General features: G+C 37.2%; 6 protein-coding genes and 2 long non-coding RNA genes across 12 annotated transcripts; 5 read left to right on the top strand and 3 right to left on the bottom strand.

Annotated features, from left to right (window-relative positions):
• Nucleotides 1-296: 296 nt before the first annotated feature.
• On the bottom strand, nt 297-22,490 carry LOC137396503 (AP-4 complex subunit mu-1-like). Of its 2 annotated transcripts, none has more exons than XM_068082803.1 (10): nt 22,356-22,490; nt 17,947-18,038; nt 15,656-15,765; nt 15,310-15,406; nt 11,605-11,739; nt 10,148-10,373; nt 7,039-7,204; nt 4,353-4,451; nt 1,812-1,929; nt 297-412 (listed from the first exon to the last, which is right to left on the bottom strand). In XM_068082803.1, the coding sequence occupies exons 1-10, from the start codon at nt 22,420-22,422 to the stop codon at nt 401-403; spliced, it is 1,122 nt and encodes a 373-aa protein (XP_067938904.1). In that variant the 5' UTR covers nt 22,423-22,490; the 3' UTR covers nt 297-400. The 2 variants fall into 2 exon arrangements, with proteins under 2 accessions (XP_067938904.1, XP_067938903.1); XM_068082802.1 differs by lacking the exon at nt 297-412 and adding an exon at nt 1,302-1,728.
• Nucleotides 22,491-23,413: 923 nt separating this feature from the next.
• On the top strand, nt 23,414-26,495 carry LOC137396255 (uncharacterized). Its single transcript, XR_010978508.1, has 2 exons — nt 23,414-23,722; nt 24,689-26,495. It is a non-coding gene; the product is annotated as an uncharacterized lncRNA (long non-coding RNA).
• An 8,382-nt stretch (nt 26,496-34,877) lies between these two features.
• LOC137397198 (zinc finger BED domain-containing protein 5-like) lies at nt 34,878-35,417 on the bottom strand. Its single transcript, XM_068083486.1, has one exon. The coding sequence runs from the start codon at nt 35,415-35,417 to the stop codon at nt 34,878-34,880; it is 540 nt and encodes a 179-aa protein (XP_067939587.1).
• A 16,084-nt stretch (nt 35,418-51,501) lies between these two features.
• LOC137396254 (uncharacterized) lies at nt 51,502-57,147 on the top strand. 2 transcript variants are annotated; one of them, XR_010978507.1, is made up of 3 exons: nt 51,502-51,614; nt 51,774-51,903; nt 54,978-57,147. It is a non-coding gene; the product is annotated as an uncharacterized lncRNA (long non-coding RNA). The 2 variants fall into 2 exon arrangements; XR_010978506.1 differs by having other exon boundaries at nt 51,508-51,903.
• Nucleotides 57,148-70,566: 13,419 nt separating this feature from the next.
• LOC137396603 (aldo-keto reductase IolS-like) lies at nt 70,567-84,386 on the top strand. Its single transcript, XM_068082917.1, has 7 exons — nt 70,567-70,818; nt 73,270-73,474; nt 75,563-75,702; nt 75,779-75,908; nt 77,152-77,270; nt 81,325-81,412; nt 84,187-84,386. Exons 1-7 carry the CDS (start codon nt 70,630-70,632, stop codon nt 84,336-84,338), a joined length of 1,023 nt encoding a protein of 340 aa, XP_067939018.1. The 5' UTR covers nt 70,567-70,629; the 3' UTR covers nt 84,339-84,386.
• A 2,401-nt stretch (nt 84,387-86,787) lies between these two features.
• On the bottom strand, nt 86,788-118,373 carry LOC137396837 (echinoderm microtubule-associated protein-like 2). 3 transcript variants are annotated; one of them, XM_068083145.1, is made up of 18 exons: nt 118,207-118,373; nt 117,842-117,973; nt 109,029-109,218; nt 107,418-107,558; nt 105,606-105,755; nt 104,800-104,869; nt 103,807-103,854; nt 102,214-102,558; nt 100,606-100,705; nt 100,347-100,504; nt 99,523-99,645; nt 98,190-98,478; nt 95,554-95,634; nt 94,708-94,838; nt 93,445-93,456; nt 92,000-92,063; nt 90,095-90,225; nt 86,788-87,495 (listed from the first exon to the last, which is right to left on the bottom strand). In XM_068083145.1, the coding sequence occupies exons 1-18, from the start codon at nt 118,259-118,261 to the stop codon at nt 87,370-87,372; spliced, it is 2,346 nt and encodes a 781-aa protein (XP_067939246.1). In that variant the 5' UTR covers nt 118,262-118,373; the 3' UTR covers nt 86,788-87,369. The 3 variants fall into 3 exon arrangements, with proteins under 3 accessions (XP_067939246.1, XP_067939247.1, XP_067939248.1); XM_068083146.1 differs by lacking the exon at nt 93,445-93,456; XM_068083147.1 differs by lacking the exon at nt 103,807-103,854.
• A 406-nt stretch (nt 118,374-118,779) lies between these two features.
• Nucleotides 118,780-124,905, top strand: LOC137396486 (ATP synthase subunit delta, mitochondrial-like). The gene is made up of 3 exons (XM_068082780.1): nt 118,780-118,960; nt 123,290-123,486; nt 124,623-124,905. Exons 1-3 carry the CDS (start codon nt 118,796-118,798, stop codon nt 124,756-124,758), a joined length of 498 nt encoding a protein of 165 aa, XP_067938881.1. The 5' UTR covers nt 118,780-118,795; the 3' UTR covers nt 124,759-124,905.
• A 1,211-nt stretch (nt 124,906-126,116) lies between these two features.
• Nucleotides 126,117-128,029, top strand: LOC137396372 (radial spoke head protein 9 homolog). The gene is made up of 5 exons (XM_068082622.1): nt 126,117-126,405; nt 126,543-126,711; nt 126,918-127,062; nt 127,295-127,426; nt 127,767-128,029. The coding sequence occupies exons 1-5, from the start codon at nt 126,179-126,181 to the stop codon at nt 127,925-127,927; spliced, it is 834 nt and encodes a 277-aa protein (XP_067938723.1). The 5' UTR covers nt 126,117-126,178; the 3' UTR covers nt 127,928-128,029.
• The last annotated feature ends 12,788 nt before the right edge of the window (nt 128,030-140,817 follow it).

The following is a 140,817-nucleotide window of genomic DNA, read 5'->3' as shown; positions in this document are numbered from 1 at the left end:
CACTTGGAGACATTCTTGAGCATGTGATTTAACCACTTTAACATTGGATCATGTTCGGTAGTCCTGACTTGACCTGTGAGGGACTTCATACAACAATACAATGCGTTGATGTACGATTTTTCTATGTATGTTTATTAGAGCACTAACTGCCAACTAGCTGGTGCAATGATAATTACTACTGTCTATAACGAACTTATCTAAGATGCAGATACAAGTTCACATTCGATCATCATTACAAATTATATGATCATCGTTCATAATCATGCCATTAGCTATAACCGACTATAAGTTGTCTGCTCTTGCCAGCAATGTTCTTGGGGGTGACAAGTCTCAAGATCATCCAGATCAAGGCTCAGCAAGCCGAGGCTGGTACTGTTGGTACTGATAAGATTGGTGAGAGCTACTTTAGAACCTGGTATAACAGCAGAAAGAGAGTTGGTAGGTAGAGACTGTGTTACATTTGTGGTCAGTAGTAGTAATGCTCATTATTAGCAACTAGTCACTTTTACAGAGACGCCAGCCTTGGGTAACTAAATGTTAGTAATCTTTTATCATCACAGCTTGGTCAGTGTTTTTCAATCATGTGATCTTATATCAGATGGGACTATTTTAGAACTTAAGACCCATACATGACGACTTTTAAAACCCAGATGGGCATTCAATTTTTTTAGCCTGACATAATCTAACAAAATCTTATGCATATATGCTTTTTTGCCTAGACTTTTTCACCTAGAAAGCGATTTTAGCCCGAAATCTATATATATCTCACTTTATTATCATGTGTGTCTGTTAGTACATGTTTTCACATTTTTTGCTTATTTCATCCAAACCTCACACACCTACGCTCCGTGCCTTCCCCAGGTCCGAAAATATTGGATTTCAAAACTTTTGTCTGGTTCCTGAAAACCAGCCTCTTGAACTCCCACCCGCTGTCTGATTGAGAATTAAAAACCCCAGGCAACACCAGGTTTACTGCTAGTTTTATTAAACCAACTTCTTGTTTTCGAAAACTGTCTTAAGAGCTAATGACTTTGTATTTGCATTTGTCCTTTATCCATCAGCCAGATAGCCTTGTGATGTGTCTCTGCAGGTAAACCGCTTGACAGGTACAAGGAGGTATACAGTGCTCTCAATGTCCTTGACCGCCCTTTGCTAGCAGAAATATTTCAACAGCGCTACATGGATGAACAGGCAATGAGACCCGAGGACTTTCTTCTTCTATTTAATGACAATAAAACGAAAGCCAGTGATGCAAGCTGGGGGCAACTCTAGAGTTAACATTAACATGTCTAGATAGTGATTGTGCTTTATTGATGGAAGGTAGAAGAGTTCTACTGTCATAAAGAAATAAATGACTAAAAAAAAAGGCAAATATGGTTTCAATATTTAAACTTCTACATGCATATAGACATCTATAATATACACCCGAAGTCATGATCTATGACACGGGTAGAATAGTGCTTGCTGAGGAAAGAATAGTCACAAGATAACAATTCAAAGGCAATGTTGTACAAAGGGTGAAGAGACCTATTCGCTGTTGACAGTAAATCGCGAGTGACAATCTCCAGATATTGTGAGGTGACGCACCCACTTAGATACAGGCTTGATATGCTTCACATGAATGGAGACTACCTTGCAGCTGGAATGGAGATAGTTGCTTATTTCATATTTGAACTGAACAGCCATTGGTGTGCACAGATCTAGCTTACTGTCTCCTTCTAGTAAAATCTGGAAATACACAAGGAATGCACAACTCTCCTATTGCAATTAGATGTAAAAACTGTTTGAGGGTGAAGCAAATTAGTTGTTACCTTGAAGTGGGCTGAAGCCTTAGTTTGACCGGCTATTTCCGGAATATTCCAAACAATCGTCTGATGGTCATCATTAAGCTCAAGTGTTTGGTGCATCATATTCGACAGCTTCAGCAACCTACCATATGATGGATCGTTCAAGTATCAGACCAGCCAAACAATATATGAGTTAAATAACAGACCAGCCAAACAATATATCAGTTAAATAACAGACCAGCCAAACAATATATCAGTTAAATAACAGACCTGCCAAATAATATATCAGTTAAATAACAGACCAGTCAAACAATTTATCAGTTAAATAACAGACCTGCCAAACAATTTATCAGTTAAATAACAGACCAGCCAAATAACGGATAAGTTAAATAACAGACCGGTCAAACAATCTATCAGTTAAATAACAGACCAGCCAAATAACGAAGAAGTTAAATAACAGATCTGCCAAACAATTTATCAGTTAAATACCAGACCAGCCAAACAAAATATAAATTAAATGACAAATCAGCCAAATAACATATTAGTTTAGTCTCAGAACTGCCACAGTTTATAAGTTCATAGACAAAAATGGTTCTTAGATCTACACGATATTTATTTGGGATAATACTTTTATGAAGTGGAAGTGCTAAAATGACGATAATAACAGCTTTTAGGTTGATAAATGTACTACAGTTTGTTGAAAAGGAGAGAACTATATCCAGTGCAAGCTAACAGTTAATAGTCAACCAACTTCTATCTACATAAGGCCATAATGAAATCACATATTTATTGGAAATTGAATTTCTTTGGATGTGTTGGAAATATGTTGTAAGTTAAATAGTACATTCCAATTAGAGAAACTACATATAATAGAAACTCCTATAACGTAAACCGTTTATGTAAATTCCCTTAAACATGAAGAATTTTTGTAAAGTCTTTGTTTTGTAGAACATGAAAAATGACATAAAGTATGTATGTATAACATAAAGTAAAGCCTCAACTTGGTGCAAGTTCTCAAATTTGATCTGATTAACTCTTTTGCTACCGCAACCTGATGTATCGGCTTTCGCGGTAATATAAGTACTGACTGTAAGCCGATGTATCGGATTATCAATAGGGTTTCACTTTTCTTTTTTATTGCGAAGCCTACACATTGGCTAGGCTAATCAAATTTGGTCTCTAATGAAACAACCTTGTTGCCAATCACGTGCAAGAAATAGAAAATGTTTTGGCTCAACAATTCCATTTCTAATTATTTTTCAAAACGGCAAAACCAGATCGTCATGGCAATAAGAAACACAATGCATCAAAGAAAGCGTTAGAAAAATTGTGAGAGTGATATTCATAAAACAATTTTATACTTATATTGTAGAGAATTTTATTCTGAACAAGATGCATTTTACAGTTAAACAATATCTGCTTTTATTCTTGAGATATTTCTTAAATACTAGCGCTGTATCGATCTTTCGAAAATCTGTTCAAACTAATCCGTTCAGAATAGCGATTTTAGCGCAATAGTGAAATAATTGTGTCAACTATTTTATTCAACAATTAACAAACTATCGTTTGCGCCGAAGACTTTTACTCATTCATCTTTATGTCTGAAGACAACATCACAGCCGAACTACCAAGTTCAATCCTTCCTCATCTCTGTCATTGGCCGACCTTTGAAATGTAAACTTTCCTTACTAGATTCTAGCATATGATCTTTAATGTAAATCATTTGAAAAATTTAATCTTTCATGTAAACCATTTAATCAACTTGGTCAAAATAATCGTTCGGTGAGAACTTAATGCGGTAGCGAAAGAGTAAATGGGAGTCTCAGTTAGCTTTAAAAGTATTGTTATCTATCTTGCCGCACTTTAGAGAGAAAGCAACATATACGCATCTGTTATAGATATAAATATATTTGCTTTATTTTAGACATATTTGTCTTTGTAGCACAGAGCTTGTTGTGGAAAAAAGGTGAAAAAAATTGATTCAAAACCGATATGAATTTACATTGAAGGTGTGGGCTTCCCTTAACATAAAATGATTGTAATCAAGGACTCCAAACCGAATGTAAGTGATGAAAAAGCAAAATGTTGTATATACAAACCAGTATTACCAGTTACTGCAGTCATTAAATTAAGAAGTAATGTTTTGTTCGTTTTTTCATTTTGAAGGGCCAAAGGGGCGAGTTTGGGAAGATCTCAGAACGGATTAAACAATTTTACTGTTCATATAACATAAATTTCCTATAGCCTAAACGTTCTCGAAACGAATATATTTATGTAGTAAGGGCAGCAACTGTACTGATATTGGCAGCCATACCAGTGTACAAAATTATGTTGATGCATTGCTTTTTTCGTCTACAAATACTATGTTCAGTTACTACATTCTATTATGAATACATTTGGTCATAATTACTGAATACAGAGAATCTAAGAAATCTTAAATAACAAAACGATTACGAAAAATGCGAAAAAAAAACATACAAAATGTGACAACTACCACTTTTAAAAGACTACCTTCTGTTATCTTATATTACGCTTACATCATCCGAATTGCTATAAAATACCCACCCACGACTCCTGCCATGAAGTGAGAAGGTGATGGAAGAGTTGAGACACATGACAGCAGGTGGCACTTTACAATGCACTGTGACAACAAGCTCACCAGCTCTACAAAGTTGAGACAAGAGAAGGTGGCAATGCGATGTCTATAGGTATAAATTCACTAATTATTGATAAAGTAATCAGCCCCAGAATGTTAAAGGTTGACTTGCAACAAAATTCACATTACAGTTATTTGATATCAAAAGAATCACCATGTCTTACTCTGTTGTGTTGTAGGTGCAAAATATGTGGGAATGTGATTACGAGCTCTTAAAAGCTAAAAAACGAACAGTTAGTCGCAGCCACACGAGACCGCCGTAGTTTGGATTATCTTTCTAAAGCGGCTCAAATGTGACGTAGTGTTGAGAGATGGTTTCTGTTTTTTGGCAGTGATATCTTATAACCTACCATAAAAATTCGTTAAAATTTCTAACCTTACCTCGAAGGAGTACATATCATTGTCTAATAATCATGACGAGCCTGTTGGTCACCTGTGATAATCGAAAAGTGCTGAAGAAATTATTTGCGAAGTATTGGGTCACATGATCAGATTACGACTTGCCGATTAGACCAGGCCGAAAAAAAACTGTAAAGTAGCGAGCATCTATATTTGATACGAGGTTTTTGGTGAAACCCGAAGTGTTTGTCATAAACTAGTGCTACGATATGTTTATATTGAGCTTTTTATTGGCCTTTCAATTCACGCGAGAACATCAGAGAAATAAATAGATTCCAATCTACAGCGGCTTTTCGTTTTTGAGCTTTGAAGAGCTTGTAATCACATTTTCACACATTTGGCACCTACATCATAACAGAGTAAGACATTGTGAATCTTTTGATAGCAAATAACTGTAATGTGAATTTTGTTACAAGTCAACCTTTAAGGTATATAACAGAAAATGGTGCAAAGTGCACTGCTGAAAACTTGGCTACACACACCGATGAAATGCACAGTTGAAACACAGCCATTACTTGCTGTAAGTACTAACTGATACTTACTATGGATACACACTGAAACTACTAAACGTTGTATTGATAAACAGATTGACCAATAACATTGTATTGATAAACAGATTGACCAATAACATTTGTGTCACTATTTGCACTCCTATATTTTTGCTCAAGAAAAATGAGGCTTCTTGTTAATGGTAAAAACAGCCAAGTACAAAAATACTTCATATTCGTGACATAAAAAACTATACAGCAAGCTTTATAACTATATAAAACTATATAATTTTTATATAATTATAAAACTTATATATAAGAAAACTATATAATTTTTATATAATTATAAAACTTATTTATAAAAAAAATTATATAATTTTTTATAGCAAGCTATAAAAATTGTGGTTGAATAGATTCAACTACTTAAAATCTAACCGATAGGCTTCATGAATAGTTCCACTTTAATTGTGTGTGACTATACGCTAGTGGCTTTTTAACTTCTGTTACAAATTGAGAACATCTTTATCTTGATATAAATATATATACATAAAGTTTATTAAAAACTACAAGTTACTGCACAGCTTTGTCCGCAAATGCTGTTATGTGTTAAATATAAATCAATTTTTTGACCAAAGAATTTTTTATTATCCGGGCAACGGCGGGTAGCAAAGCTAGTTTATACATATTTATGAATATACATGTGTATATATATCAAAAATGAGGTTCGGTTGCGACAGACCAAAACAAAATGGAACAAGGCTAAAATAGTTTGTTAGCGTATATAGCTTAATAAATAAAATGTTAGCGTTAACACTTGTATGCATCAATTACTTTTCGTCAAACTCGTTTTTCTGACTGAAAACATCTCATGCTTTGTTTCCTTGTGACCATCTCTTAGTAGCGAATAACAAAGAAGATAATCTAAAGAAGTGCTATTGTAGGTAAAGCAATCAGTGGCGGTACCTGTCATATCTTGCTACCTGCACTCAACTGCATAAGACCCCGCCATACGACATTAACTCTTTCTGGTGTCAGCATTATAAGGCAAAAATGTCGTACAGAGGGGTATAGAAACCCATAGTAATTACCTAATGCAAACACCCTCTAGAAAAACCGTCAACATTTTGTATATGTGCTTTACATATTAAAAATTAGTAACAAAATAGTATATTAACCTTAGTAACTATAGTTACTTATGTTGCATCAACGGAGATACGCCGATATATGTGAACCAGCTCTTTAGCAATAAGTTCCGAGGAAATTAGGCTATGTGAATTAGAAATGTGATAACAATGATAACAAATGAATTTGAACTGAATATTCAATAAAATTCAACTAAAATCATGTGACAAAAAAAGTCGAGTACAAAATTAAGGTATACAATTACAATGACAACAATTCACAACTGTAATCGTCTTCTACTGCTCTTGCAAAACAATTATAATTTTTCAATGAGTATAATTTTTCAATTTTTCATTCCTGATAAAAAATAGTATGCAAAGTTTTATTTTTCATAAAGTGCATAGATTTTCAACTGTCATAACTTGTAAGATATCTGAAATTCATCAACACTAGAGTAAAAAATAAACAAAGATCCAACATGATGAAGTTTGACTAATAACTTAAGGCCACTCCAAACCTACTTCAAAGCTCAGCACTTAGTCTACTAAGTGTACCCTCATCTCTTTATCCTTAGAATTATCCCTACCCTGATCCGTGTCTGGCCTCTAGTAAAAAGGGAGGGCTGGTTGATGGAAGTTGATATGACATAAGCTGTGTCTGTCCTAAGGCTAACGAAGCCTGCAGACGCCCCGCAGTGTTGAACTCGCTAGAGTCGACGCAGCGGGTAAAACTGTGTTGCCCAATCAACTTGCCTGCAGGACACAGCAAAAACATTCAGGAAATCAGAGACAAAATTGCTGCTGTAAAGTGACATGTGGGAGCAAATCCAGCAAGTGTGATTACAGTTTTCATTACAGCTATAAGAACATGTCGTATTAACTACCTACTTGTGTAGTCATGTGACAATGTATAGAGCTAGTGCAAGTTTTCCGAAATAACACAACTAGATAAAGTAATCCTTCACAGCTTCAGTACTTCCTGGGGTAAAGACTTTTATTAAAAAATTAACAAGAAAAAAAGAAAAAGCAAATTACATAAATTTCTCTCATGCTCTTGCCTAGTGAGATCCCTTCACGAGCGAGCATATACTGAGAGCATACAAGCACCATTGTGATAGCAGTGATGGCGGTTCGCTGTGTTCCTGTTACAGTTTGTGAAGTGTAGAAGTGTAGTGCTTGTGATACCCTTTATCATGCATCTTAAAAGCCCTCAACAATGCCTAATGAACTTAAGAAAATACGAGTTCATTAGTTTCCACTACACAAATTTTCACATTTTGCAGGGAGGGCAGGGAGGCTGCCCTCATCAGCCATAAAAACGCGGGTTTGTTGTATTCCTAAATTGATTATCTGAAATTCCACAAAATTAAGTTTCGCTTCAATCTTTAGGATTATACTCTTTTATGCGATGCCTTCTCTTGCATCAGCATGTTAAAATATTATACTCTCAATTATATAACACTCACATTCAATGAGATCTGTTCAGTATTAATATTACACTAGCACAGTTAACTGCTGTTATTTCTTTATCTCATGAAGACGCATTAAATTCTTGTTTCATTTTACAATATCTAATTCTAAGGATTTGCTGTTGCCATATAGCATCAATTAGAAAGCACACAAATGCATTTATGTATGCTATGCAATAAGTTGAATTTTTAGTTTCAGTTCACGAACTGTCAATATAGCTTGTTTATGATTGGTCAAATTTAGTTTCAGTTTACTCAGCCTCCAATAAAGCTTGTCAATAGTGATGGGTAATGACTTACCAACTCTCTTAAAACCGTACATGAACATATCCATCTAGAAATTCAGTAAACCAAAAAAAATGAAGTCCATGGAAAGTTTCAATGACTTTTTGCAAAACCCCAGGAGAAACCCTAGTAGAAATAATTTTGCAAGCAAACTTCCTAAAATCGATGCATGAAATACAGACGGTTCCCAACCTACGAACGAGTTACGTTCCGAGCGATTGTTCATAAGGTGAATTTGTTCGTAAGTTGCTTCAGTGCTATATTTTGTATTATAATTTATGTTTAAGGCCTATATAAGTATATTGAAGGTTGATATAAGTATGTTTAAGGCTTGTATAAGTAACCTGTATTGGTTTGTACTGAAAAAAACATTTAATAAAATGGAGATAATACTTTGGTGGACCCCGGACTATGACACTGCATTTATAATAACTATGTCTTGTCCTTTTTATTATATTGCTGTTTGAATCTTTATGCTATCACTTATCGTTGTTGTCTTATTTTTTGTACGTGTTGTCCGTTTATTATATCGTTGTTTCCCTCGTTATGCTATTGTTATATCTGATATATCGTCATAACACTATCACTTATCATCACTTATATTGTTGTTATACCAACGCGGTAGCGGTCCTATTTATTCACTTGGTTAGCCAGTGTTCTTACCGTCTGCCGTTAGCCGAAATGGTTGATATTATTGTATATAACTGAGTGCGCTCATTTAGTTGAGCAGAGCAGATAGCCTTACGCTTCTCGGCTAGTGAAATTTCCTTCGCTAATTAAAAGCTGAATGAAACTACACGCACTCTCTTCTCTTTATTTATTAGTAGAAATCGTGCCAAGTAAGGCCGGCAAACCCCTTTACAATACGTATGTAAAGTTCAAACAAATAACTCGAAAGTTATTCGAGTTACGAACAACATACATACGTTCGTATGTATCGTTGTTCGTAACTCGAATGTTCGTAAGTAGGGAACCGTCTGTATATGTTGCCAGCGACTGCATGGTACTAGGCTCTTCAGACTCGATCTGTGAACCTTTGTTTACGCAGAGCAGAAGGTAGCAAGCTGTAAGTCTTTACAAAAGAACATCACCAAAATACTGAAAATAACATGTTTTACACATAACAATAACCAGCCTGAAAGACCTGAACAATTGCTAGTAAAACTGACTCAGCCTCAAAAAAGAATTCTGTCAATTGACCACTTGTAGACGTCACAAACCATATTCCTCCTTTCTTGCTGGAGTTTATTGTTCGAGTTTAGAATGGTAAGTTTTGTGTACCAGTCGAGTCTTTTTATGTTGTTGTAAGTTTTTGTATCTAAAGAACTAGGCAATCTCGAGAAGCCTAAAGCAAAGATTAATTAATTGGATGTTGGCAAAAGATATTCAGATAAGACCGTCTAAGTATTTCAACTCAAAACAGATAATAGAGTCTATTTTAGTTGCTTTCAGCGGTGTCAACTTGCTATTATTGGCTCTTTATTGTTCGGACAGCATGGCTACAAATCGTTTCTTTTTTGATAACAATTTATTTTTTAGCAGCAAAAATTCCGTTGTAGAAAGCGTTGCCATCTTTAGCGCAATCAAGTCGATTGCATCGTATTTACAATGACGAATTGCATTAATACTTTTCTTGCATGTAGCGTTATATGCTTCAGACTATACAAATTGCAAAAGGTGCTAGAATCGTGCTTGTTAATAATTTGTTAAGCCAATTAAAAACGTATCGTTGACGATTTCGGTGCGCATGCACAGCTTTGACAATTTTGAGAATATCGGCAGAATAATTCTGTGTTTTTCATACATTTCGTGATTTCAGTCAGAACCAACAAAAATGGCACATGTGGCAGTACACATTTACTGTAAGACATTAGGGAGGAGGGAAAAGAACAGCCATACTGTAAGACATTAAGGTGGGGGGGGGGTAAGCGAACAGCCTTACTGTAAGACTTGTTCAGTTGCAAGTGAACCAGTTTTTGACCGGAGGATACATTCTTAGCGCTGACAACACCCCGTGTTACGCATGTGAGTTCTCCCGAGCTGCCCGTCACATAATCAAGAGTTTCTATCCAGTCCAGATAAATATGCTCTTTGTCTTCTTGAGTTTGCGGTTGCAAAACAGGAACAACCTTGCTGCGACCTTGCGGCTGATGTCCGGAGCCAGTCAGCTGCAGAGATACAATCAGCTTTAACGACGCTAGATGCAGTTCAGTGGTTGTATGAAAATGAGATGAAAAGTGCTATAGATAGCTATTATAGATAGCTATCTATAATAGCTATGTATAATAGCTATAAGTGCTATAGATAGCTATTATAGATAGCTAACTAGTTTAGATAACATCATGAACTCCATTGCCAGAGTTTCAGTGAATACTGAAAGCACATAATTTCTAGAATAATCCATGTCACTGAGCTGTTATTTTGCTATCAAGCTCTTATCTTCATAATGTAAGACAAAGAGTAGACAACTCAAATGTGCAAACATCGACATTCACAAGCAGTTTGATGTGTAGAATCCATTGTAAATGTGATCTGATTTACAACAATTTCACCTGCGACACGCTGGTTAGAAACAATATAAGTGATAGCGCAGACGCCGCATGTGCGAGGAACATACAGTGCGTTTCCATGCTTCGAATAAATTCGGAATTGCTTATACTTTGAATAATAGAAACTGTAAAATCTGAATGCATTCCACACCATTTCGCTTCATTAAATTCATGAGAAAGCATTCGTTATGAGGAATAATAATTCATATAATTCTATTCGACATTATAGAAGCGATCACTGCCAATAGATCGAAATCAATAATTTTTGACTAAGCTCTCCTCAGTGGAGATAAACAAATTTCAGCACACAACCATGTGGGTCTCTGCTGCAAAAATTCTACTGCTATTCACTAATGTTTCTGCTAGACTTTTTGCCTTGACATTAATGATTACATTCCAAAGATGGGTTACTCATGCGAGGGTGACGAAATAACTACCTTTTTAGATCTGGTAATAGACATGAATTGAAAGAAGAATTGAAAATTGACCGTGACCTGAAAACGAGTCCACTTCAATAATTTTGTGGGATACATCACGAATCTCTGTAAGATGTAGATATATCGCAACTCCAGATCGTTGAAGCGTTAAGGAATGAATTCGTTGGCAGCGGACAACTCACAATGCATTCAAAGTAAGGAAACACAATGAATAACAAAAAGGGAGTTCATCATAAGTGCTCCTAGCCAGTTGGATTCTACTTGGCTTCTACACGAGCAGATAACCATAGGTGTATGGTAAAATACTGGAGTAAAACGCTTATTCATGCTGTCCAATGAGCTGCTGTCTACTTCCAATAAAATATGTTGAGGGTGTAGACACAATTAGGTATGAGAGAGAATGTATGACCAACCTTTGCTAGTTTAGCTGTAGAAAATACATCGTAAATGGGTAAAAAAGGACGTGGAGATGAAGTTGGAAGTGTGTACGTCTGTGAAAGAAACCCTCGTATTTTTTCTGTACTGGTCAAGTGTACAAACCCTCCAATCTGAAACATGCATACATTGGATTGTTGCAGTATTATGTCGATGTACAAAGGCACTACTAGCTCTACCATAGACTATATACACTTGTACTACTGGCTCTACCATAGACTATATACACTTGTACTACTAACTCTACCATAGAGTATATACACTTGTACTACTGACTCTACCATAGACTATATACACTTGTACTACTAACTCTATCATAGACTATATACACTTGTACTACTAACTCTACTATAGACTATATACACTTGTACTACTAACTCTACCATAGACTATATACACTTGTACTACTAACTCTACCATAGACTATATACACTTGTACTACTAACTCTACCATAGACTATACACACTTGTACTACTAACTCTACCATAGACTATATACACTTGTACTACTAACTCTACTATGGACTATATACACTTGTACTACTAATTCTACCATAGACTATATACACTTGTACTACTAACTCTACCATAGACTATATATACTTGTACTACTAACTCTACTATAGACTGTATATATATTTGTACTACTAACTCTATTATAGACTTTATACACTTGTACTACTAACTCTACTATAGACTGTATATATATTTGTACTACTAACTCTACTATAGACTATATACACTTGTACTACTAACTCTACCATAGACTATATACACTTGTACTACTAACTCTACTATAGACTATATACACTTGTACTACTAACTCCACCATAGACTATATACACTTGTACTACTAACTCTACGATAGACTATATACACTTGTACTACTAACTCTACTATGGACTATATACACTTGTACTACTAACTCTATTATAGACTATATACACTTGTACTACTAACTCTACTATAGACTGTATATACTTGTACTACTAACTCTATTATAGACTATATACACTTGTACTACTAACTCTACTATAGACTGTATATATATTTGTACTACTAACTCTATTATAGACTATATACACTTGTACTACTAACTCTACTATAGACTGTATATACTTGTACTACTAACTCTATTATAGACTATATACACTTGTACTACTAACTCTACTATAGACTGTATATATATTTGTACTACTAACTCTATTATAGACTATATACACTTGTACTACTAACTCTACTATAGACTGTATATATATTTGTACTACTAACTCTACCATAGACTATATACACTTGTACTACTAACTCTACGATAGACTATATACACTTGTACTACTAACTCTACTATGGACTATATACACTTGTACTACTAACTCTATTATAGACTATATACACTTGTACTACTAACTCTACTATAGACTATATATATTTGTACTACTAACTCTACTATAGACTATATACACTTGTACTACTAACTCTACCATAGACTATATACACTTGTACTACTAACTCTACTATAGACTATATATATTTGTACTACTAACTCTACTATAGACTATATACACTTGTACTACTAACTCTACCATAGACTATATACACTTGTACTACTAACTCTACTATAGATATTTCTACATGATGTGAGAATAAAACACATTCAGTAACAGATGCTGCCCTAAAAAAAGGCAAGGGAGGGACTGACTGAACCTTCATTAGTCCTGCTTGTTGGGCTCTGGAGGTGACAGTAAAGGCAAGATAAGTCGAAACAGACCCTGGTAGGCCAGGCGGAACATATGCTGTGTTTCGGCCTGGTCAGGCTAGTATTTTGTAAGCATCATTAATTGCTCACATGAATAACGGAAAAAAAATCTGTAGCCTGGTCCCAGAAGCGGGTGGCCAGATTTGTCTCAAAACGCCACTTTTTTACGCGGTCCTCAGGACACCAATGACTGCAAAAGTGCGTATGGACATGTGGATTCTTCTACAAAGCAGAAATCCTAGCGAAGAGCTAAGAATAGCGTTGACAGAGAAAGCCATGACGGAAAATAAGGGAAATCTATATCCCAGTCATGTTTATAACGAATAGGCGAACGAAGAAGTCACCACCGATCAGCGGAAGCTCTCAACTACACATTGATGCTCATGGAGAAGGTTCACAGAATACTAGAAGGTCGTTTCTCTCCAAGGATGATGATGATGATGTACACCCTGATAGATTAGAAGATAAAAAATACCCCAACTCTGGCGTAGCAAAGCGAAACTCTAAGATGGTCATTTATTCATCAAATGATTGACGAACAGAGATAATAAAATCTTGACCTGCAAGATTTACACTTATAAACCAGTTCTGTGAGCAACCAGACAACGGAGCAGAGAGCCAGGTTATGGGTAGTTTAGTTGCTTTAGAATTTGTTACAGGTATTATTTATAAATGAAGAACTACATTTACTACAAGTACTACATTTAGTATTATTCAACTTCGATAAAAAGCTAGGTCAACCGCATTTAAAGAGATGAGCCTTGAATACAACGAACCAATCATAGAAATCTTGTCAATCAATCTTGAAATGTGAATTTCAGTTATGTCGTAGAGGTGACAACAATGTAAAAGGCAGAGGCAGTCGAGAAAGCCAGTTTACTAGTCAGAGTTTGCTTGTTTCTTGGTAAAACAAGTTCTATGCCACACCGAAGTAATGCTACGTCGTTTGTCAGTTCCTCTCACCCTTGTGTGTGTGTTAAACCACAACCTATCAAATAGAGCTGTTTACGACTCACTTCCTCCCAACCTACCACCCCTCCTACATCTCTCATCACACTTAGACAAATCTATACCATAACTTTTTATGTTCTACTATTATATTGGACTCTTGCTAGTACAAAACTGTAATATCCATTCCGTTTCCTAGATTAACACTATGGTAACAGGATAGTAATGTAAATACACCGCAGACAGCTACATTCTGTCTCCTTACCACATGAGCACACGACTCTCCTTCACACCTGCATGACTCATTCTACCATAAACTAATTTATATGTACCCCAGGTAGTCCTGACTTAGTGAAAGAGTTCTGAAGACCCCAGTTCCAAGCTTTTATTGCCTGCATACAGGCTATTTACACTGTACTGCTTCACCTTTTCTTCTTCTCGTCTTTTTTGGTATTCTAATAATAACTTTCAACAAGTACAATAAATTTTAACTCTTTCTTTTTCATTTAACTTTTGCGTGTGCACGGGCACGCACACAAATGTTAGACTACAGTAGAGTACATTGCAGATATTATGTATTTTTACCTATTCCTTATGTTTACTTTCTTGGCATTTATATTTTCAGTCAGCATTTGTATGGTAGCATTTGCATGGTACCAAAAGTGGTTTTTATAACGCTTCATCTATGGTGGATATTAGCCCAACACTGGATACCGTAGGTACATAATAACAACGTCATGGCTTGTGTACATGTGCAATACCTATATATTCATGGTTACTTTAATGGTTTTAAAAACTTTTTTATTTATTTTCATTTAGTTTCTTCAAGAATATTTTTTAACAATTTTCACCATTTAAACATGGTGTCGTAACTCCGAGCCATCGCTAAGTGAGAACTACTTGTATTAACTTAAACAACAGCTATTACGTATGGACTCAAATAAGAGAAGTTGTCTTCCCTTCACACATGTTATATTACCAGCATGCTATCCACGATTTCTGCGAGCAGAGTGATGTTGGCAAGGATATTCTCTATCGAGAGGGCGCCCAGAAAATCTTGGCATACTCTTAAAAACCTACAAATATGGTAGAATCTTGAAAAAAACGAATATATTATACATTTATTTTATCAGTTTCGTTCAAAATCAATCATTTCAGATTATTGGTAAACTGTAATCAAGCAGTTTTGAGAAAATCAATCATATATTTTGAGAAATCAACATGGCTACAAGATGACCGGACTAAAAAATTAAATATAAAGCAAGAGAACATGATTACTCAAAACAAATCAAGAGTGTAAATACCTATAAATATAGTGTAAATACCTTTTACAGAATTGGATCATAGCTACTCTATCAGAGGCGGATGGGGTGGGACCCTTGAACACGAGTAGTAACAAAACTTCATCCCAGCTCTTTTGGCAAAATACTAAGTCCTAGAACAAAACAAATCGCAGAAAGATTATGAAAGGAATAGCTACAAATTGTGATAAGCCTTGTCGATCAACGAAGCATGACAAGTATATTATCTATCTTACATGATTGCTTGGATGTCTCTCGTAGAATGAACCCGTAACGTATACAATATATAACTGTAATGGCAACCTCAAACAGAATTTTAGCCCTTTATCACTATTATTCTACAGTATCTGTAGTATCTTCTTGGAGGACTAAAGAATCAACTGAAATGTACCAAGATTCCTCATATTGATGGTTTAAAAAAACTTTCATCAGTATTAAAAAGTTTGATTGATGTAATAAGCTCTTTAGCCACATTTGATAGAGTACAGTAAAACCTCTACTTACAATTACAGTCGAACCTGCACTCACGATTACAGTCAAACCTTTACTTATAAATACAGTAGATGCTCCTATAACGTACACTTCCTATAATGTAAATTCCAGATAACAGAAAAAATTTATGTGAAGTTTTTGCTTCCAACTACGAAAAAAATTCTATATAACGTAAAGTGTCAAGTCGAGCGAGTTTTTAAATTTGATTTAAATGGTAGTTCATCTCGCGGCGTTTTCAGAAGAGAAAACGCCGTGCGTATAGCGTTATAGATCTATTACATAAATATATAACTTTCGCGACATTCTAGTTCGCTATAAGAGATCGTTAAATGTGCCGACAAAAAGGAGAATAAAATGGCTGCGCAATTGTTCATGAATACTAAGGCGATCGATTGGTGCAGGTGTTTAGAGCGTCGGTCTACCAATCCGAATGTCATGAGTTGGAATATTGTCAAAAGTTATCTTTCATCCTAACCTTGACCCCTGGATACAGATAGACGACGACCAGGTAGAACTGCTTTTTATAGTAAAGAGATTTTGTTGTTTTGCCTTATTGTGGATGTACAGAATAATTGTGATTAGTTTTACTTTGCATGATAGATGTTGCTGTTCAGAAAAAATATGCAAATCGTTGTAAAAGAACATAGAAAATGTGCAGTCCCCATTAACCTATAAAATTACCGCAATTGTGATTTATAAAACCAGTGAGATTGATCATAAAAATGCGAAAAGTTGTCGATCCAAACTAATAATACTGCAGTTGCGGTACAGCTTAAAAATTACAAGAGTTAAGTGAAGTGTTTTCTTTTTGCATGACTAAAGGGGTGAGTTTAGAAAGATCTTAGAATGGATTAGGCAATTTACATGTATTTTACTGTTCTTATCATGTAAATTTCCTTATCAACGTAAACATTCTTGGAACGGATTATTTATGTTGTAGGAGCACCTACTGTACAGTCAAACCTTTACATGTCCTTACAAATACAGTGAAACCTACATCTACAAACCTCCACTTACAATTACAGTCAAACCTCTACTTACAATTACAGTCTGGCCTCTACTTATAAATACAGTCAAACCTTCATCTACAAATACAGTCAAATCTCCACCAACAATCTCATCTCAGCATACAAATCTTCCAACGTACAATGTAAATCTATACACTAGGTAAATAATTTACAACATGGAAACTTCGGAGGTTTGATGAATAATGCAGTTTTATAAGGTAAGAGAAAAAATTGTTAATAAAATGTAGAAAAAGAAAAAATGTACATCGGACAAGTTAATTTAAGTTTCCCAGTCTACTAGAGTAAGCTATGTTTCTATCACTATCATTGTCTTGGAATCTACACACTACTGAGCTTACACCTTCTGGTAGTGTGTCTATAAAGGAAAATACTATTGCAAACAATTTTTTTAAATTGTTATTACCTTGGTTTTTTATTCTATCTTTAACATAGCCTGCTATGCTGCAGTTGGTTTAATACCATGTAATTACCTGCAGCGTGCATTTGAGGGATTATTATAAGTTAGAGCAGTGGAACGAATTGAAAGAATAACGGTGTATTCTTATGGGAATACTTGCTCCAACACACGATTGTTTCAACATACAAAGCGCACCTCAGAACCAAATAATTTCATATGAAGAGGTTTGACTGTATGGTTTATTACTCATATGAAATTTACACTAGTATACTTCTCAATCAGTCCAGCAAAAATAGAGAACATTGAATCACCTTGTAACATTAATATATTCTCACAAGAGCTTCACAAAATCTCTGAACGACAATCCTTGGGCATTATGCAGTTTTTATTAAACTTACTTGGTGAGAGATGACTGGTGGAGTGCATTCCTGGGACTTGCTAAGAATGCGGAAAAACTCCCGAATCTCGTGTAAGGAATATACATTATCAACTGCAACATGAATAATCATTAGAGCACTTCGAGCAACATAGAAGAAATAACAAACTAGGAGAAGAAGGTAGGCCGACTCAATTAGAAATTTTCGCTCGACCATAGCTTTTAGTTCTACGAAGAAAATATTCAAGACCTCATTCTACCCCGCATTGTGAGCTACAAACTTACGTACTTACCTGCGCACTAACTCAGCCTGCTGGAGTACATTTCATTGTTGTTTTTCATTTCATTCATTCATTTCACAGTTAAGTTCATTGTTGGTGAAAACTTTGAAGTCAATTTTAGCTCTGCTATGGAGTTGTGTGTGTCAACAAACCGTCAGAAATTGTGGCAAGTTTTGCAGCCATTCCTTATGCACATAAACTTAGATTTCTTTAGCAAAAGTACCAAGATGCAATATGAAACACCAGCTGTTTTTATCAACTAATTTTGACAAAAATTTTGTGATTTTGTGTGTTGTTAATTACTGTGATGCTTTACGGTAGTTTATCTGTAAACTTTCTGTTTGTAGATATAATAATCTGCAAACAGAAAGTTTACAAACTATTATAATCCCATTTTGTTATTTTTAGTATATGTACATATATATTGATGAAGTCGAGTAACAACACAAAGGCCATAATTTTCCCATAAGATTGGATTCTGATGAATGGTATATGACCATGAGTCAATAATCACTATCACTGATCCATCAGCGTTCAAAAGAGTCGTCTCCAGAAAAGCAACAAAGCAGTCATAATGGTATTCAATCGAATACAAGATAAAAATATCTGAAGCCTTGTTCCTTGAGTCTGAATGGTTCATTAGCTAAGCTTCAGAAAACATAAGACTGGAGCAAGTGAGGGGAAAAGCGCATCTTGTAATTTGAAATTACAAATACTAATAATGTTGTAGTTTTGAATTGTCCCAGTACAAGCGTTTTCTTGAGAAGGAAATATGCTATCCTTAGAGAACCTATATATATACACAAAGTAATAAAAACCATCGTGTGGGAGACCGAATACCATTTATTCTAACCACTACCAGTTACAAAACAGGCATAAGAAAAATAATGAGGAGCCTCAACCAGCTGCTAGTAGGCTACCGAAAGAATGTATTGCTATAATAAAATTACTCTAATTGCACCATAATATTCTAATAATGCTTTGAAATGCCTTGATACACAGTGGTTGATAACTGATATACATGAAAATTTTAATCCAGAGCCAATGATTCCTACAACCATTCGAGCAATTACATGTGAGAAAGGCAATCATCAGACACGGGGAGCCAGACATGAGGATACCAAGGCTTGTCTAGACCGACAATAGGCATTAGTTGACAACTTCAGACTTTCCAAAGAACAGAATCTAAGCACAGCTTCGAGTTACATAGCTAAAACTTAGGTAATGGAGTAAGCATTAGTTTATGCTTGACTGTAAATGCGAACAGAAAGTGTCATGCTAAAAATGTACTATAATTAGGCAACATTGAGTAAAAGAACAGTTATTGTGTAGTAGAGGCAAATATTAAGACAATCTAATGGTGCCGCAAAAATTTTTTCAAAGCATCTTTGAGAATGTCGGAGACACTACAAACTAAACTGCAAACTGATGACACTGTATGCCAATTAAATCTAAAATCTCAAGTTCAAAAATAAATGTGGATCACCAGCATGGTCAGAAGGCCCCAAAAACCGGCTAATAATGTATTAATTGTGCCGTGTAAGCTTTTTGAATTGTTAGTTGTACACGCTATGCTATAGCGAAAGACAGCGAACTATCCATACATTACCCTGATAATAAAAAAGCAAGTGGGTTTTTGCTTTGCAAGAATGCAACAATGATACAAACATGACATTTAGGTAGACAAACGTGATATTATTTCGTATTACCTCGTAGTTGTCCAAATGTGGAAGTCGTGTGCCTCATATAATTTAATTTATTTTGTCAGTGGTTTTCAATTTTCGAGTAATTGAGTTTAATGCTAGTCAGTAGTGCAAGCTTAACTTGCTATATAAGTTTATACTGCTTTAGCTGAGTGGTTATTTATAAGATTTTTAATGTCTCTTATGGTTCTAGGTAGAAAGCTGTTAAAGTATTCACTTTTGGTGGCATGTATGGATGATGGTAGCCCTTTACTGTTTGCTCGAGTTTGAATGTGAGGCTCGGATTGATTAATAAGTTGGTCGTATCAATGATATACAGCCCCCAACTGGGGGGCTGTATATCACTGGTCGTATGAACTGTTTAGTGCTGAATGCTTATCCTCTTCAATAAGTATCCTCATTAAAAGTCGTAGTCTGATGTCACGACGTATCTTTTGTGGTGCAGGCAGACAAACGAAATATGTACTAAAAACACTATACAGCACTACAGTAATTCACCGTCGTAAAGTTCTTAGGTACGCGTTTATAAAACTGGTATTTGCCCATATTTCTATGGTTCCTACAAGTTCACATACAGACCTGCCAACCCAAGAGTGGGGCGATGCGTGAGATTTGGTTTTGGGGCAATTGATGTATCAATGATAGTATATATAAAATTGTGGAAATTGGGGCAAAAATCTCACGCATTTCCATTGGGATGATTGTGTGAGTCTCACGACGAATGCGTGAGAGTTGGCAGGTATCTATCTATCTATCTCTGTAAAATATCTCAAGTGGCCGCTAGGCCTGTAGAAATAAAATGGTGCATTAGGCATAAAAATAAGATCACAAATAAGCATAGACTTATTTATCTAAGTCTGAAGGATAAAAGTATAAGATCGCTTGGTCTAGTTATAAGAGAATCAGATGTTAAAATTTCATCGCACGGTTAAAAAAAGAGTGTTTCATTGCACTTGTATTGATTGTGTGTCTGATATTGGAGCCTCGAGTAAAATAGGATGAGTTCTTAATTACAAATCTATTAAAATCGACCATTAGGTCTTGGCTTAAAATTTTTTGCAGTGTGCTTTCGTCCTTGATGCGTCTTCTCTCTGCAAGTGTTTGCCATCCCATTTTCACCATTTCTGATGATATACTATCAAATTTTCTTAAATTGTTGGCCCACCTAAAAGCTTTTCGGTTAATGGATTCTAAATCTTGTATACTATAATCAAAATGTGGATTCCAGATTTCCGAAGCGTACTCTAGCAGTGGACGACACACACTATAGTATGCTGTCCTTTTGACATTAGGAGATGTTTTCTTAAGGGTCCGCATAAGCATAAAAAGAGTGCCGTTAGCCTTACGTATGATGCGATTTATGTGTTCATTAAAATTGAGGGTGCTAGAAACAAGTATACCCAAGTATAAAAAGGATTGCGAGGATATAAGAGATGTACCGCAATAGTTGTATATATGTGAAAATCTAACTGGTTCCACAGATGTAGATGTGCATTTATTAGCATTAAATCTCAACTGCCACGACTCAGCCCATGCAGCCACTCTGCACAGTTGGTCCTGAAGCAGAAGGCTGTCGGACGCACATTCTATTGGTCTAAAAAGTATGGCATCATCCGCAAATAAACGTATGGATGTCTTTGGACAGTTCAGAGACTCTGGAAGGTCATTGATATATAAAAGAAAAAGCAAGGGTCCAAGCACCGACCCCTGGGGCACACCTGATGTTACCTGGGTAGGTGGAGATGTTTTACCGTTAACTATGACACAGAATGTGCGGTCCAGGAGCCAGTGCTGTATCCAAGTCACTACATTTGCATTTAGGCCATAACTTCTAAGTTTGTGGATCAATTTGTCATGCGAAACTGTATCAAACGCTTTACTAAAATCCAAAACAAGTACATCCACTTGAGTGTTAAGATTATTAAAATTTGCCAAGTCTGATATGGTGTGTATAAGTTGAGATTCACAGCTGTGCTTTTTTCTAAAACCATGCTGTGTTTCACTTAGGATGTTATTCTGATCGAGATAATCTCTTATGTTATGAGCAATAATATGTTCTATAACCTTAGATGATACGCTAGTGAGTGATATTGGCCTATAGTTAAGTGGGGCCTTCTTGTCACCTTTCTTGAATACAGGGACTACATTGGCATGTTTCCAATCAAGTGGCACACACCCTGTGTTGAGGGAGTGTGCCACTCCCTCAAGTAGCAAGTAGCCGTACTCAACTGCACTATCGTTCTCACTCGCGGCTGTAAGTGATCACAATGTGTGTTTATTAAGCGTTTTGAGTCGCAGACACGACAGAGAACTTAAACAAAGATGTTACAACTAGCCCAGTATGTTCACATAATTAAAATAGATCTGCTTGCCTGAGCAATCAAATAATTTTGCTATTTAGCAAATGATCTCGGAAAGAATCACTGTCTATTTAAAACGCTACTCACAGTCTAAATCAAATAAACTTTCGTGGTTGCGTAAATTGCAGAGTGCAATTCTTTGGATCTTTCGCATGAGTACTTGAAAAAATAGTTTATATTATCTCAAATGTAAAATTGCGATAGATGTAAATAAATGACATCACATCTAGAATTGTTTTTATTTTGCCAAATGCAATAAAAGCCAAGTCGCCAATATTTTAACAAGTATACTACAAACGTCAAATCAGTGCGATTTACTTTTAAGACAATTCGCCATAGTTTTACAAAAATATCGCTGATGGTGAGTTGCGATACATTTTAATTACCGTACATTACGTAGAAACGCAACTCTAAACGGTGATCTCATGATGATGATCTCCAATGATAAAATAAAATATGGTATACTCATACCTGCCAACTCTCACGCATTGGGCGTGAGACTCACGCATTGGGCGTGAGACTCACGCAATCACCCCAAAGAAAAAATGAAAATGCGTGAGATTTTTGCCCCAATTTCCACAATTTTATATATACAGTGTACTATCATTGATACATCAATTGCCCCAAAACCAAATCTCACGCATTGCCCTACTCTTGGGTTGGCAGGTCTGGTTATACTGTATATGGTACAACAATCAGTCCTGTACGCCCTGGTTGCAAGTTAGGGCTGCAAATGTTAGGCGACTAGTTATGAACACCTGAAGGTTTGGGGCCAGTGTTATACTACTTAATTTTACTACTTGTTCAGACCTGCCAACCCACGAGTGGGGCAATGCGTGAGATTTGGTTTTGGGGCAATTGATGTATCAATGATAGCATATATAAAATTTTTGAAATTGGGGCAAAAATCTCACGCATTTTCAGTTTTTCTTTGGCGTGAGAGTTGGCAGGTATGTACTTGTTATCTTTCTTATATTCTAGAATTGTGCTTATTCGGACTGGCTGTATATAGACAATGGACTAGCCTAGTCCCGCCCGCACTTAAGAATTTCCGTCGCACACAAAACAAACAAAACGTTGTTTATGTTGTATAAGGTGTGTGTGTGTGTGTGTGGCGGGAATCCTTAAGTGCGGGACTAGGCTAGCCCGTTTTATAGACACTGCCGCAAGCTCCATTTTCTACCGGTGCCATGATTTAGTAGATACTAATACTGACATTATAAGTCGGTAATACATGCAAGTAGCCGTACTCAACTGCACTATCGTTCTCACTCGCGGCTGTAAGTGATCACAATGTGTGTTTATTAAGCGTTTTGAGTCGCAGACACGACAGAGAACTTAAACAAAGATGTTACAACTAGCCCAGTTACGTTCAGAGAAGGAGAACACTCATAGTAAAACAAAGGATGCAGAGCACATCGACTTCCTCAGTCCGCTACCATAACAATACTCAGGTCAGTTTGTTTGTAATAACGGGTAGTCCATACACTGCTGTTGATAAAAAAGGTCGAGAAACCTGATATTGTAAGGTTTGTTCACGTTAATAAATCAGCCGTGAAATATCACGCTGTGTTACTACATAAATAAATGTTTCTCCCAATTAAGGCTCCTGGTCGGTGTCTTTTGGAGTCTCATCTGTAAAGGGTTGATTTTTGTGTGTTCTAATAATGTATTTTTCAGTTACTATCTCTGCAGGTTCCCAAATCCCACGGACTCTTGCGGGTCCATCATGGATAATTTGTTTGATGCTATATTTTGCACGTCTATCTGTAGGAATATGTCTCACTGTTCGAGAATTTAGTTAACTAGCTTCTAGTTTTAAAAACAATTGAATTTTTAATAAGAACTTTGAAATATACTTTAAGATGTATCATTTCTATTTATACTTTAAGATGTAATATATGTTACATCATTGCATTTGTGTGACAATGATATCTATTCCCTGATGTTGGCAAGTTAGTCCAACATATAATGTAGTTGTTGGACTAACTTGCCAAAGTTGCTTGCTTTAGTCTTCAAGTGACAACTTGCTTCAACTTGCTACTTGAAGACTATTATACCACACTAGTAACCAAGTTGTGAAGAAAATGCCAATAGTTGACTTGTACAAATAGCTTACTCTGAATCAGTTCATTGCGCCTTATGTAATGTAAGTTTTTAGCAAAGATTAAATATTTTGCTCCAGTTATTCGTCTGCAAGTATCATTACATTCTACCTTGTATCGGAATCCATAAACTAAAACTAGAAATTTCCCTGTCATACAACAGCCCATGACCAAAGTGATATTGGTGAAAAGAAAGGGTACTGATGGTTGAGATGGTTCTCAGGGATCAGTGGTCACGCTATAACTTCACCCTTGAAGCACTCGGTACGTTCCACGCGGAGTGATGTTGACCATCTGTCATTTTTGTCTTTGCAGTCACCTACATACAAGCTTGCTTTACCTACTGCTGATTTAGTCTTGGTTGCCGAATCCTCGACTATTCCTCAATGGAATCATTGAGCTCCGCAAGATTCACACTCTCCATAGATTCCTTGATCTCTTCTCCCTTGCCATTCGTTTCTATTAGTACGCAATGCTTCAATTCGTGCAGAATCGCTGACCTGCTGACGTGTCTCAAAAGATTGACCAAAGCTTCACTTACCATATCATACTCGATAAGGTTACAATTACACTGGCTGTTTGCCTCACTGTTCTTAGCCTGTGCTTCTTATGTCTGTTATTACTAGTTTTTACCCTGTAACAGGCTATATTACTAATTATATTTCTGCAATCAAAAGTTCGGAACTAGTGTTGTGATGGCTAATGCTACTTCAGTAATTATCTTATAAAAGATTTTTTTTTATTAGTTGTTTTTTCAAGTCATGTTTATAGGTCACTACTATTCATTCGTTATTATTATATTCTCATAGGTTATTCTTGTTACCTAACAAACTTTTGGTCCGCCATTCTATAAGTAAGTCACTGTACATAGGATGCCCTCGCGAATGTTGCGTGCGTGTTGAATGATCACCCCTTTGTCGAACGCTTTGTGGTTTCAGCGCACAGAATATTTTTATGCGCTTTTGGGAAGAATCTTTGATTTTTTGCTCTAATGATTGATAGGCTAAGGGGTGTGTGTGTGTGGTATGTTTGAGATATATTCCGGAGTCAACTCGTTATATAAATTCCATATTTAGAATTCTTATTTTACTCGTATATGTACAAACGAGTTCTATAAGGTATGTGATCTATTCGCTATTCTCGGCTTGCACAGGTTGTGTTTCCGCCAGTCGGTAACTGTTGGCCGCTGCTCGCTAAGTAAGTCACTGTACATAGGATGCCCTCGCGAATGTTGCGTGCGTGTTGAATGGTCACCCCTTTGTCGAATGCTTTGTGGTTTCAGCGCACAGAATATTTTTATGCACTTTTGGGAAGAATCTTTGATTTTTTGCTCTAATGATTGATAGGCTAAGGGGTGTGTGTGTGTGTGGTATGTTTGAGATATATTCCGGAGTCAACTCGTTATATAAATTCCATATTTAGAATTCTTATTTTACTCGTATATGTACAAACGAGTTCTATAAGGTATGTGTTCTATTCGCTATTCTCGGCTTGCACAGGTTGTGTTTCCGCCAGTCGGTAACTGTTGGCTGATGCTCGCTAAGTAAGTCACTGTACATAGGATGCCCTCGCGAATGTTGCGTGCGTGTTGAATGGTCACCCCTTTGTCGAACGCTTTGTGGTTTCAGCGCACAGAATATTTTTATGCGCTTTTGGGAAGAATCTTTGATTTTTTGCTCGATTGATTGATAGGCTAAGGGGTGTGTGTGCGTGCGTGTGTCTGTCTGCTATGTTTGAGATATATTCCAGAGTCAACTCGTCATATAAATTCCATATTTAGAATACTTATTCTACTCGTATATGTACAAACGAGTTTTATAAGGTATCCATTTTATACGCTATTCTCGGCTTGCACAGGTTGTGTTTCATGTACCACACGTATTATTTCAGCTTATTTCCTATGCAGCAAAGTTTTGTCTGGCAGAGCCCTCTGGTTGTAGGTGTTCTTTTGATTATATCAATGTTCATTCTACATGTTATAGTCAAATGTTCTAGTTCATAACTAGCCATATATTATTGTCTTTAAATATTATGTTCTCTATGTAATAAATGTTTTTTTTATTGTTCGGAAAGTATGGTTTTTTGATGACATGTTGCTGATAATAGATATTGCACCTTCGAATGTAACAAAGGCAGAGCTGGAGTGAAAACTCTCTTCAGAATGCAGCTATCATATGAAATGGCAAGGAATCTTTTCCTTCTGTGCGTGATGGAGAATATATACATGTATGTGTATACTGTACATTCATGGGTGTGAGAAATAAACTGGACCCTTCATTCACTGTTTCCATGATGCGCAGTACTTCGGAGTTGCGCCATCTCTGAATCATGGAAACGGCGTCTTCGCACTGAAATCACTGCGCACTGATCAGAGCGAAACCAGTGCAAATTCACAGCAAGGAAACGGCATTGCGCAGTGGCTGCGCATAGCTCTCTTGCTGTGGAGGCCGACTCATCGAGGGCCATGAACTAGTACAATAGTTATCCCGCTAATCTTGTTTTTTTCTATTTTTCCGATCTTCTTTCACTTAAATTTAATTATGGTCTGCACCCACGAGGATGATGAGGTGATTACTTTCCTAGACTTTGTTATTGATGCCAACACTTTTCGAAAAATAGGTGGCAAATCCTGAAGTAACGTTTAAATAATATATTACTTAAAAATACTTATTAAAAAATATTACTTTGTGAAAATTGTGTTAAGGTTTGTAAAACCTTGTGAATGTGTATTGTAAATAAAAGTATAATGACGACAGAAGCATAAAAAGACTTTTTGATGTTCGGTATCCATGATCGATTCTATTTCTCCATCAGGCGATTCGATTTATACAATTTCTCTTTTCTGGCTAATTTGCTGAAAACCACTACGCAGCATGTAAACGTACAATCCCCTCGACTTCGGAGGTGGCTGCATCGCAGCACTGCACATTATGGAAACGTAGTGATTGGAAAACAAAGATTATCATTTAGAACATTGTTACTCCTTGTAAATTTAGTCAATAGTAATAAATTATATATATTAATCCTCATTTTCTCCTGATTTCAAATATGCAAGCCAAACAGCTGTAAATTATATTATTGATTATGTAGGCTAAATTCTGAACATTTCATCTTTTAATGGTTGAAGATAATATTCTGTACGGATACGATCACACCGCATAGATTTTTATTTGCCTTTTCCAAGTCATATACGTACATGTATATGACTTGAAGAATTTCAAGTCATGTCTAGTATTAGAAATATTCCGTGTGACGCCTAGTAGCCCTTAAATAACTGGTATTAAGTTTTTCTTGTAACGTGTTTGCTTTCACTTTAATAGAGTGATAACTGTGTTGATTCAATTATCACTGAACGTGGCATGTAGAGGACAACTCCAAGTTTATAACTAAGCGTAGCTCTAAAGGACTAATTATCGCATCACTCATTCCATGACACTATTTTTTTAGATATTTAATTGCATTTACTTTTCCAAAAAATCTCAAGGTGTCCTTACAAATGCACGGTGACAACAACACTGCTGTAAGAAAAGGGTGTCTCAGTGAGGCCCCTCTAATATTCTAGGGATCGCCTTCTCTTAACCATATAGACACTTAACTTTCTTGTCTATGATGCAGTTTGTACTTTCTTGATATCAAAAATTATTTGAAAGTCATGATATATGGAGTCAGCATATATACCATATAGCGCTTGTCAGCATATAGCGTGTATTTAGCAGGCCACACTGTTTGCCATCAACACGTAGGTGTGTGTATCCTATAGACTATGCTGACAAAAATACTTTGAGCAGAGAATTCCTTCTGTTTTCTCAATTGTTTAGAATCATCCAGTATTTTATATTATATGTTATATCATATGTTATCATATTATATGTTATATTACATGTTATATTTATAATGTACTAGCTGCATTACCCGTCTACAGGAATAGATTCACGTGCAGCATAAGGTTTATTGAGAGTTGTCTTTCATACTGTAAAACAACTCCAAATATGCATTCTACTGAAATTGTTGCCCTGAATATGCACATACATATTATGATGTCAATAATGTTGGGGAAAACAATAGAAATCTACAATGTGTTTTACAGCTAGATGCGTGTAAAATCTAGTAAATATTCTAGATTCATGCATCCGTTCATACCCGTCTATGGCCTGGCCCGTCATACCCATCCATGGCCCGTCTACCCGCCTTGGCTGACCAGTCTGTACCCGCCTCGCAGTTGTCTATCGCGTTTATGCATTCGCCTCGCCATCAATCGCCTCGCAATCATCCGGCCCGCATCCGCCTCGCAATCAATACCCTCGCACTCAATCGCTTTGCAGTCAATCGCTTCGCAATTAATAGCCTCGCACTCGCAACCAATCGCCTCGCACTCGCAATAATCGCCTCGCAATCAATCGCCTCACACTCGCAATCAATCGCCTCGCAATCAATCGCCTCACAATCAATCACCTCGCAATCAATCGCCTAGCACTCAATCGCTTCGCAATCAATCCCCTCGCACTCGCCAACTCATCCGGAAAGCCGCGCCTGGATGCATTCAGGGCGAAAAAGGTCTTCCGCGCATCCCCGAGTGACGCCACGGCCCCAAACCGCTAGCTGCATAACCCGTCCACAGGAACAGATTCATGTACAGCAAGAGGTTTATTGAGAGTTGTTATTTACACTGTAAAACAACTCCAAATATGCAGTTTACTGAATTTTTTTGCCCTGATCACACTACGCATACACATATGCAGTCATATAGGTCAATAATGTAGGGGAGAACAATGTAAATCTGCCATACGTTTTACAGCTAGTCTACAATGCATTAGTCTTAAACCACTCAAATCGGAGTTGCCCTATTTGTGTACAGAGAACTGATAATGAAATTGACATTACTAGGCAAACTGAAGTTCTTCAAACTGGCAGTATTGAAAAGTTTTGCATCTTTTAAAAAATTATACAAAATATTTTGCTATCGCCAGCATTTATTGAATGGAGACTTTTACATTCTTAAAACACTAATCATAGCTCACCAGTTTTTCGTCTATAGCCTGTGTTTTGACATGGTATATACAAACAGTAATGAGGTTGTGTCAATAAAATTTATAAGTATAACAGCACAGACAGTAAGATGTCAAGGCAGATACAGCATTAGCACTTTACAATAGTAGAACAAAGCGCCGACATGATTGCCTTTGTATGAGATACAATAAGGAAAAGAAATGCATGAAAATACATATATACTGAAAAATATGTTAGAAAATGCTGCATGTAGTATAGCAGAACATGAAGGACATAAAACAATAACACAATGTGAGTTCAACGCAACACTTGCGGATAGACAACATTTTTGGTTTTTCTGTCGGGTGTATGAAGAAACAGTTTCCGGCGTGTGCCTACTTTTGAGCAGGCGACATATAGCTGGTCATGGCTGATGCAGGGTGACAGTAAGTCGATAGCAGATGCTCTCTTTCTTTTCACAATAGCGTATCGCAACCCTCGGAGTACTCGTGCAAGTTCTGTAATAGTAAGTTACAGTAGGCCTACTCGTAGCTGGAAAAAAATTAGTAACTCGGCTGCTGAAGAAAATGAACATGACCCACTATCACGAACAGCGGCAAATCCAACGTTATTAAGTAGTGGAGATGTGGCAATTCATAGACAATACAACATCGTATAAGAAACACTTACTTTTTTGATGCAGAAATTTAGTAGGTGAGTAATGCGTTTTTCCAGTGGCTCCAAGAAACAAACGTTTACGTGACCTTCTCGGTACACGTTGGCAGTAAATATTAATTGCATGTAAATAACTACTCGTTAATTTATTTTATTTAATGAATAGTACGTTTGTATAGCTGTATAGACACCTTTGTATAGGTCGCAGAACTTAGGAAGGTGCTTTTTAACACGGCAGAAAATTTGCCGTTTAAAAAGCGTGCTAACCGGGGATTTCGGTTAATGCGCCCGAGCGGTGAAAGAAAAACAAGATTCGCCACACCTTTATATAAGCCGCTTGGCTCAAATCGTCAGAGAAAAGCAGCGGCTAATAGTCCATACTACGATATTTAGTATTCATATTAGTTCGGTTAGCTTCGTTCGACCGAATGAATAAAGAAAGACCGCTCTATAATTTATTTACCATTACTACACATATTAATTCAGTTTGCTTCGTACGACCGAAATTCGTACGACGATAAAAGAAAAGACCGCTCTATAAGGCGGACAATCAATCACACAGACAGCGATTGCCGTTTATATAGTAGATATATATATATATATATATACATATATATATATATACATGTATAATAAATTATATATATATATATACATATACATTGAGTACATGTATATATATATATATATATATATATATATATATATATATACACAAAGAAATAAAAACCAACGTGTGGGAGACCTGAATACCATTTATTCTAACCACTACCAATTATAACAGGTATAAGAAAAATAATGAGGAACCTCAACCAGCTGCTAGTAAGCTACCAAAAGAATGTATTGCTATAATAAAATTACTCTAATTGCTCCATAATATTCTAATAATGCTTTGAAATGCCTTGATACACAGATGTTGATAACTGATATACATGAAAATTTTAATCCAGAGCCAATGATTCCTACAACCATTCGAGCAATTACATGTGACAAAGGCAATCATCAGACACAAGGAGCCAGACATGCCGATACCAAGGCTTGTTTAGACCGACAATAGGCATTAGTTGACAACTTCAGACTTTCCAAAGAGCAGAATCTAAGCACAGCTTCGAGTTACATAGCTAAAACTTAGGTAATGGAGTAGACAGTAGTTTATGCTTGACCGTAAATGCAAACAGAAATTACTATGCTAAAGCGAAATGTACTATAATTAGGCAACATTGAGTAAAAGAACAGTTATTGTGTAGTAGAGGCAAGTACCAAGACAATCTAATGGTGCCGCAAAATTTTTTTGATGCGTCTTTGAGAATGTCGGAGATACTACAAACTACACTGCAAACTGATGACACTGTATGCAAATTAAATCTAAAATGTCAAGTTCAAAAATACATGTGGATGTAGTAAATTGGCAGGAAAGTTATGAAAAAAACTTTCCGCCACTAAAACGCAGGAACAACTCGATATCAGATAGTGGTGGCCCTGAAAAGGGCCAGGGGAATGTGAGCACAGGCTATAGCTCTATGTGCACTGGCGAGTCCAGCAGCCCTAAAGGATCAGTGTCACTGAAGCACGGGGATGCTTCCGGAGGTGGCATTTTAGGGCGAGTCACAACGGACTCCACAATTCGGCGAGGTGTAGGAGCCTGGTCCCGTGACGGTCGCCATCTGGGTCTTTTGGACTCCCTGGAGTAAAGTCTGTGGTCTTGTACCGGGCGAGGCTCGAGTCGCCATTTGTTGGGGCGCGGAGCCCAGCTATCCCTCCCTTCAGTTTGGGTGCCGACAGACCTCCGATGGAACGAGTCTTTATGTGCGGCTAGTTTTTCACGCTGGTCAAAGTAACAGTCACAAAGAGTGCACTTATGTACGTGCATGCGTTCATGCCGGCGGAGTGCGCGTGGCTTGCCGGTAGAGAAGTTGCAATGCTTGCAATTGAGTGCCATGTTGGATGGTGCCTACCAGTGATTAACCTGGGCTTATATATATAATCAAATAATTTAGATTGTGACGTAAGCCAACGGTTACCAGCGCCCAAGGCGCTTGCTAGGATAAGAACAGGCTAGAATACACCCGCTAGATGGATTATAAGGCAACCGCTTTTTTCGATTTCCAAGCAGAAAATTACCTAAAAGGAGAGAAAGAAAATTTGTTGATTGTTTGTTGTATTACTAACTCTTTTTCTATATTAACTAAGGCATTACAAAAATGTTGCCAAATTGTTATGTCTTGTATTTACTTGTAAATAGCATTTGTTCTTGTAAAAAATTTGCTGCTTTTTTGATCTACAAATTTCAACTGTCTGTATCCACCAATGATAAGCTGTGTTTGGATCAGCTAGCTTATATAAACAGTTGCTTGTGCATTGGAAGAGTAGTGTAGATCTGGCTAGCTTGGTGTGGCATACTACAACATTATAATAAAATTATTCAAGTACAACACATCTTCTTTTATATCTTAGACAGCTTGGCTTAATAGTGGCGCTGGTATATACATAGTCTGCTATCGGCTATTGTATATAGAGTCTGTAGTATCGGCTCTTTTCTGGAGGTGCGCTGGTATATACATAGTCTGCTATCGGCTATAGTATATAGAGTCTGTATTATCGGCTCTTTTCTGGATGTGTGCTGGTACATACATAGTCTGTTATCGGCTATAGTATATAGAGTCTGTATTATCGGCTCTTGTTGAAGTTGTGCTGGTATATATACAGTCTGCTGTCGGCTGTACTATATAGAGTCTGTATTATCGGCTCTTCTGGATGTGCGCTGGTACATACATAGTCTGTGATCGGCTATAGTATATAGAGTCTGTATTATCGGCTCTTGTTGGAGTAGCGCTGGTATATATACAGTCTGCTATCAGCTGTACTATATAGAGTCTGTATTATCGGCTCTTTTACTAGATTGGCGCTGGTATATACATGTACATAGTCTGCTATCGGCTATAGTGTATAGAGTCTGTATTATCGGCTCTAGCTGGAATTGCGCTGATATATATACAGTCTGCTATCGGCTGTAATATATAGTCAGATTGACCGGCTCTTGTTAGGGGTTGCGTTGTAATATCCAGTCTGCTATCGGCTGTGTGATAGCGAGTCGGTATTGACGGCTTTTACGCTGGTAGTGCTGGTAATATAGTTAAACTGACGGGGCCTAAGCTACCATATTCAAGCCTCAGCTTCTGCTAGGCCTGGTTTGTGGGTTGCCCTGATTTTACTTCAGTGGTGGCAGCGGTGGGATTTTTCATACAGCAATCTTGACGAACCGTTATGGGCAAACCTAACACTAGGCGCCAACAAAGCCTTCAAGCACAAGAAATCGAAACGCCACTCAGTACAAATATGACTAAGCGGCAGAAAAGATTCACGAAGGCGCAACTGCTTGTCAATTCTGACTCAGAGGACAGTGGTACTGACCCGAAAGGAGTAGTTCAAGTAGTAAAGATTAACAAGACTGTAACTCATCAGCCCATTCCTGCACCAGTGTTTGATAGTACAGGAGATGTGGATCAGTTCATAGAGTTACGAAGCAATTGCTAAACACAATGGGTGGCCAGAGGAAGAAAAAAAGCTTTGCCTACAAACTTCTCTCCGAGGAGCTGCCAGCTGTGGGGTTCAAAAAGATTCCTGCGCAGATGTCTACAGGAAACTTCGCTCTCAATATGACATATCAGCTGAAACAGCAAGTGCATTATTAAAAACTCTGAAACTACGAACTAAAGATAAAATACACCCATTTGGAGAAAAAGTATTGAAACTAGTACAGAAGGCTCACCCCGATCTGACTCCTGGGCAGCAGGACCAGCACGCTAGACAGGAAGTAGTGTGTGCAGTTGTTTCCTCTCCCCAGTTAACTTGGACGTTGCGATTGAACCCACCCAGCACCTTAGCTGAATCGGTGGATATCATACACAAATATTATACCCTAGCGCAGTGTTTTTCAACCTTTTTTGAGTTAAGGCACATTTTTACATTGAAAACATTTTGCAGCACACCACTAACCAAAAATGTTATAAAATGACACTCTAATCAGTATATTTCATCACAATATAATTCAACAATTTATTTATACTCAGTCAGTGTGAAACCTGGGCCTGTTTAGATAAACACAAAGCCGATATTCTGGCAGGAATAGAAGAAAGACACACACGAAGCTCTTCTTCAACAGCTCTCAGTCTCTCTCTGTTTTTAGTTTTAATAGAAGTTAGATTTGAAAAGCTCAGCTCACACAGATATGTGGTGGAAAATGGGAGCAATGTGAGAACAGCTTTGTTGGCCAGAATGGGGAACTCCTTGGCAGCAGCCAACCAAAAACTGTCCAAAAGAAGATCAGCAAATCTTGGTTATGAACCTCGATCCTGTTTCAGTTCAGTTAGTTCCTCTTGTTCTTGTAAAGTGATGTCCTTTCCAACAACTGATGCCGAGCTGTATGGGTCCCTAATCCAGTCAGAGCGTTCAGTGGTGGCTGAAGAGAAATAAAATGACAACTTCTGCTCAAGACTTGTCAAATGTTTACATATTACCTCAAACAGTGCAGCAGTGGGACTTTGACGTTTCTCTGTGAGTGGAAACATTGCCAGGTTGGCACGTAGCACAGGTTGTTGCCAGAGGTGGACCTTTAAACAGAATCCATTTACTTTATCTGTGCTTGTAAGCAAGTTTTCATTTCGGCCCTGCATCCTTGTGTTCAGTTCATTCAGATGATGAAATATATCAGCCAGGTATGCCAGCTTTGAGCACCACTCATCACTTGAAACAAATTTGAGTAATCTAACCTTTCAGTTGTCAGAAACATTTTAAGTTCTTCTCGCAGCTCATACACACGGGCCAGCACCTTACCGCGCGACAACTATCGGACCTCTGTATGGAGCAATAAGGCTTTATGCTCCGCTCCCATTTCCTCACACAGAGATGCAAATATACGGCTTTTCAAAGGTCGTCTCTTTACAAAGTTCACTATGTGCACCACATCATCCAACACAGGAACCAGTTCCGCTGGTAAAGTTTTAGCAATGAGGGCCTCACGATGCAAAAAACAGTGCGTAACAATCAGGTCAGGGTTTTTCTCTTTTGCTCTGCTCACAAAGCCTTTGGTGCACCCGACCATGGCTGCAGCTCCATCTGTGCAAACGCTTATGCAGTTTTCCCATGTAAGTCCTCCATGGTTCAGATATTGCGATGTGACCCGAAAAATTTCTTCTCCAGGTGTTTTTTTCTGGCAGTGTCTTGCAAAATGAGAAGTTTCTCTAATGGCATTTTCATCCACAAAACGCACATTAGCCAGGAGCTGAGAATGTCCACTAATATCTGTAGACTCATCAACTTGCAACGCAAATTTCCTACTGATGCGTGTCTTTTCCAAAACATGGCTTTCGATGTCTGTCGACATGTCATCAATACGTCTGGCAATTGTGTTATCAGAGAGTGGTACTTTAGTTGTCTTTAACTGCGTCGGGGCCGAGCATCTCGTTGACAATGGCTATACAGGCAGGTAGTATTAATGTCTCTGCCACAGTGTGTGGCTTTTTTGATTTAGCTACGAGTTCGACTACTTGGTAACTAGCTTTTAGTGCTTTTTTATTTACCTTTGTAGTTTTTCTCATAAAGGTTGCCTGTTTTTCTGTATTTACACGCAAGCGAACAAAATAGTCTGTAGGCTTGTTTTGAAGTGACGGGTGCTTTGTTTGAAAATGGCGTTTAAGCTTGCTCGGCACCATGGCGCTGTTAGATAGCTTCTCGCTACACACCAGGCATAATGGAGTAGGTGTCGTCTCATCCCCGGTGAAAGTAAATCCATACGAAAGCTAGCTTTCACTATATTGCCTTGAGCTCACCATCTTTGTTTTCTTTTTCCCACCAATCATACTTTGGCCTTCATCCGGGTCAGAATCTTGTACAGAGACCAATTCGGAGTATGCAGTTGTCCTTTTCAAAAACTTCTCCATGGCTGTCACCACGACCTCTCAGGTACATCAGTCAGTCAGCTACGTGTGCCACACGATGAATATTACTGTAAATCCTGTATTTGAAGGCCACTTTTATTTGAAGGTCATCTCTATTTGCGCGCCTATATAATCAAAGGTGCCTAACTAAGCATATTGTACTAAACGACCATTCTGCTTTCGATGGACTTTGAGTTTTGTGGGCCAATATTAAATGCGTTGACTATGCATCAAACATGTGAATAGATGCGCCTAGATTATGGTGCCTGGAGATTTAGCCTACTACATCGAGGCCTTGGCATTCAAATACAACACTCCTACCGCATAAGTTGCCTCAGAGCCTGAGGAACCTGTACTTTAAGGGACATTGGATAATTTCTCATGGCACACTTGAGGATCTCTCACGGCACACTTGTGTGCCGCGGCACAGTGGTTGAAAATCACTGCTCTAGCGGATACAGATGTGGGTATACGCCGTCTAGAGCTCGATGAAGCTAGTGAATTGCATCAACAACTAAGTAAGCAGAATGAAACATTTCAGACTAGACAAAGTGAAATGATGCAGCAATTTGCTGCTCTTCAAACTAGCCTTAGTCAACAGCTGGCTGATACACATGAAAGGCTCGCTGCATCATAGAAAGAATTTTTGGCTGGGTTGCTGGATGCTCGTGGAGATGTCCGAATGTCCCGAAGCACAGTACGGTGTTACAACTGCAATGGGATTGGACACATCTCTCGATTTTGTAAAAAACCCAAAAATTCGGAAAACGAGACTGTCCAGGAGGGTTAATGCCCAACCCTTCTGGATCAACTGACAAATTGGGCTAACGATATATCAACATATGTCGATTGACTAATGCCTATTACATTCGTAGTCACATCGGTGGGGGAAGATACGTGATGCTATCGGATAATGGGTGCACCCAATCAGTCCTCCCCAAGGCAATTTATGACAGACTACCAAGTACTTGCTACAGTTCAATGGGACTGGTAGCTGGTATGGGCATTTTGGCCGATGGAAATAAAATTGAGTTGCATGGTTCGGTAGTATTGACTTTCAAACTCGGAGAGGGTCAGTATCAACACAAATTTTTGATCGCTGATCTTGATAACCATGTTTTACTCGGACTGGATTTCTTGGAAGCTAATCAGTGTCACCTAGACTTTCATAATGCGAAATTACGGTGTAGCAAGGAAGTTATATTGTGTTGCACCGCCGATGGACATCCCCTTTTGGCCAAGGTACAAGCTAAACGGGAAAACATTATACAGCCAAAATCGGAACAAATTATTACAAATTATCGGTCCAATGTGTCATACATGTAGGTAATTATATTATCAAGTAAATGTATGTCATACATCCAGGTAATACTATTATCAAGTATGTGAATTATTTATTAATGTATGAATCACATAATCGACACTTCCAACCTAATAACTTTTTGGATATAGTATAAGCTATTTATTAATATTGACCATTTTACTGAAACACCTGCAGAGACCTAGTAACTTAGATCTTGTTCCTTGATAAAAGTGGAAACCGACACATATTCAAACTCTATCAACCTATGTAATGCTTCACTAACCTCAGCATAAGTATTATTGATGAGCAGACGAATTCAACCAAAACAGTAATCCAATCGATTTAATGGCCATTACTGTGACATAACAGACTATACATAATTCCAAAGAGATTATCTATCAAAGTATATTTGTAAGAACTCCCAAGAAGCACATCTTGTCTGTCATGCTCTAGAACCTTCTATGAGCTTGATTGTTTGCACAAAGTCATCATTATAGCATGAATTGTTGACCTTGACATACTAAAAACTCATGTATACTTTAGCCTATGTTATTAGTACCAGTAGTGTAACTAGTAGATTTCATGATTTAGCAATAAGCACAAGTTTTATTATTTTTTTTTGCATGCTGTTGCTTTGGTAGCTTTGCGAACACCGATGAACATTTTTAGGAGTACTAAATATTTGCTGATCAGAAAAAAAATTGAAGCCGACACACTAACTAACAAGCAGGTCACTTAGCATGAAACAATTAACTAGCAAGCGACTAGCAAGTAAACAACCAATGAGTGACCAACTAACTAGCAAAACAACATACAAGTAAATAACTAACCAGCTAACATGCAAAAGCATATCAAGCAAACCACTAACAAACAAATAACTAACAAACAAGCAATTATATAGCAAATAACTAACAAACAAGCAGCTAACTACCCAAAAACAACCAAGCAACTAACCAGCAAACAACTATTAGGCAAGCAATTAACAAGCAGACATCTAAAGACCAGCAATTGTAAAGCGAACAACCAACATGCAAATTCCTAACAAGCGAAATATTAACTAGCAAGCAACTAATAAGCTAGCAACTAGCAAATGAACAACTAATGAGCGCTCCACTAAAATATGTAACTGTACCTTTTTTACTGGGAAGTTGATGCCTGAGATTTAGAAGTAGCAAGTGGAGAGTTTTGTTATCTCCATTTTGTTTACGCAACCAGAAGACATTCCAAGGTACAAGCTAAACGGGAAAACATTATACAGCCAAAATCGGAACAAATTATTACGGCAAGATTGAATCAGCTTTGGACGCAAGGGACAGCCTGTGTTGAAGATTCAAGCCAGATACCAGGCTTAATGGTAGCAACTTCACTGCGCACACCCCATAGCCAAGACATTCCAATTCGCTTAATGAATACAACTAATAAGCCCATCGTCGTTAAATCGGGTCAAGTATTGGGAAAGTGCTCAGCGGTTGATGTCATGCCTGCCACCCTACGCTCTTTGATACAGAAAAACTTTCCAAAGCATCTAGAAGAGCACATAGAGAAATGGGGACAACATCTAAGCATCCCCGAAAAAGAACAACTACAAACTCTGTTGATCAAGCATCAGAGTGTATTTAGTGATGGAAAGTTTGACGTGGGCCGAACCAGTGTTACCAGACATCAGATTCCCACGATCAAAGATGCACGCCTAATCAAACAACGACCTTACCGACATGGTCCGGCGCGAGAGGATGAAATCGAACAACAAGTTCAGGAGCTAAAGGAACAGGGGCTCATTAGAGAAGGCCATGGTGCCTGGAGTTCCCCTGTAGTCCTGGTTAAAAAGAAAGATGGCACCTGGCGATTTTGCGTAGATTATCGCCAACTAAACGACGTAACTATAAAAGATGCTTACCCTCTACCCCGCATTGATGACAGCCTGGATGCACTAGGCGGAAGTAAACTCTTTAGCGCGTTAGACCTAACCAGTGGCTACCGGCAAGTCAAATTAAATGAAAAAGCTAAAGAGAAGTCAGCTTTTGTGACTCGAACGGGCCTATGGGAGTGGGAAGTGCTGCCCTTCGGATTGGCTTCAGCTCCTTCTACCTTTGAACGGCTTATGGAGACTGTCCTAAGGGGGTTACATTGGAAAACCCTCCTCATCTATCTAGATGACATGATTGTGTTCTCAAAACAAGTAGAGACTCATTTGAGCCGCCTAGAAGAAGTTTTTACATGTCTGAGAGAGGCAGGACTAAAACTTAAGCCAAGCAAGTGCATTCTCTTTGCACAGAGGGTAAAGTATCTAGGACATATACCGGGGTGGAAACCAATGATGACAAAGTTCAATGTGTAAGGGATTGGCCTTTCCCCGACACAAGAGAGATGTGCGAGCTTTCTTAGGGACCTGTGGGTCTTACCGAAAGTTTATTGCCAATTATTCAGAGTTATCCCGACCGCTCAGCCAATTAAGCTCGAAGCACACACCCTTTGTAAAAGAACGCTTGACACAGTCACCCATACTGGCATATCCCGACTATTCTAAAACCTTCATCTTGGATACTGATGCCAGTCAAGTGGGTACTGGTGCGGTTTTGTCGCAAATAAAAGATGGCAAAGAACAAGTAATTGCGTACTACTCAAAGATGTTCTAGCCTGAGGAGGCGAACTACTGTGTCACCCGAAAGGAGTTGCTAGCCATTGTGAAGGCTTTTAAACATTTCCATCTCCAATTGTATGGGCGAAAGTTCTTGATACATACCGATCATGCCTTCGTGACCTGGCTGCTGCACAACCCCACACCTGTTGGACAGCTCGCACTTTGGATTGAGGCCTTATCAGAATACAATTTTGATCTGAGTCACCGGAAAGACTTGAAACATAATAATGCAGATGGGCTCAGCCGGCAGTCCTGCACAGATTGTTAGCAGTGCATCCGCATGAGTTCCCACGTGGTCGAGCAACACATCCACTCGCTCCAACTAGCTGATTTAGCCAGTTAACAGCAGACCGATGCAGACATTGGGCCTGTTTACCATGCGATTGTCAAGGGAATCGAACCGGAAACACAACAGGCCAGCTGGATCACCAAGCGTCTGGCTGATATGCAAAAGCTATTGCAGTTGAATTTTGAATGGGGTACTGTGTATCATGCTTTCAACAAAACGACAGCGCAGACGTTTAGCTATTTGTGCATATGAGCAGTGTAAGAGTGCCATTCAAGCTGTTCTCCGACAGACTCACTTAGGCTTTAATAAAACTTCGGAACAGTTAAAAATACTTTGGTACTGGCCAGGAATGACAGGGGATGTGCGGTGATCTGTTGCCCATTGCCAAGAATGTCAACAAGCAAAGCAAATTACATATAAAAACAGCTCAAAGAGAAATCATCTTTACGCAGGAAGACCTTGGCAAGTGGTGGCTGTCGACCTATGCGGACCATTCCCAGAAACAACCCGAGGAAACACTCAAATATTAGTTTTAGCAGATCATTTTACAAGGCGGTATGACGCCATTCCCATTCCAGATGGCAAGACAGAAACCGTTGCCAAAACATTGGACGAGAGAATGTTTTCCTACTTTTGCATACCGGAAGTCATACATAGCGATCAGGGAAGTCAATTCGAGTCGCAAGTGTTTGCCGAATGTTGCAAGCTGTAGGGAAACAGAAAACCCGAACCACCCCATACCATCCATGAGGAAATTTCGTGGTAGAAAGGCTGAATCGTACATTGGGGAATTCGTTACGAGCGCTCCTCTGTGGTACGGAACACTGAGAATGAGACGAGTTACTGCCACAAATCGCATCACTAAAGAAACGGCAAATTACATGATGTTCGGAAGGGAAACTACATTGCCTGAAACACTGGTACGAGGAGGTATAACATCAGAAACGCTTACTGAAGCGGAATATGCCAATCAGTTGCAAACTAACCTACAAGAAGCAGGCTAGCGACTACGGCAACAGCAGTGGATGATGCGCACAACCACCAGCGATGAACCTTCGACCTTTAAGAAGGGGGGATCGAGTTTGGCTAAAATCATTTTACTCAGGAGGCAAAGGGACAAAGCTCAAGCCGAAATATGTCGGTCCGTACCGTATCACAAAATCTCTCCCTTATCAAACTTATGAAATGCTGCAAAGTGGGAAGTTGACAGTACAACACGAAGGGCGGATCAAACTGTATTTAAAAGAATCTAAAAAGTTAGATTTAGATGTGAACTCAATAGAAAAGGATTACCCCAGCTGCCATTCCCCAAGGACACATGAGGGGAACCCAGCTCCAATCTTGGTTGACGGAAATAGCTCTCAAGGTCATACCAGACGGCCTAGGAGGCGAACTCAAAAACCTTCGCACCTCGGAAGCTACTGGCTCAACCAATTACAGGCAGAGACACTGAACCAGTCCATTCTGGGACAGAATACAAAAATAGGAGGGGGTGGTGTAGTAAATTGGCAGGAAAGTTACAAAAAAGACTTTCTGCCACTAAAACGCAGGAACAATTCGTTATCAGATGGTGGTGGCCCTGAAAAGGGTCAGGGGAATGTGAACACAGGCTATAGCTCTATGTGCACTGGCGAGTCCAGCAGCCCTAAAGGATCAGTGTCACTGAAGCACGGAGAAGCTTCTGGAGGTGGCATTTTAGGGCGAGTCACAACGGACTCCACAATTCGGCGAGGTGTAGAAGCCTGGTCCCGTGACGGTTGCCATATGGGTCTTTTGAACTCCCTGGAGTAAGGTCTGTGGTCTTGTACCGAGCGAGGCTCGAGTTGCCGCTTGTAGGGGCGCGGAGCCCAGCTATCCCTCCCTTCAGTTTGGATGCCGACAGACCTCCGATGGAACGAGTCTTTATGTGCGGCTAGTTATTCACGCTGGTCAAAGTAACAGTCACAAAGAGTGCACCTATGTACGTGCATGCGTTCATGCCGGCGGAGTGCGCGTGGCTTGCCGGTAGAGAAGTTACAATGCTTGCAATTGAGTGCCATGTTGGATGGTGCCTAACAGTGATTAACCTGGGCTTATATATATAACCGAATAATTTAGATTGTGGCGTAAGCCAACAGTTACTAGCGCCCAAGGCGCTCGCTAGGATAAGAACAGGTTAAAATACACCCGCTAGATGGATTGTAAGGCAACCTCTTTCTTCGATTTCCAAGCAGAAAATTACCTAAAAGGAGAGAAAGAAAATTTGTTGATTGTTTGTTGTATTACTAACTCTTTTTCTATATTAACTAAGGCATTACAAAAATGTTGCCAAATTTTTATGTCTTGTATTTACTTGTAAATAGCATTTGTTCTTGTAAAAAATTTGCTGCCTTCTTGACCTACAAATTTCAACTGTCTGTATCCACCAATGATAAGCTGTGTTTGGATCAGCTAGCTTATATAAACAGTTGCTTGTGCATTGGAAGAGTAGTGTAGATCTGGCTAGCTTGGTGTGGCATATTACAACATTATAATAAAATTATTCAAGTACAACACATCTTCTTTTATATCTTAGACAGCTTGGCTTAATAGTGGCGCTGGTATATACATAGTCTGCTATCGGCTATTGTATATAGAGTCTGTAGTATCGGCTCTTTTCTGGAGGTGCGCTGGTATATACATAGTCTGCTATCGGCTATAGTATATAGAGTCTGTATTATCGGCTCTTTTCTGGATGTGCGCTGGTACATACATAGTCTGTTATCGGCTATAGTATATAGAGTCTGTATTATCGGCTCTTGTTGGAGTTGCGCTGGTATATATACAGTCTGCTGTCGGCTGTACTATATAGAGTCTGTATTATCGGCTCTTCTAGATGTGCGCTGATACATACGTAGTCTGTTATCGGCTATAGTATAAAAAATCTGTATTAGCGGCTCTTGTTGGAATTGCGCTGGTATATATACAGTCTGCTATCAGCTGTACTATATAGTCTGTATTGTCGGCTCTTTTACTAGATTGGCGCTGGTATATACATAGTCTGCTATCGGCTATAGTGTATAGTCTGTATTATCGGCTCTAGCTGGAGTTGCGCTGATATATATACAGTCTGTTATATATGCGTCTATGCATATAACAGACTCCGAGGCTACAAAGAGACGCGCCAATACCGAACCAGGACTAGGACGCCATAGGACGTAAAAGGGCTAGATCACTGTACCCACACATATATATTGGGATCGCAGACGAGAACACGCTATTATTCAAATCTTCTTCGTACTGGTAAGTGATCAGTAAGAATATAACATGGCGTCGTAGACAAACTTGGTTCGCGGAGAATAAATTCAGCGGATAGTGATAGCGATTGAAAGTGTTTAGTGCTTGAATTGCCACGTGGGCATTCGAGAACAGTGCAAGAATAAGTGATAAGTATAGTGCTACAAGAGTTAATTACTTATTTGTTTCAGGAAGAGCAAGGGTAAGTGTTTAATACTTTGGGTGGTGGATGTGTAGAGACGCTTTCGTCATTTGATACGATGGCTATATACCTATAGTCGTAGTTCGGAGGATTCAAAAGAGGTTAATAGAATTAAAAGGAGACATAGAGATAGACGAAAGCCGAGTAATAAAACCCGATATGAAAGGTTTTCCAGGGACAATAGTTTGTCATCAGAAGATTCTAGTGGTAGTAGGCGTACACCAGAATGGCGCCGAAGAGATAAGCCTGAAAATCTGAATAAACATAGTTATAAATACGGGCTAAAACATGTTAGCAGGAAACTTGATAGACAATCATCCCCTAGGAGTGAGCCTATTTGTTACCAGTGCAAACAATCAGGCCATAGGATACGCGATTTCCCTGAAGCTAGATGCTATATATGTAGTGAGAAAGGGCATACCACATAGGCTTGTGAGTATAACAGACATACTAGACCTAGTAGCAGGAGTAGCTATAGTAGTGATACTGACAAAAGTAGCAGGGAACGACGAAGAAGTCGTTATAGAAGTCCTAGCAGGAGGGTTAGATTTTCAGAGTCTGGCAATAAATGACTAGACGACAAGATAGTTAGAACCCTCAAGGTTAATGAGAGAGACGTTAGTTTTACCTTTGACACAGGCTCAGATGTAACTACACTTACCGAAAAGGTAGCTGATGCACTTAAACTTAAGCTACAGAAACCTGAGAGACATTTGAGTGGTGTGAACGGTTCTAAGCTAGAAGTCACAGGTGTCAGTAATGTATGTATAGAAAGTACGTATCAAAGTATAGATACTTGTGTATATGTACTACGAAGCTCTAGTAGTAATTTGTTAGGCATATCAGAAATTAAAAGACCAAACTTACTGGCTGTTATTAATGCCACCTGTTTGAGCGAGTTTGACCCCATGAAGGAATTTCCTAAAGCTTTTGAGGGTCTTGGAACAATGCCTGGTGAATTCACCATCAGTTTAAAAAATGGCGTGGATCCAGTTAGGCTATATTCACCAAGGCCAATAGCAGCAGGTTTAAGAGATAAAGCTAAGTCAGAGTTAAACAAAATGTTAGCCGATAGAACTAGTTATAGACCCAGTAGAAAAACCTACTGACTGGTGTTCGGGTCTCACGATTGCCCCCAAGTCGGGAGGCAAGATAAGGATGTGTGTAGATTTAACCAATCTAAACAAATGCGTAAGGAGAGAAATCTATCATTTACCTAAAATTTCTGATATGCTATGTAAATTGTCAGAAGGAGCTATGTTTTCAAAATTAGACGCTAATTCTGGCTTTTGGCAGGTCAAATTGGCCCCAGAGTGCAAATTGTTGACAACCTTTGTCACGCCTTGGGGTAGGTTTTGTTTCAAACGCATGCCGTTTGATATTTCTTCAGCACCGGAATACTTTCAACGTGCTGTAGAGAAAATATTGAAGGGTTTAAAAGGCGTCATTTGTTTAATGGATGACATCCTAGTGTATGAGGCTAACTCCCAGGAACACTGGGAGAGACTCAGTAGAGTACTAAAACGTATAGAAAAATCAGGTATGACACTCCGAAAGGAGAAATGTGAGTTCGGATGCTCGGAGGTCAAATTTTTAGGCCACATAGTTAGTGGTACGGGTATAAAACCTGACCCTAGCAAAATAGAAGCCATTGTCAACATGTTACCTCCTACAAATAAAATGGAGGCGAAAAGGTTCCTTGGTATGGTTAACTACTTGATGAAATTTAGTAGCAAACTCGCAGGCTTATGCGCGCCGATTCATGAGATCACAGGTCACAATTCAGAATGGTTCTGGGGACCAGACCAGAAGGAAGCTTTTTGTAAAGTAAAACAAGAAATGACTAAGCAACCTGTGTTATGCACATTCAACTTAAATTCCAAGCACAGGGTGTCAGCAGAGGCTAGTAAAAATGCTTTAGGCGCAGTACTGCTCCAGTTAACTAATGATGGCAATTGGCAACCTGTTGAATATGCTTCCAGAAAAATGTCCGAAACTGAGACGAGGTATGCTATGGTGGAGAAGGAATCACTTGCTATTACATAGGCTTGCGAGAAATTTGATTATTACCTCGTAGGTCGCCGGTTCGAAATTGAGAGTGACCATAAACCTTTAATAGCAATTTTGGGCGAAAAGGATCTCTCGATTACCGGTCAGGGTACAGCGTTTTAAATTACGTTTGATGAGGTATGATTACACTATTTTTCATACTCCAGGTAAAAACATGTTCCTGGCAGACTCCCTGAGTCGACCTAATGAGTATGCTTGCGACGAGATAGCCAGCATTAAATGCCACGCAGTAGAAAACTACGTACATGATATAGTTTTCTCCAGTACATACCCAGATGTTAAAGAGGAAGTACTATTTAAGGCAATACATGAAGATAGTTGTGCTAAGAAGTGTTTAACTTACATGAGTAAAGCGTGGACAGATAAAGTAGCCACATTTAGCGAAGAGCTACACCGGCTGTTTGCTGCTAGGGATAGGCTCAGTGTCTATAATGGACTTTTATTATACAATTCCAGGATTTATATACCTAAGGTAATGCAAAAGGAATACTTGGAAAAATGTCATGAGGGTCATCAGGGTATAATGAAATGTCGAAGACATGCTCAGCGACATTTCTGGTGGCCTGGTGTTAATGGTGAGATTGCAGATATGATTGGTAAATGTAATATCTGTATCATGCATTCCCAGGTTAAGCATCAACCGATGCAAGAAGATGTACTACCCACAAAACCGTGGGAAGTCATAGGCACAGACGTGTTCACTTTTGACGGTAATCTATATCTAGCTATGGTTGACTATTTTTCTAAATGGATTGAGGCTCTGCCATTAGAGACCCAGACATCTAGGGAAGTGGTCAATGTTATGAAGGATGTGTTTCACCGGTTCGGAATCCCAAAATGTGTAAGATCCGACAATGGTGCTTGTTATGACAGTCATGATTTCAAGTGTTTCGCTAGGAAACAAGGTTTCAGATTGGCTACCAGTAGCCCCAGGTACCCATGCTCAAACGGCTTAGCCGAAAGTGTGGTAAAAACAATAAAATCTTTATGGGAGAAAACTCATAAGGGTATTGCCTTACTTGCTTACAGAGCTACTCCATTACCATCAGGATATTCACCTCGTGAACTCATGCTTGGGAGACCAATAAGGTCAACCTTAGGTGTACCCTATGAGAGTGATGTAGATTATGGCAAGTTTAAAACCTATGAAACATCACGTAGACATAGAATTAAGTCTAAATGGGATAGGAAATACAAGGCAAAACGACTCCCCAAACTCTTACCTGGGCAAGTCGTATACGTTAAAGCTCCCACTGATATCAGGATGGAGGGTACTATACTCAGGGAGGATGCCTCACCTGATAGTTACTGGGTTAGAGTGGAATAAAGTGAGATCCGGAGAAACAGAAAACACCTTTTCTTGTTGTTCCCTAGTTCTTTGGGTGGCTGCAACACATTTGATGATAGAAGGGATGGCGAAAGCCAACCTTCAGGTGCCAGAGACACGAGGGTTGAAACCCCTCTTCCCATAGGTCTGCATGTTGGGAGTGAATTGCCAGTTGAGAATGCAGAACCCGCAAGAGGCGGGCAGGCAGAGCAACTAATAAATGCTCAAAGTTCAGGTCAAAGCAATGTTCAGGTAACGAGATCTGGCAGGGTCAGTAAACCACCCCACAGACTCGAAGGTTATGAGGTTAATTAAGCCTGTTTGTAGTTACAGATCCATATCGATGTTTAGCTCAAGTTCCGGTGCAGGAGGTGGCCAGGGGTCCAGAGATGAGAAAGGAATACCCACCAAGGAGACTGACAGGTCCTCCAAGGCGAGTAAAGACGACAGGACACCCTCTACCAGGAAGGTGTATGGTCAGCCTGGCACTAAGCGTTCCTTCCTTTACCATGCCTTCAAGGACCATGTAGCAGCCACTTGCCCTAGCAATGTTTGTAACAAGTGTGGCAAGCCAGGACACTGGGTCAGGGAGTGCACAGCACAGGTTTGTGATTGGTGTGCCCAGGATGGACATATGATGACATCATATCCAAATGGGGGTAAGGAATACCTTGCAGGTAGCAAGCGAAAGGCAAAGCCTTCCTCGGAGCCAGCGGCTAAGACTAGGCCCAGCCCTAGCTCTGTAGCCGGGAGAAGCTATGTTCAGGTAGTCCAGGGTAAGCCACGACCTTTCCTTAACCAGGTGAGCAGCTTTCTTGATGAAGTTCAATCTGGTTTCATGTCACGTGAAATCATCTCACAACGTAAACATGCCGTTTCCGAACGCAGATCAAGAATAGAGGAAGAGTACAGGAGAGCTATTGCCGCTCTAGAGGTCGATGAGCGTCAGCTCCAGTTGGAGATTGATAACAAACAGGAGATCAAGGCTGCCTTGACGAATCTAGCTACCCTGAAGCACAAGGTTCTGAAGGATGCTAAGCTACCTGCTACCCAGACTAAGGTAAAGTTGCCCTCAGACAACCAGCTGTCTGTTGGCGGGGAGGCCCACTTGGCTCCCCACACCTCAAATCAGGGAGGTGCAAAGGATGTTGTCCTTACAACAACCTATTCTAGCCATGAGGCTAGCAAGGCTCAGTCAGAACCACCTTCAGACAACCAGCTGTCTGTTGGCGGGGAGGCCCACTTGGCTCCCCACACCTCAAATCAGGGAGGTGCAGAGGACGTTGCCTCGACAACATCCTATACTAGCTGTGATGCTAGCCATGCCGAAACAGGTGGTGTGGTCACCCATGCAGTACCTCTTGGGTTAAATTGATGGAAGACTAGGAGGCCCGGCTACAGGCTCAGTCAGACCCAGAGGAAGAGCTTACAATTCACCCTCTGTATGATTCAGATGACCCGATGACGTCGGTAGAGAGGGAAGGAGACCCGGACACATAGTCAAGGCATGGGAACAGGTGAAACAGGGACAGGTATGTACTAGGAGCTTGCAGGTTGGAGCTGACGATAACAGGTTGAGCAGGCAAGAACAACTATAGCCAAGCGAGTAAGTATGGAAAGAGGATGACTCAAACCATACAGGTAAGGCCACTTTCGATTTTAGTATAGGATAACTTTTGGTTTACAGGCTGTCTTCATGCTCAACTATGATTTCTATGCTCCTGTCTAATACCTAGGGCAAGCTTGCTAACCTCCCCTGTTCCCCATGCGATTAACACCCTGGCAGGCTTATGATGACCACAGGCTTTACTAGTGTGCTAGCAGTTAGTATACATGCGTGTCAGACCCCGTGTCCAAAGCTCGTTGCTTAACATGACTCCTGGTGGTGGTGAAACCTAGGTCCGAACCCCAATAGTTACTATGTCCATGTTCAGGGCCTGAAGAAGAGAGGGGACATGTTATATATGCGTCTATGCATATTACAGACTCCGAGGCTATAAAGAAACGCGCCAATACCGAACCAGGACTAGGATGTCATAGGACGTAAAAGGGCTAGATCGCTGTACCCACACATATATATTGGGATCGCAGACAAGAACGCGCCATTATTCAAATCTTCTTCTTACTGGTAAGTGACCAGTAGGAATATAACAGTCTGCTATCGGCTGTAATATATAGAGTCAGATTGACCGGCTCTTGTTAGGGGTTGCGTTGTAATATCCAGTCTGCTATTGGCTGTGTGGTAGCGAGTCGGTATTGACGGCTTTTACGCTGGTAGTGCTGGTAATATAGTTAAACTGACGGGACCTAAGCTACCATATTCAAGCCTCAGCTTCTGCTAGGCCTGGTTCGGGGGTTGCCCTGATTTTACTTCATGGATCACCAGATTGGTCAGAAGGGGTTAAAAACACTCTATACAACACTACAGTAATTTACAATCGTAGAGTTCTTAGGTACGTGTTTATAAAATTGGTATTTGCCCATATTTTTATAGTTGCTGACAAGTTCACATACAGACCTGCCAACCCAACTGTGGGGCAATGCGTGAGATTTGATTTTGGGGCAATTGATGTATCAATGATAGTATATATAAAATTGTGGAAATTGGGGCAAAAATCTCACGCATTTCCATTTTTTTTTTGGGGTGATTGTGTAAGTCTTATGCCCAATGCGTGAGAGTTGGCAGGTATGTTCACATAATTAAAATAGATCTGCTTGCCTGAGCAATCAAATAATTTTGCTATTTAGCAAATGATCTTGGAAAGAATCACTGTCTATTTAAAACGCTACTCACAGTCTAAATCAAATAAACTTTCGTGGTTGCGTAAATTGCAGAGTGCAATTCTTTGGATCTTTTGCATGAGTACTTGAAAAAATAGTTGGGTATTCACTGTAAAACAAGGCAAACAACCAAATGATATCCAGTATAAAGCTAGATATGTAGCGCGAGGTTACTCACAGAAGCATGGGATTGATTACGACGAGACTTATTCCCCTACAACCAAGTTTACATCCATATGCACATTGCTACAAAAAGCGGTGAATGAAAACTTGAAGTTACACCAACTAGATGTCAAGGGAGCATACCTTAACGCACCCATTGACAAGGAAATCTACATACAGCAACCACCCGGGTATGAGAAAACACAAGCTGGAGATGTCCCACCCACGTGGCATCTAAACAAGTCTTTATCTGGACTTAGGCAAAGTGGGCGAAACTGGCACACCACTTTCACAGACGAGCTCAAATCCATGGGATATACTGCTAATAGTGTTGATCCCTGCTTGTACAACAAATACATAGGCTCAGATCAAATCATCATACTCTTCTGGGTTGATGACATCATCATCGGCAGTAACAAACAAGAACTCATTGACAATATTATACACACACTTCACGAGAGATTCAAAATGAACAATATAGGAGAATTGCAATGGTTTCTGGGTATAGATTTCCGTCGCCTGAGCAATGGCCATTATCAAATGAGCCAAGAGTGTTATATTGAAGCCATTCTCATATGCTACAACATGACAGAATGCAAATCTGCCAATACACCAGCTGACAAAGCTATTGATTTGAGGAAAGCCACCGATGGAGACGAAGTAGATACCAATTATCCATACAGACAGGTGATTGGCAGCCTCATCTACTTGATGACAGGCACTCACCTGGACATAAGTTGGATAGTCTCAAAGCTATCACAATTTCTAGAGAAGCCAACTCATGTTCATATTACAGCAGCTAAGAGAGTTTTGCGCTATCTAAAGACTACCAAGTCTTATATGCTGACATTCAAGCCCTCAGATCCTACACTAGTCGGGTACTCTGACTCAGATTGGGGTGGAGATTTAGACGAAAGGCGATCAACCACAGGCTATGTGTTTACTCTAGGTAGTTCCGCACCTATCAGCTGAAAATCGCACAAGCAAACAGCTGTAGCTCTATCATCAACCGAAGCCGAGTACATTGCAATGGTCGAAGCTACTAAGGAAGCCATACATCTACGACAATGGCTAAACCCACTCAACATGCAACAAGATAACTCGACAACTGTTTACGTTGACAATCAAAGTGCAGTTGCCCTCGCTAAGAACACTGACACGCATCACAATAGCAGCAAACATGTAGACATACGATATCACTTTATTAGACTACAAACCGATGTTGTATACACCTACATTAACACTAACAATAATATGGCTGACAAATTCACTAAGCCATTCGACAGAGTCGCTCATATGCGTCAACGAAAGATGTTGCTCCAGCTTGAGGGGGCGTGTTGAGAGACAACCCTACGCACTTATTACCGTGTCTGTTTTACATTAGTTTACATTTACATAATTAGAAGTTGTGTTCTTTTTACTTTCATATTGGTGCAGACAACTCCAAGGTTCATTTATTTTTCTGCGCATACCTTTACCTGTAAAAGCAACTTCCTGTTCTGTTCTTATTACAATGTACGACAGCACCACATCCATTCTCTCATCTCTTAATTATGGCTAGTGGCACGCAATCAACTAGCTCAACATAGGCTAGCCCGTTTTATAGACACTGCCGTAAGCTCCATTTTTACAATACAGTACCATGATTTAGTAGATACTAATACTGACATAAGTCGTTAATACATGCAAGTAGCCGTACTCAACTGCACTATCGTTCTCACTCGCGGCTGTAAGGGATCACAATGTGTGTTTATTAAGCGTTTTGAATCGTAGACACGACAGAGAACTTAGACAAAGATATTACAACTAGCCCAGTTACGTTCAGAGAAGGAGAACACTCATAGTAAGACAAAGGATGCAGAGCACATCGACTTCCTCAGCCCGCTACTATAGCAATACTCAGGTCAGTTTGTTTGTAATAACGGGTAGTCCATATACTGCTGTTGATAAAAAAGGTCGAAAAACCTGATACTGTAAGGTTTGTTCACGTTAATAATCAGCCGTGAAATATCACGCTGTGTTACTGCATAAATAAATGTTTCTCCCAATTAAGGCTCCTGGTCGTTGTCTTTTGGAATCTCATCTGTAAAGGTTTGATTTTTGTGTGTTCTAATAATGTATTTTCAGTTACTATCTCTGCAGGTTCCAAATCCCATGGACTCTTGCGGTTCCAGCATGGATCGTTTGTTTGATGTCATATTTTGCATGTCTATCTGTAGGACTATGTCTCACTGTTCGATAATTTTATTAACTAGCTTTTAGTTGAAAAAGAAAAATATATTTTTTAATAAAAACTTTGAAATATACTTTAAGATGTATCATTTCTATAAAAATTTATACTTTAAGATGTAATATATGTTACATCTTTGCATTTGTGTGACAATGATATCTATTCCCTGATGTTGGCAAGTTAGTCCAACATATAATGTAGTTGTTGGACTATTTTGCCAAATTTATTTGCTTTAGTCTTCAAGTGACAACTTGCTTCAACTTGCTACTTGAAGACTATTATACCACACTAGTAACCATGTTGTGAAGAAAATGCCAATAGTTGACTTGTACAAATAGCTTACTCTGAATCAGCTCATTGCGCCTTGTGTAATGTAAGTTTTTAACAAAGTTGAAATATTTTGCTCCAATTATTCGTCTGCAAGTATCATTACATTCTACCTTGTATCGGAATCCATAAACTAAAATTATAAACCAGTTCCCTCATTACTATTTAAACTAGTTCTTCAGCCCTTTTAAACTTTTTAAGCCATCTATGTACGCGCGGTGTTTCGTGGGTGAGGAGCCAACATTTTCATAGCACGACAACAATTTTTAAAAAAAGGTTTTTGACTTCGCATTTTCCGAAAAAATTGCCTCCTAAACATACCAAATCAATGATTTACAATCTGGCACTCACGTGTAGATAAATTCTATTTCTCTTAATTCATGAAATATATACTAAAGGGTGTATCAGGAGGTCTTTGAACCTTAGCGAGACGGAGTTTAACCTAATTACGCTATAAAGGCAAACCTGCTGCCACAGTCCGACAGCCATGGCAAGGTTCTTCCGGAACTGTATTACCAAATAGTTGATGAAGCTGGAGGAAGATGAAGGGGTTTGTAGATGATTCCAATCCATGAAGATGGATGGGTTTGTGATAGTTTGAACATTGTTGTCATCGACGATCACCAAAATATTGTGGGCTCAACGCGGAGATGCGGCGATTTAGTGTGAACCTGCTTTTAGTTTAGATATAGATATACATGTATATATCTAAACTTCCACACCTCGCCTAGATATATATCCTTTGTCATTCATAGATATTTTTTAAGCGTAACCTAAGGGCTAGGCATAGGGGTCCAAAAGCACACCAGTTTACTTCGTACCAGCATACGAAGTGGTTGGTACACGACATAGTGAAGCAAGTGGTTTTCATACGCACAAAAATTTAGCTTACGTTTATTAGTTAGAGGAAAACTGTTAGCAATTAGTAGTGCCTGTTGTGCTTTTTATAAGCCCTTTAGATAGAGAGAACATAACTCACAAGTGTTTTTGTTGTGGATGTTTTGTTCCCACTCACATCTCCCGGACTCACATATTTGCAAAGCTAATATAACTCAACTTCAAAATCAATGTGTTTTCAAAATATTCGGCTGATTTAATTTGCATTTGGTTATTGAAATTAACATTGGACTGTTTTAAAATGTAGAAATAGTTATTCCTTAGAGTTGATGCCCTCTATAAAAGGCACTGAAAATAGTGTTATCCTGAGGGGGATATGTAGGTATGGTAATGAGTGAGTTGTTGTTTATACTCTGTCAGTAGATAGTATAGCAGAAATTGGTTTGAGCATCCAGACATTCATTATCATTCCATTGTGCGGATAATAAGCATTTGGAGTTGTGGTCTCACTGAGTTATTTGGAGTTGTGGTCTCACTGAGTTATTTGGAGTTGTGGTCTCACTGAGTTGTCACACAGTAAGTGTTTCGATGGACAGTCATGTGTTGCGGATGAACGCAGGCTTTTTGTTAAAGAAAAATAAGGAATTCTATGCCAAAGGTCATAGCGGCGGAGTCCTGTCTCGTCAAATCCAATTAGGAACGACTGAAGTGTGAAAAATGTTTAAAATGGAAAACCCTACAAGATGGATTTATTCGCGGAGTTGAGTTTCACGCAAATTGCCTTTTTTATGTATATTCACGGACTAATTTATTCACGGGTGAACACAATCACTCTCTATTAAAAGTTAACTCTGCAGCTAGCAATAGAGTTAACCCTTCGCATGCGCACACCGCGTGTTCCAGACATTCCGGTTAAGTTAGATCTAGGTAGACCTTTGCTGGGAGTTGGGCACTTCTAGACCGGTTTCCCATTCCTCTTACATACATACCAAGTCACCCACCAGTCTCTTCAGGTACAGTCAAACCTCGTAATTAGGGGTTGTCTGTACCTGTTGAGATGAAATTTAGACGATAACAAAATTTTTAGTGCGTGGCTAACAGTATGAAATGCATGGTGATATGCAGAAGTCTGATGCATTCTGCTTGATTATCACAGAGTAAAATTTATGTAGGATATGTTATCTAAGATTTGCAGTGAGAAAGCCAACTCCTAATAAATATAGTGTAGCAGAGTAAACTTGCTACAGAGCATCGCTATATTAAAACCTCTCTAACTACGTAGCTAGTAAAAATATGTTAGTAATACCTTGATGTGATGCTCGCAGTAAGGTAAGCATTGCCTGGAATTTCTTTCATGTTCAACCCAACCGAGCCCATGTAGATTTTCAACGCAAAATGCTAGACCGCTTTCATGAGGAAGGGTAGAAACACAGAGATACTTTCTAAGAGCCATTCACCTAGATTTATTAACATGACTGAACCATTTGTATGATGGGCATGGACGCAGGTCGGTGTTTAAAAGGCTGGTTCGCAGAGATCAGTGGTCACGCTATAACTTCACCCTGTTGTTTTTGTCTTTGCAGTCACCTACATACAACCTTGCTTTACCTACTGCTGATTTACTCTTGGTTGCCGAGTCCCCGACTATTCCTCAGTGGAGTCATTGAGCTCCGCAAGATTCACAACCCTCTCCAAAGATTCCTTGATCTCTTCTCCCTTGCCATTCGTTTCTATTAGTACACAATGCTTCAATTCGTGCAGAATCGCTGACCTGCTGATGTGTCTCAAAAGATTGACCAAAGCTTCACTTACCATATCATACTCGATAAGGTTACAATTACACTGGCTGTTTGCCTCACTGTTCTTAGCCTGTGCTTATGTCTGTTATTACTAGCTTTTACCCTGTAACAGGCTATATTACTAATTATATTTCTGCAATGAAAAGTTCGGAACTAGTGTTGTGATGGCTAATGCTACTTCAGTAATTATCTTATAAAAGATTTTTTTTATTAGTTGTTTTTTCAAGTCATGTTTATAGGTCACTACTATTCATTCGTTATTCTTATTATTATATTCTCATAGGTTATTCTTGTTAACTAACAAACTTATGGTTGCCGTTTTCTAAGTAAGTCACTGTACATAGGATGCCCTCGCGAATGTTGCGTGCGTGTTGAATGGTCACCCCTTTGTCGACTGCTTTGTGGTTTCAGCGCACAGAATATTTTGATGCGTTTTTGGGAATAATCTTTGAATTTTTGCTCGATTGATTGATAGGCTAAGGGGAGTGTGTGTGTGTGTGTGCGTGCGTGCGTGCGCGCGCGCGTGTGTGTGCGTGTGTCTGGTATGTTTGAGATATATTCCAGAGTCAACTCGTTATATAAATTCCATATTTAGAATTCTTATTTTACTCGTATATGTACAAACGAGTTCTATAAGGTATGTGTTCTATTCGCTATTCTCAGCTTGCACAGGTTGTGTTTCCGTCGGTCGGTAACTGTTGGTCGCAGCTCGCTAAGTAAGTCACTGTACATAGGATGCCCTCGCGAATGTTGCGTGCGTGTTGAATGGTCACCCCTTTGTCGAATGCTTTGTGGTTTCAGCGCACAGAATATTTTTATGCGCTTTTGAGAATCTTTGATTTTTTGCTCGATTGATTGATAGGCTAAGGGGTGTGTGTGTGTGTGTGTCTGGTATGTTTGAGATATATTCCAGAGTTAACTCGTTATATAAATTCCATATTTAGAATACTTATTTTACTCGTATATGTACAAACGAGTTCTATAAAGTATTCGTTCTATACGCTATTCTCGACTTGAACAGGTTGTGTTTCCGTTGGTCGGTAACTTTTGGTCCGCCATTCTATAACTAAGCCACTGTACATAGGATGCCCTCGCGAATGTTGCGTGCGTGTTGAATGGTCACCCCTTTGTCGAACGCTTTGTGTTTTCAGCGCACACAATATTTTTATGCGCTTTTGTGAAGAATCTTTGATTTTTTGCTCGATTGATTGATAGGCTAAGGGGAGTGTGTGTGTGTGCGTGCGTGTGTCTGGTATGTTTGAGATATATTCCAGAGTCAACTCGTTATATAAATTCCATATTTAGAATACTTATTTTACTCGTATATGTACAAACGGGTTCTATAAGGTATCCATTCTATACGCTATTCTCGACTTGCACAGGTTGTGTTTCCGTTGGTCGGTAACTTTTGGTCCGCCATTCTATAACTAAGCCACTGTACATAGGACGCCCTCGCGAATGTTGCGTGTTGAATGGTCACCCCTTTGTCGAATGCTTTGTGGTTTTCGCGCACAGAATATTTTTATGCGCTTTTGTGAAGAATCTTTGATTTTTTGCTCGATTGATTGATAGGCTAAGGGGTGTGTGTGCGTGCGTGTGTCTGTCTGCTATGTTTGAGATATATTCCAGAATCAACTCAAAGTCATAAATTCCATATTTAGAATACTTATTCTACTCGTATATGTACAAACGAGTTCTATAAGGTATCCATTCTATACGCTATTCTCGGCTTGCACAGGGTGTGTTTCATGTACCACACGTATTATTTCAGCTTATTTCCTATGCAGCCAAGTTTTGTCTGGCAGAGCCCTCTGGTTGTAGGTGTTCTTTTGGTTATATCAATGTTCATTCTACATATGTTATAGTCAAATGTTCTAGTTCATAACTAGCCATATGTTATTGTCTTTAAATATTATGTTCTCTATGTAATAAATGTTTTTTTATTGTTCGGAAAGTATGGTTTGGTTGATGACATGTTGCTGATAATAGATATTGCACCATCGAATGTAACAAAGGCAGAGCTGGAGTGAAAACTCTCTTCAGAATGCAGCTATCATATGAAATAAAACGGCAAGGAATCTTTTCCGTCTGTACGTGATGGAGAAAATATACATGTATGTGTATACTGTACATTCATGGGTGTGCGAAATAAACTGGACCCTTCGTTGGAAAACCAAAATTATCATCTGCAACATTATTACTCCTTGTAAATTTAGTCAATAGTAATAAATTATATATATTAATCCTCATTTTGTCCTGATTTCAAATATGCAGGCCAAACAGCTGAGAATTATATTATTGATTATGTAGGCTAAATTTTGAACATTTCATCTTTTAATGGTTGAAGATAATAATCTGTACAGATATGATCACACCGCATAGATTTTTATTTGCCTTTTCCAAGTCATATACATGTACATGACTTGAAGAATTTCAAGTCATGTCTAGTATTAGAAATATTCCGTGTGACGCCCAGTAGCCCTTAGATAACTGGTATTAAGTTTTTCTTGTAACGTGTTTGCTTTCACTTTAATAGAGTGATAACTGTGTTGATTCAATTACCACTGAACGTGGCATGTAGAGGACAACTCCAAGTTTATAACTAAGCGTAGCTCTAAAGGACTAATTATCGCATCACTCATTCCATGACACTATTTTTTTAGATATTTAATTGCATTTACTTTTCCAAAAAATCTCAAGGTGTCCTTACAAATGCACGGTGACAACAACACTGCTGTAAGAAAAGGGTGTCACAGTGAGGCCTCTCTAATATTGTAGGGATTGTCTTCTCTTAACCATATAGACAGTTAACTTTCTTGTCTATGATGCAGTTTGTACTTTCTTGATATCAAAAACTATTTGAAAGTCATGATATATGGAGTCAGCATATATACCATATAGCTCTTGTCAGCATATAGCCAGTATCTAGCAGGCCACACTGTTTGCCATCAACACGTAGGTGTGTGTATCCTATAGACTATGCTGTCAAAAATACTCTGAGCAGAGAATTCCTTCTGTTTTCCAGAAAATAGGTTATAAATGGAGCTCACTCGCATCGACTGTCATTTTCAGAATTATCTTTATTTGCTGTGTCTCAATTATTGTTTAGAATCATCCAGTATTTTATATTATATGTTATATTATATGTTATCATGTTATATTACATGTTATATTTATAATGTATTTCACTTTATTATAGTATATTGTATTACAAGGTACTATGTTATTTTATGCTGTCCTATATTATAAAGTATTAAAATAAATTGTATTTATATTACATTTTATTATATTAAGAATCATTAAACTATATTATTATTGTTGATGGCAACATTGTATCGAAATAGAATTTTGCAGTTTTAACAGGCCACAGCATTAAAAGAACTCACATAATTATAACTGAGTAAGTATTGCTGCCGATTATGGTTATCTAAGGTACAACCGTGCACCCAACACCTATAAATAGTATTTTATCTTGAACTTGGTATAATAGTGAGTATTTCTCACCTATGCTGTGAGTGATGAAGGGCAGCTTGGGAAAGGGATGAGTCGTTATAGATTGTTGCTTAGTTAACTGATCGCATCGCACTGCAGGCAATTGAATAGGTAACACACACGCTGCTTTAGTGCCAGCACTGTATGCACTGGCATGTATTTGATTGTATTGTGCTGGTTTCTATTCTTTAGTGATTGTTCACCATCCGCTATCGTTATTAACTATGAAAAATGTACCTTGATAGGCTGTACCTTCAGTGCAGTAGTGATTGTGTTTATATTCAGTAAAGTAATTATTATGGTAATGGAGTAGAAAGTTATTCACCAAGTCCTACACTTCATCTCCAAGACTCTGACTGGCTGCTCCTTTGATCCATTGCAGGCTGAAGCAGGCAATCTTTATTAATATTTATGTTTTCTTTTTTCTCTTTTATATTTATTATTCATTATATTATTGTATGTATAACTATTATTGGCATCAGTAGTCATCAACAAAAATATGTTTTTGCTGCCAAAAAAGATGAAAAGATGGAAATCAGGAATTATTGAGTGAGTTGAACAAAAGTGTTTTAAAAGTTGGTAATCTAATAGTATTGCGGGGAGTCAGGATAGTGAATTGAAGGTTATAGTAACAGAAAGTTCATAAACTGAAACATACAATGGCGGATGTAGTACGTTTGTGTCATTGACTAAAAATGATATTTGTTACATGTACGAAAAGATATATGCAAATATTCTGAACACAGTTTATGCAGACTTGTGAAATTATTCATTTATTTTATTATTCTTGCTGCCAGAGCGAAAGTTTTGTTTTGTGCAGAAGCAGTGATTTAAGCTTGTCACCACTTGCAGGTTTTTCAGATAATTAAACCCTAGTCTATTGCTTAAAGTACTTTAGATTTTTATTATTCCAGGCTATAACAGCTGGCCTATTTAACGTATTCTCCTGTATGGTGTTAGAGAGATGTAGTTTGAAATAGAATTAAAAATGTACTTTACGTTTGTGTGTGTGGGGGGGACAATCCCTAGCAGCTGGATAATGTCTATTTTACTTGCCGTAAGCCGGGGTTTCTCAATTAAAGGTACGAGCTGTTGTTCGCAGGAGTGCAAGAATCAATTGTGAAGACTGGTTGCCCAACACTCTCAAAAAGAGCATAGGAAATTCTACTTCCACTTCTAACAGCTTGGTTATATAAATAAGGTTTTTCGTGTCATCTATACATCCAAAGTGAATACCATAACACCATCAATCATGAAAATGATCTGTGTATTTCACTTTTCCGCAAGAGAACACATTTCAGTCAGATAAAAGCAAATAATTGACAGGAAAAAGTCAAAGATCATAAAATGAATTGTTTATATGCTGCTGCTAGGTGAAAACATTAAAATCTTTTCAGAATGAACGTATTGTTTTCATATATTTCATAATATGCCTGTTTTTCATTATATTTTGAGCCTTTTTGTTTCATTCTTAATAAGGGTTTACGAGAGTGCCCTCATCACTCACAGGACGTCCAGCAATGAAAACAAATGAAGAAGCCAGCTGGAAGCAGAGGCTGTGCATGGGCATTATTGCATAAATAATGGCTCTGTGGTCTTGGCTGAACACGTTTGAGCCCATTGGCAAGAAAACCTCAATGATTAATCCAGTTCCAGGAACAATTTAAGGATGCTAATCCTGTTACAAGAGAAGTGCTCTAAGATGACGCTCTATAAATGCCGCGGAGGACCCCTTGCGCTATGCATGTACATATACTTGCACTAGAATATGGTCTGTGACAGGCATTGTTTAGAACATTTGATGAATGGTTGGTCAAACCTTGGTATAGATCTATGGATGAGAAATAGTAGTTCATTGGTCAGGTGCTGTAGTGGTCTGAAAGGAAAGAAGGGTAAACTAACTCCAAAGAAAGCAGGATCTTTTATGCTATCAACCGTCGTTGTCAAAACATGTTTTCTTTTGCAGTAAAAGCTGACATAGTGGAATGGATATAATGTAGTTGCCAGCAAAAAAGGAATTCAGCACGATCTCAATGAGGATTTTAATGACATTCTAGATTTTACAGCAGTAAGTCACCGGCAGGTGTCGCAGGTGCTTGACTAGTTTCCGGGAGCCACTTTTTTATATATTGCATTATGATAGAAAAGTTAGAAACATTTTTAAGTGTCTTTTATAATCTGCTGGTTGAAAATGGCGACTCATTCTGTTATTTTCGCGTTTAGTGTATTCAGGCTCCAAGAATCATATAGCATATCTAACAACACTTGGTACATTAGATGGAAACCAGCTCAAATTACTGCCGCCTACTTTTGTGATTCACCAGGGCTTTTTATACACGACTTTCTTTTTCTACAAATCATATCGAGCCCACCTTCCTACTAACAGGCATGTATTTAATTCATGAAAAGTCTCACTGCTGCAATACAAACAATATTCAAATGTAAACGCTCAAATTAAAATTATGACCATTTCTAAATACGTACTAACTTTTTGACCTAAAATTTCAAGAAATATTTCGGTTAAGAAACGATGTAATTTTGAGCATACAATGTTCCAAATTTCTCAAAGTGTTATCTTAATACAAGTCAAGGTGAAAATTAATAATCATGCACAAAAATAATAAAAATATATACCTCACATTGAGTGTAAGTTAGTTGTGAATAAAGTGTAAGATAAGTGTACGTTAGGTGTAAGTTACCTGTAGGTTAGATTGAGTAAGAATAAGATATGCCATGTATTTCTGTCATTTGCTTTATAGCCAGACTCTCCCATTGCTGAGCCTAAAGTTCTGTTCACTTGTCTCTCAAATGAAATACAGTAACAGTAAACGCCTTTTAATCATTTTTTTTGTCACATGTCTTGCACATGCCCAGTTGCATTTAATCATGTATCATGATTAATATTAGACACTGGCCACAATGCTATATTCTATCACAGCAATATTGCAATAACCCACTACTAATAACCCAATACCGTTAAGAAATATAGGATAAGATATTATGCAAAAATGTGCATAAATAGTTGCAGAATCCTGCATAAGATTATTGTACACAGAGAGGTATTTGGAAAATGTATAAAAAAATAGAGAAATGTATAAAAACATATAAATCTCGAAAAAAAATTGGTAAGATTTGGTATGAGATATTAAATATTAGACAAAAACAGAAAATTCCCCGTCACGTGACGAGGTTCTGAGCCACTCCAGTTATACTCGTCTAATTAGACCAGGCCGAAACAAAACTGTAAAGTAGCGAGCATCTACATTTAATACGGGGACTTCGGTAAAACCCGAAGTGTTTGTCATAAACTAGTGCTACAATATGTTTTATAGTGAGCTTTTTATTGGCCTTTCAATACACGTGAGAACATCACTTGACAAGACGATAACCAAACTGTAATGAATACGTCAGATAAATAAAGAGATTCCAATCTACGGCGGCTTTTCGTTTTTGAGCTTTCAAGAGCTTGTTGTCACATTTCCACGTATTTGACACTTACAACACAACAGAGTAAGTGGTGAATCTTTTGATATCAAATAACTGTAATGTGAATTTTGTTGCAAGTCAACATTAACTTTATGGCTTCAACTAACTCTGTATTACAAGTGTAAAAAAACGATTATTTTAAAAACAAACAATTACAGAACAAACAATTTTAAACAATTTGTAAATTTTGGTATTAATTTAATTAATTAAATTCAAGTATTAAAAATACTATTTGTTGTTTTTTAAGATGTAAAATGAATTAATGTATAATGATTAATGTAGTAGTAATGAATTAAAGTATAACATAGTATAATGTAGGCCTGCGTATATTTATAAGAATCTTTCCTCCAACATACATTAATTTTGACGAGCGAAGCAAATATTGGAGCATGTTAATTTTGTATAAAAAATGTTAACGTCAACCAAATATTGTTGAACCAAATATTCCTGAAAACTTTATGTCCAAAGAGGAGTATTTAGAAATGATTTAAAGCTCACTTAGAATCAGGGGCAGGTGACAGTGAGGGGCAGGTGACAGTGAGGGGCAGGTGACAGTGAGGGGCAGGTGACAGTGAGGGGCAGGTGACCCGCAGGTGACAGTGATTGGAGCTAATTTCTATTTAATGCACAAAGTGTGACTGCACCTCAAAATTATATATCATAGACATATTCCAAAACAATTTTAACATACTATCAAGTAGTGTGCGTATAAACAATTCCCCAAAGATCGCATGTGATGTCTATGTAGATAATTGCAAGCAATGGCTGTGCATGTTTTTTAAGAGGACAAATAATGAATGGCTGAATGAATGTGTCGGTGGTTTTTCATGGACATATCTGAGTCTAGTGGAAAGGGAACCTTGACAACTCAAGATATGTTCAATTGCAGAGAGCAATTAAAAGTTGGATGTCTTTCTTGTCACCACCAAGTGCCATTTTTGACTACCACTGGTGGCCAAAAATGGCTAAAATATCTTTGGCCATTTTTGGTGGAACCCAAACCTGTTGTTGGCAGGTAAGGCATTCGAGACCACCAGGCTATGATGGCTCTCTGTAAAAAGTACGCTGTAAAATAACTTACACGCAGATTATATCAGGAACCTTGACTGGCAAAAATTTACGACATTGATCCTCTTGAGTATGAACATGAGGAGTTGTCTTCTTTTTACCCAATAAAGATTTAAATTTTACAACAAACTGTAATATTCATGGCAGGAAGCTGACATTTTGACGCAAACAGTTTATTAATAGTTCTTTAGAAAACTCCTAATTTTACTAGTTCAACAAATTTACAGGGAACTGCACCAAACAGTTGAATGTTTGATTACTGGTATATGACCTGCTGAACAGCCACTTGTTGGTGAATTTAAGAATATTGGAAGCTTAGAAATGGGCATACTTATAAAGATGGCTGCCTGACTAATAGTTTAGTTGTCTTTCACATTTAACACTCTTTGTTCTGCTTTATAAATGATATTTGATAATTACCAATGCCTACAAATGCAGCCTTTGTTCCTGCATATCAAACAAGACAGTTTTGGTTGACAATGGTGTGATTGTATAGCCAGGTAAGGACCGTCTTAGAAAAAAATGATTCATCCATTCTATTCTTGCCAACAAAGGCTCTGAATTATGATAGAAACAACTGATTAGGTATTACCAGCTGTATATGGACTGTGTGACCGCTGCTTATTGGTTGAACAGGCTTTGAGACTGTCACTTATTGGTTGGAATAAAAGGTGACACCTAGGCAGGGTTAGCAAATGCTTGTTTAAATTATGCTATAAAACATTTGAGAAGTGTGTGACATGATGTCGAGGGTAGCTTGAGGATAAGTCTTCCCCGTTGTAAAATGAAGCGCTCGCGTCTCATGTATATTACGTTAAGTCAATAATAGATGATTTTAAAATATAATCCTGGCTGAATAAAAGTTCTTTTGGCATTGTCTAGCGAGAGGTTGAGAGTGCACATCTCGTATTCAAATGAGGTGTTGAAAGTTACGGAACAACAGACAAAGAGTTAAACAAGAAAGTGCGAGATACTTCTGAGTAAATTAATTTTTGTTTCGTTTTGGATAAGTACAATTATATTGCATTTCCTTTGGGCTAATTACTCTGGAGGATTTTAGTGTAGCAAGTGAGTTTATCATAGGCATTTGCTAGAAGCACGGTTAGTAGCAAAATATATTTAAGAATTAACAGCGCAAGTGATGCAACTGTGTGATTTATTGCAGTGTGGTGGTGGCAAACAAAAAATTATCCAAAAAAACCCCCATGTTTTCTGCCTTTGATATCGGTGATTAGAAAAACATATGTGATTAATAAACGAATTAATCAATATTTCAGAGGAAACCGCAATAAAGGCAGAACAGCAAAACAACAGCATCACTCCCTAAGCGGCACCACTTGAACAAGTGGAGTGGACGAGTGGGAAGGGCAGCCACCCTGAGCCGTTCGGTAGCCATCTGCACCATGAGCCGGGAACAGAAGATAGCTACAATATCGATGGTTCAATGCAGGAATAAATAGAACTTCTTCACCATACCGCCAAAGACACTCGATTGTATATAATTTAGTTTCAATTGTATAACTTACATGCTCCTCTGCCAGTTACCAAAGTATAGTGGGGACAAATTGACACTATCCTACAGTAGGAAGTGCGTGTGACTGACTTGACTTGGTAGGCTTGTGTATGGTGCCTTACAGTGCCTTGCATTGCGCGATCACAACTCGAGTTGCACAACTCGAGTTGTGAACCCGCAACGCGACTTTTCAAAATTAAGGTGCAATATATTGGTATTACGGTAGCATAACCGTAGACCTGGTTATATTAACAATGTTACATCAATAGGCACCCGTTAGCTAATAGAAATTAAACTATGTATGTACTGTAAAACTAGAACTAATAGCGAATTATACTGCACCGAGTTTGCAACTCAAGTTGTACAACTCGAGTTGTAAATTACCAACTCGAGTTTGTAAATATAACTCGAGTTGTACAACTCGAGTTACACAACTCGAGTTCATCAAAAATTCAGGCCGAGTTCTTTTAACAGCAACTCGAGTTCAACAACTCGGCTTGAGAACATCTCATCATTTCATTTTCTCTAGCTATATTTTCTATACATGTATATGGAATTTATTTTGGTGCATCATTAAAAGCCGTTGAAATAAATTCTATGTCCATTTTCGGTGTTCATTCAGTTTCTTGTCAGGTTCTAGAGAGATAACTCTTTTCATTTGAAAAAGAAGTGGCCTACCTCACACATAGTATTGTTTTTTAGTTTGCTTTTTACATTCTACAATTGTTTTTTGTCTCCTTATATTTGTAGAAATAAATATGCGCAAATATCGCCAATATAATTATATAATTTAAATGTGTATATATATTTAAATTATTAGTGTTAAATTTCTGTAAATGTTCTGCAAACGAGACACCCCAGTTACTCACTTTGCTTTTTTTACAAACCCGTGTTTGCGTATAACACAACTCGAGTTAATCATAAACCTAGGCGGAGTTGTACAATTCGGCAACTCGAGTTGTGCAACACGGCAACTCGAGTTGTACAACTCGAGTTGTGATCGCGCAACGCGAGGCACTGTAAGGCGCCATACTTGTGTGTTAACTTGCCTGTCCACATAGGAATTGTACTACGAACAAAACCATACCAGTCACTACACCTTTCATCAATGTGTCCATGGAAACCTTATATAATATGTTGCTAGAGAGTAGTTGTAGTAGCCTTTATTTATACATGTAGGGGCATGTAGTATAGTTACAGTAGAATCATGTAATGTAAGTACCCTAGGACACTTATATTTTGCTAGTACATGTATTTAGTTTCGTGAGTAGCATACAGAGTAAAATTTCACGACACCTTAATTTCGCAGCTCTGATGAGTGCGAAAATATAATGATGTGAAAATAAAGGCAGTGAAACAAACATAATTAGATTCCTCAGGTTCAGTTCACCGCAGGCCTGTATTCACTGGTTGCAAGTTGGGGCGGCTAATGTTAGGCGACTAGTTATGAACACCTGGAGGTTTGGGGGCCAGTGTAAGCCTCCAGACAAGGTTCGGGCAGCGCCCTGAAGCTCTGGACCTTTTAAGCATCAACAACGCTCAAAGTATGCATAAATGCAATCAATTGTAAGCATCAAAAGCTACATAAATATATTGCTTAGGGTAGGCAAAACTTTTTCTTTATTCAACGAACGATACAAAACTCATGACACTACACATTTCTGTGAGGACATTGACAAAACAAAAGCTGCTACTTCTTTATTGCAATAGCCCTTGTTCTGTCAATGTGTCCATGACAGAAATCTTTCACAACTGATACTGTATTTATTTCAACATCTTTATATATGTGTAATATTAGAAAATTATTTAGACAAGCCTGCCCCATAGTGCTCCTCATTGATGTTTCGATTCTCTTCAATGCAGAAAAGGATCTCACTCACTGCATTAGTGGCAGGAAAAATCAATACAGGATTAGTGGGGATTCGTTAAGAGCAACACTCCGAAGCAGTTCAATTACAAGTTTTGTGAGGTTTTACGGTACATTGTATATCACTCTATCACTCACGCTTTTTAAATGGATACTTTTTGAACGTACATGTATTCTGTGTTTAGGTCAAATGATGAATAGTTTTTTTTAGCTAAAACAACGTATACGTTCAATTACAACAATTTTTAAGACGTTTTAAACATTCAACATTCCGACGTTGATTCTGTGTTGAATTGTTGTAAAAATTGTTGTAATTAAACGTATACGTTGTCTTAGCTGAAAAAACTATTCATCGTTTGACCTAAACACAGAATACATGTAAATTCAATAAGAATCCATTCAAAAAGCGTGAGTGATATACAATGTACCGTAAAACCTCTTAAAACTTCTAATTGAACTGCCTCGGAGTGTTGCTCTTAACGAATCCCTTAGTGAGCCTCTCCGCTTCTAGTAATTAGTAGTTGGAAATTCCAAGTGAATGAGCTTACACTTAAATTCTTAGTATTCAGCCGTCGAAAATCATTCAAAAGTTGGGCCGTAATCCCTGCCACCCCAGGAATTACGGGCCTGACAACAATTAAACAAAAGCCTCTTTTTGCAAGCAAAGATGAAATAGCATGGGCCGATTATAGTAATACATACATACATGTGCAGGTGTAGCACCACTGTATATACATGTACAGGCAAAATCTTTGCAGGTGCTACAAATTAACACTTTATCGGTCACCACAACATTCTTAGTAAGCCTAGCATCAAAGAAAAAGTTCTTTTTTTTTAAATAATGTAAAATATTAAAAATAAATTTAAACTTTGATGACGAGGAACTCTTTATTGATTAAAAAGAGTTCCTCATCATCAAAGTTTAAATTTATTTTTAATATTATACATTATTTAAAAAAAAAGAATTTTTTAAAACCTCTATATTTTGTTAAATATACATACTTTGTTTTATACAGTATATGTATGATATATAATGATAATTACTTATACCGTATTTAAAGGATCTATAGGTGATGGTTAGTCTCTGACCTTCGACTTTAATTTTTCCTAAGAAAAGTTTTGTCCCGAAATATGAACTACGTGTATGTTAAACACTGTTGTACCACAGCCGTGCATTCTCTATGTCTGTGACATGTGCTCAGTATTTTCTTACGTGATAAGATAGCTAAATAGATGAATTATGGACGGTTAGGCGACAGTCAATAGGGCAACAGTCAATAGGGCGACATTTTCGGTTTGAAAGGCGACAACTTCAGATGTAAGGGCGACACAGCGGACAAACAGGCGACAATTCTGGACATTGAGGCGACAATTCTTTCATTGAGGCGACAATTCCCAGAACTTTCAATATATATTGAAAGTTCTTGTCCCGCCTAATCCCTACCCTCAACTTTAATAACAACATTGCCCCAACCAAATTTAAAAATCACAATAAAAACACGGACACAAAGGTAGGAAGCAACCCAAACTAAAAGTAATCCACTCATGTTACTTAATAAAGATATCGCTCTAATGCCCCATTATGGGGCGAATGCGATTAATTGATTTGACTAAATTCTGAGGGCAGGATTAATTCAAACTATTAAGTCCTGTTATGTTGTTGTGAATTAGTAGTGAACACTAACAGAACACGAACTTTATTGATGCCCAGATCGGAAATCTTACATTAGTATATTTTTACGCATTGCTCCACCTTATTTTCTTGGCATCTATTACCTGCTTATATCCCCATCAATCTGATTACATTATTCATTTACACACAGCATAATTTCATATATTTCATGTATTAATGAAAGGACCAAATATTCATTTAATTGAGATGGTTATTATTAGAAGAAACTGCTGAGATTAATCTGTCTTTAATCGCCCAACTATTCTTCTGTTCATCCTTTTCCACAAATTTAACAAGTTTGTCAACTTTACTCGCTCAGAAGTCATTTAGACAGTCACTACTTTCTTTTTCACTTTCTTCCTTGAATGCTTGGGAAAACTGGCAAATTGCTTATCAGTGTGAAAAAATGTCTGAGATTTCGCCTAATATATGACATCATAGAGGTACCAACTTTTTTAACCCCTTTGAAGCGATGCATTCTTGAGTCACTAGCATACCGCTGTTGATGAGTCATTATACTATTGCTGGCTCATGTATCATGTATTAGGACCCTTAGTAGTAGCTCTCTAACTAATGTATATTTTTGTTCTAATTGCAGTACAGTATTAAAATAAATACATACACCTGAGTTTAGCTTGATACGTTTTAATAAATTTGCTTTTTGGCATACTTATACAAATAGTAAAGCTGATTTTTATCACATATAACTTTCAAAAATAAGTATATCAATAGTTTGCAGCATTAAGTTTTTTACAATAACTTTATTCTGATCGATACTATGTAGATAAACCCATCTAGCGATAGAACTTCTCTTTCCTATCTAGAATGACGAGATCAGGTTCATGGTTATAAATTGGCAGCTGAATATTACTTTTTATTAATTCTAAAACTTACATGAAAAGATAATTTGAATTACAGGAGTATAATTATACACAGTGACTCGCAGGTACTCGAATGCACTTGCACTTCCAATCATACACAAAAATAATAGCAGGAAATTCCCTACACCACTATTTAATATAGTTGTCATTAAAGTTCGAGCTGATGGCTGTCTATGTAATATCTTCCCGTCGTTTCTGAAGTCTGTCCTTTGTTAAAATAGCCGTGTATAAAAAAGATTCATAGTGTGTGTTAAAATGCAAAATATGGTATATGATGTGGCACATGGCAGCATTAACCTGCAGCTGAGTATATATCACAAAGATCTTTGAGGTGTTGATTACTCCTCATGGTCTCAAACTACAAGTTGTGTGTGCCATCGGGATCTGTGACAAAGGTGATTCAGTCAAATATCTCAAGTGACTCTAAAGATAACATGGCATCAGGACCCTTTGATTTCTATGCTTTGGAATGGATCATTTCTCCATAAGCTTTCTGTGATGCTGTTTAGTCTTCTTGCAACAAGCTGCAGAAGTTAGTAAAGTATGGGTATATCTTAGACACCTATGTCAGAAAAAGCCTTCATTCTTCATACTCAAATAAAATCTCGACAAACATAGATTAGTGTGAACCGAAATTTAGCCTATTGTAAAGAAACAAGGATAAGGAAATAATTTTTTCCACACGTAAATGAGAAATCACATTAATAGGGAATTGTCTTTTCATCTCACACAAAGAGCAAACTCTTCTCCCAGCTACTGTAAATTTTGACGATCGAAACCATAAAACTATTTCTTCTCGAGGTAAGATAACTCTAAAGTTTCAACAATCCGAGACACGATTGTCGACAATTTAGCCGAGAGCGTGACTTTTCGAACTGTTTTGAACAAACATGCTGATATTAAAACAAGTTTTGGTGTTTTAATTGAATAATCTAAATGCATTTTTATAAAAATAGCCTTGATGTTTTGTTAATTGTCAGGGCTAGCATAATCAAAGAAATCCCACCAATGGCGTTTAAAAATACATGTTTCTATTTCGATTTATAAAAAAAATCTGTAAAGAAAATAATAACACTGTCAAGGTTACGTTTCAAAAATATATGTAAGCATTGCACACGACAACAGAATCTCATAGTTTGTCAGTACCATTACCTTGCTTTCAACCAAACAGCAAACCAAATTGTTGTCTTTCAGTCTGGAATTGTCGCCGGTTTGTCTGCCGTTTCGTTTTTCTGTCTGAAATTGGCGCCTTTCGAATCGAAAGTGTCGCCTATGTGTCTGTCGCCCTATTAACTGTCGCCCAATAGTCCATTTACCAAATTAACCTTTACATCGTCGATCGTTGTGGTTCTTTATAGCTCTATGCGCAAACCAGTAAAGCTAGGAGGCGTACCCCTGGAGGCGTAACGCTCATTCTTGCACGATTCTGTTTGAAACGTTATAACGAATGATTAGCAATGGCTATGCAAAAGAAATCTTTAGGAAACAGTGATTTGAAAGTTCCTGCATTGTGCGTTGGCTGCTGGCAATTTAATGACAACCAAATGGACGGAAGCAAAACGTGGTCCGGACAATCCTTTGAGACAAGCCAAAGCATTGTAAACCAAGCCCTTGAACTTGGCCTCAACTTCTTTGATACTGCCGAGGTAAAAAATTGTTGAGGTTCAGAATAGCACTCATTGCTAATGGAAACGGTCTGTGTTGGCATTGAGTGATACTGATAATCCACTTTGACTGATTAATTAATCTAAAAATGTTTATATCGGAATGTTACAGTATATGCATGAAGTGGATTTTGGTTCGGAGGTTGCCCGATCCCCGACCGTTTGTTCGCCGGGATCGCAACTCCAAACTTTCTGCAGCTTTTTAAAAGAAAAATACCGTTTTATCTACATTAGGTCCTGACAAGTTGAAATGGATAGGGAGATAAAAAAAAGTCCTATTGGCTTACGGGGACACGGTAAAATTTGAGAAATTTCCAGCCTAATCGTTTATTAAATATGATGTTTGCTGGTACACTGTGATACTGATGCAATCTGAGAAATTGTCTGCCTAGTTGCTTATTGAAGATGATATTTGCTGGTGCATTGTGTTGCTGGTGCAATTTAGGAGATACCCAAATTAGTCACTTATTGATGATGATAATACTTGTTGTTGTGCTGTGAATGCTGGTGCAATACAAATGATTTATAGCTTGTTGATATATGTGTCCATATGTCGCTTTTAGCTAAGAAAGATCCAGAAAGATTGCTTGTAGAAAGATCCAGGGAAGGTTGTAGTATGTCTTGTATTGTACTCAATAATGAATATAACCATACATGCAGAGGTATTTATATTCTAAAGGACAGGCCTTAACAGGTTCAAAAGGGTAAAAGAGATGGCTAGTTATTCACTATGTCACTATGACACGCATGATGCCCAAAATTGAGCCAATCTGCAAGTTAACCGCATTATGGAAACCGCATAAATCCGCAAGCTAAGCGAGTTTTGCGATTCGTAAATCTTTATAGAACTCATCATGCTTGCCTATGATGGAAACGGCACATGAGAATGATGCGATTAAAGTATTACACAGGTTATTCCATTATAAACATTTTCACGCTTCGTCATTTTTATTTCGATTTGAGCAGTCTCGATGCACCAATGTTCCGAACGAATACTGCACGGATTTTCATCGAAACACTTCATTGCACAGTAGCTCAACTTGCATACAACTCCAAATGCGCATCATGCGAGTCATGGAAACATAACTCCATAAGTATATAAGTGGTATAAGTGTTACAATGAAAACAGGCCCCACCCTCAACACATGATTATATAATGGTTACTCATATTATACACATAGGGTATAATGACTACGCACACACAAGGGAATAATTAAGGATATGTATAGTTTATTGTTTGTACCAGTTCACATCATGAATTAAGTAGATACGCGCTACAGTTTAGGATACATTAAGTTGCTTTATGCTATTCAAATTGAGAGCTGCCAGCGACTTAGAATACTAGATTCTGAATTCTTTTGCATCTACATGTAAAAGTATATGTATATACATGTATATAGATATCAGTGTTTGTGTGTAATCTGTGATTAGGTCTGTCCAGCTATAGCCATTAGTATCTAGCAACAACCAATCCGTATCGGAAAAGATTTGATCTCAGACTCTTCCATTCACCAGCCGATAAACTAACCAATTAAGCTACGCGAGATGCAAGGATTCATCGGGTGATTTGAGTCGTTGTCTGGGTTAAAATATGCATAGCACTCTGCGCATGGCACACTGCTTTACGCAACATCGCTAAAGCTTGCTCTCATGGCTCTTATTAATAAGTTTCACAATACAGAATGTACTAGCTTACTCAAATAATCCATCGGCAAAGTGTCAGGCTAACGGCAAGTGGCAGGCAACTACATTGCCTACTACTGTTCATAAGCTGTTCTTTAATACCCGAGCAACACCGGACATTCGGCTAGTATTAGATAAAAAATTTAGGTATACTTAGATCTTTGCTGTTGTTTTCACAGCATTTTCTACAGCGTGCAAAAACAGACTATAGATACTTGAGGCTATCTTCTTGGGCATGTTTGCTTCTGTTTAGTATCAAGACTGGTACTTGTCAGCAGGCTTTTGTATTAATATTGCTTCTCTAATCTACAACATTTGCCTGCACCTTTTAGTACAAATATAAAGGGAGCATATTCTTATCTTGAGTAAGTATTGATATTTAGTCACACAGCTTGCAACATACAGTAGCTGCATTTGAAATGGCACCTGTCAATGACTGTCATCTATTAGTCGATGTTCGTGACATTCATTTAAGTAGTTGCTGCCAACCATGGTATAATTTAAATAAGCATTTTTGAAGGCCTCTGCTCAGCAATTATTGTATGAAAGGAGGTGTGACCGCAGCAAAATCAATGCATTTTGTAAAAAATGTCTACAAGAAAGGTTTCTTGTAATGATCAGATACAAGACTAGTCTATAGACAAAAAAAACAAAAAGTTTGTTGTATTTTGCTGGATTAAAGGTAATTGTGGGCATCTCTCATAATTTTGTGTAAATAATTATCGGTGCTTTGGTACTTTTAAACGGCAGGCCTATCTTAACTCTGAAGATGTACTGGGGAGAATCCTGGAAGGCAGAAGGAGTACAGCTGTTCTAGCCAGTAAGTTCGGTTATGGTGCCCACAAGAAGACTGACTACACAGCGGTTGATGTTGAGAGATCCCTCACTGATACTCTTCAACGTCTCAGAACAGACTACCTTGACCTCTACCAGATTCACTGGCCTCCTGTAGTTGGTGAGTTTGTCTATGCTTGTTTCTATTTCTGCCTCACTTCAGGTGTGTTTTTTAATTATTGCGAATGCACAAGCTTCCAGTTTATTACAATTTAATTATTGTAGGTTCTTCCATTTGATTTGGTAGTTGTAAGAAGTATCGATTAATAGTTCAATTTTAATTAAAGTTGTGTTAATATTTACAATTTGCTTGCATTATTTTGTAATAATCTTATAATAACACTATCTATATCTCAGTGTTTGTCTTTTTGTCAGACCTTGTGTCCAGTTATAGCAGTTAAAATCTAACAATAAAAATTCTGCAGGCCACTGGATTTGATCTCTGGACCTCTAGATCTAGAGTCGGGTAACTTAACCATTACACTACACAGAATACAAAGGATTTATTAAACAAATAATCATTACATTGGTTAAGATATTTACGCTTGAAGATTTTGCTTAGGGTTTATAACTAGCACTGTCGACAGTTACGCGTTACGGTTGTTAAGCTAGCCCAAAATGTTGGTATTGTTTTAGTAAATATTTTATGTAAAGATTTAGCTTTCCAGATAAGTTACTCAAATTCATTAAATATTTATTATATTACTCGTGCAACGCCAGGCATTTGGTGAGTATATGTATAAATCTCAATGTTTGTTTGTCTGTCTGTATGTCAGTTATAAAAATAAAGATTTAGCAATGAAAAATCTGCTGTGCCCTGAATTTTAGCTCACAACTTCCAGTTCTGCAGACAGGCATTTATTCAATACACTATCCAACTGGAAATGGATACTATGGAATTAATAAGGCACACACTTATTACGCATGCCAATCTTTCAGGGTTTCACACTTAACACTGCAGCTAGTGTTATGCGTGAAACCATGTCAGAAGAAAAGCGTGTGCCCATACATAAAAAAAATGCTTAGACTCACATGGCCAACAACACTATAATTGCAATCAGTATAGATCTGTAGTAAGCACTGCTGCCGGTACAGTATGAGTTACACATAAATAAACATGGTGCACAGAAATAAACATGGTACACAGAAATAAACAAAACACCATCATTTAAAAGTTAGAATGGTAATAATATGTTTATTAAAAATAACAAAAATTTTGGTAAAACCTTTTTAATTACTCGTGCAAGGCGGACATTCAGCTAGTTTTTGCTATAATAAGAGCCATGTATGTGCGGATGTCGGAAGCCACGCTTGGAGGTTAAAAAACTGTAACATTCAACAGAACTTGAACCTGTAAAAGACTCTGCCCGGTCTTTCACGGCACGCTGGCGAATTCCCCTTTTTCAGGCTCCGAAATAATTACGCATGAGATTATATTGCTTTAGTGTATATTTGTATATAACAGGCACAATCGCAGCCAAGGGCTACTCTGCCATCACAGAAAAAGTGCTAGCCTTTCATATGGTGGGCTTACGACAACAAGCAGTATTGCATAAGTTAGTGTGGTCAAACTCGTGATGGTGATTACATAAGTTGTGGTAAGGCACTATTTAATACTCAAGGAAGACGATAATAAACTACTAAATACAGATATACGTACAACTACTGCTACGGAAGATTACTAAATTCAAGCATAAGTTTTTTCCTAAAATATAGCCGGCAATATCTATCTCACTACGGCTACTAAATAACTCATGACTTCTGGCTTGGTAGACTATCTGTGCCAATCGACTACTTTGCTGTATCTTAGAATAACTATGCAGTTATTTATTACACTTGATGATCATTCACGGTGCACCCGACATCCAGGGTACAAATAATAAATAATTCTGATCTATTAAAACCATGGACCTATTAACTTTATAGTATAGCTAATAGGTCTATGATTAAAACTAACCAGTAAGCTCAACTCTCTGTTGTGAAGCTAAGCTTCCAAATGCCTTTCACTTACTCTTGCTCTGCTAATATTTCTTTGCAAACTTGTAGATATTTCATATTAGTTTGCTTATAAATATGGTTTTTAATATTAATAAACTATATGATTCAGATGTCCTTGAGCTTTTAAAAAATCTGCAATATTTTTAAACTAGTAAATCCTGTACACTATTCATCTTTACTAATTTTCGTGTAAAATAATATTTTCATGCAGGTGAAAATGCATCAGAGGTGGTCAACGAGTTAGAAAGGCAAAAAAGCCTTGGCAGGATTCGCTATTACGGTGTCAGCAATTTCGGGAGACGCAACCTTGAGGCCTTCCTTGCCGCTGGTGGCAAGCCAATTTCCAATCAGGTAGGTAGAGCTGAAGCTGTCATCCAATGACCTTTGTTGACCTGGCCAGTTGCTGACAAGGTCTTTTTTCAACTAGATATGCTACAACCTGCTGTCGAGAGGCTGTGAGTTTGAGATTCTACCGTATTGCGTAGAGAAAAACATCAGCATTCTCCCTTACTCACCTCTCCAACAAGGCCTTCTCTCAGGCAAATACCTACAAACAGGTCAGTGGTCTCATTATGAACAGTTTACTCTTCCTTACAACTTATCATTTCCATGGTCACGTTTTCTTCTTTTCAATTATTAATTTTTTCCTCTCTTCTAACGCCAAGCTTAAAAAATAAACGACATTGTCAAAAACAGCAATATTTGCCAACCAGAAGGTACATCCGCTTCACTTGCAGAACCATGTTAGATACCGTAGCTATAAACTTTGGGTACACCTCGTCTAATTTGCTGTTTAAAGCAAGTCAGATCATGAGACAAAAACAAGAAAGGTTAAGAAATGTCAAAAAACAAGAATTGGGTCTGTTGCAGTCTCTTGGTGTACCACCATGTGGCAGGTTTCATGGGGGGCCCCTTGTAAACCATCATCTGGGGGGGGGTCCTTGTAAGCCATCATCATGGGGGGTCCCTTGTAAGCCATCATCTGATGGACTTGGCTAGACTTTCACTTGTGTATCAACAACTTTTTCACTCATTTCCATTCATGTAATTAAAATAATTGCATGAATTATTTTAATTGAATGAATTAAAATTAAAAAATTTCAATTATTTGATTATTTTAATATTAATAATTTTACTACCAATTAAAGTAATAAATTTTAATTGGTATTTAAAATAGAGAAAACTTTGTTCAACCTGTGGTGACTTGAAGAGGTACAGTTTTACAACACAAAAAACTTTTCTCCTTATAAAGTCTTTGAGACAAACGTCTGTATAGTGCAGAAAATCCTAAAAGCCTCTGCTACAATTTAGAGAGACAAGTGGGTGTGGTCAATGATGATGTATATAATCATGAATTTTGATTGGCCACATCTGCTTTTGTTATTCAGAGTGAAAAAGGCTGCTAAATCTACATATATCTCAGGCAAGCGCACCACACCATTGGCAATCCTTCATTTGTTCTCACTTCTCATTTAAAATGTCACGTGGATTCCTTTGGTCTGGGAGATCTCTTTTATTGTGATTTATCAGCTATTTTTAAAACATCCATTTTTTTTTCCATGTGCTGGTACTTCATTGAGGTTTTCATCTAACAGAGAAAAACCACTAAGTGTTGCACATGTTATATTACCACACAACCTCTAATAGAATGTCATTGGGCTCTATTTTTCTACCCTCTCTATAGTGGCGGTCAAATAGAGGTGACATTCAAATAGAGGTGACATTCAAATAGAGGTGACGCTCATTTAGAGGTTTTATGGTATGTTGCACACTCATGCAACATGATATAACTGTTTTTAGCTGATGTGCCGGAAGGAAGACGCAGAACGAGGCACTTCCATAGCTCCTCCACAGAGCTCAGCCGTCATGGACAGTCTGGCTGTGAAAAGGAACTGTTTGAAGCCATTTCTGGAATCAAGGTAATGTAGAAATACAGTGTGGTAACATTACTGGAGTTGGTAGTGATGAGTATATGTGGCCATTTTGAAGTATACGTAATGGTAGAGGAATACCTTCTGCTGGTGATCTTCTCTTTGCTGTAATATCGCTTCTGACACCACGGATCACTCAATCTCTGTGGTTGCTGGCTGTTGTCTAGCCTTACATTAATACGTTGTGCCAGGGAGTTTCAGGCTACTGCATAATCAGACATAAATGCTGACAATACAGAGATGACGTAAACACTAGGGCAGGGATGGTCAAATGTTTTTGGTCATGATCCGCTACAGCCAAATATGACAAATTGAAGATCCACAACGAGCTAAAGATGTACAATTTTTACCATACGTATACATGCAATTATTTGCGTACATCTTAAAACAAGACATCAAATACGATCTTAAAAAACTTTGTCTATATACATAATTTGACAAAAAGTCACTGAATGAATGTGGTGTACTAAATATGTCTGATATCAGTGAGAAAAATGATGAGTGGGCTTTGACTTCACAATACCTTCAAAACACGGTTTCTTGCTACTTACAGCGACTCTATGAGTTTAGGAAGATGAGTATTTGTGAGTCATGTTCCATGATTGTTTTTCACAAAATTCATGGTTGAAAACAAAAAATTTACAAAAACTTTAGAAAAGGTTTTTGTAGCAAAAGTCTTTTTAAAACCAAATTTTTTTAAAAATACAGTGAAACTCGGATAAATCGCCCTCGGATATATCGAACACATGGTTAACTCGAATGGATTTGCTTGTTCCATTCCCACGCAATGATAAATGGCTTTAGATAACTCGACCGAAACTCCGTTAACTCGAACAGTTTTTTGCCAAACGGCTATTGAGACAGTTGTTATTATCGCTTTAGAATATCACTTTATTCCAAGCCATAGAGATAAACATCGACTTTTAGTAGTTCTTAGGCCTCGTTATTACCAATATCGGCAAAATATTTTCATCAACGACTTTTCTAAAGGTTTGCAAAAATCAAATTTTTCCAAACATCCGCTTAGCGATAAGCCCTCCAAAAGCAAGAAAAGCGAAGTAAAATTCTGATAAATTTAAAGTAAAATCGGCAAAATTGATAATAGGATTTTAATAGTAAAGCAGTTTTGTAATAACTGACTTACTGCAAAAGTGATCTTGGTTAAAACGCTCGGTAGAAAAATACGTATGTATTTTTTCTGAGCGTTTTAACCGCAATCAAGTTTTGCCAATTTTAATCTGAGAACGTCCTGGCAGTCACATCACCTTAAACAACAAACAAATCTCAAGTAATAGAAAAATATCTATACTTTCTGATTAAAAATATTTAAAACTTCACACGAGAGACCCTTTAACTTGCAAGAAGGAATCTATGCTTTTGATTTATATATAGTTTGTATATGTACATGTATCTACTGATAAATACGTTCACTTATGACTGTCCCGATAACTTGAACGCTCTAATAACTCGAACAATTTTGCTCGGTCCCTTGAAGTTTGAGTTATCCGTGTTTCACTGTACTTCAAAAATATTTTTTGACAGCCAACTTAGAAGATCCACACAAAAGAACTACGAAGATCCGCATCTGGATCAAAATCTGCCATTTGGTCATAGCTGCACTAGGGTAAACAGCAATGACGACACCTATTACTAACACCAACAATCCTTCATTTTTTCGTGACGTCATTTTATCGTTGTCGGCCATCTTTATAGACAATTTTATCGTTAAAAACCCAAAGCTTTTGCAATGAATTTTTGAAAACGATGCTTTTGTTTGCAATTTTTTTATTATAGTATCAAAACAACACCAAAAGGTACTATTAAATAAAAGAAAATGATCGTTTTTTGCAAATATGGCGGCTTTTTCTTGAACGAGCGCATGTGCAAACGACTCGATAACGTAAAAAAAATGATGGATAGCTGTCAGTAACCCATTTGTGCCGAGTTGAAGTGAATTATTACTACTGGTTGACTAACAGTTGGAGATTGCCTGTAGTAATTTCGACACACTTTTATTGGCCAATGTCAAATCGACGTGGAGACTGTCGGTCTGTTTGTCCAAAGCTTGGGTTGGGATAAGCGATTGCATTGCGCCGGGCTCAACCTCGTAACTTTCAGCTTAACCCTGCATTTTTGCACCTGCACTGATTGACCACCTTTGAGTCTTTCAGAATAACGTGCTAATAATTATTTTCTGCGCTTTTTAACAGAAAAAGCGAGCGAAAATAATATCGATGAAATTAAAAAAGTGACTATTTATTGTAAGTTTTTCAAGTCACCTGACAATCTCTCTTGTCACACTGAACTGCCAGGGCTCTAGTATGGCGCCTTACAGTGCCTCGCGTTGCGCGTTCACAACTCGAGTTGTACAACCCTACAACTCGGCCTGGGTTTATGATTAACTCGAGTTGTGTTATACGCAAACACGGGTTTGTAAAAAAAGCAAAGTGAGTAACTGGGGTGTCTCATTTACAGAACATTTATAGAAATTTAACACTAATAATTTAAATATATATACACATTTAAATTATATAATTATATTGGCGATATTTGCGCATATTTATTTCTATAAATATAACGAGACAAAAACAATTGTAGAATGTAAAAAGCAAACTAAAAACAATCTATGTGGGAGCCGGGCAACCTCTTTTTCAAATGAAAAAAGAGTTATCTCTCTAGAACCTGACAAGAAAATGAATGAACACCGAAAATGAACATAGAATTTATTTCAACGGCGTTTGATGCACCAAAAAACTTCCATATAGCTAGAGAAAATGAAACAATGAGATGTTCTCAAGCCAATTTATTGAACTCGAGTTGCTGTTGAAAGAACTCGGCTTGGGTTTTGATTAACTTGAGTTGTACAACTCGAGTTGTACAACTCGAGTTTGCAACTCGAGTTGTACAACTCGAATTGTTTAACTCGAGTTGTGTAACTCGAGTTGAACAACTCGAGTTGCAAACTCGGCACACTATAATTCGCCATTTAGTTTTAGTTTTACAGTACATACATACATAGTTTAATATCTATTAGCTAACGGGTGCCTATTGATGTACCATTGTTAATATAACCAGATCTACGGTTATCCTACCGTAATACCAATATATTGCACCTTACTTTTGAAAAGTCGCGTTGCGCGTTCACAACTCGAGTTGTGCAACTCGAGTTGATCAACTCGAGTTGCAAACTCGGCATAGTATAATTCTAATAATTCGCTATTAGCTCTAGTTTTACAGTACATACATAGTTTAATTTCTATTAGCTAACGGGTGCCTATTGATATACCATTGTTAATATAACCAGATCTACGGTTATCCTACCGTAATACCAATATATTGCACCTTACTTTTGAAAAGTCGCGTTGCGCGTTCACAACTCGAGTTGTGCAACTCGAGTTGTGAACGCGCAATGCGAGGCACTGTAAGGCGCCATACTCTAGTATATATACTACATTCTAATGTCTATAGCAATCAACTTGAAAAGTGTAACCGCAAAAGTGACATGTTGCAATCACCTAATGTAAACATACTATTAGATAGCTATCACATTTCCAATCTTTTGCAGGTGATCTTTCTCATCGTGCCGTGCTTGTTAAAACTCACACATGTGTATTATCACACAGCCACTATAGAAAAATATGTTTCATTTTTGACAAACTTTCCAATTTTTAAACATGCTCTTGATTGCCATGCAACAACAGATACAAATACAGCAAATTGGGTGTCCAGTAGCAACGTTGGTTGTCATAGTAACATATTAACATTAACAGTTTGCCGGTACTAACCATTGTTATAAGGCCTATTCAGAATTAAGCCAGAGAGTCATATGAGTAGAATTTTTTCTGGGACGCTCTTGAGGGCCCTCAATGATCTAAACTGTATTACCACTGTAAAATGTAGTACACATGGTTGCCCTATAATAGTAAACTGTTTCCTGTCACTGCAAAATGAAATGTGTAACACGAGCCGTATTTGCAGACACTCAAAGGTGTATCAGCAAGGGTGGATAACTACTAGTGCTTGTATGGTCTTATGGTTTCAGGCTCTGTGTGAGACAGAGAAGATAAAGATGTCTTCAACAGCTCTGGCATGGCTGCTGAGACAGCCACAGGTCTCCAGTGTAGTTGTTGGTACGTCTGCATAGCATAGATTCCTATTCCAAGTGATATTTTGCAAAACTGGTCTATTTGGCGCAGATGTTCTGGTGCAAGTTACAAGTTCCGAATTAATCCATCTTTTATTGCGACTTATAGCTTAACAAATGTGACAAGTTGTTTCATTTTCAATACAAATGAGTCATTTTATATAGTGCATAATGGGCTCCCAAAGTAAAACTTGTCCGTGTGACTTAGACTTTTGTGAAGCCAAGTCATTCCCAACATTCATGAAGATGTAATGTTTGTAGCGTGCAGTTGCTATGATCTTCCAAAGCTTGACCTTCCTATGACCTTCACAATGACCTATCACAATGACCTTCCTAAACATCAACAAATAGTACTGTTTAAAATCCAATCCATCATTCTTGAAGATAAATTTCTCAGTTTTCTGTGTTGACCATATTGATCAGCACCTTCAATAAAAATCTGTATCTCAGGTTAAATTGCTTCGATTTCAATTCTGAAAACAGTTTTGAAAAGCTGATAGATTTCTCTATTACCTAGCGCTTAAAACATTTTGATGATTCGAACTAATTTGTTTTGAAAATGATATGACCTGTCGCAAATTTTAAGCAAAGGTGGAAAAGCGAAATGTGTACACAACGACTACATTTATGTATTTGACAGATGTAGTTCAAGAGATCTTTCAATCAAATTTTGGCAATGTGTATAAAAATTTTATGCAAAGGACGAATTCACGCTTAAGAGGGTGAAGCCATTAATAAAATAGCCAACATGACTCCAGGTTATCAGCTGCGTCAATTGAATCTGCTCATGTGCTCAATGTGCTATGAAGCGTCGGGTCAAATACGTCAAACTAAAATATAATAAAGGTTTATTTTTTATGTATTTCAAAGACAATGGTATTATGTGTGAAGTTTCATGAATCAAATAATGTTTTTGTATTTGCTTGTTATTATCATCGTGTTATTTATTTACTGTATACAAACATAATTAATTTCTTTGGTGTAAAAATAGCAGTGCTAAAAATTCTGGCACCAGAAAGTCTGTGCCACAAAGTCCTAGGCCAATATTTTTAGTCTGTAAAATTCCTATCTGCAGTCACAATTTTTTCAAAATACAATTTTCAATATTGAGTAACTATGTGACCCTACATCAGAAGCATTGTTCAATATACAGTTTTCTTAATTTTTTAAAGCAATTTTGCAAATTAAAGTGAAAAGGATCATTAAAACTAAAAAAAGAATTTAAAAGATACAAGAATAACAAAACACAGATCAAAAGCGTTAGTTTGGACTTCAGCTACCATCGTTAAGGTTTCCCGTGTCTCTATTTAATGCTCCTGTGTATATCATCAATGTAATAATCGATAACTTTATTTTGATTCTTATTATTACTAATTAAGATTTCAAGTATTTTCTATATATTCTACATGTATTTGTTTTAATATTATGTCTAAGTACCTTTGAAGTATGCGCCGTTACGTTTCTGGGCTGTAGAAAATATAAAGTAAAATACTTTGTATTGTTCCAAAATACAGAGTTAATTTTAAAATGAACTAGTTCTGTTTGAAAAAGTTTAGCTGTATTTGAAAGGAAATTCTTGTATTATTTATACAGTGAAACATGGTTAACTCGACTGGATTTGCTTGGTCCGTTCCCACGCAATGATAAATGGCTCTATATAACTCGAACTCAACACTGTTATAACGAACTGTTTTTTGCCCAACGGCTACCGAAACGGTTGCTATCGCTTTAGAAAATCACTTTATTCCAAGCCATAGAGGTAAACCTCAACTTTTCGTAATTCATAAGCGTCGTTATTACCTCCATCGGCAAAATATTTTTGTCAACGACTGTTCTAAAGGTTTGGTGAAATTTGATTTATACTGCTATACGATGAATAGCACGGGCTAGCCGGGTCACGAGCGCAAGGATTTTCGCCACGCACATACAAAACAAAAACAGCATGTTGGTTTTGTTTTGTATTTGCGTGGCGAAAATCCTTGAGTGCGTGACCCGGCTAGCCCGTGATGAATAGTTTTCCGACGTTGATTCCGTGTTGAATTAACGTCGGAATGTTGAATGTTTAAAACGTCTTAAAAATTGTTGTAATTAAACGTATACGTTGTCTTAGCTAAAAAAAACTATTCATCGTTTGACCTAAACACAAAATACGTGTGTACAATCAATAAGTATCCATTCAAAAAGCGTGAGTGATATACAATGTACCGTAAAACCTCGTAAAACTTTTAATTGAACTGCCTCGGAGTGTTGCTCTTAACGAATCCCAGGTAAAGTAAGATAATCTTTGCATAAACTTCAAGAAAGATCGGCAAAATTGATCGTGGGTAAAACGCGAAAAAGATGTCTTTTCTTTGAGCATTTCAGCAACGATCAAGTTTTGCCAATGTCAATCTAAAAAACGTCCTGGCAATAACATCACCTCAAACAACAAACCAATCTCAAGTGATAGAAAAATCTCTATACTTTTTGATAAAAACGTTTTAAACTTTACATTAGAAGCATTTAATTTGAAACAAGCCATTTGTGCTTTTGATTTATATTATAGTTTGTATATGTTCATGTATCTACTAATAAATAAGTAAATACATGGACTTGTGACAGTGCTCTTATAACTTGAACACTCTGATAATTCGAACACTTTTGCTCGGTCCCTTGAAGTTTGAGTTATCCGAGTTTCACTGTATATATACACATATTATTATACAATATTGTGTTACTTTTTATTTTGAATGTGTTCAAGATGTTTTTATGCATTTGAAGGAGCAGCCTCATCGGATCAGATACTTGCTAACACAGAGCTTCCCTACATTTCGGATGACCTTGACACACGGTTGAAGAAGATTTCTGAACCTTTAAAAGAAAGTTTGGGAAGCAACTGTGACTTTTGGGGTGAAACATCCAGAGTGTTTTGATTTTTGAACTCGGCTACAATCAGAACTTGATTTTTCTACTCCAAGTGTTCATATCCATAGATGCTGAAATAACCTTGTTATTAATTTAGCTTTTTTTTTATAGTAATTGTCTTCTCTTGACATAATGACAATCAGTATTTCTAATTACTATACACATTGTCAAATGCTGTGCTATTGCAGTTACTTCTATGGTTTAGTGCTTTGCTATTGCAATTACCTCTATGGCCTAGTCATTGCTAAAATATATGTATCTTCTACTTATAGTCTGTTTGACAATTCTTTGAATACAGTAATTTGCTCAGACCTAAAAATAGAATTGTTAACATTTTATACTTGCAGTACAAATAATTAAATGTACACATACACAGTAATGTACATGTGATTTACATATGCATTACTTACTGGTTGCTACCGTGTTTGGTGGCTATTTTTAGAAACCAATATGCAAGTACGAAAATAGACTAATACCGCGCTTTGAATTGGTAATACTCAGAGTGATCAGCCCTTTGTCTAATGCCTGAATAATCAGACAACTTCAATGTAGCACTAAAAGGTCACGAAAACAATGAGTGGAGCCAAAAAAATTAAATTAAATAAATTAAAATAATTAATGAAATAAATTGAAATATTATCTTGTACACAAATACATAGATAAATGTAGTTCCTGTGTGTGGCATCGATGGAAGTCTCTACTCAAGAGCACTATTAATTCTTTTGCAATGAGGTCCAATTTCAATCATCTGTAAAGAGGAAATGTTCAGCCAGATTTCCTGCTGTGCTAAATCTACCAACAGTTCATAATAACAAAACAACACAAGCTGATGGGAGCTTGACGAGCCTTCGCACAGGTGCAAAGGCAAAACTGGGCAATGTAAAATTGAGATTGTTGTCACAGTGCTGAGTAAAACTGAGTACATGGTAAAATAACTGAGCTATGGCCAGTTTTAGTTTGCAAGCCTTTTTTGATAGCTTGCCAAATAAAAAAATTGCAAGGATTGAGAGAAAGCGTATTGTAACATATTTACATACACAAGTATTAGCAGTGTAAGCTAATTGCTTTTGTGTATGAAACATTTTTGTAAAATAGGTGAATAGTGAAATGAAAGAGATTCGTTTAAGATCTATTTTTAGATCTTATAGCAGGCTATTTCTGTACCTCTAAAGTACCAGCAGTATTCTACGAATGCATTCTGCTATTTGGTTCCGCCTGTCTATCACTTCATTATTATTATCATGATCTGTGCTTTTCAATGTGTTTATCCCCATTTTGCTTCTTGTACTTACTATGTAGCTTTGTTTACCGCATCTCTGTGCATAGAAATATGCATATATTTTTCAATAGGGATACATGTATAACCAGTGAGCGATCGTACAACCATTCAAAGCATCGCTCTTTATCCTCGACGACTTCCTTTCAATAGCGCAATTGCATTTTTACCATCCTAAAGCTTTTCCATAAATGTTGCATCAGTGAAACTCGTAAATCCATACCTCCTTGCATCTTGAATCAAACACAAGATGACAACTCTATTATTTGGTAGTCCTACTTGGGTCAAACAGTGCAGTAAATTGATAGAGTACAGGGTAATTTTTGAATTAGAGTTTTACCCACCTCTGATTATAGTAGTTATATATTATACATCTAAAAAGGAATAACATGACTACTGTAGTTGGTGGAGCACATATAACTTGGATACGGAGCAGTTGTTTAGGGGTTAGTACACTTTCTTGCAATCAGTAGGCCACTGGTTCGGGTCACACAGCGACCATTGGCAACTTCTGTGCTAAATTAGGCCAGTCTCTAGCCTACAGATTTCTTTCCTAGTTCCCAATTTTCAAGACCTTTCTGCATAGGGACATGAAGACAAGTATAAGATCACTCCAGACCTTCCTGCAAGGGCTGCTAATTGGCTAGAGCTAGATTTCTACCTGTTTCCGCCAACATGACCTTAACCTATACAACCTATTGTTTTGCAGTAGTTATCTAAGAGAAGATGTATTTACTTGTATATACAAGTATTATTAAAGATTTTAAATCACCTAACTGAAGTTCAGAGATGTCAACCAAGAGCTCACAACTTCCAAACCTTCTATCACTTGCTTGCTACATAATCATGTAAAACAATGTTTGTATTTGTAACCAACACACATTTTAGCTTTTAAAGAACTATGAAAGCTATGCAACATTGTTAGCAGAAAAGTTGTATTTATTATAAATCAACAGAAATGACTGAAGCTAAAACTCAGCAGTGGATTTGGTTAACACCTGGTTTTTCATACATAGTTATCTCTAAGATGGATATTAATACCAGCTAGTAAATTTTAGCCAAACCATGCATCAGTAGGGTTTTTATAATCTATGGAGGAATTCACTGGGAACTTAACTGAAGTCTCCGAGGTTCTGTAAGTTCCTACTCTAACAACAATAGATTTAACACACTTTTACAAGAAACGGTACAAAGACGAAACATTTATTAGCTAGTTATTGACATTGAAAGGACAGAGTTATCTACTGCTACATTAGAATGTGCAAGATCAAAAGTGCTACAAAGAGTAAAATACATTGGATTGATCAGCTACAATAATGGCAAGATAGAATATACGACAAATAGAAATTATTTGTTCAATAAGAAAATATAATGATACGACTAGGAATAACTCGATGTTAAAGAGATGACAAGTCCCACAATGCACCATCAAGTCTAAATGGAAGACAGCTAGAAACTCGACTACTAAATAAAATTACATCCACCTGGCCTCTAGCAAAATGCGCCTGCAAGATTCGGTCATGGAACATTTTTAAAGATTTAACGGAAGAATGTGAACCGGAAGATATAAAATAAGAACTAAAAACAACGCAGCACACCGGCTTTGAAAGTAAAGATATGCAATGTAAACAACTTCAGTTTGTCCATGGCTGATGACAATGTGGAGGGTACTGGGAATGGTGAGTAATGAGAAGCCTCAGTGCCAGCGGAGAAACATAAGAGACGAGGAGAGAAAGACAAGCTGTTGGAACTGAGTCAATCGGCTAGACAATGTTCCACTGGAGCAAAGTCGAGTCTTTGCCTCCGGCTGACACGAGGTGCTGCCCTGATGAGGTGAAGGCCACTGAAGTAACATGACTGCTGTGTCCGCCGTAAACATGAGCGTTAGCCTGAAAGATAGAAAGAGAATAAAATACATTTATTCTCTGGTAAGAGCTATAACTAGGACTTTAGAAAATAGACTCCAAAACAATTGGAAAAACTTTGGTAAATCTAGTTAATACTTAGGAACTGTACAATAGCCTTTGAAAATATACTCTTGACCAGAGGCCGTAAAACTTTAACAGAGCATAGACAGACGGTAAGCAATCCTTGAAGATCAAGTATAACATCAGACCTAGCAGAAACAGTACATGTTTTTAATCATAGCACAAACAATGTCCCCATGATCTTGTCGGGAAATGCCCGAGTCCAGTGGCGAGGGAACACGGACCGTCGACACTCGTCGAAATATCGGGAAAGTTTGACCGCCGCAAATTTTCCAGACGTATCCGCGTTGCTTTATCAATGCCATGGGTTTATGTTTCACATAATCGATGAAAAACAGCGAAAGGAAAACGCCGATGTAGTGTGAGCCAGCCTTGAGGTTTCACCTTTTGCTTAACCACATAGACTAATTACAGCGACAATGAAATTATGTCTAAACCATGGAGACCTACATGTAGAACAATGAGTTCTGAGAAATCCATGTAGTAGTTATTGTATGTTACAGGCATTTTTTAAAGTTTAGGAAGTGAACAAGTTATTCTTTCCAATTATAACTTCTTTGACAAAATCTTTTTGGCATTTAACACATAACAACATTTTTCATTCTAACTTTCAAACTTCATATCATGAAAAAAGTGTGTTGTGTAGTTGAAATAAATTGAGAGAAAATAGAAACAACTGTAAAGGTTTTCAAACTTTGTCAAAAAACTATAACTTTCAAACTTCATCATGAGGAATTTTTTTTGTAGGTGAAAAAAACGACTAAAAAAGTGTTTCAACGTAAATGTGAAATAACTAACAAGTAATAGCTAAATTGAGTCTGTTTTGCTACGATTACAATATGAGATGATTCGGTAATGATACAATTAATACGAACTGAGAAAACAAAATAAAATTTGTGAATATGTTGAATTAATAATAACAATTCTTGCATAGAAGTGTTGTATAAAAAAGTTACAGTTCCACCAACAGCTATCCATCAAAACTCTGAGTACGACGATACTGGTACGACGATATGTTATGTAAAAATAAAATATTGTAGTGTCTTTGTCTGATCGAAGGTGAGAGAATCTAGATGCTATTCCTACTCGAGATAATACGATTGTCCGCGTGAAAAGTAGTGACCTTAACAGCGATTTAGCAATTGTACCTTAAGAAAAGCCAGAAATAGAGGTTCACAGAAACGGCATCAAGCTTCATAGAGTTAATAAAATTTAATAGCCAAATTCTAATATCGAGAGAGTCTATTGTCGATATCGTTTTGCCGAAAACAAATTAGCCCTAATACGTCGAGGACAAAAAAGCATCGTGTGTCATAAAGCTAAAAGAAAGCCATAGAGTTGTAATTATTACGTAATTTTTGTGCGAAAACGGCAAACGATGAATAGGTTATGTATAGATGCGCACTAGATACCTAGTAGCGGCTAATAGTCCGAAAAGTACGGTACTCTATAAGGTGGACACACAATCAACGATTGCCATTTATATAGTATATGATAGTGACTTTGATCAATATGCCTTCTATAGCTCAGTGGTAGACTGCGTGATTTTAAAACTTCCGGCTGCAATCTTGTGAATCCAAATCTATCAGAATGCGAAATTTCAATTCCTAGATTTTAATAGCTATTGCTAGACGTACACAGACAAGCGAACTTTGAGAAATATATATATATGATTATATATATATCAATGTTAGTCTGTAGTCTATTGTTCGTCTGCCCAGTTATGACGATAGTTTTAGCAACGAGAAATCCCCTTCGTACTGGATTTGAAGTTACGACGTTCAAATCGCAAGTCTACAAAGTTATTTTAAGCACTTTTGATTTGTGGTATTTTGAAGTTGAATTTTACTAAAATTCGTGTCATGAAAAAGACTGTCGTATAAGTCAAAAATGAATTTTTAAGCTTGCAATTTGGTGTCAAATTTTCGACTTACTTGCCAGAATTTACAACACATATTATTCACTGTTAGTGGTCAGTAATACTTTATATATATATACAATATGTATGTATATATACATACATATTGTATATATATTGTACATATACATATAATATATATGTATATATATATACATATAATATATATTATATGTATATACAAGACTTTAGACATTTTATTTGAAGAGTGTGATACTTATTGTACCACATGAAACTATTAGTAATAAAATGTTTAATTTATAGAGTGAAGTTCCACTTATACATATTTTATAATTTAGCTCTGATTTATCATTGAGCACTCTGTAACGAACTGTGCAGCATCCACTTTATGTATATAGTATATATATACATAATATATATAATATATATGTATGTATATATACATATATATATATATATATATATACATATACATATCTAAAGAAAACATAGTTGAGCTGAAGGTGACAGTTCAAAGATATTCCCAGTTAACTAGTGGATGAAGCAGTGGTTATGAACGAAGCTAGTAATACTATGAACGAAGGGGTGGTGAGTGGTAATTAACGGAGGTATAGAACTTACGGTGGGAGTTCTGCTGGGATAGCCATACAGCTTCACTTTGCCGAAGTCATCAGCACTGGCCACAAGTTTTCTATCCCTGCTCACACCACAGCCATTAATATCTGTACCATCTGCTCCTGATGGCCAAATGCCTTCAAATAAGCGAATACGTATATAAGATCTTGTCACTCAATGTTGTTATGGTTAGAGGTGGAACGAGACACGAGACGTCTCGAGTATCGACCTGTCTCGTCTCGTATCGGTCTCGTCTTAACTATTGCTAAACTCGAGACAGGAAATAGAACTAAAGCGCTTGCGCACGGTTGTTAAAACATGGCTTCTTGCGGTAGCAACAACTCCATATATTGTAATGGATTGCGGGAAACTGCCTTTAACGTTATACCCGGGCCGTTACTACCTGTTGATTTGATTATGTTGGCCACTGAGTCTATTCATGTAGTCCGGACAACGTCCCTGTTATGTTTTAGTTCGGTTCTGTGTCCTTAAAACAGATACCGGGTCGTATCTAATTACTCTTCGGATAATCCAATTTAATAAATAAGACTTGCGGGTAAAATGTCTGTATTTTATCGTATCGTGTCTAAACACCAACTGCCCTTCATAAAATTCGGGCCTCTTTTACGTATATACTACCAATCGCGGGTAAAACTTGCCCGGACGAAGAAACGAACGAAAGGCCGTGTCGACCATAGTCCGTGTTCGGTTAACAATGACGTTTTGTTAGCTCAATATAAGAGTATACATGTGCATGTATACAGTAATTAATATAATTTCATGAGTACAATTTAAATATAATTCACATACTACAGCTAATACACAATCAAAACTTAACATTAATGAAATGATAAGAATGAAAGTGTTATCGTGTGTTCTTTTAGTTGCGGTATTTCTTTGTAGAGCCGACGGCTATCGGTTTCATTACACATTACATTAAAAGTAAGAACTATTCAATAGATGATAAAAATATACATGTACAAAGCAATATGTTTATAATAATTATGATCAATCAAGCTCAAAATTCTTAGAATATATAACTTTGGTATTTTAGAGCTGTTTGTGTCACTTTTGTTTACAAAAACTACATGCATATCACTATTAAAATGTTGTATTTAAATCGTTTACACCAGGTGAAAATTCAATTTAAAAATAGTTTTATAATTTTATATATACCAAGTAGCTAGTACTTGTGTAGTGAAATCATCACCAAATGCTCATTATTTTACTGTCTCGTGTCTCGAATTTTTACAAGACAGTGTCTCGAGTCTCGTCTCGAACTTAAAAAACCTGTCTCGTTCCACCTCTAGTTATGGTTACTAAACATGTCGGATAATTATAACCCGTGGTCATAATACACCAACACCGAAAGTCGGTGCCGTATTCCTACGACCCGCATTAACTTTCGAGCAGTGACTATAGAATTGTGTGCACATCTTTTGGGGATCAATAGCCAGAAATTCTTCGTTTACTCAAATAGCAAATGTAAAAAACTGTCCGCAAAGTTATTATTCTCCGAAATCATCCGTTCAAAACCTATTAGAACACGCTCTGCATTTAGGCCATCATGAATTTGAACAGGCAATTTTTGGATAATCCAATTGAAACTCAAGCGATTTCAATGTAATCATATAGCGCTGCAGCTGTTTTCAGACAATATTTTGCAATGATTGCAAATAGTTCTATCCATTTTCACGACTTGGAAATGATGATAAAACCTGGTATTTGGTCAAAATTACACACACCTATTGTTGGAACCTCAATCAGTAAAGCTATGTGCCACTCAAATGTCAATGCAATAAAAATTATTACTAACAATAAATTTTATTTAAAATTTAAAAATTTAAAATAAATTTAAAATAAAGTTAACATTTAAAACCCTTAATACAAAGATCTGATACGGAAACTTACCAACAGTGTTCAAAGAGAGAACACAATTCTGTGTATCAAACTCCAGGTCTCTAATCTTCTCTCCCTGTAACATAGCAATGCATAGACAGATTTTTTTCTTAATCATGTTTACTGATGTTCAAATTGTTACTGAGTGGATACTACAGCGAAGTCATATCCAACCAAAAATATGCAAGTAAATATATGTGAAACTTTAGCTAGCTGAAATGAAAAATAATAAGTATTTACATAACGTTGTACATCCTTTATTTAAACGGACCTCTTATTTAGTAGTGGTCCTACAACAATAAAAAAAGAAACCACTAAGTAGGGTCAGCCCCTAACATTAGAATAGCTAGAGTTTCAAACTAGCCCGTGAAAACTATAGCCTATATTTCAAATATTTGCTTCACCGAATTACTTTAACAAAAACCAACAGGTTAAAGTATCTCGCTTGTTCAACTTTTTTTATGTTAAAATGAGATCACATGACTGATCGATTCCTGTGAATGACCTTGATCTATGTAGCGTTGGAGAAACAAAGATGTTCATTTTTCGAATCTAAAATCTAACCTCGGGGTTGTAGGCTAACTAATAGCTCACTATATCATTTGTTTGAAGTGAACTATTGTTGAATTCGTTTTGAATTAATTTCTATTTTGCAAATTTTCACTTTTTGCAGGAGACCACGATCCCCACTAACAGGAAAAAGTGAGGAATAACTGTGAGACTATCAAAGCCTTGAGGGCGCGTAAAGCCTTGAGGAGGCGTAAAGCCTGGTCCCCATATACACCGCAAGAACCGGCGGCAGGATCGCAGGGCCGTATAGTATTAGCCGTAAAATGAGAATGTGCCGAATACCGCTGGTCGCACAAAAGTTCAGCCCTGTTCAACTTCAGCAAAACGCTGCAGGCAAAACATTTGTGAAATGCATTGTACAGGTGAAGGCCAGCACCTTCGAAACAGCACGATGAGCAGCCATTTTTATGCGATCATGAGCGATGCAGTTTTATGTAAAAATAAACCCCCAAGCCTAGCACCGCAAGTGTTTTGCCGCACAAAAATACCACCGGTATTTTTGTGCAGCAAAATCATTTCATGATTACAGTACAGTGATATATTTTATAAAACTCTTGCAGCAGATATGGGAACCGCAGTTAAGGTGAGAGATCAAGTAGCTCATATTTCATAATCAACTATTTGATATAAAGTCATATATGATCACAGGATTAATTAGAGAAAATGCTGAATCAAACTCATAACACAAACAGCTGCCTGCATTACCCATTTTTAGACTGGCCAATCACACACGAGGCTAACAAAAGCCCGTATTGAAACATAGCTTAGTTCAATATCTAGGCGATGAAGAGTGATCGATATAGAAGGCACAAGAGCATGCGTGAAGCGTAGAGGAGAGTGCGGCACACAATCAGCGACAAACTAACTAGTAACTACTAGATACAAACCATTGATCCACTCTGCAACAGTATCATCATTACTGAACCAGCCTACACTCTGATTGGACATATTCCAAGTATGCAGTACGGCACTAAATGATCTTTCCTACCTAGAAGTGGCTGTCAAACCTTTATCTACGACTACAGTCAAGCTTTTATCTACGATTACAGTCAAACCTTTATCTACGATTACAGTCACACCTTTATCTTCTATGATTACAGTCACACCTTTATCGACGGTTACAGTCAAATCATTACCTACTATTACAGTCAAACCATTATCCTCTATGATGACAGTCACACCTTTACCTACGATTACAGTCAAACCTTTATCTACAACTAGTGTCAAACATTGGTCCTCTACAATAACAGTCCAATAGTTATTTTGATAACCTTTGCATTGAAAATTTCCAATAAACGATGTTTGAAGTTGACAAACTGGAAGGCAGCACTATGAAAGGAAAAGTAAACAAACACCAAAAAATTAAATTACACATACAAAGTATTAGGTAAGTTAGTTTATATAGTGACTCAAGTAAGTACATTGTTCTGTGTATATCTATCACTACCTCTACATCATCCGTCTGCTGCATTACCATTTTTCTTGATTTATTTCTTCACTAATCAATTTTATACACGACTCTCTTCTATAACTCAGTTGTTTTATTACCTTGTGTAAATAACTTTAGCATTTATTAAGGAATATTTCATGTTTTCAAGCTGCCAAATCAAATTAATTAAAACTAATTAAAAAATTTGTGGTGTATTCTTAAGGAAATATTTGATACAACATTCGGAGGAGGAACTGGGATGAATTAAACTTATGTGTAGAGAATTCCAATGCAATTTTCTGTAGGTCAATGATTTTATTATATGCAGTCAAGCAACCAATGCTTTGTTAGAACTCCGCACCGCAACATCACCTAATAAGTAATAAGACAGGAATGCCGTTATTTATTACCACTACTACTGTAGTGCTACCAGTAATACCGCTACTAGTGATACTATGAATACCCAAGACTAACTAATACTGCTACTAGTGATACTATGAATACCCAAAACTAACTAATGCTGCTACTAGTGATACTATAAATACCCAAGGCTAACTAATGCTGCTACTAGTGATACTATGAATACCCAAGACTAACTAATACTGCTACTAGTAATACTATGAATACCCAAAACTAACTAATGCTGCTACTAGTAATACTATGAACACCGAAGACTAACTAATACTGCTACTAGTGGCACTATGGCAATGGCTGGACTCACATCGGTGAACTGTTTGCCTGATGAAGCCTCCCAGTACAACAGCTCGTAGTCACCGCTGTTGCTACGGATGAACCCGCTGTCTGTTGACCAATCAATATGGGTGATGAAGCTGGTGTGGCCTTGACATTTACCTAAAGCATAACATTTATAACTATGCATGCTCCATCAGGTGAATCAACTACTTCAGTTGAATGTAAGCTATGAACACGCTTCCAAGCCTCAATAGGTTAAGGTCCCTGGCACAGTGTACACTATCACTCAAACCAATGTTTAGCTGTGCGATGGACCGCAATTATTAGCTGCTACGATGATATTTCACGATGAGCGCCCAACGTAACGCCGAATGCCCAATCGCTAGCGACGATGCGATAGAATTTCAATGTGTCGAACTTTGACACTTATAAATGCAACAGTTAGCATAATAATGGCTGTTTGTTGACTGCTTCTGATCCGACTTCAAGAGTTGTGAGGATCAATGACAATCAGCGAGCATGGCAAAGAGCTACACCTGTGATGAATTAATCAAAGATAACAAAAGGACTCACGACATTAGGAATGCAAATTCGTAATTTCTAATTGGTTGTTGGTTAGCGGGCAAAAACAGCTGATGTGTACACCTCATAGTGTGTAAATCTTGTAGTGTGTACCCCTTGTAGTGTGTACACCTATCAATGGTGATGAAACCAAAACGGTTATCAGTTTGGTATATCGCACAGCCAAACATTGATTTAGTGATAGTGTGCATGGGTCTTTATAATAGATACATTTACGAGCAAAGTGCTGCCAACGAAAATAAAAAGAGATGGATTATATCGGATGCGGTTTCTACTTGACTGGTCAACTTACCGGTTAGCTTCATGGTCTCTCCATCCAACCGATACACATAAATGTTGTTGTCTCTTGATCCAAAGGCTACGTGGCTGCCATCTGTGTAAAACAATCATTGAGAATGCTGTTTCAATGCAAAGTGCATATCACTGCTTAGACTATAATAGTTGGACATGTTTAACTCTGTGAGTGCATGCCCATATAGCTCATAATCTCAAACAATAGTTCTCGAGTTGTGGCTATTACTGTGTTTACACCACGAGGATGATGCAGATTTGGAGTTGTGCACACATTAAGTTAACGCGAGCGATAAGTTTTCCAATTGACATTTTGCATGATGCGGATTAACGGGGTTGTTAAAAAAGACAAAGATTTAGATGCCAGAGGTTATGGCAGCACATTTGGACTTGCTCAAATCGAAATAAGAATCACTGGAGGGTTAAAAATAGAATAACTTGAACGACATTTTCTTGCGCATCATTCGCCAGTGCATTTTCCATTTTTGTAAGAATGAAACATTCGATAAAAGTTTGCGAGTAACAAAACTTGGCTTGACTTGCGGATTTTTACCGTTTCCAAACTAGCAGGTGAACTGCATCATGGAAACATACTGCATGCTGTCAATGTCTAACAGCAAATACGGCCTCAGGTAGTACCTCAATCTAACTACTGGATGTTGATACTATGCGCTTGAAATAGCCTGTTTGCAACTAACCGATATTACTCAAAATAATGCAACGCAAGAACCTCTCCAAATAATCCAATAATTCTATAGCTATTTATGATTAAGTACAGAATACTACTCAAGTAATAAACACTCTAATAGAGAAGCACAATTAAACACCTATGTATGATCACCTCAACATATGGGTCATGATCACAGTAACCATGGTTAAGTCAGGATTGTAAGATTTGGAGTTATCTACATTAGCAGGAGAAAATTCTTAGTTATTTTGCAAAAAAAATTTTGATTTTAGCTTAATTACAGCAGATTTTATGATCAATAAACTGAATGGACGTTTACCGTTAGTGCGAAAACATCGTTCTGAGAGAACTGGTGTTAAAGCCAATGCACAATTTTGTTTACATTTCAAAACGTCATAGCAACCAATATCAAGAAGTTATATTTATTTAGATTTCAGTATTTATATTCAAAAACTTATGCTGAATTTAAAAATCTAAACATATTTTAGCTGGTTGTCATAGAAATAGCTGTATATTTATAAGAAATTGTATGTCTTAATTTTGCAAATATTAAAAACGGTTTGGCAGTACCGCGATATCGGACGCAGCCAAATCATCAACAAAATCTTTAGAAAAATAACAATGGTAACATATTGCACACCATCGGTCTCTATATACTTCAATCTTGAAAATTCGAATAATTATTCTTATAATTAAATCTGATAATAATCTTAAAAAATCGAATAATTATTGTTATAATTAAATATTGTAATAATCTTGTAAAAATTGTTAGGAAAATATCATCATAACTCCCTTTACTTTCACTGCTTTGGACATCAGTTGAAATGCCAAACTACTCATTATAAGTGTTCAAAAAGTCAGAGTTATCTTGAAAATCGGCAAAAAAGAAACGATCCTATTTATCGGACGCCATTTTTCAGTACTTCCTGTTTAGTAAAGCAACGGTTTTAAGGTTTTTTCCGATGGTTAAAGACTTCTATTGGCTAAACTGACTTCAGATTCAGAAAGATCACTCTTTGATTGGTCCAGATGCACGTGGTACAAAAATCGCTACCAATATTATAAATTCAGTTGGTGCAACTTTGAAGTCGGATTACTCAACTTCGTGATTTACGACTCAACCATGATTTCTGTGACCGCGACACATATGATTTCTCCCACACAATGCTATAAGAAATATTTGCCTGACCACACAAGGTAATTTTCAGCAGGAATGATACTATTTTGGATTGAAGTTTTGGCACTGTTATTTTTGAGCATGTAATTTCTTGAGAACCAAACGTTTAGGCAGCGCTTTTTAACGCTGCTTATTTCATGGAAAGAACATTGTAATATTTGCTGTGGTTTAGCCCACAACCTTGAGCAGTATTAAACTATTGGCTTCGACTTTAACTCTTACTGAGTTTTATTTTTAATAATTTTTATTATATTTTCAATTAATCCCTTCTGTTTTTAATTTCCACTATAGTAAGTATACATTGTGGGAAACTTTTTGTTGATTTTCTAATATAAAATATGTCCAGCAATTTCTGTAGGAGAGTTCAATGCCAGACCGTCAATAGCCTGACTGTAGTGTAATGTAATGGAGATAGCGCTTCATTAAGCCACTTGGAGAGAACAACTCCATTTTAAAACATTAATAAATAGTGGCAACAAATCGGCACCAGATAGTACCGAACTCATTTTCAACATACAACTCTCGAGGTTTTTCCAAAGATTGGGATGCATAGGTGCAGAGGTAGGGATGATGTTAGACATCCAAACTTCTCTATCATAGACTCGAGGTTTGAACTAATTCAGCTAATATATTTGTTTATGAACATATTTTTATGGTTTTTTTTTGTAATTTTCAAATTTTCACAAAAACTTGGTTTGTAACTTCTTTAATTTTGGTTAAAATTCAACAATCAAAAACAAGCACCGACTACCAACTGTCAGATGTCACCTACCCGGAGAAAACTGACAGCACTCCAGCTGTTCATTGCCACAAGAACCTTTCGTCAGCTGTTGCTGGGTACCACAATTGTAGAGGTACCAGTTGGGAGTACGAGCTCCCACGACCAACAATTCCCCGCTGCGGTTCAATGCAACACAGTGTAGTGGCTCAGTCAACTCAATATCCCACAAGGCCTTGCGTGCTGCTAAGTCCCAAAGGCGGATGTGATTGTCATATGCGCAAGTGATCACCTGGTTGAGTGAGGCCTGGTCAGTCAGGCCCCACATCTCGCCAAAGTGGCCCTAAATGGATGAAAACAGGTTGAGACGAGCACTAACAACAATGTCACTATTATTTCTACTGACCCTAGTCTGGAACCGTGAGTTATGGCGGGAGAGAGCAGATTGAAAGATAAGTCATGTGCTTCCCACATGATTTCAGTAAATAAACTTAAGGAAATCTGGTCTCCAAACTGATGAAAATAAACTTGCGAGTCTGGCTACCTTCAATGGCGTTTCTACTAATCCTAGCAAATGCCCAAACATCAATCCTAATGTTAAGAGAAGCCGGCTCCCCAGGTTAGCTCCATGCCGAGGAGTACGCACAAGAACAAACAACCTTGCTTTGTTCGCTACCGTAAGCCGATGTATCGGTTATTGCGTTAATAGAAGTAGGGACCTTAAGTCGATGTATCGGCTAATCAATAGGGTTTCACTTTTCCTTTCATTACAAAGCCTACACATTAGCTAGACCGATCAAATTTGGTCTCCAATGAAACAACCAATCTGCCAATCACGTGCAACCAATCAAAAATCTTTTTGCTAAGCAATTAGATTTCTATTCATTTTTCAAAACGGAAAACTAGATCACTATTATCATGGCAATAAGAAATTCACCGCGCTTGTTTAATGCAAAGGAAGCGTCAGAGATTTTGTGAGAGTGGGATTCACTAAACAAGTTTATACTTATCTTGTAGGGAACTTTGTTCTGAATAAGATGCAATTTACAGTAAAACAATATCTGCATTTATCCTCGATATATTGCCTAAAGACTAGCGGTATATCGAATTTCCAAAAATCCATTTGAATTCATTTAGTCAGACCAGCAATTATAACGCAGTATTGAAAGAGTTCAATACACTAAGTGACGAACTATGTAAAAGATTTGCCAACTACCAACAAAATTATTTTATTCATGTTAAGTGATAACTTTGTTTACAAAACTAATTTATGCTGTTTTACCGATGAGCTGCAGTCACAACTGACTTTGGGACAGACCCTGCACACTGTCCAGAGTTGCTATAGTTTTAGTCTTCAGCCACTACCAGAATTCTCTTTTTAACAAACCTCAGTGATGACAATAGGACTGGTCAAACTCTCTCCTGTTATAATACAGTTCCTAGTAGTCCCCACAATGTAGGCGTTTCCCTTATGAAGGACGGTACGACAACTGCCCAGTTCATCTGACAGCTGTAAAAAGAAATAATCTGATGCTGCAGGGATATGTACCGATTGCAAGAGTTCAACAGCAGGAAGAGACAATCATACTGACACGTACAGAGATTGGCGTGAAGCTATGTTTTATTATGTACATCTATACATTGCTGTGTACAATAACTCCTAACCGCGTATGATCATTCCTTAGCGTTTGTGCAACAACACTACTGTCAGTAGTTGCCCACTCTTTATTATGCAAAGCATACACGATGTTTCCAAGACACGCATGATTCACAAATTTGAGCCAATCCGCAAGTTAACCGCATCATGGAAATGGCGTCAATCCGCAAGCTAAGTGAGTTTTGCGATTCGCAAAGCTATATCGAATCCATTATGCTTGCGAATTATGGAAACAGCACTTGCAAATGATGCGCATTAAAATACCGCACCAGCTATTCAATTTTGAACATTTTCAATACTTCCATTCATCCTTTCTCGATCGAGTTTCACGTGTTTGCGTCGCTAATACGTGCGTTGCTAATTATTAACTTACAGTGTACAATTCAGTACCTTTTTTCAACAAGGTGCCAGAGTCAATCCACATGCGAATGTCCATAGAAACATTTAATTGGCACGGTAACGCAACTCCAAATCAGCAAAATGCCATGAGTCATAGAAATATAGTGATAGTGAGTAGCTGTAAGTTTAATAAAAGAACTAAAACGGATACAAACCGTTTCACTGGACAATTCTGTCTTGTCCTCAAGGTTCCATCTCTTTATGAGTTTGTCCTTTCCTCCACCGGACATAAGGAAACCGTCTTCAGACATGGCAACACTGAATATAACTCCCTCGTGCGCTGAAGGAATGCTTGATGCAATCTTGTTGCTACCTGCACACAGTGAATAGACTCAATTATGTTGCAATCTCTACAATGGACTACTTGTTACACGGTACCTATACTATTAACTATGTCGAGTACACTAGACATACCTTTATTCCAAAAGAGTATTGTGCCATTACTGTCCCCAGTAACCACTTGCCCTTCTGGACCAAATGTAAAGCAGGTAACAAACTTTGGCTTGTCATGTTTCTAGAAAGCATAGCGAAAGATAAAAGTATTCTATAGAAAACTTGAGTTGAACACTTTAGTCACCAGTTAGAACCTGGAAGGGAAGAAACGAATTGATAGATATAGAGGATGAGAAGAACGATGTTAGAAAATAAAAGATGAGAGATGAAGAGGAAAAGGGAGAAGAGAAGAAAGGGAGAGGATCGGTTGAGGTGAGGATAAAGGGGGGAAGGGTAAGCGGGAGGCAAAGGTAAGTGGGGAAAAGGGGAGGCGAGGGTAAGGGGAAGCGGGGGTAGGGGCATGGCTCTCTTGAGGGGGAGTTGGGGAAAAAGAGCTTGGAACACATAGCAACACCCGGGGAAGACAACTCTAAAAGTCGACTTCTGCAGTCGCTAATATCGCAATCGTTATTTCCGAAGGAGTATCATGTGACGGTCTTATTTATGATCTATGCGAGTATTACGTATTATTTTTAATCTGAACTCGCAGCAAACAAACGCTGGTTGGTAAGTATGAAATGTTGGTTGCATAATCAATCAATCACGGAAGTTATACAATTTCATTTATGTTTAATTATGTTTTGATCTAATTATAATAGAAAAGTTAAATCAACTAAATAAAATTTTTTCGCAATAACAATACAAACATAGCAAACGAATAGTAATAGAACAAAAATGAATCGCATGCTGCTAGTAAAGAAAAGTTTATCTAGTAAAAAGTAATCTCAGTTTTATTTTACTCGCGAGTATTATGATTACTCGCGACAGTATTATGAACAACTCGGACCTAGCACTGCAAAATGGTGCCATCTGAAAGTAGATACTCTTTCCGAGGCCAATAGGAAGAACTATAAATTGGTCAAAACCTGCCATAATATGTTGTAAAGCTTGAGACTGTTCTGGTCTCAGTGTGACTATGCCTAGCTTTGATAGATGATTTTTGAATCGCTCCATTTTTTTTATCAGTATACGAAATGAAACTGCAATCGTGAAAACACAAGAGAATAGTAACCTATGGTTCTTATCGTTTTGTTATCAAACGGAGTATTACGTAACCACCCAGCCTATCAAAAACATAGGGCCTTTTACTAGATCATGTCACGTGACCGTGACGATAGGCTTTTAAACCTGCCACATCTGATACATCGTGAGATCTGAATCTATCGACACGCTTCCATTAGTATCAGTCTGAGCGTCATATGTAACATATGTCGCTCGTTTTGCCGAAGTTATCTTACCTTTTTTCCGATATGTGTCCCAGACTCTTTTTCCCCCTCACCCCCAAGAAAGCCATGCCCAGGCTAGGGGTAAGGGGAGCAGGGGAGGCGAGAAAAGAGGGCAAGATGAGAGTGAAACAAGAGGAGAGACTGCTAACCCAGAGAGGTACATGAAAAAAGTCAAAAAGAATAGAGGAAAAAATGCAGAAAAGCGGAGAAATGAGTCTAAATGAGCAAATATAGAATGAGACACAAAAATGGGAGAAAAAGAGACACAAAATGGAAAGAACAAGATAAATGATGTTCTACTGACCTCAAACAGAGCCATTTTCTTTGTGAGATTCTTGGGTCCAGCATATGTCCAGAATGACAGCTGGTTCTTTCCACAGCAAACAATATGATTTGCTTCAGTAGGGTGGAACTCTGCCTGATAGACAGGGTCCTGCGAAGCCTTCATCTCTGCAAGCTTCGTTCCGCGAGCCCCCTTGTTCCAGTCCCAAACAGACATCCTGTGATCGTTGTGCTCGTCGACGGCGCAGAGCAACTGTCCGCCATCCGTAACAGAAAAGGAGACACAGGCTACGGCCCGGTCAATCACGCCTGCCCCGATCACCTTAAGGGTCTCCAGCGTCTCACTATTCCAGATTCTCACATGCGGCTGTTAAGAAATAAAAAAGTTCCGAAGAGCTATGATTGGGCAAGACAAATGTAAACACAGATCGCAGTTCGATGGTTTTGAACAGATTATTTTCCGGCATCATTTCTTTGCAATGGATGAAATGAAAAATGGAGTTGGCTTTACAAGCCCACAGAATTTGATGACCAGCTTCAAGTTTCTAGAACATTCCAGAACACCTAGAAACCTCCGCCATGAAAACTTATCCTATTCAGAGGCAGTTACATACATTTAAGACATTAAATATCTATTATGGCAAAGTCCCTTACAATACCAAAAATGTTTACTAAATTGCACTAATGATCGTCTACTCATGCAAAGGTTTAACCAAATATTTTCAACTGAATGAATGTTTAGTTGGGTTCACAACTTCACTATTTCAGGGTTCACTATTTCAACAATGCTATGGAATTCACAAGCACTGTACAAATTTTGCACCAATGTATACAGGACTGACAATGTTTTTCAATAAGAAGTTATTGTCTCACGGAACATTCTAAATTACTGAGTATGCTTAAACATGAAGATCAATGACAAAAATCAATCACTGTGGCAATGACAAAAATCAATCATTAACCGGCTATTCACTCAGTTAACAGATAAACAATGCTCTCGTTCATTTTCTCAGCCCTAGACAACTCTTCATTTAGCAGTCTTATCATTTAAAATGTCTGCTCGAATATGTAATTGCGCAGTACGCAAAACATTTGGCCATAAAGTGCTTTAGATTATCATACACAAAGGCTTAAACTTACAAATATCTACAAATGATAATAAAAAACTTAGAAAAAACGCATAAAATTTGAATTAAAAAATTAAAGTATATCTACTTTTTTAAAAACCCAAAAAAAGTAGCTACCTTCAATTTCCAATCATAGACAGCAGACTGCATATTGAAGGAATGATACGTGCAGAGTAGAATGAAATGTGTGAAGCAACTCCATAAGAACAAGGCTAAGCATCAACTCTCAGGCTAAGGTGAGAGTGTGTCGGATTGTACACGTATATTAATGAAGTGCTGAATAACCTGATAGTCATGATATTAGCAAGCTGAGGTGATAAGCCGACATACACACACTTCCATGTAGTCGACAATTAAAATCAATATTCACTTATTGACATTCGTCATAAAGCCATCACTAAGTGAAAAAGCTTGGCAGGCGAAGGTCACCGACAGACTTTATCAAGTACTTGTCAGCGGTGCTGTGGTAGGACTTAGCAGTGACTTACCGTATAGCTTGTGTCAGTAGCGGCAGCCTTAGATCCATTCTTTCCTCCCTACAATCCACAGTATACTTACTAGACACATGCCAGAGTAATATGTTGAATTAAGCAAGTGAAAACAACTCCAAATAAAAAATCATATTTTCTAGCCCAGCGGTTTTCACCCAGGAATAATCGAACCTGGGAGTTCAGTGAGTCAGCCCCAGGAGTTCGTTGGGAGTCTCTCAAAGACAACAACAGACGTTACTCAAAAAGATAGGTAATTTGTTACGAGTTCGTGTGTTGGCTTTGTGTTTTGAATAAAATGCTAATGCACAGGTCGTTTTGTGCACCAGTCAAGCATAAACCTACTTGGGTTTATGTTGATACTAGTCTTAAATATGAAAAAATCCTATTTTGAGTTTTTAATAAAGAAGGGTTTGGTCAAAGCGCATATGTAACTAGTGGGTTCAGTACACCTAATAAGGTTAGGAGCCACCATTCTAGGCCGAGGGCAAAAAGATACATGTCTTTTACGCTTCGGCCAAATAACGTATCCTAATGTAATGACGAGGTCTTTTTAATTACCCTAACCTCTGATGCCCATACAAGGAATAGTTTAACGGTATGTCAAAAAACAAGCCAATTAGGACGATCAGATAAACATATAGTGAATGTTGTATTTGAGAATGCAACAAACTGGGTTAAACAAGTTCACAAGTCGTAGACCATCTAATTTTCATAGTGTGGTTAAACGTGTTTCACAAATTAAAATCAGTGTCACTAAAAAGTACTTATAGCCTTGCAACTCCTCCCATAGACATCTGCGCTATATTCTAGTATCTAACATCGACAGGATGCCGCACCATCTTCTCTAACGGAGACATCACCGAGCTAATGACAAAAACAAAGTCATGAGAAGCTACAAGCTGTTAACACATCTAAGAACCGCCCATTAAACTACTGATTCCACTCCGACACCACGAGGTCTCAAGAACTTTCTATTAGTCAGCCACTAACCTTTCCTGGTCTGACATGTCCTGCCACTTGGCCAGAAGCTATGGTAACTTTGTCTGGATGCACCGCAATGCTACAAGACCGCAAAGACGAGTGAGCTCCGAAAAACTACTATAGAGGACATTGGGAATGAAAACTAGTGAGCTCGGAGAAAGGAAGCTAGAATGAATAAAAAGAAAACTACAATATATTCTGGGAAACTACAATGTATTCTGGGAAAGTAAACTACAATGTATTTTGGGAAAGAAAACTATGATGTATTCTGGGAAAGAAAACTACGATGTATTCTGGGAAAGAAAACTACGATGTATTCTGGGAAAGTAAACTACAATGTATTCTGGGAAAGTAAACTACAATGTATTCTGGGAAAGAAAACTACATCGGGAGTAAGTAAACTACAAAGTATTCTGGGAAAGAAAACTATGGTGCATTAGAAAAAACACAACTCGAGATCATTAAATCAATATTTAATGAACGATAAGGTGAGTAATTTGCTGGCCATGTGCTTTTAGTGACATTTAGATTAAGACAGAGTGTGACCTACTTATAGCCAAGTTTAAAAAGTTGTACAACACAATAAACCATCAACTTATCCAACTAAAACAGAGCGGGATTGGCTCTATTTTGTCACAAACGGCTTGGAATCTACATTAATAACCAATCGGAGCCAGTTGACGCATTAGGAAACATGTACAGGCATGGTCGACCTGTGTCGTTAAACCGTGACGCCCATCGCTGAATATCGTCACCAAAAAGCTACAATCAAAAGGTTCATTGACATAAGAACCAGAGAAAAAGTAGATACGCACCACTTAATGTCATCAGTGTGCTCTACGTAATGCCTCTGCGAGTTGCTGTCGAGGTTATAGATGACGCAGACGGCTGCCGTAAAGTACACAATCTCTCCGCTGCCCAGCAAGAGCAGGTTGTTCCTGCAGTCCTTACCCCTATAGCCATATCTGCACAATTGGTGTCAAGGTTGTAATCGCCGGCTGCCAGAAGACAGCTAATCTAATTGTATGACACAAAAATCTGAATCTCATATTAACCTAGTAAATCAATTGAGCCTGCAATGCCATCCTGTCACGTGCACGAATAATAAACAAGGGTTGATAATTACTAAATCGATTGTCAAAACACATTAGAAAAAATGCCAGAACTTTTTCTGTAAGCTTCCTTACCACTGCAAAACCGACACTATCATGATTTCCCGGTCTTATCATCATACTCTCCTATAACATCGATCATTATGATGAGATTTAATTTCAGGTTTAAAGATCTCTGTTAATTTTCCTCTGAACATGATTCTTCTTAGAGATTATTAATGCTCCTATGTTTGTTACTAAATCAAATTTAATGGTCTTCGCATGAAATGACTTTAAAACGAATTTTTTAATATAGCACATTTCTGTGAATGGCCATTTTAGAAATTACAACACGGGGCCTTTAATACAAACTGAATTTTGCTGTTGAAATGTACATGAACGTTTATTACAATTTACAAATGAAGAACTATTATCCCTTTCATTTAATAGTAATTAGTAGAGCAGACAACTCATCCTTTAGCACAATCGCGTCTTCCTTAAATTCTTGAATGTTAAATTACTTAGTGAACAGATCATGATATCCTTATTAATCAACAATTTGCTGATTTAAAACTACAGTGAAACTCGGATAACTCAAACTTCAAGGGACCGAGCAAAAGTGTTCGAGTTATTAGAGCGTTCAAGTTATCAGGACAGTCATAAGTGAACGTATTTATCAGTAGATACATGTACATATACAAACTATATATCAATCAAAAGCATAGATTGCTTGTTGCAAGTTAAAGGGTCTCTCGCGTGAAGTTTTAAATATTTTTAATCAGAAAGTATAGATATTTTACTATCACTTGAGATTTGTTTGTTGCTTTAGGTGATGTGACTGCCAGGACGTTCTCAGATTAAAATTGGCAAAACTTGATCGCGGTTAAAACGCTAAGAAAAAATACATACGTATTTTTCTACCGAGAGTTTTAACCAAGATCAATTTTGCAGTAAGTCAGTTATTACAAAACTGCTTTACTATTAAAAACCCATTATCAATTTTGCCGATTTTACTTTAAACTTATCCGAATTTCACCTAGCTTTTCTTGCTTTCAGAGGGTTATCGCTAAGCGGATGTTTGGTAAAATTTGATTTTTGCAAACCTTTAGAAAAGTCGTTGATGAAAATATTTTGCCGATATTGGTAATAACGAGGCCTAAGAACTACTAAAAGTCGATGTTTATCTCTATGGCTTGGAATAAAGTGATATTCTAAAGCGATAGTAACAACCGTCTTGGTAGCCGTTTGACAAAAAACTGTTTGAGTTAACGGAGTTTCGGTCGAGTTATCTAAAGCCATTTATCATTGCGTGGGAGTGGACCAAACAAATACGTTGAGTTAACCGTGTTTTCGAGTTAGCCGAGTTTCACTGTATACCTCTGCTTTTTCCTTAAAAAATCATTCCCGGTATATGTTTTTTGGCTCACATTTACCAACCCATGTGCATAATGTAAAACCAACAGACATTTATTTAACCATCATTATTGTTGTGCAAATGAAATGACTTTGAGACAGTTCGGCACAAAGAAAGGATACACCCAGTCGAGCTGAAGTTTCTGATCAGGGGCAGGACTTGGCTCAGGATTGGCTGGCTGCTCGTACCCCTCAGGTAGACGGAAAGTGACGGGTCGACCTTGGAGATACATCCGATAAGTCCCTGCTTCCTCTTTCACTTCCCTAAAACGACCAAACTATTCCTCAATAAAACCTCTAAAGCCAAGGATGGGTATAATTACCCTTCACATTTGATTCTCTGAACAGCAATTGAAATAGGCATGACATAAAAATTTTATAACTTGGGAAAGTAATAAATATTTATATTTCCATTTACGTGTGTAAACTTTACATTTGCATTCCATAGTCTGCCTTTTACTCTACTGACGACATTTCCTCTGCAACCAGTGCAGTAGTTCATATGAAAATAAATAGTGGAAACTTGAAAAAATACACTGTTTCCGTATCCCTACAGGAGGAGGCTGTGGACTTCTATAGCACCGTTTTAAACACACTGGACACGATAACAATGAGCACACAATACGATAATCGTGAGTCACCGCCATATCATTGAGTTCTTTATGTTACCAAGTTGGCTACATAACAGTAACAACAGCAACTCGCATCTGCCAATGACCCTGACTTCTGCTCACGCAAAAGCACGATCAACGATTGTAAACTGCTCCATGAGAAAGTTACTCCTGATGAAATTTGTAGTCAGCACCGACCTCTCAAAGACCTTAGTTACCAGCAAAGAACAAACTGAGCTCTTCAAGATGTCATCTTATAAACCATTGTCATGCTGAATCGATATGGGATATTAATTAGCTCTCCGACCAGTTGAGGATAGCTCTTAGACAGCTGTAGGAAAGTAAAAGCGATGTCGGCTGCGATGCTCAGCTACACAATATAACTCACCCTAACAACACACACTCATCCAGCACCTGCGGTAGGAAACCATTCTAGAACATTTCTCCTAAGTGTTTGTGTGTCTGTCAACAAGTGAACACTACAACATTCCTTTATATCTATTAGTGAATGCGCCCAAGCGATCTATTGAGAGGTAACATAGAACCGGCTATAACAGGAAAAAACAATCACAAGGGTAGATGACTCCGATTTTATTAGGGAAACAGTGGCTGAAACCAATTATCTGGAGAACTAAAATGTCCAAAAACTATTTTTCACTACAAAAAAGGTGTTCATCTATATAACTGTTCAGGATAGCAATCTCCATTATGTTAATAGATGTTAGATGGAATCGCAGTCTGTAGCGAACATCCAGGTATGGTGTGCGATGTCTTCAGCTTTACACTTACCCTTTTGGCTATTAATGCTGACATCTCGTTTAAACTCTAGAACATTCTGAATGTACACGCGCGTGAGAAGCATTAGCTGAACTAGTACCCATGCATGCGCCGTGAGAGATCGTCAGGTGTAATAACTATTGGCAAAATTATTCCAAAATACAGTATGGTGATCGATTGGTGCAGTTGTTGGTGCATTGGCCCACCATGGTGAAAATCACGAGATCTTTTTGCCATGGAATCTTTTGCCCACTCTCCAACTGTTGCTTCGGACAGACAGACATTGCGTTAACATTGCCATAACAATGAAAACTTCAGCCAATAACAGTGCCTGCCTGGCACTCACCTGCTTGGAAGTCTCTCTTTTGACTGAAATCTCCTACTAAGAGGTGCAGAAGCCGTCGAACGCTTGGCTTTGTCCACTGAATCACCACTACTGCTTGTTCTCATCTGCCTTGGATCCAACGTCTGCCTGCGTGAAGCGGTAGGTGGCCTCTGAGAAGGGAATGCTTTCAGAGGTGCACCTCTTGAGGACGCTGCAATTAGACCGAGCAAGAAATGTGTTCAGACATTTTGTCTCTGCAATACTTGTGTGACCAATGAACATGGCTTAGAGAAACTATGAATGGTTCAAACATCAAGAAATGGCGACACGCACAGCGACAAAATAATGCACTTGCACAGCCCATGAGTCAACAATTCATGTCAAACCAGATGCGCTGGTCGATATCGGTATAAAAAAAACTGGCGCAACTGTATATGACCAAAAGAACAATCGTTAACAACGACACCGTGGCTCCACCAAAACTGCTATTTACATGGATGGACAAAAATATTCTTACTCACAACGGATACGTGAATGCTACTGGTATAAATGGGACTGTCTATGGAACATCTTAGATAATTCTTAGGTTTATCGTTCAGTTCATCTCATTTCATGAACACAAATTACTTTTTTACATCTGCTGTTAACATGTGGCATTCTTTCAAGGCAATAGTCGGTGCACATACCTTATTGCTATCAAATTCTTGATGATCAATATTAGCCAATTAATACGCGGATTGTACTTCCAATAAAAACCCAGCAAAGACGACATGTCCTTTACCCAACAGAGGCCAATTTATTCACCAATGCAACGCATCCTTTGGCGACATTGGTGGGTATAGGGCCAGTATGAGTACCTAAGCTACATGTCAGCTAGGTATTTCATTAGTGTGTGTGTAGACAGGCAGTGAGCCGATGGCAAGCGATGGTGAAGAGCTCATTGGTAATCTGAAACTGACTAACAGAAGGCAACGCGGGATTGAGCTGCAGCGGTGCGCTGCTCACAATAATTCAGTAGCATCTGCTCAAACTGGATTATAATTATAGTAATTGCTATGGTGCTGATTATAAGTGCCTTGAGACTCAATGAAACCTCTGTAGAAGACTATCGAGAAAGATGGCTGTCATTATAAATAAACAGAAATCGTATTTAGATACCTTGAAGACAGAAATAAGAAGCGCCAGTGGTAATACCCGATATAATTACGTATGATAAACACATGATAAAATTATTTCATCACTGCCAACAGATAGGGCCTATATCTATGTCAAAGCCAACATGTGACTGGAATACTTTTATCTTAAAACGACATTAAATGTTATGTTTTGTTGTCCTGATACTACTGATAAGTGCCGACATCTGTATGGCAGTGGTTACACCCAACCAATAATTCATTACTAGCTTTCGACTCACTGAAAATTTGCTTTACAAATTACCACAACAGCTGATCTCCACTGGTAATTGCCGTTACACAAATACCTTTGTCATTCTTGTTAGTGCGGCTAAATAGTTTCGCTTGGGAAATGAAGCAGCGCTCAATTAGTTGGTCAGTCGTTATACTTGATCAGTCCTTTACAAATTGAGCAAGTTGAAACTGCAATTTGGCTGATTTCCTACATTTTTAATTGGCCGAAAAAAGCTTTTCAAATTTACCGGCTGAAGGTTTTGGCAAAATATTTTTCATTATTTGTTAGTGTACATGCAATTTCATTTGCAATCTTAAATATCAATTGCTAAACCAATATATTATGTAGTCTTACAACCAAGAGAGCTAGTAAAAAGACCCTCTGCTCCAGTTACTGCATGGCCATAACTCTGACGCTGTGTGTCTTTGACATAAGGTTTTGAATTGTAAGAACAGTACGTCTAGTCTACGATTGCTATTAAAGCTTTGGTACAAGGTTACAGTGCCCTAGTAATATTTGTCAACAGTACATCAATACAATATCCCTTGGCAAATAATGCTTCCAACCTCAAATAACCACAACAAAGAACATCTCTAAACTCCCCGGTCAAAAGAAATAGTCTAGAAAACCACAATGGACCTGCTAAGTGTTTGCCTAGTAGCATTGAGAGAAATATTAAAAACAGAATGAGGCCAATTTTAAGAGATTTATTGCTGGATCAGTTCTTGTGTATTAACTTATGCCTCCTTAACAGTTTCTATACTTGGAAATAAACTTACACAAAATATTAGTACAATTTATGACAAAGTATCGGTATTTTTCTATTATTTGCGATTGTTTTTTATGTTTGAGGCGATCTGATTGCCAGGATGTTTCAAGATTAAAATCGAGACGATTAAATGGAGACGATTAAATGGAGACGAGGGTGAGTGGAGACGAGGGTGAGTGGAGACGAGGGTGAGTGGAGACGAGGGTGAGTGGAGACGAGGGTGAGCGGAGACGAGGATGAGCGGAGACGAGGGTGAATGGAGACGAGGGTGAGTGGAGACGAGGGTGAGTGGAGACGAGGGTGAGCGGAGACGAGGATGAGTGGAGACGAGGGTGAATGGAGACGAGGGTGAGTGGAGACGAGGGTGAGTGGAGACGAGGGTGAGTGGAGACGAGGGTGAGTGGAGACGAGGGTGAATGGAGACGAGAGTGAATGGAGACGAGAGTGAATGGAGACGAGAGTGAATGGAGACGAGAGTGAATGGAGACGAGAGTGAGTGGAGACGAGAGTGAATGGAGACGAGAGTGAATAGAGACGAGAGTGAATGGAGACGAGAATGAATGGAGACGATAGTGAATGGAGACGATAGTGAATGGAGACTAGAGTGAATGGAGACGATAGTGAATGGAGACGAGAGTGAATGGAGACGAGAGTGAATGGAAACGAGAGTGAGTGGAGATGAGAGTGAATGGAGACGATAGTGAATGGAGACGAGAATGAATGGAGACGATAGTGAATGGAGACGATAGTGAATGGAGACTAGAGTGAATGGAGACGATAGTGAATGGAGACGAGAGTGAATGGAGACGAGAGTGAATGGAAACGAGAGTGAGTGGAGATGAGAGTGAATGGAGACGATAGTGAATGAAGACGAGAGTGAGTGGAGATGAGAGTGAAGATAAGGGGAAGCAAGGGTAAGATTAAAATCAACAAAACTTGATCGCGGTTAAAACACGCAGATCAAGCAAAAGGGCGATTATGAGGTCTATAGTTGTAACGAGGTCAACAGAAAGAGGCGCATAACACTGCAACTTGAACATAACAGCCGATATCAACGATAGCAACTAGTGACATTATTTCATACATATTTTTATTCTGAACATTTGAACCGTGATGAAGTTTTGTTGATTTCAATCTTGAAACATCCTATTAGTCAGATCATCTCAAACATCAAAAACAATATAAAATGCTAAAAAACATCGAAACTTTTTGATAAAATCTACCAAAATTAGGTGTAGGTTCTTATTTATTAATAAAACAGATCAAAACTTTGCATGTATAAAACTAGCAAAACCAAAAACAAAAAAGTGTAATTTTGATCTCAGTTAATTGCAACTGATTTTCTAAATCGACAAAATGGTACTAATTAGGCTGGTTATCGAATTTAAGTAAAGTTTTGATAGAATAGCAACACAGGCCAACCTCGACTTATCATCACCTCTTCATACTAATTATTTTCACGCATAAGAATATTTGCTGTAACACATGATGCTTTCAACACCTGAAGCAAATATCAGAGCCGACTGATATCAGTTTGACTGTATTGAAATGGCTAGATAATGGATTTGTTAGACTCCTTTCGGTTGATTATAACATGTTTGCATCAGATTTATACACAAAATCTAGTTTTCATCTGCCTACATGATACTTTGTATAAGGATTGATATGTGGATACTCCTCAGCCCTGTACATTTGTAACTCGATACCTTTGATAGACGTGCCCTACTATAAAGGGTCCAAACAGCCTCCACAGTTATAAATGAGTGAAAGACTGATGAATACGCAATATTTACAGGTAAAACTCAAAATTGACAGGAACTATCGTTCGAGGACCACTGTGGTTTTCTTTGAAACGTTTTCTTTGGAACGAATTCGAGAATGTCACTTTTGACTCACAGCTGACTTTACAACTTGCATCGCTCGAAGTGGAGCTATCAGAATGGGCGTTACAATGACTTGCTATGCACTGGGGGGGGGGGGGGGGGGGGGGTAAATTTATGCATGTTAAGATTCAATCTACACTGCATATTGTTGATTGCTCTAATGTAGTAGATATTAATTTCGAACTTCCTGTGCATACCCTAAATGAATATATCTATCATTGAATAAGTACTCGATAGGCTTTCATTTATTCCTACGCATATCCATACACTTGGAGTTGTCCCTACACGCCGTCTCCAGCGATTTTTGAGTGACACTGCAGTTAATCAATTGATGGCCTGTGAACAAATCAAATAACTCTTTTGAGATACATAAAAGGCATGGATTCAGTTATTGTAACCTACAAACATTATGATATTTGTAAGCTCTTGAGTTGTGACATTAAGTCATGCATCATCAACGCATGCACTTTTTCGCGAGGGGATGCTGTTATCGTGTCAAGGAACAAATTAATAACTCTCTTTAACACTGTGAGTAGCTCGTGATAGTAATCCAAATGCCTCAATCGCACACCACCTAGGTGTAGAGGATTCAAAGGCACCCTAAAATATACCTGATGTTGTGACAACTTCCAGGGATTACAGAAACTATCAGCACACAATCCCATTCAGTTGGGTGTACAGGCAAGAAACAGAGAGAATACACACCTAGTGATTAGTTATATTCATCATCGGATAAAGGAAGAAAGCTGAGTAAGCTACTGAATAAAAATCAAGTGACTCTAATCAGCTTTGACACGCGCAAGCGGTGTTGAATACATGACTAATTGCACTTGAATACATTGGGGAGAAGCCAAGCAAGGGAAGGACACAGTCTAGACAGAATGGTTACTGATTCCTTGATCATAAGCAAGCCTCTGCATTAGTCCAGTTCCGTGGGGCTCCAATATTACTACTCGGACTATCAGTTTGTGTTTCCATAGGAGGGTTGTCTGACCTGCTGAATAATATGCATTTGGTCTCCGATGGCCACCTTTGTGTCATCAAATTTCGATCAAAATGTCAACTGCCAATCGAAGTGTATAATCTTGAGTTTGAAATTCCTTAATATTTTTATGATAAAACTGTTTTATAATCAACCATTTGAGTATTACAATTACTACACAAAATTACCTTTAAACAAGTTCAGTGCAGATACTCAGTACAGAGTACTTAGTTACCTACAGTAACTAAAGTTACTGTAGGTAACTATAGTTGCCAAGTCTAATATACTATTTTGTGACTAATTTTTAATATGTACAGTACATATTTTGATGTTTTTTTATCAAGGCGTGTTTGCATTAGATAATTACTAAGGGTTTCTTTATCCCTCTACGACATCTTTGTCTTATGATGCCAACACCGGAACGAATTAATGTCCTATGTCTGGGGCATGCTGTATGTGTAAGTAAAAAACTTAACAGTTGGCTATTACTGTTTCCTATTATATACAGCGATAGCGTAATGGCACATCCCCATGTGGCGCTGCAATGCCATCATTGAAACAGTTGTGTTGTTCTCAGTCATTAGTTGTTCTCAGTGTTCAGTGTCGCTGTTTGGCATCGAAACATCGGCAAAATGTTTCGATGCAGCATCCTTCTGTCATGGAAACGGCATTAGCGACCAACAGCGTTGCACTTGTGCAGGTTTTGTTTTCCTGCTGCTTCATATTTAGACATTTGCTTTGATATAAGGCGTCGTACAATTATCGGTCTACTATAGCGCCCAATGGGAACAAGATCTGCTTGTTGGCCCAGTGTGGCATTCGGCACTGGTGCAACCAGGTATCACTTTATAAAAACTTAGTAATGTTATTCCAAAAAAAACTCTGTAATTTTCTATCTAATTTTATTCTCACTATTTATTATTGTTTGACCAAATGCTGATAGAAATTGACTGATTGTACATTCACCGTTAGAACATGAACCCTAATGTGAGTGTACCATTCCAAGTAAACACAAAAGATGGTGTCCACCACCGCTCTTTAGTTTTTACGAAAGTTTTAATGACGACCCGCATGACAATTTCATAAGTAAACTATCCAAGGACAGAATCTCTGGTAACTAAGAGAAACAATAAAAATTATAGCATAAAAATAAGCTAAATGATTTATTAGTTGGCACGGCAATCGCACCAGCCATATGAAAACTATGAAATTGTCTACCAGCATTATTGCATGCACTAACACATACCTGTTAACTGCTGTCAAACTTGAAATGATTGACCAAGTGACTAGTATCTTTATTTACTTTTTACAGATTTGCTCTACTTCATACACTACTTTTGCGTTCACACTACGCTGATTTTGAACAAATTAATAAACTTGGTAACAAAAGCTACTGAACTTAATGGCAGTTAGAACACCTTGACACTGCTACCTATAAGCTTTTTGCTGTATAGGACATTGAAACACAAGTTGATACTTGAACAATAATCTCAAATCTCTGTTTGAAAAGTTATGTGAGCGGTCTGAGCGTAAAAATGCCAAGTTTACTACAATCCCACATCTGCTATGTACAAATAATTACATCATCGAGTTGTTTTGCCTTTGTGACAGTGTAGTGATCTCCTATGTATACATAATACTGAGGTAACTGGAGAGATTCTTCATAGGGCCTTCGGTGACAATGTAACAACTACTAGTCTTGGTAACTAATTTCCAGGCTAACAAAGTTCACAATGAAAATTGGACATTGAGCCAAACCACACCCGAATATGTTGTCTCCGGCCATACTTGAGATGGTGGTGCTCACTGGCACAACTATTAGCTTGGCAGAGAGCAGCGGTAGATCATGATGTGTGATTGAGGAACTGAAGCTAGAGGCAATTATGGCCGTAATCAGTGCAAAGATTAGGCATCTCAGAGGGGGCAAAGAGATAGCACGGCTAATGAACCAACTCCCCTCCAGGTCAAGGAATAGGCATGCCCTACTTTCATATAGATGTTTAATTTTTGACTCATCCACAACTCACTGCCAACACCTACACTTCCTGCCAATAATTGACCTTGATGCATATCCTGAGCTTGCATGACATAAGGATGAGTGTGAGAGGGTCCATGTGGTTAACTAGGGATAGGCCATTGGCTGTATACTTACACACTGAAAACCACCCACAAGATGACAAAATTTGAACCGTTAACCCAACTCGCAGTCGTTACAAAGCACCTAGTAAAATTTAGTCAAAACTATTGACGCAGCTGCTTTTGAAGCATCGGTCTAATTTTTTACGTAAGCAACCATGTCTGTATAATTTGCAATAGAGTTACAAAGTAGACTGTTAGAATAACCAAATGTGGAGATAAATCTAGTTCATAAACATATGATTAGAAAAGTGTCGCGGTTACATAAACATAGCCTCAAATCTCATTTAGCTTCTGTGTATGTAGAGAAGCAAACAAAACAAGTATCTTTGATGATATAATGCAGAGAAGAACAGACAAGTAGAATCTGTAAAACGACTAAAGTTATTGCCTCATGAGAAAAAGATCTAATGCATACAACCAATGATTAATGAGGATGGATATGAGAAGATAGGACAGATGGTTCTATCCACACAGCAATAATACGACTATTGAAAACTGGATTTTTGCACAAGCGGCTACAGATGGTGTTATGCTCCTTTACTGAATAAGAGCACTCTAAACTTTGTCCAAATGCTATAACCCGACAAGAGTTGATAGAAATTAGAAAACGCTTGTCATTAATGGAAAAGCAGTCAGTTATCCCGAATCATGAGTTTAACAACCTGGTGAAATAAAAGGGGTGTCATACAACCTAATCCATTAGAAACAAAACCAATCGAGTCAGCAGGCTTCTTGGTCACTTAGCTAAATAAATCTTGAATAGTGAGAGAGCATTGACATGGCTTTTGATCACTGTGATCTTAAAGATATTGAGATAAGTGGACTGGTACTTTATCAAGAGAGTGCAGCTGCGTGAACATTAACCTGTTTTGAGATGAAAAGATAAAACGGTCAGCAGTAACAAACAGTCGCTGGTTTCAATTTCTATCAAGTTTTGCATGCTCATCAATAATGCATGCAGAACACACAATATCACTAGCCAAGCGTACATGAATAAGGCCTATCTGCCGACATGCTGGGAGAAACACTTTAGATTTCTGCTAATAAGAACTTGTACTAACCACAGTAGTGTTGAATCTGAATCTACTTTTACAAGACTTACGTGTATTAGGAGCCACGGCAGCTTAGCATACACCAACTTGACCCTTTTGACGAGCTGATATCACCTTAATGGCTCACACAGGCCACATTTGTAGCAATCAAAATTTCATGTCGGCAAAGTTCTAACAAACTTTTGCTACCAAGATCTGTTTTACACTTAGCTTACTAGAAAAGTTCGGTTCTGCTGTGTACTTGGACCAATGCGAATCTCTATACACAAATGCTGGTCAGCATACAATCGATGCATATGGAACGATCAATGATGCTTTTGATAATTTAAATGCATAAGCATGTTGTGCTATAACAGATCTCAGTAAATTTAATTTAAGATTTCCAAATTAAGTTATTTGGATCTTTGATAGCTCAAAACGATCACATTATGTTGACTTTACACGCCCAATTATCAACTCTAAAGGATGCACAATCACGCGAGACCCACTTTCATACAACTTCTTATGAGCATGCTCGCAAAATAAATTCTCTCCAATGAAAGACGACTGACTATTAGCGCGCAAAAAGCCTCAACTTGAAACCTAACGCGGCTCCAACTAACCTGTTGTTTGCGCAGATTCCAGAGTATCAAGTCTTTTCGTGACTGCATCCAGTTTTGAGCTGAGACTGTCAATTTGCTTTTGCTGCATAGCAATAGTCATCACTAACTGGCTCTGTGCGTCGTCTTCCATACCTATCAATAAACCAAAACGGCGTAGAACTTTCCATTTGTGAAAAAAATTCAGTCAACATAAAATCGGCCATTTGCTGCAATATTTGCGTTGAATATTGAACTAATATATAATTAAAAATAACATTTCACAAAAATCATGTTAGCAGTAAAAGCAAGCTAAATCAGTTTTCGACGGATTTACTCCACGTGCATCTGTTTCAGCACCTGCACTAATTGATATTGTGAATACGTACTGCCATAACCATTGGTGTCGACCTCTGGCGTAGTAATAGCTTCTACTTCATCCATTGGTTAGTTCAGATCAACTCAATGCGTGAGCGATAAAACTTGTTCAAGCTAGACTAAAGTACACTGTCAAATAATTTTGCAAATTTGGTAGGTCTTTTTGGGTCACTATTTGCGGACAGGAAATGAAAGTGCGGCGGTTCAATCTTCACGTTCAACCAATCATTGTACACTAATTATTCTACAATATCTCATGTCTATGTTTGAAAAAGCCGGTCGTCGACATCGAAAGTGCCGGTGCTGCAAATATTGAGAAAACAGTGTAAGTCATGCGTCTTTGGTAGCTACTTTCAAGCTTTTTAAAAATAGTCCGGTAAAGATTTTGCAGGTTAAATTATTATGACGTAAAATAATATGACAAAGTCGTTAAACGTATTGTAGCAAAGACGATAAGTGTTTTACAGTCGATAAACTTTTATTTGGTGCTGAAAATAGCCTGTGTACCACATAAACAATAATCTTTGATTGAGTGTACAGAAAATTCACTGTTCGTACTACATCTAAGGCTACTACAACAGTACTAACTTTTGTAGCAAAATGGCCTTTTCCAGAGCGTGTTGTAGATTTGTACAATTTTCGCAACAGAGTGCTGCTACTCGAGCGGTGATAAGCAAAAGAGGTTATGCTGATGGCGCTGTTGCTATGGCATTCACTTTTGCAACACCTTCAGAGTGTTTTTATACAAATGCTAATGTGAAACAGGTAATATTATGACAACGCAAAGCTCACGAATTTATAATTACTCCACGAATAGAGCGTAGTTGTTAACCAACGGTAGGCATTAACATTAATTTTAATTAAATATTTACTATATAGTTAAACCTTATTTGCAAAAAAAGGTTATTTGGCTGCAACTGAATTGACCATTACATAGTTTCGATGTTTGATTTCGCCCATTCTATGCAAAAGAACAAACTATCGCATAAATTTGAATACGTTGTGTTCTAGCAAAGGTTTTCTCAGGAGGCAATATTGAGTTCACATTTCTAAAGTAATAAATGTTGACTGTTTCACTTTTTTGATCGTGAAATTGTCTGGGTGAAACCAATTGAAGTTTAGTGTTTATTGAATGGGACAGTAAGCTTGCTGAATTTTTCTTGATGTTACAAGTAGCCTATAAAGCAAACTTTTACTTTGTGAAATTTATCTAAATTGTGTTATCTTCAACTTCTTTATCTTCAACTGTTTTTGCAATGCCTTCAAACAAAGTATGACAGATAGTTTATGTAGCTCGTGAACGGACAACTTTATATTAATCTCCTAGTAATATCAGCTTAATTTTATTGTTAGAGTGTATCACGGCGTCTGCGAATTATAGCAACATTGCTGGCTAACTAGGCTAACTAAAAACTATGCCTTAGATTATACATTGTTATCTCTTTGGAATGTTTTAGACTTGTAGAGCGTCGTTTAAGATAACATATCGTTAGTTCCAAAAATGACTCATGCGACTGATGCAACAATTAGCGAACCTGATTTCCTTTAGGTACTAAGAATATTATTATGAAATAATTATATTAATTTCATCGTAATATATTTAAATTTTATAGTTAAAGGTCGACTTGCAACAAAATTCACGTTACAGAACGTTATTTGATATCAACAAATTCACCATGTCTTACCCTGCTGTGTTGAAGGTGCAAAATATGTGGAAATGTGATGACGATGCTCTTAAAAGCTCAAAAGCGAACAGTTAATCGCAGCCATCACGAAAACACCGTAGATTGGAATTCATTTTCAAAACGCCTCAAATGGGACATAGTTGAAAAAAGATGGCTTCTGTTTACACTTTCATGCAGCCTCATTCGTCAAAATATTTTCACAAATATACTTGACGCATTCAATAAAACCATGTCTATTGTCCTTACATGTCTATTTCATCACATTTGTAAAGCTGTCATTTGAGCCCTGATATCTCAAAACGTACCGCAAAAATTAGTTTAATTTTTTAACCTTAACTCGAAGAAGTATATATCATTCTCTGATGAACATGAGGAGTTTGTTGGTCACCTGCGATAGTCGAAAAATGCTGCAGAAACTGTTCGCTCTATTTGGCAGAAAGTATGGGTCACATGATCAGATTATGACTCGATGATTAGACCTGAAACCTTTAGACCTGATTAGCTGAAACGATATTGTGAAGCAGCGAGCATTTATATTTAATTATATAAATATTACTACATTTATATTTAATTACAAAATTCACAGTTTCGTATGTACATTTGATATGAGCTTTCCGGTAGAACCTGAAGTATTTGCTATAAACTAGCGCTACGAGAAGTTTTATATCGAGCCTTTTATTGGCCTTTAATTTCATGTGATAACATGACGTGTCAAAACCATAACCAAACTGTTGAAGTACGCCAGCCAAATAAAGATATTCCAAACTACGGCGTTTTTGTGATGGCTGCGATTAACTGTTCGTTTTTGAGCTTGTAAGAGCTTGTAATCACATTTCCACATATTTTGTACCTACAACACAGCAAAGTAAGACATGGTGAACCTTTTGATACCAAATAACTGTAATGTGAATTTTGTTGCAAGTCAACCTCTAATTATTATGATTAAAAATATTACGTGCCGCTGCTTATCATTAAAGGCCATATTATATTGGTATTACAATTGTTCAAAATTCTGTAAAACATTTTTGCTAGTGATTTATTCATCCAACTTGTTTAAGTATTGTACAAAAATTGTTTGAATACTTTTGTTTTTATGTTATTTATCAAGACATCCAGTGATCACGTCAACCATTCTATCACTCTTTTCTCAAACCTAGCTGGGCGATCTGTTCAGGTTGCCTGACCCTTTATTTTGTTTTGATTGATGACCTGTATCTGGAAGTTTAAACTACAGGATGGTCTGAAAGTCTTTCAAGTTGACTAGTTCAATAGCTAAACATAACAAGAAACTAACGGCAGAATAAAGAGCATCTGCTCATATCCCTCATCTGAGCTGGTCGGGAACTATTAAATCTCAAGTACAAGAGATGAAAACAGAATCAAACCGTGTTGCTATGTAAAATAAATAGCAACCACTTAAAGTGGGCCAAAAAAAGTTAATATTCTGCCGCCATTTCTCCTCACATGAGAACATTACTCCAACTGTCAATTGATCCCTGTGCCTAATGTACTGCAAAAGAAAAAAATTTAACACAAAAAAGTAGCATTTACGTTAATAAAGTATTGATAAAAACCAAAGTGTCTGTCTATTAAATGATTTATGCATAGGATCGAATACATTTAAGTTTTCTGTGTTTTTGCTTTGAAAAAGTCTATGGATTGTTATTCTCTGGTGATTGTTATTTTTTGGTTGGTTGGTACTTCAATTTGGTAGTTTTATTTCACCAAAAAAATTTGTCATACAATGATTTCCTGCGGTTTCATGTCTCAGCTGTGAACAACTCGATGCATCATGGGTTTTCAATAGCCCTAGTTCTATTGTGTGCGACGCGAAGGGCTGAGGTCTACATAAATTTGACAATGATTCAAAACAAATATAGAAGTGAGCTAATTTAAATTTAATTTACACACCTGGTAGAAAAAACAAAAAACAAAACAATAAAAACAAACATCGCTGCACTAGCTCTTTGCTTATTAAAGGCTATAATAAATTAAGTTTTCACCAGAATTGTTTTGGTAGTAAGATTTTGCAGCATTTTCCGTATTGTAATAAAGATGAACAAGCAAGCCATTTTAGAAGGTTGTTTTCAGGTAAATCACCATAATTAACCAAATATATTAGTTCTGGAATGCTTGTTTTTTCGGAAGCTCACAATGTCCAAACTAAAGTTGGTCTAATGTATGAAAAAGTCCTTCGTTTTTTCGTGACGTCATTCTATCGATGTCTGCCATCTTTATGGACAACTTTTATCGTTAAAAACACGAAGCTTCTGCAATTAATTATTGCAAGCAATGCTTTTGTTTGCAAATTTTTTATTGTAGTATCAAAACAACACCGAAAAATACTGTTAATCAAGAGAATGACGATCGTTTTCTACAAAGATGGCGGCTTTTTCGTGGACGAGTGCATGTGCAAACAGTGTGATGACGTCAGGAAAACGATGGATTGGCGCTTTAACACCACTTTGTAGCTTTTATTTTTTATCACTGTAAATATCCATTAGCCACAATTCCAACCCTTCTTCAACTTCATCGTGGAGGCTAAAGGTCCAAACACACTAGGCGATTTTATGGCCAGCGTCATGAGGAGGGCGGAGATATTGCTAGCGTGTGCCTAAACACACTTCAGCGATTCACTAGCAAACGATATATAATGGCACGCTCACAAACTGCCAATAAAATTCCGTATCATTAGTTTCTTCGGAGTTGTTAATAAATGTAGTAAGACAATATGGCGCCGTTTAGGCAACAACGTAAACCGCTTCCGCTTTCGTTATTAATTAAGCCTATCTCACTTTCACGGATTGTACACTGCCTACACTACAAGAAGGCATAAGAAAAAACGATTATTGTATTCTTAACTGTAATGTTTTACGATTTTTATATATTTTATCTTGTACTAGTTTTTATATATTTAATATATTAAATATTTACCATTCTCAAGATGGTCAACCTGCGCAATGATTGACTCCAAATGTTAGTTTTCTACTCGGATGTTTTGTAATTTTGGTTTGTTATGGTGTAATGGACTGGGGGTGCTATTATTAAATTTATGAACAATTCAGTGTTCGTTCTAAAAATGTTTCAATCGTAATAAAGTAGCCAATTGTCGTTGCTGTACGTTGGTGAACATCGATAAAAAATAATTATCCGCCATAAAATTGCATTCTGGTAAAAATCAACCAATCGAAATGCATCTCGCTAGCGATAGAGTTGTGTAGAGAAAGTCTAATGTTATCGCTCCGCATGAGCTCGCTGAGCGAATTCTAGCGCAGATTAGCGCCACGCAGCGCAATATCGCTCTAAATATCGCCTAGTGTGTTTTCACCTTAAGATCCAACACCTCTACGCTCACCTTTATATCATAGTATTCTCAGTGCATCCTCATGCTGCTATATCGCTTGACTAGGTTGATGTTCCCGCACTCTCCGGAGATTTTGGCATTGTGGCAAAACATGTGCCTACCCTGGCAGTATTAAAGCCTGGCGTTGTGGTGGTACATGAGGAAGAAGCTACACACAAATATTTTGTCAGCAGTGGCAGTGTGACGGTCAATGATGACTCAAGTGTTCAGATACTCGCAGAAGAGGCTACACCGTTGAACAGGTAGGACTGTTGGAACTGATTGGCAGAAATCACTAATATTACCAGTTTTTCTTCTTTTATCTTTGGTCATCTGTTGGATTCTTTTTGCAAAAATAAAGCTTGTCTAGGATTTTCAAAAGCGGAATTTATCAATTGGCGTCAAAAAGTTCTTGTTTTTCATCACATAAAAGTTGACATTAATATCATCGTAATTGCGTTACGTTTAATTGAAACACCCTAGTTATTTGCAGTTGTTTTATGAAATGTTAGTGTATATTTGAAGCCATCCATAATAAGCAAGGTTAAAAAGGTTCCATCCTGTTTGCCCTACACAGCAGTAATAATAGAAATAGCAGCTGATGCCTAGTATGATTAACTAATGATTAGACTTTTTTCAAAAGTGTGTGAAATGGATTCACTAAGGAAAGCCTAGTATTATCAGCATTTTTCTGTTGCACTGTTCTCATTTCGTTATCACAACATTGTTGGGTGCGCAGATTCATAGGTTTTAACATTGACATTTCAATTTTGGCCAATGGCAGCTCTCATAAAAAGTTGTCAACATATAATTGTAATCTCTTTTCATTGTAGTTTAGATGTCAATCATTGTAGCCATATACACAAACATATATATATATTTTTTAATTAATCACCATATCTTTAATAAAAATAATTTGTAAAGAACACATTTAATTTGGCAAGGATAATGCTTCTAATGACTTGCATGTTAGTGATTATGTACAAATGAGTCCGCTGCCTAACAGAGTGTTAACAGTTTGTTTCACTCGAACTAGGGATCTACCAACTATCGATACCTGCACTACATGACCAAATCTATACATAATACATAAAAATACATAACAAATCATAACAAAAACTACATAAAAAAGAATAATCTTAATGAATGCCATGAACAATCTTATTCATGACAAAGGAATAAGATTAACTACTGCGTCAGAATTTCAAATAATCATCACTTTAGTAATGAATTAGTAGGAACTACGTTTCTTGTAAAGCTGAAAATACTCGTGATCTGGGGTTTCATGAGCCAAGTTGAAATTGCTGATGTTTGTAAAAACTAGCTGGACCAGGCAACATCCCAAGCTATTGCTTTGGCCACTGATTTATTGAAATATGATATTACCTTATATTCATAGATTGGACATTGCTGCAGTGAGGGACGGCCTTGCCAAAGCACAACAAGAACAGAGCTCGGCTAGTTCAGAGCAAGCCAAAGCTGAGGCTCAAATAGCTGTGGAGTGTTTTGAAGCCATGCAGACAGCATTAAGTTAGCCATGTTGGTCCTTAATTAGTTCTATGACTGTACTGGGTGTTAGTTTGTTTGCAGATATCAGCTATAGTTACTGTCAAATAAGTGACATTGTCTTGGTGGAACTGTTTCACTTTTTTATTTATCACAATACAGATTGAAGGTCTTTACTCGTGTTTGTGTTATGTGATTGTTAGCATTGTTTAGTTGTTACTAGTTGGAAGGTGACCATCAATAGCAGTAGTTTTTTAGTTGATTACGTATAAGTATCATGATCTACACATCGAGGTTTCACATGACTAGAAAGAAATAAACAAAATGTCAATACACAGGATATAAAATTGTAAACATGCCCTTGATTCATTCAGTAGATTGACAAGGTACCTACATTCCTGTTGCTCTCGTCAACCACTTTAGTAGCTGCAATACAACTGGGAAAACTTGATAATTTATAATAATTGACTTTCTATTCTGCTATCTATACAGTAATAAAGCATAACGACTTGTTCCATCACTGCAATGTCATCAAGGAGCCAAGGAATGCATACAGACCTGCCAACCGAAGAGTGGGGCAATGTGTGGGATTTGGTTTTGGGGCAATTGATGTATCAATGATAGTATATATAAAATTGTGGAAATTGGGGCAAAAATCTTACGCATTTCCATTTTTTCTTTGAGGTGATTGCGTGAGTCTCACGCCCAATGCGTGAGTGTTGGCAGGTATGAATGCATATGGATCACTATCTATTGTCTAAGTAAAGCTATCTTAGAACATTAATTAAGCAATTCTCTCTGCTATCGTATGTCATGTTGACAAGCAGTAAGCTATAAAATAAGTATTAGTGGAAAGCTAATCTTTGATCCTTAATCTTTTTGAATATTTGGCTGACAGGCGGTTTCTAGTAGTTGTACAGCAGACCTGCCATCCCAAGAGTGGGGCAATGCGTGAGATTTGGCTTTGGGGCAATTGATGTATCAATGATAGTATATCTAAAATTGGGGCATAAATCTCACGCATTCCTCACGCATTTTCATTTTTTCTTTGGGGTGATTGCGCGAATCTCACGCCCAATGCGTGAGAGTTGGCAGGTATGGTCGTACTTTTTATTGAAAGTTGCGTGAAGAAAGACCATTCGCCTTTTTCTGATCTGATGCTGCGCGCTGCATTTGTTTAGGTAGTTATTTTCTCCTTACTGTGTTTATGCCGCTCGAAGCATCGTTTTATTACCATATTAACTACGTCGCTTAGCGAACTCATAAATCGGCCCAGTGCGTTAATGTTCTACTATTGGCCAGAAATTAAAATGTGTTCGCTAACACCATTGGCTGTTGCTTAGTAACCGAGTATACATTGCAACGCTTTCGATAGCAAATTCTAGTGTTTCCAGTTCTGCGTTAGTAGCTCACAGACAGAATCATTTGGTCGACAGTCAACTCTACAAAATGGACTCAGAGGATTTGCATCTCATGATTGATTATGTTGGCACTACAGGTATCATTCTCAATCCAGAACAAAAGTCGGCTTTGATGACTTCACTTACGATCACGAAAAGCAATTACAAATTTCAAAAAGTCATTTTCTGGGGAAAGATTGGCGGTATCAAAGACGATTATTACATAGCTCAAGGTTATGGCAAAGATTTCTTTGGCGACAAAAAGACTCTTTACAGGTGAGTAATACAAGTTTAAATAGTGCTTGTTGGCAGTATGATTATTTTTTTAATGTGAATTAATATGAACTAGACTGTTACATATGTCAGAAAATGATATAACATATATAATTTATATGACTCATGGACTTTTTCAGCAAAGACTGTATAACTTGGGCACTGCTTCCTCCAGCTACTGAAGCTATGCGCAAACAAGCAAAACTTGCTAAAGGTCGATTCTTAGGTGACCCGTCTTATGAATATGAGCACACAGAAATAAAAAAGATCTATGGTGAAGGCGATGAAGTAACCGAAGAAGAAGAAACGGTAAAGTTATAAAGTTAATATGCATAAAAGTAGTTGATATAATGTAGAATAAATGCTGACAAATTTTTAGTAATTATTAAAATTAAAAAGCATACATGGCACTTGTCACCAAAATTATTGAGTGGTAAATATATTATAAATCACAATATAAAAACAATCTTGCAATAATACAACTATCACATATTATCAGCTTTTATTTGTATTAGATTATGATCAAAGAAGAAGATCGCTTGACCTCCGTTATAGCTGAAATTGATGAAGATGTGTCTATTGTTCCGCGCGGCGCCTACCAGAAATGGCCCACTGGAGAAGTAGTTGCCAACAGATCTTTTGAAGGACTCAATGTTTCCGGTAAGTTTGCCTATTTAAACCAAGTTCTTCTGTTGAATTATAGCAAACCAGTTACAATTAACATCGTTAACTGTTAGCATGTTAACAAATTGGCTGTTTTAAAAAAGCTTACATATAAAATGTTGGCATTAGTACTAGTATAGTACTTGATACAAAAACATAAATTTTATTTCATTCTATCTCTATACCAAACTCAAATCAATTACTTAAATAACATTGGTTTTTTTATCAGAGGCAGCCAAGCTCTGTTCCTACATGCACTTCAGAGAAGCCATCAATCTGCAAAAGAAGACTCTCTTGGAAAAAGCTGACCTAGACAAAGCCATAGATTTCATGGATGTGATAGAGGAAGACATACCCAAAGGTATAAATATACTGACATTTACACTAGTGTCTGTAACACTTAACTAAAACATTTCTTTTCATGTTGCAACTAAAAACAATATTAAAATAATGAAATGTAAAATTGGAAAGAACTGTGAAGTGTACGACCGCCCAAACCTAAACAATGATGAAACAATACATTGTGTTTTATGTGGGTTTAGCTTTTGGTCCAGATGTTTGTTTGTCATACTATCAGCATTTAACATTAACACCAGTGCAGTAAAACCAACTACATGTCTCAGCATTTTATCATTACCATTTAAAATTTGGGTTTATTGAAGAAAATTGCTACGTTTTTTAAAAAGTGATGCTCATTGCAGGCTCGTGGAGCATGCAGTTTGAAAGAGGCAGTGGACTCGTCTCCTTACGATCTCTTCTTTGGCAAGGCTATGTCTTCTTCCATGTGCCCGGTACAAAAAAGTTTGGCTCAGTCTACTATGGCAATGGGGAGAAGAACATGGACCTGTGCTTCATGCTCTAAAGATTTGAACATACAGTGTTTGTTTATAATTCCGTTGCAGCAGTTTTTATATTAATAATTATTATCTATTATTTAATTTCTCTGTAATAAAGACGACTTCATCTACAATGTAGTGAGAAAAGCATCTCTCTCTTGCGGTCAGTCGAGGTGACTACAACTATTTATAGTTGTGACTTACATATGATAGCAGTTCTCCAATCAGCTCGATTATAAGCAGTTGTCTGCCTTTGAGCAGTCAACCTCTGTCTGTTGAGCTTGTGTTGATGTTCCTTCATTTTAAACTCTTCTGAGCTAAATTTTTATAGCGAAGTCTGGGCCTTCCTTGATTTCGCTCAATATCACATAATTGCAAGTTTAATAATTGACCTGAATGCTGATGTTGTTCCATTTTCTGTACATGGCCCTACCATCTCAGACTTTTTTCAACAAGGATGTCAGCTATTGATGCTTGGCCTGCTTGTTTTAAAATTTCTACGTTTGAGATCATATCCTGCTACTTAATGTTCATGACCTTACTCCAATCACAGCATGTAGCTTTTTTATTTGAGCTCGGTAAATCGTCTAAGTCTCCGCATCAAATCAGAGAGTTGACAGAACCACTGCTCAATTATGGCGCCTTACAGCGCCTCGCGTGGCATGTTCACAACTCGAGTTGTACAACTCGAGTTGTGAACACGCAACGCGACTTTGTAAATATAAGGTGCAATATGTTGGTATTACGGTAGCATGATTGTAGATCTGATTATATTAACAATGGTACATCAACAGGCACTCGATAGCTAATAGAGAGTAAACTATGTACTGTAAAACTAGAGCTAATGGTAAATTATAGTGTGCCCAGTTTGCAACTCGAGTTGTACAACTCGAGTTATTTTTACCAACTCGAGTTTGTAAATATAACTCGAGTTGTACAACTCGAGTTACACAACTCGAGTTCATTAAAAATCCAGGTCGAGTTCTTTCAACTATGGCGCCTTACAGTGCCTCCCGTTGCATGTTCACAACTCGAGTTGTGAACACGCAACATGAGGCACTGTAAGGCGCCATAGCTCCATACACTTTACACTTCACCCTAAATAAGACATTTTTTTAGAGTTTTTGCTGAAGCTTGACAAAAGCAAAACTGGTTGTGCCGATCATTTCTTTAAGCTCCTTTTGGATCGCAGAGAGCACACAACTGATAATATTTACTATAATAAGAGTGGTAGCTCCATTATAGTAAGAGTGGTGTCTATCAGTTCAAAGCCACACTAAAAGCATTAGAAAAAAAATTGTCTCAAGCAGGAATTGAACTCATTTACACTGATTCACAGTCCACTGCTCTTACCACTACACCACTCACCCACTTGTCGTTTGATGAATTAATTATGATTATATTGATTATTCATTACTCTCTCATGGCGCAGAAAATTGCCAAGCATAATAATGTAAATAAAACATTAGCCTGTTGTCTTACGGGTCCAGGTGAAACTATTCAAAATAACTAGACATGTACATGAAATTATGATAAACATAAGAGTTTTACAGCGATCCAATTGTAGCTGCTGTAAAAACTCAGCCACCAATCAGTTGGCAAAGTTATAGTTGTGTACTATTTTAAAATTTAGAACAACCTTAAAAATTGCTGATATACAGACCTTGAGTTAGGTAATTCCATTTGTCGACCTAATCAAGCATTACACTTATATGTAAATAAATAAAAACCATTGTCATTTTCTATACAATCATTTGTGTTGTCTCTAAAGTGCTATTTCAAATTTGATACTTTTGAAGTTTGATTTGCAAGAAAGATTTGTAATAAAGGCTCTAAAAACACACGCCCCACACAAGAATCAAACTTGGATATTCGGCTTAGCGGCTAGGCACACTACCAACTGCACCGCTTCACTACCTTGCAAAATTAAGAGCAATTGTACGAGCAGTTAGTAAGCCTGATGATCTCTCACGTCGCACGGGACTACCAGTGTACTAGCTTGAATGAGCTGTAAGATTAATGGCTAATGCACTTGCAGATAATGAATTTGACCAGCCACTCAAATTGGGTTCTAAGAAAGAATATATTTATATCTACTGCAGCTGGTCGCAACTCTAGAATTCAGCTTGCAGAAATATATACAATAATTGTGAAATCCGTTCACATATTTGAGCTCTGTATTCTTTGACCAAACCTTTATAATGAGGATTGGCATGGAACTGTGTTTAGTATAAAGTGCAGTAGTTTTTCTTGAGAAGTAGGGATGCAATGAATGTTCAGGCAAATTGAAGATGCAATCTTACTATTTTTAACAGCAAATATCTAAAAATGTATTTATTTCCTTGGGCATTTAGACATTGGCCGTAACTGTCCATATCAGGTAGCATAATCCTAAAACATAATTTTTGAAAGCATTCTAACTTTTCTTTACCAGCCTTTGTTACAAAGGGATATAAAGATATATTTTAAGTATATCCATGTGTGCATTTCAATCACTTTTCACAATTTTTTTAGCTTAATAAAATGCTAACAAACATAAACAAACTTGTATGTAGACGGAATGCCAAGAATCCAAGATATAAATTACTAACTAGTCACGTTTTTCATAGTAGGCAATTTATGTATATTCGGCTTTCTAGCCTGAGAACTCCTCTTCTGTACAGCTATGAATACTACAGTGTTCCAACCTCCACCAGCAGACTACATTCAGTCTAAAGGTAGGGCGAAATGTTGCTGCTGTGTTGGTTGCTGCCAGGTAGGATTTGGTGTCACGCTAGGAACAGCATTATCAACAGTGAGTATATTATATAGTTGTATATCATGGCTGTTTTTTGCTTTATTTAATTAAACTGTTGTATTAAATTTTGACTTTTTTGTCTTTTTGCTATGCTGTTTGAATTGAGAGAACTTAATTCTTAATATCGGTTGCAGGTCTGGGCAATATTAGCAGCACTTGTTGGTGTAGCTGGGTTAGGTAAGTGACAAGCAGATCAGGTGCTATTATTAAATGGTATAACCTGGTTTCAAGAATTGACAGTATGGAAAATCCTAGCAGTTATTTTTTATAACAACTTTCTAAAACTTGGTTATGTGTCATCGAGTCATTTATGCTTTGCAAGATTTAAGTACGCCTGTTACTCAAGGTCACAAATTCATCTCAAGGTCAAGCCCATTTATGAAGATCACTTTTTTATGTCAAGGTTTTATCTGCTTATAAAGGTCACACTTGCATCTCTAGGTCATGTCTGCTTATCAAGGTTATACTTGCATATGGAAGCTGCACCAGCTAATCAAGGTCATATCTACTTTATGTAGCTAAACATCCTTACCAAGGCCATTCTTGCTAATCAAGGTCATGCTCATTTATTGAGCTCATGTTTATGTGTCAAGAATATGTCTTTGGTAGGGTCATGCTGCAACATTATAAACTAATGCAATAACATAACTTTGATTAATTTTTTTATATAATTAACTAGAAGAACTTAGTGGAATGATATAACTAAACACTCATCTAAAACTGGTTGATTTTTTTGTTAAGAAATAGAGCAACTATCCTCTTACTTGCAACTCTTGTTAAAATAACAAATGAAACCTTTTGCCAATACTGACAGCCTACATGTCTTTGTTTATTAATATTATTGATCAATCTTTTGGATAGAAAAACTATTTTTTACGCACTATTAAAACAGAAGCCAAATGCAAACATGTTTACCAACTCGTTTGCAACAAGCTTCTGCGGTCTGATTTTTTTAAGCGGTTTTCCAGCTTGCAAACAATTTCCATTTATTTTAATAATAGAACATGGCCTGCTGGTTAAATATCTTGAAAAACAATTCTATACCAGATCGCAAACATTATGAATAACATATGTGAGTTGTCCTCTCATTAGCTGCTAGGTTGGTGAGTTGTTTATCTTTTGCGAGCATTAGATAAACTCTCATGCTTATATTGGTGGTCAATCCGGTGACTTACTAAATGTTACGGCTGCTCATAGCTTATTTCTACTGGTGGATAAGCTGTCAAGCTGTAATGACAGAAACTCCACACGCAGTGTATTTATTAGACAACTTTGACTCTATTATCATTGATCCAATCAAAGGTAGGATAACTCCAAACAAATATCAATCGAAGTTAAAAAATTAGAGCTATATTTTCTCCCAAACTGTGCCAACAACTATGGCCATCTACAGCAATAATAGCACATACCCGAACTTTCTCTGGTTTCTTAGGCATTGAACCGACTCAGTAAAAAACATGACACAATATTTATCATGACAGCTATGGAATAATGAAACACCAACTGATGTGTGCATAGGATTTCAACCTTAAATTGGAGGACAACTTTTCTGTTTAAAATTCTTTTTTAAAAATGTTTCAGCACAATGGCAGTAAATGAACAAAACAGAGTGCTTGCGTAGCTAATAAAATCGTGAATTGTAGCAAACACTTAAAACATATAGATAAGTGAGAAAATATTTTACATGCTTGGGACATGGAAGACCTTTTATTAGCTATCACACCTGTATTAAAAAAGATTTGATCTGACTAATATGCCAGTGCTGAGGAAAAAGTTCAATCAACTGTAACTTCTGTCATAACAAGGCGATTTTAGCTAACTAATACACTTGTCATAATAAAGATATTTCAGCTAACTAATACACTTGTCATAATAAAGATATTTCAGCTAACTAATACACTTGTCATAATAAATATATTTAGCTAACTAATACACCTGTCATAATAAAGATATTTTAGCTAACTAATACACCTGTCATAATAAAGATATTTCAGCTAACTAATACACTTGTCATAATAAAGATATTTCAGCTAACTAATACACTTGTCATAATAAAGATATTTCGCTAACTAATACACCTGTCATCATAAAGACATTTAGCTAACTAATACACCTGTCATAATAAAGATATTTTAACTAACTAATACACCTGTCACAATAAAAATATTTTAACTAGCTAATATACCTGTCATAATAAAATTTTTTTAGCTAACTAATACATCTGTCATAATAAAGATATTTTAGCTAACTAATACACCTGTAATAATAAATATATTTTAGCTAACTAATACACCTGTCATAATAAAGATATTTAGCTAACTAATACACCTGTCATAATAAAGATATTTCAACTAACTAATACACTTGTCATAATAAAGATATTTTAGCTAACTAATACACCTGTCATAATAAAGATATTTAGCTAACTAATACACTTGTCATAATAAAGATATTTTAGCTAACTAATACGCCTGTCATAATAAAGATATCAAGCTAACTAACATACCTGACCTGTCATAATAAAGACATTTAGCTAACTAATACACCTGTTCTAACAGAAATATTGTTTCATTGCAGATTACTACCTTTTCGACAGGGTATTCAACGCTGTTTTTCTATTCATATGGGCATTCACTGCTGTTATAGCGTTCTTTGTTTATATGGCACAGGTAAGATATACTTCTATGTTTTTGTACATAAGTCACAATAATAAGATATACTTCTATGTTTTTGTACATAAGTAATAATAATAAGATATATTTCTGTGTTTTTGTACATAGGTAACAATAGTAAGATATAGTTTTATGATTATCTATAGATTTATGATTATCTCATTTTTCACTGATTGAAATCACCTTTGTGTATAAAGGTCAAACTTGCTTACCACAGGGTTCATGAATTATTATGTTATCTTTGTTTGTAAGTCCAGGGAAAAACAGTTCGTGAAAACCATATTTATTTACAACAGCCGCAGTTTCATATTAGAGTCATGTTTTAGACTAAGGTCATGTTTGATTATGAAAGCCGTGTTTCCTGATTAAGGTCATACTTTCTTAGGAAAGCCCAGTTTCTTTACTAACAAAGAGGTGTTTGAGCTATGAATTTAACTGTTTGCATGTACTTGTATTAAATTGTTTATGTTGCTTGCAATGCAGTCACGGAAATACTATTTTGCCTGCCCATATATCATTCTCACCTTCGTCTATGCGATAATGCTTACCATCACTGGATTCATAGGCCTAGATACAGGTAAGTCTAATTACTGAAGATACTTACTGTAAGTTTCATGAGTCATGTGTTACTAGCAAAGCAGCTGTAGTGTAGATAGATATTACTTACATCCTCTAATTTTTCCAACTTTACCAATGCGGTTCTTTTCTACCCACACAGAAATCTGCTGGACTTACATTCAGAAACAGTTGAGCATCTTGGCTCATTACTAATACAATTTAAACTGTCTTGAATAATGAAAGTGGTCTACATTGCAGCTCGCTGATTATTGTGGCAGTTTCCAACACCTGTTTATTTCACAAAGTAGCCATGTTGAATAAGTGTTAAGCCAATAGTTACCATCGGGTACTACTAGTTACTACCACTTACTATTAGGTACTACCACTTACTACTAGCTACTACCACTTACTACCAGTTGCTATCACTTACTTCCAGTTACTATCACTTACTACCAGTTGCCATCACTTATTACTAGTTGCTACCAGTTACTATCACTTACTATCAGTTGCCATCACTTACTACTAGTTGCTACCAGTTAGTATCACTTACTACTAGTTACTACCACTTACTATTAGGTAGTACCACTTACTACCAGCTACTACCACTTACTGCGCGTTACTACCACTTACTACCAGTGACTATCACTTCCAGTTACTATCACTTGCTACCAGTTACTATCACTTACTACCAGTTACTACCACTTACTACCAGTTACGATCACTTACTACTAGTTATTATATTAACTATCAGTTATTGTTATTAACTTTATTATTTCGCACTACAGAGGACATGTTTCCTTCAAGCACTAGGAGGAGTTATCAGTAAGGTTGTAGAAGTTGTGTGATCAATGCTTTTCTAATTCCTTGAAGTTTAGACAGGGAAGGCTCTTTGAAAGTTTGTACAATGCAGCAAAAACTTTTCTTGTATTGTGCTGGCTACCTCTGGTATTAGTGAGAGGATCAAATATAATGTTGTAGCATTTGAGGGCAAAGCGCAGCTGGCTGACAATGTTCAATGGATGATGAACATTCCGATGGCTGCCGTACAGGTAAATCTGGCTCTGTGCATCAAAACTGAATATCACAGAAGCTGCTAGCGGTAACATAACATAGGTCATTGCTAATTAATGAATTGTTTTAAAAGAACTTGAGAGCCAGTAAAGCTTAGATATGTAAGTTTAGAGTTTTCTGCCCTCACAAGATGACTTGTACTCATAAAAACCATTGCTTAAACCCATTAACAGACTTTAAAACATATTTTAGAAGTACTTGATTTTTATCCTGTATGTATTGTAAGAAGTCACCTGACATTTTATTTTTGCATCACTCATGATTTCTGTCATGCATAGTTTACGATGCGTACCACCATCAGTAATGAACTGGCAGCTTTTAAAAAGAAGATCGCATGACAAAGGGACGAAACGTATACCAAAATATGTCGGTTTTTACGTTACCACAAAGTCACTTTCTATTAAACTTATGTGAATATAAAGTTGACAATACAACATGAAGAGCATATCAAACTGCATCTGGAAGTGTCTAATGAATTAAATTTACCGGTAGATGTTAACACGATGGTAAATTATCTCTCTATCAATGACAAATCTACGCAAAAGAATGTTGCTGGGGGCTAATAGTGCTTCAAGTTAAATACTAACCAGGAACATTGCATCTGTAATATGATTGACTAACTGCTATGGAATGCTTGGTGTTTTGGCGTGCTAAAAAGATAACCATGTGGACCAATTGATCTAGTGACCTCCTGTCTATTGACTAGATGCTAGTTGTGGCGATATGGAAATATATTGTCGTTAACAAGCGCCTGCTATTCAAACAGCTTGTACAAATGTCCAGCCTTCATACAACAGTCTGTAGCAACTTGACTATGGGGGGACATTTATCTACCGTAAGACACTTATGTATTCGCGCCATCTAACTTTTGCATTTTCGCGGAGTCATCCTCTTGCGAAAATTTTATGATCGAAATTAACCAATCATAACAAATGAGCGAAGACGCAAAATTTTAAATTCTAATAAATTTAATTATTATACTTTTGTTCATCGATTAAATCAAATCACCATTCGTTTCCTTAACAAAAAAAGTCAACGAGTAATTGCCTTCCTCTTCTGCTATTGTTGATAACATACTGTCAAGGCATCTTCCATGTCAGTAGTCCAGAATTCTCGATAAACATGAAATCCTCTCAACCCACAAGTGAAATCAAACTGAGCCATGGCCACTGCGTGCTATAAATATTTGAGATCTAATATTGGTATCACATCAGTCATGGCGGCAGGGACCTACGTAGATGTCATTCATAGTCCAAGAAACAAATGGGCCATGGCAGCAAGCAATCCAATTGCATTATCGATCTCGCTTACACATTTCTACCTGTGGTTCACAAAAACAAACTAGTCTCAAATTGAAAACTTTTTCCTTACCAGTGAACTGGACATGTATAATCTAATTATGTTTGTTCCACTGCATTTATTTTCACATAACCATAATTTCGCACTCATCCGAGCTGCGAAATTAAGTAGCAGCGAAACTTTACTCTGTATGCTACTCACGAAACTAAATACTAGCGAAATATAAGTGTCCTAAGGTAGTGAGTTACTAAGAAGGAACCTTTTAAAGATTATTGTCCAGACCTAAACACATCAGCTACTCACAGTCTATCACAACTGACTATATAACCCTTCAGAGAGACTTATGTCAGCACTATTAATATATGCAGCTTCAGAATACTCATATTATACATAACACATAGTGGTGTATTAAACCTTCTCCTGCTTACATATTTTACTGTATACTGTATGGTTCCTGTTTACTGTATAGTTCTTCATAGGCTTTCATTTTATCTGTGATGATTTAGTAAACCTTTATCTGACTATCTTACTACTTTCAAAACTTCTGTCTCCACTGTACTAGCAACCCTGCTGAGTCTGGTCTCCAATACCTCTATCTTCATAAGTCTCTCCAAAGTCATATATAAATAGGTAAATATTCTACATAATACATAGTGGTCTATTAAACATTCTCCTGCTTACATGAAGTCACTATATACTATATAGTCCTATATTAGCATTCATTGTATCTGTCATGGTTTAGCAAATCTTTATCTGACTCTCTTTCTCCTAACCTAATCGTATTTTACACCTAGTGTACCACATGGCAGTGTATTAAACAACGTTGCCAGTCCTGATCAAACATGGCTTCATAGCAAATATCTACCCAGTCTTTCAAGCTAGTCTCATTTTGCTTCTCTGCTATGGTAGCACTGCGAGCCTCTTACTGTAGTACCTCTTTATGATGTAACAAGAATTTTTAGTGTATTCACGGTTCTAACTAGTGGTTTTTTAGATCAAATCATGTAAAGTTTATGTAGTAAATGTTTTGTTAGCATAACATTGAGAGTAAAAAATCATATCCTGACAAAGCTGCACAAAGGGCAGATAATAAGAGATTCATATGTTTAAATTCCAATTTTTTTTTATTTGCACAAAGTGCAGATAATAGGAAAGTCGCATTTAAATTTGAATATCATTTTGGGTTCTAATCAGTAAATCTATATATGCACATTTTCATCTTATCTTATGATTTTAAATAACATTTATTGTAAATTTTCAACCAACCTTTTCTAACAACTAAGTTTTTCTTAAAGTGGATTATCGAGAACTGAAATATAAGTAACTGTTCTCTGTCATGATTTTTCAAAAGTGTAATTTTCAAATAACCAAAAGTCTTTTAACTTCTGTAAACCTGCCAAATACATTCTTAATACTTTTGAAGTTGTACATACTGTATTTTGATTGGTTGCCTCGAAAAATAAGCAGAAGACAAATAAAGAGTTGATAGTTTTAGGCTCTAATATTACGTGAACTAAAAATAAGAAAATTAGTTTTAATTTGAATTGATCGAATTAAACCAAATGAATATAAATTATTTTGCATTCGTACATATTTTAATTAATTGAATTATAGCCTCTAAAAATGAGCGAAAGAAAAATACAGAGTTGATGATTTCAACTTAAATTTGATGGTTTCAGTTTTAACATTTAAAATTACACAACTTAAAAATAAAAGGTTAGCTGTTTCAACTTGAATTTAGAAAATTGAAACAAAGTTTTGATTATTTGAACTGAGTCAAGTAAATATAAAAAGTTAGAAGTGGTGACAAAATAAATTCTCTTGTAGTTTTGGAACCTTTTCTATGCCACAAAGATGATCTACCACATGTATACATTTAACAAGAGCGCTATGATTAATCCTGCAAGTTTTGCTGCCCAATTCATCAAATGAACAGAAACTTCAAACACCACTTGAAAACATTATGACCAGCTCAACGTTTAAGAGTTCAAACAGTACACTTCTGGAGACTACAGTTTGTTGGGAAAACCCGCCATTATCTATGAACAAAAAATATGTGTGATTTTTTTCATGTTATCTTCACACTAGTATGAACTTAGGTATCCCAGTGAGTCATTGCAGTGTTGTGTAACAGTCTTTGTATTCTATTGATGATCAGCCTACGTATACACATTTTAGGTAGTTGAGTAAAATATATTTGCTATTACCATATGAGTTGCATGCAGTTCTTTGTTTATAAATTTCATGTGTTACAAAACAAGTATGGCATACATGCCATTGATATCTGGAGTTTCAAGCTGGTACAGCGCACCTATGCAACTGTTGAATTAATTAAACAAAGTGGTTGTTTCAACTTGTGTGGTCTTGCTTAACATCCTTGCTACAATTATTGGTTAATAAAAGCTCTTTAAAGATCAACTTACACAATTTCAGTAGATTTTATCGGAATTGTTGGTATTTTCTATTATTCGAGATTGCTTTTTATGTTTGCCGTGATGCGAGTGTAAGGATGTTTCATGATAAAATTGTAAAGATTTTATCGCGATTAAAATGCTTAAAAAGGTGCGAAAAGAATATCACTAGTTGCATGGCTGCATCTTTCTATCGTTATTGATATTGACTATTGTATTCAAGTTGCAGCTATAATTATGCGTGTCTATTCTGTTTGTCTTTTTGCTGACGAACAAATACAGATTTGATAACAGCACTCGCTCATCAATCTGAAAGGTCAGAAAAAGGATCTCATTCAAACTATTATATCTCTGGAATAGGCCTAGAAAAAAAAGTGACATCAAATTGAAGCTGTCGTAGCCTTATATTGATATTATTTTCATTTGTATTACTTGAATATAGTGAAATTTCCCCTTTAAAAACAAATGTCTAAAAGAGCCATGACCAAGACAGATGACAAAATCAAATAAAGCAGAAATACATGCTTGTTAACTTACACTGTTGTCAGGAATAACGATACTAAATGAACCCCTTTACTCTTAAGTTCAACCAACCTCTGTTAGATGTTACTTTGGGAATTGATTGGATCCAATTTTAGTTTGTACCTTGGAACATTTGTATGTTAAAGTCACCTCAAAAATTCCTCTTAAAAATCCATAACCAGTGTCACCAAAGTGATTGATTGCACTCTTTACAACTTGGGTTTGAGAAAAGATGAGATCAAATTAAGATTGGCCCATTGAACTGAAGGGCAACTTTTGCTGAACCACCCAGCTAATATAACGATTGAAGGTTTCAAGTCCAAGAGCAGAATGTATGTAACTGAATAACTCTTTTCACAATGCAACAATATTGAAAGGAGCATACAAATGTACAAAACGCACAATTAAAAAGTGATATAATTACAATGAATCGATTAAAATATTTTGTTCCTTGTTCTGCTTTATCTGGAGAGAATGGGAGTAAACTGCCTTGCTCCATAGCTATATATAATTCATTTTGCTTGAATGGTATGTGTAATTATCTACAGTGCCTATCGGAAACTTATTATTGGTTCTAGAGTTATAGAATAAATTAAACACCTTACTAGTACATGTTTATTAGATAAAAAGTTTGAAAAGCTCTGGCAACGTCAAGAATCAGTTAGAACATAGTCTTAACCGAAAGGATTGACCTCGTTATTCATGAAAGCGAAGTAATGAGTCCATTTGATTTTTCTAATTAGCATCATGTAAAAGGAAGAAAATGTAAATATGGGAACTTTCATTCCTAGAACTTTCAAGTTCCTAGCAATAGCTGCATTTGATTGGATTGGAATTTAAATTCAATTTATGGAATTTTTGAAAAACTAGTTGGTTCAGTTACAGATATTGTCTGAATTCCAAAAGCTTGGTATCTTGGTGTATAGGTCAAAGTTGGCGAATTGTAGAAATCATATCCTTTGTGTCAGCATATCTTCAAAAGGCCATTAATAGGCTTAGCAATTCTAGTACATACAAGGCAGGTCAAAAGTTGAATGGACTTGACACGTTAAGACTTTAACTGTAAATTGTACGGAACAAGAGAATTGTACGGAGGAAGAGGTGTTTATGCAAATACTAATATAATAATGATGTAAATGCTATTTGGAATATATGGGATGCTATTAAAAGCTAATCAGACACCAGTCTCATTAGTATCGTAACAATTTGATGCAATTCCTAAACTCAAACCATTGCAAAATGAGCTCCTGCTGCATTTGTTTATAACTTTATAAGCTCAGTTTAATTGATGACGCTGAAAAGAAGAGAATTTTTAGAATGTGCTATGGTAAAAGTTACTTTGTCATGGCTAGTAACTACACAAAGGCTGATGCCTCAGCTAGCTGCATGGGAATCAGCATCTCTTATCACTGTGTATGTTGCCTTTTGTTACATTAAAATCAGTTAGTTATAATAATTTATAAAATAAGCAATGACTATTTAAAAAATAGGCTATAGTTTTTAGTACAATATTTAATTTAGATATCTAGGTAGATATAAGTTTAGTTTATAAACTAAACTACTGTAGGTAATATCATATAATAGCA

The sequence above is a fragment of the Watersipora subatra genome, chromosome 5 (genome assembly GCF_963576615.1).
Source record: "Watersipora subatra chromosome 5, tzWatSuba1.1, whole genome shotgun sequence".
Lineage (NCBI taxonomy): Eukaryota > Metazoa > Bryozoa > Gymnolaemata > Cheilostomatida > Watersiporidae > Watersipora > Watersipora subatra.
The sequence above is the reverse complement of the archived record's forward strand: the minus strand, read 5'-3'. Positions and strand labels throughout refer to the sequence as shown.

Coding starts and splice junctions, on each gene's coding strand:
- LOC137396503 (XM_068082802.1), bottom strand. CDS start 22,422: ATGCGAAAGATCCAAAGAATTGCACTCTGCAATTTACGCAACCACGAA. Junction 15,407..15,655: donor ATGATCCAATTCTGTAAAAG/GTATTTACACTA, acceptor CCATATTTGTAG/GTTTTTAAGAGTATGCCAAG. Junction 10,374..11,604: donor CTACAGCTAAACTAGCAAAG/GTTGGTCATACA, acceptor GTATCTCTGCAG/CTGACTGGCTCCGGACATCA.
- LOC137397198 (XM_068083486.1), bottom strand. CDS start 35,417: ATGTCGACAGACATCGAAAGCCATGTTTTGGAAAAGACACGCATCAGT.
- LOC137396603 (XM_068082917.1), top strand. CDS start 70,630: ATGGCTATGCAAAAGAAATCTTTAGGAAACAGTGATTTGAAAGTTCCT. Junction 70,819..73,269: donor ACTTCTTTGATACTGCCGAG/GTAAAAAATTGT, acceptor TTTAAACGGCAG/GCCTATCTTAACTCTGAAGA. Junction 75,703..75,778: donor GCAAGCCAATTTCCAATCAG/GTAGGTAGAGCT, acceptor TTTTTCAACTAG/ATATGCTACAACCTGCTGTC.
- LOC137396837 (XM_068083145.1), bottom strand. CDS start 118,261: ATGGATGAAGTAGAAGCTATTACTACGCCAGAGGTCGACACCAATGGT. Junction 100,505..100,605: donor AATACTCTTTTGGAATAAAG/GTATGTCTAGTG, acceptor CACTGTGTGCAG/GTAGCAACAAGATTGCATCA. Junction 94,839..95,553: donor AGAGACCATGAAGCTAACCG/GTAAGTTGACCA, acceptor GTTATGCTTTAG/GTAAATGTCAAGGCCACACC.
- LOC137396486 (XM_068082780.1), top strand. CDS start 118,796: ATGGCCTTTTCCAGAGCGTGTTGTAGATTTGTACAATTTTCGCAACAG. Junction 118,961..123,289: donor CAAATGCTAATGTGAAACAG/GTAATATTATGA, acceptor TCGCTTGACTAG/GTTGATGTTCCCGCACTCTC. Junction 123,487..124,622: donor GAGGCTACACCGTTGAACAG/GTAGGACTGTTG, acceptor TTATATTCATAG/ATTGGACATTGCTGCAGTGA.
- LOC137396372 (XM_068082622.1), top strand. CDS start 126,179: ATGGACTCAGAGGATTTGCATCTCATGATTGATTATGTTGGCACTACA. Junction 126,406..126,542: donor GACAAAAAGACTCTTTACAG/GTGAGTAATACA, acceptor GGACTTTTTCAG/CAAAGACTGTATAACTTGGG. Junction 126,712..126,917: donor TAACCGAAGAAGAAGAAACG/GTAAAGTTATAA, acceptor TATTTGTATTAG/ATTATGATCAAAGAAGAAGA.